General features: G+C 51.9%; 8 protein-coding genes and 2 long non-coding RNA genes across 46 annotated transcripts in view; 4 read left to right on the top strand and 6 right to left on the bottom strand.

Moving 5' to 3' along the window:
* SPNS1 (sphingolipid transporter 1 (putative)) overlaps nt 1-2,032 on the bottom strand; it is an 8,386-nt gene extending 6,354 nt beyond the window's left edge. The window contains exons 1-3 of one of the 3 annotated variants that reach the window (XM_042971515.1): nt 1,582-2,032; nt 1,012-1,303; nt 851-916 (exon numbers count right to left, since the gene is read on the bottom strand). In XM_042971515.1, coding sequence (XP_042827449.1) covers nt 851-916; nt 1,012-1,252 — 307 coding nt within the window. In that variant the 5' untranslated portion in view covers nt 1,253-1,303; nt 1,582-2,032. The remainder of the gene's footprint in view (nt 1-850; nt 917-1,011; nt 1,304-1,581) is intronic. The other 2 variants (XM_042971516.1, XM_042971517.1) reach the window with 2 other exon arrangements.
* Nucleotides 2,033-11,355: 9,323 nt separating this feature from the next.
* LOC102971887 (nuclear factor of activated T cells 2 interacting protein) lies at nt 11,356-20,880 on the bottom strand. 3 transcript variants are annotated; one of them, XM_042971869.1, is made up of 9 exons: nt 20,408-20,864; nt 19,672-19,744; nt 17,363-17,480; nt 16,670-16,750; nt 16,393-16,579; nt 15,300-15,444; nt 15,058-15,167; nt 13,352-13,448; nt 11,356-12,729 (listed from the first exon to the last, which is right to left on the bottom strand). In XM_042971869.1, exons 1-9 carry the CDS (start codon nt 20,792-20,794, stop codon nt 12,677-12,679), a joined length of 1,251 nt encoding a protein of 416 aa, XP_042827803.1. In that variant the 5' UTR covers nt 20,795-20,864; the 3' UTR covers nt 11,356-12,676. The 3 variants fall into 3 exon arrangements, with proteins under 3 accessions (XP_042827803.1, XP_042827804.1, XP_007084200.2); XM_042971870.1 differs by having other exon boundaries at nt 11,356-13,448; nt 20,783-20,880; XM_007084138.2 differs by having other exon boundaries at nt 11,356-13,448; nt 20,408-20,863.
* A 7,671-nt stretch (nt 20,881-28,551) lies between these two features.
* Nucleotides 28,552-34,317, bottom strand: CD19 (CD19 molecule). Of its 4 annotated transcripts, none has more exons than XM_042972173.1 (15): nt 34,208-34,317; nt 33,714-33,968; nt 33,197-33,400; nt 32,774-33,067; nt 31,650-31,757; nt 31,329-31,377; nt 30,957-31,045; nt 30,447-30,560; nt 30,211-30,315; nt 30,059-30,127; nt 29,893-29,952; nt 29,740-29,796; nt 29,141-29,233; nt 28,940-29,041; nt 28,552-28,783 (listed from the first exon to the last, which is right to left on the bottom strand). In XM_042972173.1, exons 1-14 carry the CDS (start codon nt 34,293-34,295, stop codon nt 28,950-28,952), a joined length of 1,677 nt encoding a protein of 558 aa, XP_042828107.1. In that variant the 5' UTR covers nt 34,296-34,317; the 3' UTR covers nt 28,552-28,783; nt 28,940-28,949. The 4 variants fall into 4 exon arrangements, with proteins under 4 accessions (XP_042828107.1, XP_042828108.1, XP_042828109.1 ...); XM_042972174.1 differs by having other exon boundaries at nt 29,893-29,949; XM_042972175.1 differs by lacking the exon at nt 34,208-34,317 and having other exon boundaries at nt 33,197-33,795.
* Nucleotides 34,318-39,903: 5,586 nt separating this feature from the next.
* On the top strand, nt 39,904-52,381 carry RABEP2 (rabaptin, RAB GTPase binding effector protein 2). 2 transcript variants are annotated; one of them, XM_042971028.1, is made up of 13 exons: nt 39,919-40,139; nt 40,607-40,816; nt 44,675-44,823; nt 46,802-46,912; nt 47,000-47,347; nt 47,614-47,709; nt 47,803-47,901; nt 49,186-49,341; nt 50,413-50,590; nt 50,735-50,746; nt 50,858-50,913; nt 51,176-51,292; nt 51,724-52,381. In XM_042971028.1, exons 1-13 carry the CDS (start codon nt 40,079-40,081, stop codon nt 51,823-51,825), a joined length of 1,695 nt encoding a protein of 564 aa, XP_042826962.1. In that variant the 5' UTR covers nt 39,919-40,078; the 3' UTR covers nt 51,826-52,381. The 2 variants fall into 2 exon arrangements, with proteins under 2 accessions (XP_042826963.1, XP_042826962.1); XM_042971029.1 differs by lacking the exon at nt 51,724-52,381 and having other exon boundaries at nt 39,904-40,139; nt 50,871-50,913; nt 51,176-51,223.
* A 92-nt stretch (nt 52,382-52,473) lies between these two features.
* ATP2A1 (ATPase sarcoplasmic/endoplasmic reticulum Ca2+ transporting 1) lies at nt 52,474-68,168 on the bottom strand. 2 transcript variants are annotated; one of them, XM_042971021.1, is made up of 23 exons: nt 67,816-68,168; nt 67,454-67,471; nt 66,972-67,054; nt 65,442-65,546; nt 64,610-64,748; nt 62,599-62,679; nt 61,656-61,741; nt 61,203-61,500; nt 60,844-61,010; nt 58,812-58,900; nt 58,441-58,543; nt 58,109-58,240; nt 56,422-56,544; nt 56,075-56,293; nt 55,060-55,395; nt 54,635-54,855; nt 54,325-54,527; nt 54,093-54,178; nt 53,867-54,000; nt 53,625-53,742; nt 53,327-53,444; nt 53,045-53,089; nt 52,474-52,632 (listed from the first exon to the last, which is right to left on the bottom strand). In XM_042971021.1, exons 1-22 carry the CDS (start codon nt 67,931-67,933, stop codon nt 53,085-53,087), a joined length of 2,982 nt encoding a protein of 993 aa, XP_042826955.1. In that variant the 5' UTR covers nt 67,934-68,168; the 3' UTR covers nt 52,474-52,632; nt 53,045-53,084. The 2 variants fall into 2 exon arrangements, with proteins under 2 accessions (XP_042826955.1, XP_042826954.1); XM_042971020.1 differs by lacking the exon at nt 53,045-53,089.
* LOC122234519 lies at nt 66,899-72,083 on the top strand. The gene is made up of 3 exons (XR_006212285.1): nt 66,899-67,013; nt 67,466-67,555; nt 71,745-72,083. It is a non-coding gene; the product is annotated as an uncharacterized LOC122234519 (long non-coding RNA).
* On the bottom strand, nt 72,071-80,495 carry SH2B1 (SH2B adaptor protein 1). 6 transcript variants are annotated; one of them, XM_042971022.1, is made up of 10 exons: nt 80,152-80,495; nt 77,115-78,142; nt 76,753-76,854; nt 76,412-76,503; nt 76,124-76,299; nt 74,280-74,492; nt 73,884-74,095; nt 73,545-73,772; nt 73,034-73,133; nt 72,764-72,855 (listed from the first exon to the last, which is right to left on the bottom strand). In XM_042971022.1, coding segments are annotated over exons 2-10 (2,064 nt in total). In that variant the 5' UTR covers nt 78,054-78,142; nt 80,152-80,495; the 3' UTR covers nt 72,764-72,853. The 6 variants fall into 6 exon arrangements, with proteins under 6 accessions (XP_042826961.1, XP_042826960.1, XP_042826959.1 ...); XM_042971023.1 differs by lacking the exon at nt 80,152-80,495 and adding an exon at nt 78,511-80,100; XM_042971026.1 differs by lacking the exon at nt 80,152-80,495 and having other exon boundaries at nt 72,738-72,855; nt 73,601-73,772; nt 74,289-74,492; nt 77,115-80,100.
* A 3,706-nt stretch (nt 80,496-84,201) lies between these two features.
* Nucleotides 84,202-84,768, top strand: LOC122234640. Its single transcript, XR_006212500.1, has 2 exons — nt 84,202-84,266; nt 84,425-84,768. It is a non-coding gene; the product is annotated as an uncharacterized LOC122234640 (long non-coding RNA).
* Nucleotides 84,769-90,738: 5,970 nt separating this feature from the next.
* Nucleotides 90,739-94,782, top strand: TUFM (Tu translation elongation factor, mitochondrial). The gene is made up of 10 exons (XM_042972423.1): nt 90,739-91,426; nt 91,530-91,724; nt 92,175-92,341; nt 92,589-92,693; nt 92,780-92,944; nt 93,086-93,218; nt 93,302-93,406; nt 93,524-93,675; nt 93,782-93,901; nt 94,420-94,782. The coding sequence occupies exons 1-10, from the start codon at nt 90,739-90,741 to the stop codon at nt 94,591-94,593; spliced, it is 2,004 nt and encodes a 667-aa protein (XP_042828357.1). The 3' UTR covers nt 94,594-94,782.
* Nucleotides 94,783-96,507: 1,725 nt separating this feature from the next.
* On the bottom strand, nt 96,508-108,872 carry ATXN2L (ataxin 2 like). Of its 23 annotated transcripts, none has more exons than XM_042971148.1 (24): nt 108,351-108,870; nt 106,796-106,832; nt 106,568-106,624; nt 106,411-106,482; nt 105,910-106,060; nt 105,390-105,514; nt 104,225-104,316; nt 103,604-103,804; nt 102,795-102,970; nt 102,500-102,613; nt 101,144-101,356; nt 100,983-101,054; nt 100,648-100,718; nt 100,166-100,461; nt 100,018-100,087; nt 99,434-99,580; nt 99,238-99,310; nt 98,947-99,134; nt 98,577-98,706; nt 98,370-98,491; nt 98,006-98,218; nt 97,591-97,834; nt 97,282-97,441; nt 96,508-97,013 (listed from the first exon to the last, which is right to left on the bottom strand). In XM_042971148.1, the coding sequence occupies exons 1-23, from the start codon at nt 108,647-108,649 to the stop codon at nt 97,287-97,289; spliced, it is 3,318 nt and encodes a 1,105-aa protein (XP_042827082.1). In that variant the 5' UTR covers nt 108,650-108,870; the 3' UTR covers nt 96,508-97,013; nt 97,282-97,286. The 23 variants fall into 23 exon arrangements, with proteins under 23 accessions (XP_042827082.1, XP_042827094.1, XP_042827100.1 ...); XM_042971160.1 differs by having other exon boundaries at nt 97,282-97,318; XM_042971166.1 differs by having other exon boundaries at nt 97,282-97,318; nt 97,645-97,834; nt 108,351-108,869.
* Nucleotides 108,873-135,377: the final 26,505 nt, after the last annotated feature.

Here is a 135,377-nt window from a genome sequence, read left to right as displayed (position 1 = left end):
GTTCTCATTCCTCTAGACTTTGCCTTAAATACTTCTCAGTCCTTACTGGCCTGGAGTGGAGCAAAGAACCCTTCGAGGTCTTGTTTCAAACTCCTCCTCTCCTCTCATTTGTGTGACTCTGGGCAAGGCCGAATTCTCTAAGCCTCAGTTTCCCTATAAAAACACAGCAACTACTACCTGCTTCTTCTATAAAATGATACCACCACCCGTTCTTTGACTGATGGAAGGATTAGGAGACAATGGGTCTAAAAGGTCTTGGGCAAGTTCTGTGTATGCTATCAGCCTCTCCCTCCAGGGCCTGGCACAGAGTAAGTGCTCAGAAATGTTTGAGAAACGAATGAAGGGGAAAAGGAAGGAAAGGAGGATCTGGCCTTGGCTTTGCCTCTCCCACAACGTTCTGAGCAAGTAAAACTCAACTCTCCCCATTCCAGACACCGCCTTCCATCCCCATCTTTCGGTGCCAACCATCCTCCGGACACGGCACCACGCACTTTACAGCATTAATTATCGCATCTGATTCTCACATTAGCCCTCTGAGGTGTTCTGGGTTGCTACTCTTTCCTTCTCACCAAGGAAAAGTAAGGCTTAGAGAGGTTGAGGGCCTTGCCTACCATCACACTAAGTGGAAAGCTGAGATTTAAACCCAGGTCTGTCTTAACCATTACACTAAACTGCCTTTTAAAATGTGGTGTTCTAACTGAACAGGGCAACCCACAGAGAAATAAAGACCATCTCCTCTAAGTCTGGCTTCTCTACCTCTATTAAGGTCCCAGGCATGCCGGCACGTAACCCCATTTGGGGCAGAAAAGGAAGAAAAGCTGCCGTGTGCCCAGGAGGGGCCTCCACTCACCGGTCTGGATGAGGCCGGAGCTGCTGTCTCCGATGTCGAAGAACTGCTCGATGTCTGGAAGGACGCCTGCGAAGAAGACTCGAGATGGGCTCGACGAGGCAGCCCCACCTTCGGGACCCCCTTCCCTTCCCCCAGTCTGACTTCCCCCCAGAAGTCAGTACCAGCCACGGTGAAGCGGTCCATGTAGTTGAGGAGGTTGATGTAGCACAGCACCGCCACTATGAGAGCCGAATGGCCCGGAGACAAGCCGGTGATATGCTGCAGCCCCTCTCGGTCCGGGACCTCGGGATCCTCGGACTTCGAGTTCCCCATGGACCCCGGTAACCCCGGGGTGCCGGGCACCGGCCCGTCGTCCGTGTCATCCGCCTGGCTGAGGAAGGGCGCGGTGTCGGACCCGGACATGGTCCCGGGGGGCCTCGCCCGCCCGCGCTCCGGTCCCACCGACGATCCCACCTGCGAGGGGAGGAGGCTGGAGAAAAGAGGATGGAGGGAACCCAGGCGAGGGAGGGGCGCCCAGAGACCAGCAGGCGCTTGCCGGAAAGCACAAAGCGCGGCTGGGATGGAAGCCAGGCCCTGCCTGTCATGCCTCCCCGTTCCGGCAGACGCAGCGCGCGGAGAGGACGAGTGGAACGCGAGTGACGTCGGGGACGGGAGCAGGCTGAGGAGGGCCCGGACCCCTCCCCGCGCCCCTCTCCCCCCCCCGCCCCGCCCAGGCTGAAGCCACCCCTCACCCCTGTTAGGAGCCCACTGCAATCGCTGTCGCTCAGCCCCGCCGCTGCACCACGGCCGCCGCCATGTTTTCCCGGAGCCGGTCATGTGACGCTGGAGCCGGGGGGCCAACTCCACCTCCCGCGAGCCCTGGACACGTGACCGCCGCCGGACTACAGAAGCCCGGCAGTAGACCGTGCTCGCCTCTCCAGCTTCTCCGCCTGCTCCCCCGTCACGTGACTGCCGGCCGGTCGCCGGGGTAACCGGGGACGGCCCCCAGGCCCGCGCCGCACCCGGTGCGTTCCCCCAGGGAGTCGCAGCGAACCGCTGAAGTCGCCCAACCCTCGGAATCTCGGCTTCCTTATCTGCAGCTCCCACCGGGCACACTGCTTATCAAACGAGATGAAACGAGATAATGGAATCTTAAAATGTTCTGGAAGTAGCTTATCTCTAGAAATCCCAACGATCAGTTCTCAGTCTTGGCAATTAGTCCGGTTGGAGCTTCATACATGCTCAGGAAGTGTGGAAGGAATGTTGAAAGTTGAACACCGCCCCCTCCACTCCCCCCCCCCCCCCCCCGCGCCACCCGCCCCATCCCCGGCCCTATCTTTTGGATTCCCCACGCCAGCCGTCTGTAAACTCCTGAGCTTCCTTGGTAGACACTGAAAGAAGCGTCCCAGACCCTAAGCGCCCGTCTTCATCTGGTTTTCTTCACCTTCAACCAAGACTGAAGCCCTTGCACCCTCTGGTGGTCTCATCTGGGATTCTCCTAGCTGCTGGATTGGACTCAAAGACCAGAGCCCCTGGCACCAAAGGATAGCTTGGCATGGTTCTTCAGTGCCCCCAGCCTCAGTCTCCAAGTTACAGTAGTAAATGTACACTCGATGTAAAATTAATATAGTTCCACGCAAATGTAGCTTCAAGACCTGTCTTCCAAGCTGACCTCTAAGCTCTTGTGAAATTCTAGAGTCTCATGGGCAGAGCATGGGGTCCCCAAGAGGTCTTATCAGAAACCATTTGACCAAAACCAGCAGAAGACAGGAAATCATAAAGATTAGAGCAGAAATCAATGCTACAGAAACCAAAAAACCCCAGTACAGATCAATGAAACCAGAAGCTGGTTCTTTGAAAGAATTAACAAAATTGACAAACCACCAGCCACTTTGATCAAAAAGAAAAAGGAAAGGACCCAAATAAATAAAATCAAGAAGGAGAGAGGAGAGATCACAACTAGCACAGCAGAAATAAGAACAAGAATAAAAGAATATTATGAGCACACCAGTAAAATGGGCAATCTGGAAGAACTGAAAAAATTCCTAGAAACATATAAACTATCAAAACTGAAACAGGAAGAAATAGAAAGTTTGAACAGATCCATAACAGTAAAGAAATCAAATTAGTAATCAAAAATCTCCCAAAAAACAAGAGTCCAGCACCAGATGGCTTTCCGGGAGAATTCTACCAAACATTTAAAGAAGAGTTAACACCTATTCTCTTGAAACTGTTCCAACAAACAGAAAGGGAAGGAAAACTTCCAAACTGTTCCCATGAAGCCAACATTACCTGGATTCTAAAACCAGACAGAGACCCCACTACAGAGGAGAACTATAGACCAATTTCTCTGATGAACATGGAAGCAAAAATCCTCAACAGGATATTAGCCAACCAGATCCAACAATACATTTAAAAAAATTATTCACCACGACCAAGTGGGATTTATGCCTGGGATGCAGGGCTGGTTCGATATCCGCAAAACAATCAATGTGATGCATCACATCAATAAAAGAAAGGACAAGAACCACATGATCCTCTCAATAGATGCAGAGAAAGCATTTGACAAAATATAACATCCTTTCTTGATAAAAAAAAAAAAACTCAAGAAAGTAGGGATAGAAGGATCACACCTTGAGATCTAAAAGCCATATATGAAAGACACAACACTAATACCGTCCTCAATGCAGAAAAACTGAGAGCTTTCCCCCTAAGGTCAGGAACAAGACAGGGATGTCCACTCTCACCACTGTTATTCAACACAGTATTGGAAGTCTTAGCCTCAGCAAGCAGACAACACGAAGAAATAAAAGACATCCCAAGGTCCCAAGACTGGGACCTCAGTCTTTGTAGACGACATGATACTCTATATGGAAAACCCAAAACATTCCACCAAAAAACTGCTAGACCTGATCCTTCAATTCAGCAAAGTTGCAAGATATAAAATTAATGCACAGAAATCGGTTGCATTCCTATACACCAACAATGAAGCAACAGAAAGAGAAATCAAGGAATCGATCCCATTTACAATTGCACCAAAAAGCATACCTAGGAATAAACCTAACCAAGCAGGTAAAAATCTATACACTGAAAACTATAGAAAGCTTATGAAACACATTGAAGAAGACACCAAAAAATGGAAAAATATTCCAAGCTCCTGGATAGGAGGAAAAAATATTGTTAAAATGTTGATACTACCCAAAGCAGTCTACATATTCAATGCAATCCCTATCAAAATAACACCAGCATTCTTCACAGAGCTAGAACAAACAACCCTAAAATTTGTATGGAACCAGAAAAGACCCCGAATAGCCAAAGCAACCTTGAAAAAGAAAACCAAAGCAGGAGGCATCACAATCCCGGACTTCAAGCTGTATTACAAAGCTGTAATTATCAAGACACTATGGTACTGGCATAAAAACAGCCACTCAGATCAATGGCACAGAATAGAGAACCCAGAAATGGACGCACAGATGTATGGCCAACTAATCTTTGAAAAAGCAGGAAAGAATAGCCAATGGAATAAAGACAGTCTTTTCCGCAAGTGGTGCTGGGAAAACTGGACAGCGACATGCAGAAAAATGAACCTGGACCACTTTCTTACACCAGACATAAAAATAAACTCAACATGGATGAAAGACCTCAATGTAAAACAGGAAGCCATCAAAATCCTTGAGGAGAAAGCAGGAAAAAAACTTTTGGACCGTGGCTGCAGCAACTTCTTACTCAACATGTCTCCAGAGGCAAGGGAAACAAAAGCAAAAATGAACTACTGGGACCTCATCAAAATAAAAAGCTTCTGCACGACAAAGGAAACAGTCAGCAAAACTAAAAGGCAACCAACAGAATGGGAGAAGATATTTGCAAATGACATATCAGATAAAGGGTTAGTATCCAAAATCTATAAAGAACTTCTCAAACTCAACACCCAAAAAACAAATAATCCAGAGAATAAATGGGCAAAAGACATAGATAGACACTTCTCCAGAGAAGACATCCAGATGGCCAACCGACACGTGAAAAAATGCTCACCGTCACTCATCATCAGGGAAATACAAATCAAAACCACAATGAGATACCACCTCACATCTGTCATAATGGCTAACATTAACAACTCAGGCGACAACAGATGTTGGCGAGGATGCGGAGACAGAGGATCTCTTTTGCATTGCTGGTGGGAATGCAAACTGGTGCAGCCACTCTGGAAAACAGTATGGAGCCTCCTCAAAAAATTAAAAATAAAACTACCCTATGACCCAGCCATTGCACTACTAGGTATTTACCCAAGAGATACAGGTAGGCTGTTTCGAAGGGACACATGCACCCCAATGTTTATAGCAGCATATCAACAATAGCCAAAGTATGGAAAGAGCCCAAATGTCCATTGATGGATGAATGGATAAAGAAGATGTGGTACACACACATACACACACACACACACACACACACACACACACACACACACAGTGGAGTATTACTCGGCAATCAAAAAGAATGAAATCTTGCCATTTGCAACTATGTGGATGGAACTAGAGGGTATTATGCTAAGCGAAATTAGTCAGAGAAAGACAAATATCATATGACTTCACTAATATGAGGACTTTAAGATACAAAACAGATGAACATAAGGGAAGGGAAGCAAAAATAATATAAAAATAGGGAGGGGGAAAACATAAGAGACTCTTAAATATGGAGAACAAACAGAGGGTTACTGGAGGGGTTGTGAGGGGGGGATTGGCTAAATGGGTAAGGGGCATTAAGGAATCTACTCCTGAAATCATTGTTGCACTATATGCTAACTAATTTGGATGTAAATTTAAAAAAAATAATAAATTAAAAAAAAAAAGAGAATAGGTCACTGAGACAAAAATGAAAATATTAGGCATAAATGCTGATTTATAGTAATTAAAATAGCTTTGTTATTCTAATTGGAAAAAAAGGGAAAAGAAAACATTTGAGGCAAGGGGCGCCTAGGTGACTCACTCAGTTAAGCATTGGACGCTTGATTTCGGCTCAGGTCATGATCTTCAGGTTGGGAGGGGGTTGAGCCATGCATAGGGCTCTGTGCTGACAGCACTGAACCTGCTTGGGATTCTTCTCTGCCCCTCCCCTCCTTGTGCTCTCTCTCTAAATAAATAAATAAACTTGAAGAAGAAGAAGAAGAAGAAGAAGAAGAAACCATTTGAGTCACGAATACCCTTCACTTGTGACACCCCATGAGATATTTCATGTTTTATAACCTTAAGCCTGGTCTCCCCTGAGGGTCTAAGGGAAAGAAAGAGATAGAAAGGAACTTCCGATTGTGGTCCCTGAATTTACTCAACAAACCATTACTATGTTCCTGGCATTATGCCAGGTGTCAGACAATGCAGATTGAGTCCCTACCCTCAGGAGGCTGATCTGGAGGAGACAGATATCCATACATATGTAAAATCGCACCTGTGAAAAGGCAAGCCACAGTTTGAAAGAGAATATTTGCAAAGCACGCATCTGACAAGGGACGTATATCTCGCTATATAAACAACTCTTAAAACTAAAGAGAATAACACAATTTTTTAAATGGGCAATAGATTTCTACAGACTTTCACAAGAGATACATGAATGGCCAACAAGTATATGACATTGTTAGTCATTATGGAAAATACAAATTAAGACCACAATATCACTATGTGAGAATAGCTTTTTAAAAAAAGAAAAACTGATCACACCAAGTTCTGGAAATGATATGGAGCAACTAAGACCCTCACACGGTACTTGTAGGAATGCAAATACTACAGCTACTTTAGAAAACCGGCAGTTTCCTTCAAAATTAAACACACATTTGCCCAATACTCCACTCCTACGTATCATCGGAGATGATCACCTAGGAGAATTGAAAACATGCCGCTACAAAACACCCTGTATGCAAATATACATAAGAAGCATTACTGGGGCCCCTGGGTGGCTCAGTCCGTTGAGCGTCTGTCTCTTGATTTTGGCTTGGGTCACCATCTGGTGGTTGTGGGATGGAGCCCCACGTTGGGCTCCGCGCCAGGTATGGAGCCTGCTGAGGATTCTCTCTCTCTCTCCCTCTCTCTCTCTGCCCCTCCCCCACCTCAAAATAAATAAACATTTTTTTAAAAGAATCATTATTCATGATAGCCTCCAGAATGAAAAAGCCCCGAGTGTCCACCAACAGGTGAATAGTATATTCATACAATGGGGTCAGGGGGAGGAGATTATGCAAATGGCCTGGGGAACCATTTCCGGGCCGTGTACATCTACTAAGACTCATGAACTTTACAGTTCAAGTGAGTGAATGGTTAGGCATGTAAATTAAACTCCAATAAAGTTAAAAATTATTTTAATTTTTTTTTACATTCATTTATTTTTGATAGAGACACAGCACAAAAGGGGGAGGGGCAGAGAGAGAAGGAGACACAGAATCCGAAACAGGTTCCAGGCTCCAAGCTGTCAGCACACAGCCTGACGCGGGGCTCGAACTCACAAAACCGTGAGATCATGCCCTGAGCCGAAGTCGGACGCTCAACCGACTGAGCCACGAAGGCGCCCCTAAAAATTATTTTTAAAAAAGCCTGTGATCCAAATACAGTACCACTGGACATTAATGAAAATAAAACTTTTTGGTTATAAAGGCAAATATCTTTATGCTAATTGTTTTTGCCAAATGGAAAAAAACATTGTGCTCATCCCTGGGCTCAGGCTTTTTCAATTTGATGGATTTCTGGAATAAAATTACTTTTAGGTCAGATAAATAAATCTGTCTGTACAGGTCTATTGGTTTAAACTGGAGCCCAACTTTTTGCTCTACCTGATTTGGAAACTGGTCTGGAAAATATATGTGAAATTTCTTGGGGAAAAAAAAGTTCACCTATGACAAGTGCCACAAAAAAATGACATCTGGGGGCACCTGGGTGGCTCAGTCAGTTAAGTGTCTGACTCTTGGTTTCGGCTCAGGTCATGATCTCACAGTTTGTGGGTTCAAGCCCTGCGTTGGGCTCCAAGCTGACAGCACGGAGCCTGCTTGGGATTCTCTCTCTCCCTCTCTCTCTTCCTCTCTCCTCAAATAAGTAAATAAATAAGTAAACTAAATAATGAATAAATAAACAATAAATAAAATGAAATAAAATGAAATAAAATTAGGGGCGCCTGGGTGGCGCAGTCGGTTAAGCGTCCGACTTCAGCCAGGTCACGATCTCGCGGTCCGTGAGTTCGAGCCCCGCGTCGGGCTCTGGGCTGATGGCTCGGAGCCTGGAGCCTGTTTCCGATTCTGTGTCTCCCTCTCTCTCTGCCCCTCCCCCGTTCATGCTCTGTTTCTCTCTGTCCCAAAAATAAAAAAATAAAAAATAATAAAAAAAAACGTTGAAAAAAAAAATGAAATAAAATTAAAATAAAATAAAATAAAATAAAATAACAAAGACAGGTGTATGGGTATGACAAGGACTTGATAACAGGGGCATTTGACCTGGTCAGGGAGGTTGAGAGTCTTGCTGAGGAAGTGATCCTTGAGCTCAGATACAGGGGCGCGGCAAACACTGACTTCCTAAGAGGGGAGAAAAAACATTTCCAGGCAGTGGAAAGCTTGTGCAAAGGCCACAGAAGGAAGCATAATGGACACAAGAATCTGAAAGGAGGGCAGCGTGGAGGACGGTGAGGGGAGGGAGGCCGGCCAGGGAGCAGGCAGGGGCCAGGCTGGGCCTGGGACCTAGGACACGTGAAGCATTTCCTTCATTTTAAAATTGGATTTGCATTTAAGATCCTTCTGGCTACACTGGCTACACTGTCCTTGGGTTGGAGGGGGCCAAAGGGGCGGCAGAACTTGTCAGGCGGCTGCAGCAGGAGACCGGGCTGCAGGCCTCGGTGGGATGGAGGGACGTGAGTCGCTCTTAGCCACCTAGGGCAGCTGTGGGTGACGGAGAGGATATGGGGGTTAAGAGGTGTCCAGAGTGACACGGGTTTCTGGCTCATGCGATGAGGAAGTTGTTCATTCAACAAACATTTGTCAGGTATCTGACAAATAACTACTAGGTATCAGACCCCGAGCTAGGGATGTTTGAGAAGAACAAGATAGGGTATTTATTTTCAAGGAGCTTACAGTCTAGCACCTGAGAAAGAGATCGATGGGCAGGAAGAGTCCGCTGAGCCAGACCCCTGTTCCGGACTGAGGTGCGGACACACAGAGGACATGGCCAGTCCCATGGCGCGGGGGAGGGGGGGGAGGGGGGGGCTTCCAGAAGGAATGGCAGGGGTGGGGAGATGGGAGGCTGTGAGGCTATAGAAAAAAAAAGCAAAACAGCATCCTGCTACCCCAAGTGTGGCCAGCACGGCCACAACCCCTAGGAGCTCGTCAGAACGGCAACATCTCGGGCCGCACCCCAGAACTGCTGACGCCATGTGTTTCCACAAGCTTCCCAGCTCACTTGTGTGCAGGTTCCAGCGTGAGCAGCACAGGTCTTGTCGTAGATCAGGCCCACCTGGCCTTCCATCTGGCTCTGCGCCCGGTGGCTGTGAGGTTTGGGGCGGGTTCACTAATCTGTGCTTCTGTTTCTCTTCTGGAGAATGGGAATAATACACCACCTACCTCCTAGGTGCTCTTTGGATGAATGAGATCACGAAAAGTACCAAGCTTCGCATGTGACGAGTAAGGGCCTACTACAATTTTGAAGGTGTTTTTTAAAAAAATTTGTTAACACTTATTTATTTTTGAGACAGAGCGTGAGCAGGGGAGGGGCAGAGAGACAGAGAGAATCCGAAGCAGGCTCCAGGCTCTGAGCTGTCAGAGCCCTGAGCTGTCAGGGCTCGAACTCATGAGTCGAAGTCGGGTGCCTAACTGACTAAGCCACCCAGGCACCCCAGTTTTGAAGGTTTTTCATCAGGAGAGTGTTGTGTTTTTTTTTGTTTTTTGTTTTTTTTAATGTTTATTTTTGAGAGAGAGACAGAGCATGAACTGGGGAGGGACAGAGAGAGAGGGAGACACAGAATCCGAAGTAGGCTCCAGGCTCGGAGCTGTCGGCACAGAGCCCAACGCGGAGCCTGAACTCATGAACTGCAAGGTCGTGCCCTGAGCCGAAGTCAGAAGCTTAACCTACTGAGCCACCCAGGCACCCCTGTTTGTTGGCTTTGTTTTTGGGTTTTTTTGGGTGAGTTCAGAAAGACCACCTGACAGGCCACCTGGCTGGCTCAGTGGGAAGAGCATGGGACTCTTGATATTGGGGTTGTAAGTTCAAGCCTCACATTGGGTGCAGAGATCAGTCTTTAAAAAAGTTTTTTAAAAATCTTAAAAAAAAAAAAGAAAAGAAAATAGGGGCGCCAGTTTGGCTCAGTTGGTGGAGGGTGTGACTCTTGATCTCTGGATTGTGAGTTAGAGACCCATGTTGGGTGTAAGAGATTGCTTAAAAATAAAATCCTTAAGGGACACCTAGGTGGCTGACTGGTTAGGTGTCTGACTTCGGCTCAGGTCATGATCTTAAGGTCTGTGGGTCTGTGGGTTCGAGCCCCATATCAGGCTCTGTGCTGAAAGCTCAGAATCTGGAGCCTGCTTTAGATTCTGTGTCTCCCTCTCTCTGCTTCTCCCCAGCTTATACTCTCTCTCTCTCTCTCTCTCTCAATAATAAATAAACTTTTAAAAATTATTTTAAAAAATAATAAAATCCATAAAAATAAATAACATTTTAAAATAAAATAAAATGACCACCTGAGAAGTGATCAATCCCTTTGATCAAAAGGATGAATAACCTCTCAACATAGAAGAAATGCAAATTCTTTTAAAATAAGTAGTCTTTCCCATCTCCTCCCCAGATTCGGGGCTGGGGAAGAAGAAACTGGAATCTTCTAGCACTTGCTAATGGATTTATAAAGAGGTCCAGTCACTGTGGTCAGCAACCTGGCACTGCTGAAGAGAGACCAGACACGTTCGGTGACCGGTGATTCTACTCCTGGAGAGAAACCTGAGAAAAATCTCAGCCAGGGACCCCAACAGGCTCACTACAATGTTGCAATGGCAACATCCTGGGGCTGGAACTGGGCTGGGTTACCAGAGACAGAAGTCCTCAAATAGCAGTGATTTAGGCCGGACGGAAGCAGCTCCCCCTCCCAGGAAAGCCCAGAGGTCAGCAGTGGAGGACTGGTAGGACGCTGCAGAGAGGCTGGGGACCGGGCTCCATCTCTCCGTGTCCTGTGCCACCTGCACGGCTTCTTTCCCCAAGGTCCGCAGGGCTGTTCTACGTCCAGCAGCAGGAAGACAGCGAAGGAGAGGGGCTCCTGCCGCCCTCTTTGGGAAATGTTCTGCGAGGTGCACCCCTCTCCCCCTTGCACCCACCAGCCTGAACTGGCAGCTGGCTACAACGGAGGCTGGCTGTCCTCCCTCTGAAGTCTCCGTGCTTTGCTAAAAACCGGGGTCTCTGTTACCCTGGAAGGAGTAACAATGGATGCAAGGTGACAACTAATGGACTGTCACAGGGGCTGTAGTGGGGGGGTCCTGTGGGGGGGGGGGTCACAAAGACAGAAACCCTCAAGGAGACGCAAGGTGAATGTACTCCCGTTTATTTTGTTAAGGCCGAATACACAATTTTAATGTGTCCAAACGTATTAATGGACAAAATAAGATCTGAAAAAAATGAGTTATGCCATATCGTGGATTATTTCAATGTTATAGAGGCTTCTATTTTTCTCACATTGTAAGGTCAAAGGAATGCCACGTTCCAACAAAAGAAGTTTTTAGAAGGTGACATACTTTTGTCAGAATTATACCACGTATCAGTGGAAAATTAATGGCTTTATTAGTAGACAGCGCTGAGAAGTCTGGCTCATTCTGTGATGAAAATAAAACCTGGATCTCATAGGCGAAGTTGAATTCAAATCGTTTAAAAGTAATATTCAATATTCGGCAGCCGGTACAGCCCGGAATCAGCCGATGCGAACAAATGTTCGCCCACACAGAACAGAGGCCAGCCGACGTGCATAGCAGGGTGTGATGGCTGGACCTCAGCCCTACTTAGTGGCCGAAACGTGCAAGGGCAAACTAAGGAGCCAAGAGCAGAACATGTAAAATATCTAAACGACTTTTAAATAAGAAATCAAAAAGCAACAAATGATACGACAAAATAGTTCACGCACGTAACATCCAAACTGAGAATTTCTGTTCGGTGAAGGACACCCCTAAAGAATCAAGCACGAGTGCCGGTCCGCAAGCCGTCGGCAGCCGTCAGGGCAGCGCACAGAAAGGGAGCCCGCAAGGCTGCTGGGCACGTGCGAAGAAATTCCCAGAAGTGCCGGTGAGCGGATGGATGTGCGTTGAAACACGGCGCCACTTTCCTCCCCACAGGCTGGCAAAAGTTGGAAAGCAGGGCAGTAACAAGAGCTGGTGAGGATGAGGAGAAACGGGGACCCTCCAGGGGGAGGATCCGTGGCCATTCGTGAGAAAAATTTGGTAGAACCACAGGGAAATTAACCCGTCCGCCCCGTAATCCCATCCTGGGGGCTTATGTTGGAGAACCCGCCACGCAAGCGCGGAAGGAGACCCATGAACGTATAAAATGCAGCCGAGGCCCCCTGAGGAACACCAACGAGCCCTTCGAGCGATGAATCCCACGTAGAACAAGCACCACGTATGGAGTGAGGAAAGAAACAGCACGAGATCTACAGCACGGCGCTACCGCACGCGGCAAAAGTGTATTCAACACACACATCAGTGCGTCTTACGAGGATGCGTTTGTATTCAAAGACGCGCGATCCGCACACTCGAATGGGTGCTTAGGTTGGCATGAGCAGGGAAGAGACAGCCGTAAAACCAGAGAAGCCTTTCGTGGACTAGCATCGGGAGATCCAAACAAAAAGAGCTCGAGGTGTTCAATTATGTCTTAAACAACGTGTGTGCCTCAGGAAGGTGCCTATAAAGGGTCCTGGGGTGAGGAAGACATCCAAAGCTGAGGATCCACTAGACCCTGTCTGCCTGGGCTTAAGTGAGCGCGTGTGGAGCCTGGACCATTTATCTTCCCGCAGGCCGGGGAACCACACTCGTGTAGGTGCCTCAAACTTTACCTGCTAGCCCCCTGGGGCCACTGCTGGTCCCAGCTCCCAGACATCCCAGGCCTGGAATCCACACCCACCCCTCGTTTATTCCCACTCGCTCTAAATAGGAGCACTTGCATAAAAACATTTGCATAAAAACATTTCCAGGAAGGAAAGGGGCTCGGTGGGAGCGAGGGATACCTTCCCCGTGTCCCGGGGGGCTGCGAACGCAGCAAACCCAGTGGGCGGAGCCACAGTCCACCCAGGACGGCAAGAACAACCACACAACTAACCAAGTAACTAACGGCTTGAAACCAGGGTCAACGGGAGAGGGGGTCAAAGTTCGCTGCCAGATTTTGCTTCAGCTTAAAGATAAGCCCATACAGGGCCAAAAGGGGCAGCTGTCCTCCCCCAAGTCCAGGCGGCACGTCAAAACAGGGCGCGGGGGGTTTCAGCCCCAGACCTCGATGAGGTCCCCAGATTCCATGCCCAGATCAGCGGGCAGCTCCTTGCCTGAAAGCTTTGTCCCATCAAAGAAGAAGGAGAGCTTGTGGCCTGAGAGTCCCATGGCCTCCTCGTAGCGGGACATGAGGGTCTTGAGAGGAGAATCCTGGACAGAGAAGAAAAAAATGGATGTAAGAATTCGAAAAGATGGGTGGAGGGGAGGGGAGGGGGTGCCTGGATGGCTCAGTCAATAGAACATGTGACGCTTGCTCAAGGGGTTGAGCCTCATGTTGGGTGCAGAGGTGACTTAAAAATAAAATCTTTAACGGGGTGCCTGGGTGGCTCAGTCGGATGAGCGTCTGACTTCCGCTCGGGTCACAGTCTCACGGTTTGTGAGTTCGAGCCCCGCATTAGGCTCTGTGCTGACAGCTTGAAGCCTGGAGCCTGCTTTGGATTTTGTGTCTCCCGCTCTCTCTGCCTCTCCTGCTCATGCTCTGTCTTTCGCTCTCTCTCTCTCTCAAAAATAAATAAGCATTAAAAAAATTTAAAAAACAAAAAAACCTCACAATTAATAAAAAATTAATAAACATTAAAAATTTTCAATTAAAAAAATCTTAAGAAAAAAAAGAATTTGAAAAGAGGGGCTGAGAACTTATAGAGATGGACAGAGGACTCAGGACAGAGAGGAAAAGGGGACAAATCAAGTCAGAGCCCACGGAGGGGAAGGTGAGTGCACAGAGAAGCTAGCACAGCCGGGTCCCTCTCTAGGGGACCGGGCCACAGAGGCTAAGGCTTAGGCTGCAGGCTCCGGGTCAGGTGGGTTCTGCAAGCCCCAAGCTCCTCACCTACCAATGGAGGCGTCTGTTGCAGTGAAGAAGACAGCCCAGATCCTAGAGTGAGGATGGCCCGAGCTGCAGGCCAGGCTCTCCCACTCAGCTCATGTGTGACCTTGGGCAAGGGCCCTGGTAAGTGTGAATGTGACCATTTCCCATTTCCAGATGGGAAACAGGGCCTTTGCGGATGTAATCAGGTGAAGTCAAGGGCACAGTCGCTGAGGGTGGGCACCAGAGTCTGGCATCCTTGCAAGAAAACACACAGGCAGAGACACACAGGGAGGACACCCCGTGACGACAGAGGCAGACACTGAGGGAGGGGGCGGGCGCAGCTGCAGGCCAAGGAGTGCCCAGGACCGGCGGCCACCTCCAGGAGTCAGGAAGAAGCAAGGAGCGTTTCTGCCCGGAGCCTCAGACAGAGCACGGCCCCTGCTGAGCACTCGGCTTCGACTCCTGGCCTCTAGGACCGTGTGAGAATACGGTTGTTTTAAGCCACCCGGTTTGTGGCGTTTTGCTACAGCAGCCCCAGGAACAGACACTGCAAATTATCCCGCCTCTCTAGACCCGTGTCCCTATGTGTTAAATGAGGGCAACGACAGTGGTTTCCATGCAATGTCACCGTGAAGTTCACCAACACCCTGACTGGGAAGTTAATTATCTCTAGCATGGGGACTGTCACTCAGAAGCCTGGCACTGTTGTTCTGTTTCATTGGTTACCGTCCAAGGGTCCTTTCCATTTTAAGCAGGAGTTGGGAGACTAGAGCAGAGGTTCCCAGCACGAGGGGGAGCAAAGCTGAACAGTGGGCTCTCCCCACTCTCTAGGACGGGCAGGAACCCAAAGTGCTCGGGACTCGGGGGGAGCCACCCACCGGTAACTGACCAGAGAGACACGGTCGGCAGAGGAAAGGGTGAGGGGCCCAGACAGCCATCTCTCCCACTCACCGGAGACAGCGAGACTTCCAGCATCTGGTGTTTCTCCTTGCCCTGCACCCGCAGCTGGAGCAGGCGGGACATCTCTGAGGTCTCCGGAGAACTTGCTAGCACCACGCAGTCTGTGGGAGGCAGGATCGGGAAGCCAGGCTTAAGGGGGGGACTGGAAGCAGGGCCCCCTCTGGGCCTTTTCCTCTATCCCCTCCCTGTGGCCAAAGCCTCCTCAAGGCTCCACCTCCCTGCCTTCCTCTCACCAATGATGTCAGCCACTCCAAGCTTTAGGGTCCTGGGAGTGGCAGTAGGGGACAGCTCTGTCTCTCCGAAGAGCAAAAGGATCCTGCTTGGGGACACCCCGAGATGGGTGGCCATGTGGTCCACCACACTCTGTAGGGGCTCCGACTGGCGAGGGGACAAGAAGCAAAGGAGGCCACCTCCTGACATGCCCCCCCCCTCCCCCCCCACGTTTCTGGCCTTTGCTACCCGCTGAGCTTCTCAGCTGGGAGTCCCATAGATTTACCTGGCAAAATACAGAATAAAGTCACGTCCATATGGGGTTCGGGGAGGTAACACAAAGAAATGAAGCAGCCGTGGATTAGGAGGGAAAAGGGCAGGGGTGGGGAAGGCGGCAAACTGGATCTCATACGCCCCCTCTAACAGGCCAGCTGTCCCCAGCTCTGGCTGATGGGTGCCGTGTGGGAGCACAGGCCAGTGCAACTACTCCTTCCTATTTAAGAGAAGCCAGGCAACCGGTCCTTTGGATGAAATCACTCATTGAGGTGGGGGGCAACGAACACACGTCTGAAAAGCATTCTGCGTCCACGGGACAAAAAAAGTAAGACGCGCTGTCGATAAAAGCCATGGGCTGCGTGTTCGCAAGGCCTGGCTTCGCTGCTTGCCCGACACGTCGCTGCTGCTCCATAAATGGTTATTTCTGTTGTCACTCTTGTTTTGGAATTGGGCTCATCCCTACAAAAATAGTCGTTTCCACCAGGAAGCTGGGGGAGCTCAGAGTGAACGGGTGACATCTGTGACTAACACAGTTTAAAAGCAGGCACTAAGGGGCAGCACGGGGTCCGAGGGAAGGAACGGAGGAGGGGGCTACCAAGCAAAGCTTCTCAGGAGGCTTAAGTGGAGCCTTGAAGGGTGGGTGGGAAGTTTGCTGGAGAAGAGAGAGTGAGGGAAAGACAATCGAGACAAAGGGAAGAGGGAACTCAAGACATGGGGGGGGGAACCTGGAAGGGCACTGGCTGGATGGGGAAAGCAAGACACGGTCCCTTCTGCCCTGACACCACACTCGCCCACAGGCAGCTCCAGGGACCCCTCTCCCACGGCCCTTCAGGCACTTACCATCCTCATGGGCAACCTGACCACATCAGCCCGGCACCTGATTTTCAGTGGGAAGAGCCGGGGGCTCGATGGAAGGGTGGGACCCTCCACTAGGACCACCTCGTCCTCTTGGTTCTGGTGATCTTGGCCCTGGCGCTGCTTGGGACTCAGGCAGGAACGGAGATCTTGCAGGCGTTTGTTCACCTCCCTGGGGTGCAGGAAGGACGGTGGGTCAGCCAGGGTGGGCCACCCACCAAACCGCCCCTCTCTACCCCGGCGAGCCCCCTGCCCTTGGTACCTTAACTTCTGGAGTGCCCGAGTATGCTTCCTGCTTTTGGTTCTCGGAGGAGGCGGAGACAAAGGAGAGGTGTCTTGAAACCTACAAAGAGAAGCGAGGGCTGGGACGGAGGAAGAGGAAGGGACCCCAGTCCCATATGTCTCCTCTTGAGCTACCAAGGAGGTAGCTCCTTGGTCCTGGGCACCAACACGGGGAAGTGGATTATCAAGAGGGAACACCTTCCAGTGACATCATCCGGTGGACACGGGGAGGTAAGGTCAGAGAAAACCTGAGCCATCATTTTTATACCCACGGGACCCAAATATTAGCAAGGAAAATGTCTAATTTTTAAGGTAAATTGCTTTCCTTGGGGCGCCTGGGTGGCTCAGTCGGCTCAGCGTCCAACTTCGACTCAGGTCACGATCTCCCAGTTCGTGAGTTCGAGCCCCCCATAGGGCTGTCCGCTGTCGGCACAGAGCCCACTTCGGATCTTCTGTTCCCCTCTCTCTCTCTGCCCCTCCCCTACTTAAAATAAGCAAATAAACTTTAAAAAAATGTTTACAAAAAAACAACTTCATTCCTCCCTGAACCTCAAGACTCCCTCCATCCCTTCTCCTTACCCTTTCACGAGCCACCCAAGGATCCTGCCCACCTCAGCCCACGCCCCCGGCTCCCCTTCTGCTCCTGGGGTCCCAGTGCCCCAGCCTCACTCACAGAAACACCTCCTTTGTCTTCTCTTCTGCCTCTCTACTCCTCAGCTTCTTCTTCCAGGGCGAATCTGGAAACGGGGCATCTTCAGCATGCGGACTGCTACAATCTGCCACATCGGCCTCTGGGAACAGAGGAGGACAAGTGGAAGGGGTAGGCTAAGAGAGGGCGGCGAGAGGCAAGTCAGGGGCTTCACAAGGTCCTGAGAAAGCTGGAGACTGAGGGGTCCCAAGAAACACACACACACACACACACACACACACACACACACACACACACACACACAATAATGCTGGGGAAGCGCTCAAGGGGCAGGAGTCACAGGGAAATGCCTGGTGCAGAGAAAACGATGAGCGGAGGTGTCTGAACCTCATGCTAAGGCACGAGCCGGCACAGAAGTGGGGACGATCGGAAGGTGGGCCACTCCAACTAACTTATGATTAACTTAATCTCCTTTTTTGATCACATGCCGCCCACATATAAAATACACACGATCTAGGAAATATGTTATTTACTTAATACACACGTGTTCCTTGTGACACATGCACATACTACCATGTATGTGACAGGACAAACTTCAAACCAGATGTTGGCAAAGGATGATTTTTTTTTTTTTTAATTGTTCCTCTTATTTTCTTCCTGTACTGGATTGGATGGGCATAGACAGACCACGTAGGTAGGGGCAGGAGGCGGCATGGCGCAGGGAGGGAGCGAGGTACGGAGCAGTATAGGCCCTCTGAGCCCATGTTTCTCAAATTTCTTCCATGTGAGCATGATTACCACATTTTGTCATATTTCTGTAATACTTAGTATCTTTTTTTAATCACTCATTTTAACTACAACTCCTTATGACAGGAAACTAGAGGTTTATTCTAGAACACAGAAGCTCTTTTTTCATTTGTTTGCCATTAACCAAAGATCATCATTAACCATATAAATAAACACTGCAAAAACAAAGCAATGATAATGCATCCTAGATCGGTGGTTCTCGACCAGAGGCAATTTTGCCTCCCAAGGGATATGTGGCAATGTCTCAAGACAATTTTTGTTGTCATGATGAGGAGGCGGAGGGAGTCGGAGTGTGTGACGCTGGCCCCTGGTGGGTAGAGGTCACAATGCTGCTACACATCCTACAATGCACAGGACAGGTCCCCACAAAGAATTACTCAGTGCAAATGTCAGTAAGGTCAAGGCTGAGCAACTCTGTCCTCGATAAATGTGGCAGCCGGTAGACACATGAGATTCTGCATTTCTGCCAAGCTCCCGGGAGACGCCTGGCGCACCTGGGCCTACATTTGAAGCAGCAAGGACAGAGGTACCTTTGCACGACTACGTTCCAGGTACTGTCCTAACCATACATGTAGCCCAAGAGAGGGCTCCTTATGTATACTCTCTAATTAATTCTCACCCAAATCCTCTGGCGTAGGACCACTATTACCCCTAGTTTTCTGATGCCGAAACAAGGTCGCACAGCTACGAAAAGGTAGAGCTGAGATTCAAACCCAGGCCAGCTGGTTCCTAAATCAGCTGTTGATCACCCTACCATACTTGCTGCCGGTACAGAAGGCTTGGCCCAAGGTCTGCATTTGCCCACTGGATCCCTTCCTCATTAAACTTGACTCCTATTCACTGCCTTTGGGTGGTTCGCAAAACATCACATCGCTGAGGGAGGACCAGTTCTGATAAGATTCAAAGAACACCATGCTGGCTCCAGAGTGTTCCCAAGGAACTTGTTGCAGATGTACCACGATGTTACAGATTCTCAACCCCTCCTCCTCCCCTGCCCCCAGGAATACAGAATCAGAATCTCTGGAGATGGCCTAGAAATCTGGAGATTAGCACACTCTTGTGCCTATCAGGTTGGGGGAAGGGCAGTTTGACAGCCCTTTCTGTGCCTCCTGGTTAACACTCATCTCATTTCAGGACAGAAGCTTTTGTCTGGCTAGGTTGAAGGAGTCATGCCTTTCCCTTGAGCCTCAGGAAAAATATGAACTGCAGGAGCGCCTGGGAATTTCTGGCGTCCGTGGGTGGCTCAGTCAGTTAAGCATCCGACTTTGGCTCAGGTCATGATCTCACGTTCTGTGAGTTTGAGCCCCGCATCGGGCTCTGTGCTGACAGCTCGGAGCCTGGAGCCTGCTTCGGAGTCTGTGTCTCCCTCTCCCTCTCCCTCTGCCCTTCCCCTGCTCACGCTCTCTCTCCCTCTTAAAAATAAATAAACATTAAAAAAATAAATAAATAAACCGCAGAGATGTAAACTCCAGGAAGCTTTCTCAGAGAGGCCAGCACTGGGCTCCTCTCTGGAAGTCTGCCCCTACCTTCCTCAGCTTCTGGAGGGCAGAGTTTCAGGAGGGACAGGTGATCTGGGATGAGATGAAGGCTGCTTTTCACCTGTAAAGACAAAAGTGAATCAGCCCCAAGTCCTCCCTCTACTGAAAGGGAAACAGGATGACTCATCCCGTCCTCCAGCTCTCAAGTCCAAGTCCTCTCTGGGCGAGTTAGGAGCCCAGCTTCCACAAGATCCAAATTAGAGTACCCTTACCGCTACAAGCCCTTTCCCTAAGGCATTAGTTTTTCTTTTACGCTCTTACTAGGTTGCTAGCCATCCTGCTACCTTGGAATCCTGGGGAATCCCAGCTTCCTAGCTCACCCTCCCACCAGGGGACCCAGCTTCCTGGAGTCCCCAGTCTTCTCTGAACTTCCATGACCCCAGCTTCCTGGATCCTTAGCAATGGGCCCCAACCTCAAAACCCAACATGCCCCAAATCCCAGCCCCAGGTCCTGCCAGCCCCTCTCAGAAGCATAAGGGATCCCGGCCCCTTAGCCTCTCTCTGCTTCTGACACTCCAGCTCCCGGGAATCCCAAACTCCTAACACACTCCAAACCTCTTCACCTCTCCAAACTGCAGAAACCTCAGGAACCCTGCATCTCTCTGCTTCCAAGGCCCCAACTCCCGCGTCCGTTTAGTCCCCCAAGACCAATCCCAGAAGCCTAATCTGAGCAGTCCCTAGACCCAGCCCTTCTGCGTTAGCCCTCCCGGGGACCGCGCTGCACCTTCCCGGAGTACACCGGAACAACCGGTGCCTCCCCCGGATCCAGCAGCAGCCGCCGCCGCCGCCTGACCGGGGCCCGCGGGGCTCCGGCGGGCGGGGCGTCCGCCCCTTCGCTGTCACTGTCGCTGTCGTCCCGGGGGGCAGCCGGCACTGGGGGCTCCGGGTGAGGGACTTCGACCGAGTCCGCAGCGCTGCGCGTTGTTGCGACCTCCAGGATATCTTCATCGCTGTCGCTGACCAAGTCCACAAACACCGAGTCCAGAGTGGGCCGGCCTGGAGACCGAGGGACGCAAGGACGCCGGCCCCGGCCGCCCCGGGACCCGCGAGCCCCTCGGCCGACACCGCCGCCCCGGGATCGGCGGCCCCGTTTCCTCACCGGCTCCGCCATGGCACACACCAGCCGACCACAGTCCACCGCCTCTAGACGCCTCGCCCGGCCCCCTTCAGCGACCTGCGCTCCTCATTGGGTAAACCGCCTGCTAGTTAACACCTCTCCCTGCCCACACCCCCTGGCTCCTCCTCCCCGCCTTCTCATTGGTCGCTACATCCGCCCATCATGCATCCACCACTGAAACCAAGGCGCCAAAGATTCCAATCAGCCTCGGCGCAATCAGCGTGGCTTTCGATTCGTTCCGGCTCGCCCATTGGTCGTCTGCCTCTCTTCCTGACCAGCCCACTCCAGGCCCGCCCATTAAATCGACGCGTGTTCCTGGTTGGTGAGCGAGCGGGGCATCCTGGGAATTGTAGTCCTCAAGCCCTCCGACTACAAAGTGAAGGGAGACGGCCTCCGAATTTTTAGAAACCGCGGAACCAAGCTTTAGTCCTCTCCATTATCGCCGTTATCGTTTCCCGCAACTACGTTGTGGGCTAATTCCACTCATCGCCACCCCGACACACGCGCCCCTGCTCCGTGCAGAACCCACCCGGTACACACCCCGGCCCAGCACTTCAACGCCACTCAACTCTGAACCACCTCCCACATCACACGTATCACACATACCCTCCCTCACACCCGACGGCCCCCACAGACGGGCTTCACGCGCAATGTTAACACAACACACGCCCTCGCGCAACACCCGTCCGCAGCACACACCTAAGCACAACACGCCTCGAAAACAACACCTGGTGGGACAAATCCAAGTGAAAAATGAGAGGCTTGATTCTCCCTGTTGAAAAGAAGGGGTGTGACTTTCCTCTCTCCCACGTTTGTTTCAGAATTTCTTTCTTCGTCCTTGTAAAATGATTGTACATCTCTATTGTGGTTAAATAAGCCTCTTGCAATTCTCAAAACTCAGGACTCCCGGGAGCTGAAAGCCATCTTTTTGAAATGCAAACCTCCCCTAGCGATAGATGATAGATCGAGATCTCCCAGTTCCTGGGAGAGGGATTAACAGCCTCACTTTGGTGGGGGCCTTGCTATGATATACTAAACTACCTCAGGTCAGTAATAGGCGAGAAGCTTGTTTCTCCCCTGGATATAAGCCAATAAACCATAATAAAGTTAGGATGAACTAGACAGGACTAAAGACGGTGGATTTTGAAATTTTTACCTTGAAAACAGGATAAGGGGTTGTACCTGCTTGGCTACCTGTAGAATTGCTTGTGTGAAACTGAAGGAAAACAACAACAACAAAAACACCTTATTCAAAATGAAGTTGGGGGACATCTGGCCAGCTTAGCGGGTAGAGCACGTGACTCTCCGTCTCCACGTCCTGAGTTCAAGCCCCACGGTTGGTCGTAGAACTTCATGTGGGGCCACCAGCCTACAGGTCAAGAAAAGAATTCTTGAGATATTCTGGGTGCAAAGAGGTGCTTTATTATAGCAGGGGACAAGACCCGTGGGCAGGAAGAGCTGCACTTTTGCTGTGTGAAGCTGGTGGTTATATGCTTAATGCTCAAGAGGGAGGGGACATCCAAGTATTAGATCATAAATGTTTTCTTTTAATTTCTACTCATAAACCTCTCAAGATTTCTCTTATCATTCAGTTCGATGTTAACTATGGGTAGGTTGTACAGGCAGTCATGAGACCCTTTAAGAATGTAGCAGCCAGGCGCCTGGGTGGCTCAGTTGGTTGAGCGGCCGACTTCGGCTCAGGTCATGATCTCACACTCGATGAGTTCAAGCCCTGCGTCGGGCTCTGTGCTGACAGCTCAGAGCCTGGAGTCTGTTTCAGATTCTGTGTCTCCCTCTCTCTGACCCTCCCCCATTCATGCTCTGTCTCTCTCTGTCTCAAAAATAAACGTTAAAAAAAAAATTCTTGGGGGGCGCCTGGGTGGCGCAGTCGGTTAAGCGTCCGACTTCAGCCAGGTCACGATCTCGCGGTCCGTGAGTTCGAGCCCCGCGTCAGGCTCTGGGCTGATGGCTCGGAGCCTGGAGCCTGTTTCCGATTCTGTGTCTCCCTCTCTCTCTGCCCCTCCCCCGTTCATGCTCTGTCTCTCTCTGTCCCCCCAAAAAATAAAAAAATAAAAAATAAAAAATAAAATAAATAAATAAATAAATAAAATTTTTTTTAAAAAGAAAAAGAATGTAGCAGCCATGGGACACCTGGGTGGCTCAGTCAGTTAACCTTCTAAGTCTTGATTTCGGCTCAGGTCATAATCTAACGGTTCATGAGTTCGAGCTCAGCATGGGGCTACTCGCTGACAGTGTGGAGCCTGCTTAGGATTCTCTCTCTCCCTCTCTCTCTCTCTCTCCCTCTCTCTCTCTCTCTCTCTCTGCCCCTTCCCAGGTCACGTGTGTGCTCACTCACGCTCTCTCTCAAAATAAATAAACTAAAAAAAAAAAAAAAAAAAAAGAATATAGCAGCCAGCACGTATTTGAGCCTCATCAGAATTATGTAGGCTTTGGATCAGCCTTCCGGGCTAAAGTTGAACATTTTCTGTTTTATCCCTCATCAGAGCTTACAAAAAAAAAAAAAAAAATGAAGTTGGGAAGCCAGAGGGGGGGAGCTCTCATATCCTACCACTCCTTACAGCCTTTTCCAGAACCAACAAGAGACTTAAGTTGTATTTGCAAGAGGCAAGAGCCTACCCAGCAGGAGATTTTCTCCTCACCCAGCAGGAGCCCCGGTCAATGTGAGACTGGCACAACTCAGCCAATGAGAAGCCCCTATGCTTGGAACCCCCAGTTCAGTCCAGTGAACTCTGTTTATAACAGCCATTCTCCCAAGGCCCCCTCTTTTCCTCTATAAAGCAGCGGTTCCTCTCCAGCCTTACGTATAATTTTGTCAGAGCTTACAAGTCTTAAGTAGTATTTCTCTGCTATTCCTGAATAAACCTATTTCTGCTGGGAAAAAATAACTGACACTGTTACTCTCATTTTTAATTTATTTTTTCAGACCGAGAGAGAGAATGAGCACGAGGGAGGGGTGAGAGACAGAGGAAGTGGGGGAGAGAAAATCACAAGCAGGTTCCACATTCAGTGTATAGCCCAACACAGGGCTTGCTCCCATGACCCTGAGATCATGACCATCGCCAAAATCAAGAGTCAGATGAGCGCCCTTAACAGTTTTATTCTTTAAAAAAAAAATTTTTTTTTTAATGTTTATTTTTGAGAGAGACAGAGACAGAATGCGAGTGGGTTGGGGCAGAGAGAGACGGAGGCACAGAATCCAAAGCAGGCTCCAGGCTCCGAGCTGTCGGCACAGAGCCTGACGCGGGGCTCGAACTCACGAGCTGTGAGATCATGACCTGAGCCGAAGTCGGGCGCTCACCCGACGGAGCCCCCCGGGCGCCCCAACGGTTTTATTCTTAAGGTTAACACCTGTAATGTACATACCATTCTGGTTTAATGCTTCCAGTAATAAAGTCTGTTTTCTGTCTCTATCACCTGGGTGGGGGGTTTCTGCGTTGGAAGAAGAGTTTTGTTTTTTTCACACCAACACACCCACCGACAGCATCGTGCGCCTCGGAAGCTACATATGCGCCACACATCTACCTTACTGGCAACTCCTGGATCATGCGACACTTCACACCTCCCACATCACCTCCAACCGTATGGCCCCTGACGCCTCACCCGCGCCACACCTCACACACAGTACAGACACAAACACACACCCAGCAGGTGGTGCTGTCTACCAGGGGACAAAGGCACCTCGGACCCAGTAGCCGGGACTCCAAGGACCTCGCAGTCCCAGGAGATCTTCAGCCATTCTTGGTAGCCAGGCTGAGGGCACAGAGATTGCACCAGAAACCCTTCGGCCAGCCTCGAGCCCCACCTCGAGAGCCACTGCAAACTAGGGAGGCAGAGGGTAGCCCTGAGGACCTGGAACTTCCCTCAAGCCTCCTTCTTCTCAAACCTTGTTCAAGAGCTAAAAGTGGTCCCGCCCCTGCCAAAAAATTGGGTCCTGTGGATGTGGAGAAGCTTTGGAGTGTGACCTCCTCCTGGGCAAGGCCCTACACCGGAGGAAGCCCCCGTGCAAACGATCTTGGTGCCCTCTGGCTCCGGGCACACGGTAGGCCCCTAATAAATGCCGAATCATAATAAACTAATATTCAGCGTGCTTGCTATATCGCCGTCATGAGCTTTACATCTAAGACACATTAAGGTAGGTAAAATCACCCCTATTTTACAGACCTCCGAACCACAGCACAGAGCTTGCGTCACACAGCTAGAGAGGGGTGAGCTAGGGTGCAAACCCAGATAGTCTGACACTTTAAAAAAAGAGGAGGGGGGCCGCCTGGGTGGCTCAGTCTGTTGGGTGTCCCATTCTTGGTTTGGGCTCAGGTCATGATCTCACGGTTCCTGAGTTCCAGCCTCCCGTCAGGCTCTGTGCTGACAGCGTAGAGCCTGCTTGGGATTCTCTGTCTCGCTCCCTCTCTGCCCCTCCCCTGCTCTATTTCTCTCTCTCTAAAATAAATGGATGAACTTAAAACAAAAACAGATAGTCCGGGGGTGCCTGGGTGGCTAAGCCGGTTAAGCATCTGAAATTGATTTCAGCTCAGGTCACGATCTCAAGGTTCATGAGTTCAAGCCCCGCGTCGGGCTCTGCACTGAGCACGGAGACTGCTTGGGATTCACTCTCTCTCCCTCTCTCTCTGGCCCTCCCTTGCTTGCGCTCACTCTTTCTCTCTCTCTCTCTCTCTCAAAATAAATAAAATACACATTTAAAAAGTTAAAAAAAAAAGAAAAAAGACCAGATGGTCTAAAGTGGCACTCCCCTGTTTCCCAACTTCTGTCCGCACTTCCCAGGAGCGGCTCCAGCCTGTGCGCTCTGAATCTCAGGGCTTCCTGCGTTGTCCCTTCACTCCTCCTTCCCCACGTATTTCTGGAGCTCCTGATCTTTGCCGTCTCCCGGCTAGGCACCAGGGGCACAGAGAAGACCCCGGCATGGATTTGCCCTCAAGAAGGCAGGATGTTTTTACCCGGAGTCACGTGCTCGAATGCTTCAGGCACAGGCAGGAAAGTTCAATGGACTGAAGCGGGTGGATGAAAGGTAATAGGGAAGGGTGGGGATTATGGCGATTTGGAGAGCTTCCTTTGACTGAAGGGTAAGGTGGGTGTTTGAATGCTGAGCTAGATCTGGATTTCTTATTCTTGCATTTTTTTTTTCTTTGCCACAGAAACTCCATTCCAGAATGGAAACCCCAGGTAATGCTGGAGGTACATATCCCACCTCCCACACTCCAAACATATACTATGCAAGATATAGGAAGTTTGCTTTTATTTTGAAGATTTTTTAAATTTTTTTAATGTTTATTTTTGAGAAAGCATGAGCAGGGAAGGGGCAGAGAGAGACGGAGACAGAGAATCCAAAGCAGGCTCTGCGCTATCAGCGCAAAGCCCAGTGTGGGGCTCGAACTCACCAACCATGAGATCATGACCTGAGCTGATGTCGGACACTCACCCGACTGAGCCACGCAGGCACCCCTAAATATTTTATTTTTAAGTAATCTCTACATCTGACATGGGGCTCAAACTTACAACTCCGTAATCAAGAGCTGCGTCCTCTACTGACTAAGCCAGCCAGGCACCCCTCTTCTTTTTTTTTTTAATTAAAAAAAATTATTTATTAAAAAATTTAATGTTTATTCATTTTTTAAGAGACAGAGAGGGACAAAGCACAAGCAGGGGAGGGGCAGAGAGAGGGAGACACAGAATCTGAAGCTGGCTCCAGGTTCTGAGCTATCAGCACAGAGCCTAACGTGGGGCTCAAACTCACGAACTGCGAAATCATGACCTGAGCTGAAGTTGGCCACTTAACCAACTGAACCACCCAGGCGCCCCTAAAAAAATTGTTTTAGATGTTTATTTTTGAGAAAGAGTGTGAGCTGGGTGGGTCAGAGAGAGAGGGTGAGACACAGAATCTGAAGCAGGCTCCAGGCTCTGAGCTGTCAGCACAGAGCCTGACTTGGGGCTCGAACTAATGAACCATGAGATCATGACCTGAGCCAAAGTCAGATGCTCAAGTGACTGAACCACCAAGGCACGCCTTCTTCTTCTTTTTAAAATAGATATCTGAGCTCAATAGCAACACAATCTTCCTGGTGCTAGAAATAAAGAAGGAAATCAAAGCCACAATGCTGAGAGGTGGCTGAAGTCTAGCACTCCACGGGGACACCGAGATCCCTAGGATTGGGGTTTTCATACCCACATGGGGACAGAGGTCAAGCTGAGGCCCCAGGGACAGCAGAGAAAGGAAACTGAGTGTCTTGCCCAAAACCAGGAGCTGAGAAAGGGCTGGGCACAGAAGACAGAAAAAAAATCCACCCACGGGCCCTGGGATGCAGAATGGAAGCAAGTCACCCAACAGACAGCGGAGGGAAAAAGTCACTGCTGGCCCCCAGGCAGTGGGGCCCAGGAAGCTCAGGAGAAACATGAAGAAGTCAAAGAGACCTTGACATCACCACGGGGAAATTCAACCCAGTATACAGATAATGGTAACCACACCATGCCCCCTCCCTAATGCTATTAGACAGTCGGGGAAACTGAGGGTCCCTGGACTTAAGTAAGTTACCTAAGGTCAGTTAGCAGGAAGTATTTAATTTCTCCATGACTCAGGCTTCCCAGGTGTAAACAGAATAATTTTAGCGTCCCTCCCTCAAAGGATTGTTGTAAGGATAAAATGAGATGCTATTTGTAAAGCACTTATTAGCACAATGCATGGCACAGAATAATAGTGTTAACACACAGAAAGTAAGTTGTAAAGGTTCAGAGATAAAGAAGGAAGACGGTCTCGAAATAACAGGGCATTGCGAAGAAAAAAATGGGTACATTAAGCGAAATTCTGGCAATAAAGTGTGTAAGGACTGAAAACTCTAGTCAGTCTTCTATAGCACATTGAACCTTCTGGAGCAGGAGAGGGACTGGGTCTCCAGTCTGGCACGGGGCTCCTCTGTCTCCCTCTCTGTCCCTCCCCCACTTGTGTGTCCGTGTGTGTGCGCACAGGTGCACACGCTCTCTCAAAAATAAATAAACGTTAAAAAAAATACTTTTTTTTAATTTTTTTTTTCAACGCTTTTTATTTATTTTTGGGACAGAGAGAGAGACAGAGCATGAACGGGGGAGGGGCAGAGAGAGAGGGAGACACAGAATCGGAAACAGGCTCCAGGCTCCGAGCCATCAGCCCAGAGCCTGACGCGGGGCTCGAACTCACGGACCGCGAGATCGTGACCTGGCTGAAGTCGGACGCTCAACCGACTGCGCCACCCAGGCACCCCAAAAAAAATACTTTTAAAGATTAAATAGTTAACTGGTGTTGGAACGTAGGAGATGCTCAGTAAATTTTTTTTATGTTTATTTATTTTTGAGAGAGAGAGCGTGCGTGTGGTCAGGGGAGGGTCAGAGAGAGAGGGAGCCAGGATCTGAAGTAGGCTCCAACTGTCAGCTCAGAGCCCAGTGCGGGGCTCGAACTCAGGAACCATGAGATCACAACCTGAGCCGAAGTTGCCGCTTAACCAACTGAGCCACCCGGGCCCCCCAGGAGATGCTCAGTACATGTCAGCGATGACTGCCAACTCCTGGATGGTTTTCTCTTCACTGGGCACCCCCAGCTGCTGAATGAATGGTGGCTAAACAGATGCAGGCCAAATCACAGGAGGGTAAAGGCCCCTTCGTACCCAGGATGCAGCTCTCCATCCTCTGCTGGATTCGAGAGGGGAGTACACACATCGTCACCTTCCCTCCCCCTCCCATACAAGGGCATTTACGTCATAGGATTAGAAGAAGTCACTGAATTTATTTGGAGTAAGTAAAGGGAGCCAAAGTTTCATTGGTACACACACACACACACACACACACACACACACACACACACGTGCGCTCACACACACAGATATACACATCCGAGTCAACGCTGCTCCAGAAGTCGACACTGTCTGCTTGGGGTCCCAGATTTCAGAATCCAGTATGGATCTCGGGGGCCTAAGGAGGCCCAGGCTATGTAGAAGAGATGGTGACGAGGAGGTTCCAGGAGCCCTTCCCCTGAACCCCAGGCCTCGGGAAACCTTTCCCCTCTCCCTCCCCGAGAACCACATCCACCCCTACTCCTCCCCCGCTTTCTCCCCCTTCCTTAGAGGGCATTTCCCAGCTCACCTGGAAGGAATCACCTAGTGTTCCAGGTGCCCATGCGGCCCCCTCCTCCCCATGCTGGTTCTGGCCCATTGGGATTGTCCATGTTCTCATAAGAGTCTGCATCTGATTAGGACCGGGAGGAGTAAGGTACAGGTGGAGACAGAGTAGACTGGGAGGGGGTAAGTCTCAGAGGACAGCAGGGACAGCAGGAGAAGCACCCACCTTCCTCATGATTAGGACCCGGCTGGGCCCGAAGGGAGCGGAGCTGGGGGGCTGCATACAGGATCCCTCTCATATCCTCGTAGGACTGGGACCCTGCGTGGGCAGGAGAGTTGGGAGGCCTAGCGCCATGCTGGGGGCTTGGGGAAGGGAAGTGCGGCCTGACATACAGAGGGAATCTGAGAGGCAGAGGAAGGTGGAAGGCTTGATCCGTGGGTACTAGGAAGGAGTGATTACGGTCAGGTATGGATTAGATTATAATCCATGTCAAGAACCCAACCGGAAGAAGTCAAAGTCAGAGTCACAGTCACGAGGAGGTTGTAGAGACAACTGGGGTCAAAGCTGCCGTTTGCGCTGGGGCTGCAGTGAGGTGGAGGTCAAAATGCAGGCTGGAATCGGATTGGGATCAGAGCTGATGTTCACAGTTGGGGATGGGGTAAATACTGGGATCAGGATTGGGGTGGAGGTTAAGGTTAGGAGTCCATCTAAGACCAGGATTAGGCCCGGGGTCGGAGTCAAGGTCAAGGTTGAGTATGGAGTCAGCGCTGAGGCCAAGTCAATCCAATCTGGGCAAGGCAGGAGGGTCCCTAGCCATTTCTCACCAAGAGAGGTTGCCTCCCTGCTGGGATCCCAGGCAGACCCATGGGGGCTCAGGAAGTCTAGAGAAGGAAGAAGGAAGTTATTCCTGCTGGCCTCCAGGTCACCCCCCACACACACACCCACACCCACATTACCCTGACCATCCTCACACATACCTGCTGTCCTGGCGACTGGCTCAGCCAGCTCTTCATCCTCATTCTCATAAGACTCGGCTGCTGCAGGAAAAAAAGAGAACTCCAGAGACCACTCCTGCCCTGTAGGGGCGCCACAGCTCTCTGGGTCCTCCCAAGTCGCTGAGGCCCCGCAAGGACCCCAACTGACCGCTGGAGAAGGAGTCTTCATCCCCGGGACCCAAGGCGTCGTCCTCAGGGTTCTCATAGCCGCTGCCATCTGGTGGAGAAGGAAGGGGGTCCGGCGAGGGCCCAGAGCCCGCCGCTGAGGAGGTGAGGCAGCCGCGGGGAGCGCAGTCTTACCCTGGGAGAGTTGGTCCTGCCCGAGGTTGGAGTCATTCTCGTAGAACTCGGAGCCCTCCTCACTGTCCGGCTCCTCATAGGCTTCCCCTTCCTCTTCTTCTGGGCCTGGGGTTTGGGGACACAAGTGGGAACCGAGTCACAGCCCCCGCCCCCCCCCCAGGCCCCAGTCCACTCTTCCTGACACAGACCGCTCCCACACGCTCCACGTGGGGACCCCTGCCCAGCCCCGCAATCACCTGCTGGTGGCGGGCTCCGGGGCCCCGCGGCTCCGACCTCCTGTACGTCGTTGCGCGGGTTTCCGTACGACTGGACGGCGGCCCCCAGGCCTGCAGCCCACCTTAGGGCGCGTCCTGGCGGGAGGAACGTTGTAACGGGGCGGCAGAAAAGAGATGGGGGCGGTCAAGGCTAAGGGTCTGCGAGACTGGGCAAAGGAGAGGAAGCTGCGGGCTCGGCGGGGCACTGGAGGCTGTGCCAGCTGGGGGCGTGGCCTACGTCTCCCGGGAGGTGCGGCTCTCGGAACTGGACCTCGGGGCCCGCGTCCTGGGGGCGGGGCTATTAGCCCTGGGGTACCGCCACGGCGCTAGGGGCGGGGCTCCGATCTGGGCGGGACCCCGCGCCCGGGGGCGGGCTTTTTCCTGAAGGCGGCGCTCGGAGCTCGGGAAGGCCGGGCCCTCAGGGGATTGGAGTGACCGGGGAAAATGGGTGGGGTTCTAGCTTGGAGTCAGAGAGTGGGCGGTGCCTCCTACCCGTCCCAGAGGTGGGCGTGGGAAGGGAGAGCACGTTCCCGTACTGATTCTGGGACCCGCTTCCCGGGGAAGGCGTCACTTTGAAGAACCTGGCGAAGGAAGAGGAGTTGCACAGTGAGGCCAGGCCCTTGGAAGATAAGATGTAGCCACTTGTGTTTAGCTCCTGTGTTCTGGCACAGCCTATTGAGGGGTTTGGGATCACTCCAAGGAGGTCTTCACAGAGGAGGTAGCTTTGGAGCTGGGCTTTGAAGCTTGGGCAGTATTTCAGCGGTAGAGAAGGGGGAAAGACATGCTGAGCAGAGGAAACAGTAAGTGCAAAGCATAAAGCAAAAGTGCAGGAATGGGAGACTGCGGGTGCGCTCGCATCGTTACCTTCTGGTGGGATCGGTCATTCGCTTTCTTTTCTTCCTGAGGATCAGGGCTGGTGGGAGTTAAGAGGAGTGATCAGAGGAGGCAGGGTGAAGTTTGGCGGGGCACCGGGGAGGCCACTTGGGTCCATGGAGGGGATGGGACTTCAAAATCCAAGGGGCCCGGTAACTTTGGAGGGCGGTTAGAGGAGTTGGGGACAGGACTGGAGGCCTGTGGGGAAGGTATGCGAGGGGAGAAAGATGGTTGGTTGTCAGACTGGCCAGTGTTGGCTGTCCTGAGGAAGATGGGGTGGGTTAGGCAGATGGGCTGGGGGACATGACTCACCTCTTCGAAGATGAACAAAGCTCACCAGGGAACCCAGGCAGATGATCAGATAAAGTAATGGCACAACGGGGACTTTCCAGCCACCAGCCTCCAGCAGCCAGTGTCTTACTGATAGGGAGAAGCAGGTATGAGATGAGGGCCCCAGGCTGGCATCCTGCCTCCCAGCCTCGGGACCTCAAAGGACCGTAAATCTTGGGAACATGAGCAAGACACAGGTCCTCAAAATCACAAGCTACAAGGAGAGCTCTTCTCCCTCCCTCTGAGGTCACAGACTGTGCCCCAGAGCCTGACATGGGGCCTGGGGCAGTATCTATTGAACAAACCATGACTATAGTTAGACTCTATGTTAGGATTAAGGGGAGCATGTTAAGGACAGTCATTTTCAAAGTGAAGGACAGAGTCAAGTTCACAGGGTCAGAGGTGGGAAGCCACAGTGTGATGGGAGTGAAAGTTGAGGCTGAGTTTGAGAACTGTGGTTGGGGTACCACAGGAGGATTGTATTAAGGGGGACAGAATGGGCAGAGCACTTGTGACTGGGTTGATGGATGGGTGAGGAAAAGGAAAGATACCCAGGTTCCTGGCTTTGGCCTGTGGGCAGGTGGTAGTGCCCTTCACTTACACAGGGACACCCAAAAGACTACACTCCAGGAAGATGTGGGGTTTGGCTTTGTGTCTTTTGAGCCTGCAGTGTCTATGGAACATCGAATGGCAGTTCCAGGAAATGGCTGGGTGTGAGGTGTATGGAACCCGGAATCGAGTCACTAAGGCACGGTGGCCTAAGGACCCATGGGAGGAGAGGAGGGCAAACAGGAAGAATGGGTAGACCAGGACGAGAGGGTGCTGACGGTGTAAGAAGAGGCCTCAGAGCTCCAACGGTGAGGATTGGGGAGGAAGGAGGACCCTGTCAAAGCTTGTGGGAAGGAGCAACCAGTAGGAAGAGACGACCCAGAAAAGTCGTGACTTGGAAACAAGGGAGGACGGGAGATGGAATCAGTGTTCAGTATGGAAGCTGGGGTTTGGGATGAGTCTGGCACTAGCTCTCAGGTTGGGGCGCCAAGGTCGACTGGCTTCCAGTTCTTCCCAGTAGCCCCACACGGGTGCCCCACAATTGGGAGAAACTCTACCTGACTGGGCAGTGACCTTCAGCTGCATCTCGATGGTCATGTTGCCATGGTAACAATGATAGGTGCCAGCGTCTCGAGCGGTGGCCTGGGGCAGCAACAGAACAGCCCCTCCCCTGAGGGTGTCTAGGACCCACATCTCTCTGACCGGGGCATCCTCCCTCAGGTTTAAGTGCAGCAATGAGATGTTATGCTTCTTGGGGCGCACGAGGGTCCAGGAGATGGGGCCTCTGGCCACGGAGGCAGGGGGCACCTCACAGGGCAGCCAGAATGTGGAGCCAGGGGCCACGGTGAGGTCTGGGGCAGGGAGAGCCAAGGCTAGGAAAGTGTAATCCTTGGGGTCTCCTCCCTGCACACCCTCCGGTTCCCAATCGCCATCCCGCCTCCCTGGCACCCCCGCTTCCTGGCATCTCCCCAGCACCTTACCTTGGTTGAGGCTCTGGTTCAGACTGCCCCTGGGCGAGGCACATTCAGGGTCTGTCTCCCAGATCTCAGGGTGGCCTTTGGCCCACACGTACAGCTGGGAGCTTGTGGGGTAACCAGAAGAGGGCTTGGGGCCCTCTGAGGACCTGTTCCCCAGGCCACAGCCTGGGTCATTTAGGTATGAAGCATTCCAGCGGAACAGCTCCCCTGGGAAAAGACCCAGAACCAGATACAGACACATCCAGGAGAGGAAGAGAGACAGAGAGGGACAAAGACCCAGAGAGAGCCAGAGAGAGAAATGGAATTCAGAGACAGACAAGAGTGAAAGACATCTGGAACAGCTCAGGGTGGAAGTCACGAAGCCACAGGAGTTTTTAGGAGCCACCTAAAACTAGCTGCGTGCCTGTCCCGCAGACCCTCCGACCCCTCCCTGCAAATCTGTCTTCACTGCCGGACCATCCTCCATCCGTGGGGCCTCCCTCTTCTCATCCACCCCTCCCTGCCCTAGCCCAGACCTCACCGCTGCCCTCCACGCTGACTGTCCAGCCAGACTGCCAGGCCTGCTCAGAAGGGGGCCCCAGCTGGCACACGTAGAAGCCCCCCATCTGGTCAGAGACGTTGAAGATGAGGAGCTGGAGGCCCAGGGGCCCCTTCTGGATGCCCAGGCCTTGTGAACCTGGGTCCAGCTCTGACTGAGCCCCCTGAAACCAGGCCTGCTGCTCAGGGGGACCATCTGAGGGACCTTTGAGGCATGGCAGCTCAGCTTTGCCTCCCTCTGAGGAGAGAGAGAGAGAGAGAGAGAGGAACTCTTAGCCCCCTTCATTCCTCACACTGGGTGATAACCCAGCGACCCCACAAGCTGGAAGTGGATGAGCTCAGAGTCCTTCCGACCCCTCTCTGAGTTTTACAGATAATAAAATGAAGGCCCAGAGAGGATAGTTACTTGGTCAAGGGCACCCTGGCAGGCCCAAGTTTCCAGCCCCAACTCCTTCCATCTGTACCCTTTGGACGTACCTTTAGCCTCCACCAGCAGTGTTTTCTGGGGCCTGACTCCCTCAGGGGTCAGGAAGAGGAGGAAGAAGAGGAGAAGAGGAGGTGGCATGGCGGCCAGACTCCCCGGGGCACCCAGCTTGGCCGCGCGGTGGATGCTGGGGGCAGGTGGGGGCCTGGGGGGCACTGAACCATGAGTGTCTGTGGGGGCGGGCAGGCGGGCAGGCAGTTCCCCCCCCCCCGCCCCCCGGGGAGGAAGGGGTGGTCACGCCTCCAGTCCCCTTCCCTTGGCACCCCTCCGGACCCACAAAACCTGTCTCTACCCTGACACACTTTTATTTTCATCCCGACACCTCGCACCATGTGAAATGAGCTTATTTGTGTATCCCTTTCTGTTCCTCCCACTAGAGTATAAGCCCTCAAGGCAGAAACTTGGTCCTGCTCACCACTGAATGCGCAGTGCCCTGGGACAGTCTTGGCACATCGCCGGCACCCAATAAATATTTGTTGAATTAAGCGGCTCCAGTTTTAGGGGCTCCCTCCTTCTCCCCCTCCCTCCTTCAACCTCAGGCTCTAAATCATTTCCCTTCACACACATACCCCATTCATTCATTCAGCCGACACGCCTTGGGCCTCCTTCCCACTCTGTACAGCTGGCCCGTCACGCGTACTTTGGGATCTGGCAGACTTGACTTTGAATCCTCCCCGTCTCCCACTTGGCTAAGTTCCTTCATTCATCTAAGCCTTAGTTTCTTTCTCCGTAAACTGGGGACAGTGATAGCACGATGAAAATCTTGTTTGTGAAGAGGCAACAGGACAGCATGCGTGCCGCATTTTTCGCCTGGCGCATAGTAGGCCCTCAGTTAGTGAGAGTCAGCATCAGCCAGCGGCCAAGGGCGGGTGCCAGGTTGCTACTGCAGCTCCCGCACAGCGGTCCTGAGAGATGACTGGTGATCAGTGCCCCTTTGCTTCCTGGGGAAGAACTTGGGAAGCCCCTGCCTGCTTCAGCTATGGAAGGAACCCATTTAGAAATGGGGAAATTGAGGCCCCCAAAGGGCAGGGTGTTGCCTGAGATCACACAGGGAGCCCTAGAACTCGGGAATCCTAACTCTTAATAAATCTGTTCTTCTGCCCCCACTCCCACCCCGTCTCTCCCCTCCTTTCCTCTTCCTCCAGCTATCTGTCTCTCTGTATACGTGGCTGTGTCTGCACTTTCACTCTGCAGTCACTCAGGGAAAGGGGCCAGGGACCCAGGAGACCTGCTTTCTCAGTTGCCAGTTCCCAGGCTCGTCTCGCTGGGCGGCAGCTTCCTGTTTGCTTCAGGCGAACCCCAGGGGACCCTCCAGCTGGTAGGGCCCCACTTCCCTTTGGTCGGGTTGGGGTGGCTAGGAGGGGGAAGAGTGGGGCATTGGGGAATCGAGAGGGTGAGGAGGCTCCGTGTTCGCTAGCTCCTCACTAGCTCTCCAGCTGCCTCCCCTGCACTTTCCTGCTTAGGACACCATAGGGACGGGGCGGCTCAGTCGGGTAAACATCTGACTCTTGATTTCAGCTCAGGCTGTGATCTCACGGTTCATGGGTTCGAGCCTCGCGTCTGACTCTGCGCTGACAGTGCAGAGCCTGCTTTGGGATCCTCTCTCTCTCTCTGCCCCTCCCCTGCGCTCTCTGTCTCCCCAAATAAATAAACATATATATAAAAAAAGAACACTGTAGTGGTGTTTCCTCTACCTAAAATAAACACTCCACACCAAAATAAACACTCCACACCATGGCCTCCAAAGTCTGAGTGAGGCTGCACCTGCCTCCATTTCCCATCTCAACCCTCTACTACTCTGTCCCTCGCTCCAAACAAAGTCTTTGCACCTGCCGCTTTCCTTCCTGATCGCTCCTCAGCTTTTCACTTCACTGGCTCCTTTTTATCCCTCAGGCCTCAGATCAAATGTTATTTCCTCAAGGAGGCCTTCCCTGACCCTCCAGGTACCTTTGATTTCACACCCCTGTTTTATTTTTTTTCCCAGCGTTTGCCCCAATTCCCAAATACGCTTGTTTATTTGTTAATCTCTCAACTACTTCCTGCCCCAGACTGTTCACTCTTCAACAACAGGAATCTTTACTGGCTTGTTCCCTGGCATCTAGTAGGGGCTCATTAAGTATCTGTTGCATAAAAATGTGAAAATTAATGAAGGGAAACCAGGCCAGAAGGGGGAGCACTCCACCATAACCGTTCTACCTCAATTGTAGGAAGCGTTGTCAATTACAGACCCAAGGGAAGAACCCTCCACAGGAGAGAATCATCCTCACAGGCCCCAACAGGAAAAGATGTACATTACATCTCCTACAAGAAATCGACCATCCCTGCAACTCAGCCAAAGAGAAACCATTATCATCCTGAATTCTTGCTCTTCTCCAACGAATTTTCATTCAATACAACCCCTCCCAACTTTTTTTTTTTTTAACATTTATTTTTTGAGACAGAGAGCGTGAGCGGGAGAGGGGCAGAGACAGAGAGAGAGTCACAGATTCTGAAGCGGGCTCCAGGCTCGGAGTTGTCGGCACAGGGCCTGACGCGGGGCTCTCATGAACCGTGAGATCATGACCTGAGCTGGAATCCGAGTCCGACACTTAACCAACTGAGCCACCCAGGCGCCCAGTTGGGATTCTCCCAACTTCTTCTTCTCCATAAAATAACATCCCTCTCCTGTATTTGCTGGGCTAGCATATAGTTTTTGCTGTCCCTTGCTTATCCTGAATTGCAATTGTCTGCTATTCCCAAGTAAACCGTTTTTTGCTGGTAAGACAAAAACAACAAAAGGAAATTAGGAAGAGTAAAAGAAAACTTTCTCTTCACTTCTCTCTCATGCACTCAGTCACCAGGGCTAGTCCGTTTTCATCCTAAGTATTTCTAGAATCAACTTCCTCCTCTTTGGGGGCTCTTCCCTTCCCAACCAGAACCAATTCAATAGCCTCCTTTGTGAGCTGTCTTCTATCTTTTGCTCTTTACCTACACTCTACACAGAAAGAACTTCCTTGGTATTAGTCATGTGCTCCTCCTGCTCAATACCCTGCAAAGGCTCCCAGGGCCTCAGGATAAAATCCAAGCCTGACAGTTGACTGGAGCCTTATTTATAGTCCCCATTTCATTTCCTTCCCGAGCTACTCTGCCACACACAGAGGGAATTTGAGGGCAGTAAACTGCTTGGGATTTATAAGCAGGAGTTAACCTGGCCTGATTTTTTTTTAATACTCTTTTTTTTTTTTTAAGTTTACTCATTTTTGAGAGAGAGAGAGAGAGAGAGAGAGAGAGAGAGAGAGAGAGGGAGACAGAGAGAAAAACCCCAACGGGAGCTCAGCACAGAGCCCAATGCAGAGCTCGAACTCATGAACCACGAGATCATGACCTGAGCTGGAAACCAAGAGTTGGACGCTTAACCAACTGAGCCACCTAGGTGCCCCCAGATTTTTTTTTTAAGTTTGTTTGTCTATTTAGTAATCTCTACATCCAACTTGGGACTCAAACTCACGACCCCGAGATCAAGAGTCTCACACTCCTCCCACTGAGCCAGCCAGGAGCCCCTAACCTGGCCAGATTTGCATTTTCTAAAACTCCCCCTGGCTGCAGGGTGGAGGGGAGATGAGACGGAAGCCAGAGAGATCAGTAAGGAAAGTGTTCATTCATTTGTTTATTCACCAAATGTTTACTATGTGTGTTTTTTTTGTTTGTTTTGTTTTCTAAATCAGGTACTGTGCCAGGTGCTGGCGAAATAGCAAGGGACTAGACAAAGTTCCCAACCCCATGGAGCTTTGATTCAAGTTTTGGGGACCTGGAAGGGTAAAGGGGGACAGGTAATAAACAAGTTAATCAATAAACAATTTCAGATGGTAAGAAATCATCTAATGGCAGACAGGTGATAGAGGGACCTACTTGAGACAGGATGGTGAGGGAAGGCCTCACCGAGGAGGTGTCTTCTGAGGTGGGGAACAGCTTGGTGTGTTCAAATAAGATGTTTAGTTTCATTAGAAACTGTCATATTCCTGGGGCACCTGGGTGGCTCAGTTGGTTGAGCGTCCCACTCAATTTCAACTCAGGTCATGATCTCGAGGTTCGTGGGACTGAGCTGAACATCTGGCTCTGCGCTGAAGTGTGAAGCCTGGTTGGGATTCTCTCTCCCTCTCTCTCTCTCTCTCTCTGTCCCTCCCCCACTCTCTCTCAAAGTAAATAAAGAAAGAAAACTGTCACACTTTTTTTTTTTAAGTTTGTTTAATCTCTACACCCAACATGGGGCTTGAGCTTGGGACCCCAAGATCAAGAGTCACATGCTCATCCAACTGAGCCAGTCAGGCACCCCAGAAACCATCACACTCTTTTCCAGAGAGGCTATACCGTTTGCATTTCCCATCAGGAATGCAAGAGAACTACAGTTTTTCCGTATACGTACCTGCATTTGGTATTATCACTCTTTTTTAAAAAAAAATTTTTTTTCAACGTTTTTTATTTATTTTTGGGACAGAGAGAGACAGAGCATGAACGGGGGAAGGGCAGAGAGAGAGGGAGACACAGAATCGGAAACAGGCTCCAGGCTCCGAGCCATCAGTCCAGAGCCTGTCGCGGGGCTCGAACCCACGGACCGCGAGATCGTGACCTGGCCGAAGTCGGACGCCTAACCGACTGCGCCACCCAGGCGCCCCTATCACTCTTTTTAAATTTAATAAATTAAGCCATCCTGGGAGGCGTGTAGTGATTATCTCCTTGTGGTCTTAATTTGCATTTCCCTAATGGCTAACGATGTTGAACATCTTTTCATGCATAGATTTCCCATCTCTGACCTCAGTGAAATGTCTATTCCTGTCCTTCGCCCATTTTCAAATCGTAATTTTCTAGAAGATTTTAAACAGGGATGGCATATCGGTTTTGCAAAGATCACTCTAATTGCTTTGAGAATTAACTGAAGGAGCCAAAAGGCGACACAGGGGAACAGTTAGGAGGCATTGTGGAAGTTCGGGAGATAGGTGGTGGGGCTGAAGAAAAAAGGGAGACCTTCTGGAATACTGTCCTTTGGAGGTAGAGCTTCCAGGACTTGGAGGCTCCTGGAATGTACTCCACAGCGGGAGAAACGGGTTTGGGAGAACGGGAATCAGGAAACTGCACTTGTTTGAGCTGCCGGTCACCCGTCACCGTCTAAGGGAAGATGTCAGGTCGCCGGTGGCCAAGTTCATAGATAAAGAGACCTTGATTTAGGCCAGTGGCCCAGGGAGGAGAGGGATTTGCGAGGCACTGGCAGGAGGAAGGGGGATTAGAAGGGGGATTAATGGTTGAGTATCAAGGTGGGGGTGGGGACGTGGAAGGTTCTGACTTCTCCAACGGATAAGGGGACCCCGGCGCCCAGAAAAGTTAAGCTGACCCAGCCCTGCCGCGGAGGTACAGGCAGGGGGTACATTACAATTCGCTGTAACGTAAGCCAGGCATCTGCAGCAGGGGACCAGGGGCCCATCTAGGGGCTGGCTGCGGGACTCGGGAGACACCGCGAGAGCTTCGCCTTCTTTAGGCTGAGGCCGGCGGGCGTCTCCGAGGAGGTGTAACTTGAGCAGAGTTTCCAAGGTCACGCGGAAAAGCCAGAAGACCTTTGATGAAAGAACTTCGGGGTTTGAAGGACAAGCGCCCTTCTCGAACATCGCTGCCCAGGAAAGAAGGCGGGGAGGGGCGGGGCCTGGAGCCGCGGCCGGGCTCCGGCTCGGAAATCTTCGGCCCAGGCTCGGCAATCAACCTCCAGCTGCGGCCTGGGCCTGGAGCCCGGGGCCGATCCGGAAACAGCCGAGCGGATCCGGAAACAGCCGAGGGGACCCGGAAGGGGTGAGCGCCGTCACCAGGGAGTGCTGGAACCCGCCGTTTGCGCGGAGGCGATGGCGGCAGCTGCGCCGGCGGTCGCGGGCGAGGATGGCCGGCGACGGCAACAGGGGGCCGGTACGTGAGGGCGCGTCCATGCACGCGAGGGGCGACGGAACCGGAGGCGGGGCCGAGCTCGGAGCCGGGGGACGGGGGTGGTGAGGGGAGCCTGGAGAAAGGGGCGGGGCCACGCCGCCGGGAGAGAGAGGGGGCGGGGCCTGCGGCCACCGGAGGAGGGGGCGTGGTCTGGCGGGGCAGTGGCAGGTGAAAGGTGGGGTTCGGGGAGGGGAGGGGCGGGGCCGTTGGAAGGGAGGGGTCTAGCCTGGAAAAAGAGGGGGGGGGGTGGGCGGGGCTCCAAGCAGCACGTGGCACGACGAGGTGAGAAGGAGGCGGAGGAAGAGGCGGGGTCGGGAGCGGGGCGGGGCCAGGCGAAGGTGCGAGGATCGCGGCTGCGGTACTAGGTGGCAGGACTTGCAGATTTCGTAGTCTGGGGTATGGGGAACGTGGGAGTGATGGGAAAAGAAGTTGACCCCTGTCCTCCACAGCGCCGGACCCCCATTCCCAGGAGGGCTCGAAGGCTGAGGCCGAGTCAGAGGAGCTTGGCCGGCTTCGGGCGGAGCTGGCAGGCGCCCTGGCGGAAATGGAGACCATGAAGGCTGTGGCGGAGGTGAGCGAGAGCACGAAGGCGGAGGCTGTGGCTGCAGTGCAGCGGCAGTGCCAAGAGGAGGTGGCTTCTCTGCAGGCCATCCTGAAAGGTGAGGCAGGGACTCTTCCCAGACTCCCTGGCGGCCCCCTAAGAGGGGAAATGCATGACAAGAAAGGGGTAGATAAGCTGTGGGTAGGTTAGCACGGCTGCCGAGCACAGGACAGGCCTAAGGGCCCAGAGGAAGGGGTCCCCCTTTCTGATTTGGATAGAGGTCCTGCCTGTGCTAGAAGCAGTTCTGTGACTTCACTAACTTTAGCTCCGAGCCTCTGCCTGTACCCTTGCCTGGTGTCATTTCTTGTCCCTCACCGATGACTGATCAACCCTGAAGATGAGCAACTTTTCAGTTCCTGGAACCGGCCTCATGTAAGCCCCTGGGCTTCAGACTCCTCTCTGGGCCCAGTCTCTGTGAGTCTAACCCTCCGGTTTCCTTCCTTCCTCAAGCACCCCTACATTTGCACTGTCTCACACATGTTCAGACTTCCCTCCCTACCTCCCATTCTCTGTACTTGAGATGCACCAGCTCACCGGGCCCCAGATCTTCCAGCCTCTGTTCTTTTTTTTTTTTTTTTTTGTTTAACGTTTATTTATTTTTGAGAGAGTGAGACAGAGCATGAGTGGGGGAGGGGCAGAGAGAGGGGGGCACACAGAATCCAAAGCAGGCTCCAGGCTCTGAGCTGTCAGCACAGAGCGGCACAAGGCTCGAACTCACGGACCGCGAGCTCATGACCCGAGCGGGAGTTGGATGCTTACCCGGCTGAGCCACCCAGGTGCACCCCTGCCAACCTCTGTTCTTATTTCCCCCTTGTTCTCTAGTCTGAGTCCAGAGTCTCTGAAATAGTCTCCAGCCCTGTCCCACCCCTCTGCTTCTGTGGCCCCTGCTGGAGTGAAGCTCTCGACCGCTCCCCTGGATGGTGCTCCGGCCTTCTCACAGGTCCGACTCTATAGTCTGGCCTTGACATTGGCTTCCAGAGTAAACTTCCTAAAATTCCCATCTCACCGAGTCATTTCCTTTTCTAACAACCACTGCTGGCTCCAGACTTCTCTGGGGCCGTACTTCCTGCATTTCAGGCGTCCACATAGCACCTGTGTGCCATGGCTGTCTCATACAACCTACTCTGTCATCTACTTAGTATTCGTTCTTTAGATAGACCGTTTTGTAAAAACTTGCATACATTTATTTAAGTTTGCTTATTTTTTTGAGAGAGAGAGGGAGCCAGAGCAGGGGAAGGACAGAGAGAAAGAGAGGGAGAGAGAGGATCGCAAGCAGGTTCTACACTGACAGCAACGGGTCGTGAATTCACGAAACATGAGATCATGACCTGAGCTGAAATCAGGAGTCAGATGCTTAACTGATTGAGCCACCCAGGCGCCATGCGTACGTTTATTTTAAAAGAAACTTCCATGATACCTGGATGGGTGCCTGGGTGGCTCAGTTGGTTAAGCGTCCGACTTGAGCTCAGGTCATGATCTCGTGCATGGTTCGTGAGTTTGAGCCCCATGTCAGGCTCTCTGCTGACAGCTCAGAGCCTGGAGCCTGTTTCAGATTTTGTGTCCCCCTTTTTTTTGCTCTCTCTCTCTCTCGAAATGTAAATATCAAAAAATTGTTTAAAGAATAATAAAAGAAACTTCCATGGTACCTGGTTGACTCAGTTGGTAGAACATGTGACTTTTTTTTTTTTTTTTTTTTTTGAAGTTCATTTATTTCTTTTGGGAGAGAGAGAGAGAGCGAGCTGGGGAGGGGCAGAGAGGGAAGGAGACAGAGAATCCCAAGCAGGCTCCGTGCTTTCAGCACAGAGCCCAACGCAGGGCCCGATCTGATTGCAGGAACTGTGAGCTCATGACCTGAGCCCATACCAAGAATCAGACGCTTAACCACCCGAGTCATCCAGGTGCCCTAGAACATGTGATTCTTGGTCTCAGGGTTGTTTGAACCCCACGTTGGGTATAGGATTACTAAAATAAATACGTCTAAAAAAAATAAGTAAGTAAAAAATAAAAGAGGGGTGCCTGGGTGGCTCAGTCATTTGGGTGTCCAACTTTGGCTCAGGTCATAATCTCGCGGTTTGTGAGTTCCAGCCCCGTGTCGGGCTCTGTGCTGACAGCTCAGAGCCTGGAGCCTGCTTCGGATTCTGTGTCTCCCTTTCTCTCTCTGCCCCTCCCCAACTCATGCTCTGTCTCTCTCTCTCTCTCCCAAATATAAATAAACATTAAAAACAATAAAAAATAAAACTTCCTGTCTGTATAAGAGAAACCAAGGGTGTCCTAAATATGATAATACAGGTTTCCCCCACTATATAAAAGTAGAGCATTCCAATGGAAATTTTCTAAGCCAAAATAGCATGTAAAGTGAAGAAACAATTACCATTAATTGACGTGGAAAATTGTTCGAGTGGTCCCAGACCCAAAAAATAGCCCCTCTTAGGCTTTTCTGATCCTGTAGGAGACATTTGGCTAATGAATGCCCAAAATAAATGGAGATAAAAGCACGGATGACCATAGACACAGTTCGAAGCTTTGATGCCCCCAGAGGCTGAGTGTAGTGCCCTGGGAGCTTGCTGGGGCCATCTTGCTGTTCCAGATATGTGCTGCCTCTGCCACGGATCCCTGTAAAACAAACACTACACGCTGTTTTCACTTTTTGTCTGTTTTATTTGTTTATTTATTTTTTGTAAAAGTGAAAATCTTTGATTTCTCCTGGTAAAAGCAGGTAGTAATGTAGGATTATTGTAAAAACAAAGTGGTATAATGTGAACTTTTGAAAAGTGGGGCACACCTGTAGTTGTCACAGTCACGATCATCATCCTAGTTAACGTTTATTGAACACTTACTGTGGGCCAGGCTCTGAGTTAAGTACTTTTTTTTTTTTTTTTTAAGTTTATTTTTTTTGTCGGAGAGGGGCAGAGAGAGAGAATCCCAAGCAGGCTCCGTGCTGTCAGCACAGAGCCCGACGCGGGGCCCGAACTCACGAACTGTGAGATCGTGGCCTGAGCCGAAGTCGGACGCTTAACTGACAGAGCCACCCAGACGCCCCTCACATAAAAGGTTTTTAAAAAGCCTTTTTAAAAAACGCTTAAAAAAAAAAAAATTAAAAAGTGGCCCCATTCCACCCACCATCACCTCTACCTCCCACTGACCTGTAGGATAAATCCGAACCCCTTGGTAGGGCGTGCACGGTCTCAAGAGCCATCCCCTGGCACCCTGTCCCCGCTTTCCAGCACGTCTCTGCGGGGGCCTTCACCCCAGCTCTTGCGACATGCCCACCGTGCCCCCGATACACCATCTACTTTCCCACCTCTGAGCCTCTGCTGGCACCGGTGCTGTGCTAATGTGTCCTTCTTTCCGCCACCTGCTGGTGTCCTCTCGTGGCCAGGCAGGCGGAGTGAAGAGCTCCGTGCTCTAGGATCCACAAACCCCGGAGTGGTCTTCTTGGGGATGTTCTCCCGCTGCTTTGTCACTATTTCCGCAGCTTCCTTCCCCGTCGGAACGTGGGCTTCTGGCGTCCGGGTTTGTGATCGATTCGTTTCTCTAGTTCCAGAGCCCCACGCGGAGTCTGGTCCAGAGTAAGAACGTACTACTGTCGTTGGAGGTTGATCGTTATTGGTACATATTAACAGGAGTAGATATCGTCTCTTCAGCATTTGTTATGCACCGGGAGGAGGGCTGAACACCTTCCAGGTGTCATTTCATTTGATAACCCAGCGGGGTAATCGTAGTGTCCCCGCTTTGCGGCAGAGGACCCCGGCGCAGAGGCTCACGACCCGGGGCCGTCTGTCCACAGAGCCCACAGTCTCCATCGCTGCGGTGAATTGCCTCGCAGAGAGCGGCAGTGATAGAGCACCCCGTCCTCACCCCCAGGGAGGGCCAGCGCGCTGACCCTCCCTCTCCGCTGCCCTTCCTGCCCCTCCAGACTCCATCAGCAGCTATGAAGCCCAGATCACTTCTCTGAAGCAGCAGCAGCAGCAGGACTGTGAGGAGAAGGAGCGGGAGCTGGGGCGCCTGAAGCAGCTGCTGTCCCGGGCTCACCCCCTGGACTCCTTGGAGAAGCAGATGGAAAAGGTTGGGGTGACCTCCCCCGGCCCCGGGATATAGAAAGATGCTGAGGCAGTCAAGGTGACCACGGGGCACAGGGATTGTCGGGCAGATCGTTGGGAGCAGGGCACCCAGTCATAATTCTGGGTGTGGCATGTACTGGCTCCAGACTTGGCAAGGTCCTGGCCCTGCCACTTTCTGGAGGGCTGGCCAGGTTTGTTTACCTCCAAAATGAAGGAGATCGTGTAGGCGGAAGGGAGCTGACACTTCAGGACAGCTTTCACACACAAGGCACTGTGATAACTGCGGGCCAGACCCCGTCTTTCCCCTGAAAGAGAGCTCCGTTAGACCCATTTCACAGATGAGTAAGGTGAGGTTTGAAGGAGTTCAGTGGGTCTCCCCAGGCTGTGCGCATAAAAAAAGCAGAGTGGGAATTTCAAAACCTAGGCAGTCTGGTTCTAAAATGTTTGTCTAGGCGGTCTGGTTTTTGTTCTTAATCTCTACGGCGCATCGGCCCCCCCCCCCCCATTACTACTGGTGTCATTAACAGGGGGTGGGAGCTGATTTGCTGATCTTTCAAAGCAAATTCGCATCGTTCCCTCATTTCATGCACGAGGAAACTGAGGCTCGGGAAGTGTAGTAACCGGCCTGGGTAGAAAGACAAAATCAAAATAGGAGTCCAAGAAAGGAGGCTTGTGACGCACGGCTTGCAGGCAGAGGCTGCTGCTCGTGCTCGAGTGTTGCTGGGGAGCAGCTACACAGGGCGGTGAGGGAGAGGGCTCTGCAGGGTGGAGGCCTGGTGCGGCGAGCAGAAGCACAGGGGGCCTAGAGACATGGCAGTTCAGCCCCGGCCCGCCTCCTGCGTCCTGCCGTCGTCCACCCAACGCACGGCATCCGCACAGCGTATACTCCCGGGCTTCAGATGGGACCGAAGTGTTCTGTCTGGGCCACGCGGGCCTCCCCGGCCTGTTGCAACTGTTCCCGCAAGGGATTTGGAGGGTTAAGCTGAGCTTGCTTGAGACAGGATTTTGAGTGATTCAAGAGGCGGAAATGGCATGGATTGGAAGCGGATGGGTAACCGGCAGATTTCAGTCTTGGACAGCTGGGTAGGTGACCTAAAGCCCAGAGGAGGAGAAGTGTTGTCGTGAGTGGTTCAGATTTGGCTGTACTCGGATAGAGGAGCCTGTGTGACATTCAGGGATGGCCAGAGACCATTGCCTTGGCTGTGCAGGTTCAGCAGGATCCCAAACCTGAAAGCAGACCAAAAAGAAATTGCTAGCAATGTGGGGGTGATGGGACTAAAGGACGTACAAGTTAGGATGAAATTTGAAAACCCAAACCAACAGTGGCTTAAATAAGATAGAAATTTATTTTCCTTACAGTCCACAGGTAGACATTCTAGGACTGATGCCGGGTCAACAAGTCACTAGGAACCCAGATTCCTTTTAGGTTACCTGTCTTGCCGTAGGTAGCTTATTGCCTCATGGCCCAAGATGACTGCTGGAGTGCCAGCCATTATGTCCACATTCTACCCGGCGAGGAGGAGGGGGGGGAGTAAAGAAAAGCCCACCCTCTCCCTTTAAGGAGTTGCCCTGGAAGTTTGCATTTACATCTCCTTTGCTGGAGCTTGGTCGAGTGGCCATGCTTAGTTACAGGGAAGGTGAGAAATGTGGATGGTGTTGTAGGATTTAGGGCACGCGCCCAACTATAAATGCAAGCTTCTGTGATAAAAGAAACAACTGAAAGTGGATGTCGGGGAAGGAGAGAACGAGCGAGTGGGTACCAGGAAGATAGTCGCGACTTTGGCTTCTTTACCTGCCGTGTGACCTGGGCAAGTCGCATAAGCTCCCGGGGCCTCTGTGTTTTTCTCTTTAAAATGGGGAGGCCCGGCACCCTCTTGGGAGGATTAGAAGGGCCGACGAGCTTGGAGAGGAGGCTCGGAACAGACCCTAGGGGTCCAGTAGTCGGGAGGGGGACGGCTGCTGCCCAACCTCCCTTCCTGCAGGCCCACGAGGACTCGGAGAAGCTTCGGGAGATCGTGCTGCCCATGGAGCAGGAGATTGAGGAGCTGAAGGCGAAGCTGCTCAGGGCGGAGGAGCTCATTCAAGAGATCCAGGTGCGGGGGCGGCCGGGGGGTTGCTGCGGGAAGAGGGGGCGCCGCAGGACCCCGGCCCCCCAGCCTCTTCCCTGCCCCTTCCCCTAGGGACGGCCCCGGCCTCCCCCTTCCTTACACGGCTCCGCGGAGTTGCTGCCCCTGTCCCGGGACCCGTCGCCCCCGCTGGAGCCTCTCGAGGAGCTGAGTGGAGACGGGGGTGCGGCGGCCGAAGCCTTCGCCCACAACTGTGACGATAGCGCTTCCATCTCTTCCTTCTCCCTCGGTGGCGGGGCCGGCAGCACGTCCCTGCCCCGCAGCCGCCAGGGCCCGAGCCCCGAGCAGGAAGAGACCGCCTCTCTGGTGTCCACGGGCACCCTGGTCCCCGAGGGCATCTACCTGCCCCCTCCTGGTTACCAGCTCGTCCCGGACAACCAGTGGGAGCAGCTGCAAATGGAGGTGAGTGGAGGGGGCGGAGCGGCCTGCCCACGCGCTCGCATCCACCTCCCCCTTCCCCGGATGCTCCCCGGGCACCCCCTGTGTCCACCCCTGGAGCTCGAACTGGGGCTCAGGCAACAGAGGCAGGGTGGCCGGTTGAGAGATGCCCGCCCCCCCCCCCCCCCCGGCCCTCACCCCACCGAGATGTAGAAGGCAGGCCCGAGGGGCATGGTGAGGAGGGCAGGCCTCCGCTCGGAGGCTGAGACCGAGGCCGGCATCCGCGGCAGGGCCGGCAGCTGCAGAAGGACCTGGAGAGCATCAGCCGAGAGCGGGACGAGCTGCAGGAGGGTCTGAGACGGAGCAACGAGGACTGCGCCAAGCAGGTGGGCCCCGCTCTGCCGCGGCCCCGGCAGGGCCCCCCCGGCGGCGGCCTGCCTCCCGGCCCCGACCCCACCCTCACCTCCTTCCACCCACAGATGCAAGTGCTCCTGGCCCAGGTCCAGAACTCAGAGCAGCTGCTGCGGACCCTGCAGGGGACCGTGAGCCAGGCCCAGGAGCGGGTTCAGCTGCAGATGGTGAGGGCTGGGGGCCGGGCACGAGGGAGAGGAGTGTGACGGGGATTGGCCGAGAGGGGCACGTGGAAAGGTCAAGGCACCTGTCCTGCCCCGCCCCCCGGCGGCTCAGGCTGTGCCCTGGAGTTGGTGTTGGTGTCGGTCGGGCGCGCCAAGGGTTTCCAGGGCACCGGGCGCTGCGGTCAGAGCAAGCGTTCTGCGTTCGCACGGGGCCCCCCACGCACCAGCTCGGTGATCCTGAGCCGACCCCACGAGCTTGGAGCCTCTGCCTCGGCTCCTTGAAATCGAGATGGTGGGACCTGGCGTGCACAGTCGTGCGGCTTAAAAGCAAGGCTTGCAGAACCGGATACTCCCCGAGCCCAGCCGGGAGACGTACGTGATTCTCCCGGGCCAGGTGTAGACAGGAAGGCGCGCTGTGGCCGAGCCGAGAGGACCGCAAAGGGCGCCGCTGCCCCTCGGCTCTGTGACCGGAGCCACATGGGAATGCGGGCTCGGTGCTGCCAGGTTTTCTGATTTGTCAAGAGAAGCCAGAAGCCTGGGTATTTGCGTGCTGTCTCCTGACGTTTAAAGTTGACAACTAATTAAAAAAAATTTTTTTAACGTTTATTTTTGAGAGAGAGAGCGCGCGCGCGTGTGCATGCGCACGTGGGGGAAGGGCAGAGAGGGAGGGAGACACGGAATCGGAAGCGGGCTCCAGGCTCCAAGCTGTCAGCACAGAGCTTCACGGGGGGCTCGAACCCATGAGCCGCAAGATCATGACCCGAGCTGAAGTCAGACACTTAGCCGACTGAGCCACCCAGGCGCCCCTAAAGTTGGCACCTAATTGAAGCTTAAAAACAACCCAAAAAAAGTACGGACCAAATAAAACACTCGAGGTGGCCCGCCACTTGTGACCTCCAAGCCACCGAGGCAGGTGTATAAAGGGGATGCCTGGGTGGCTCGGTCGGTTGAGCATCTGACTCCTGATTTCGGCTCTGGCCGTGATCTCACGGTTTGTGAGTTCGAGCCCCACATCGGGCTCTGTGCTGATGGTGCGGAGCCTGCTAGGGATTCTGTCTGCCTGTCTCTCTGTCTCTCTCTGCCCCTTCCCATTCATGCTCTCTCAAAAAAAAAAAATTAAAAGAAGAGTGTATAAGAAGCTTGGGCGCCAAAGGCACTTAATAAAGGGTGCTTCTTCCTTTCTCAGCAGCGGAGGGTGTCAGGAGGGGGGGGTCAGGGTTTGGCCTCACGGGGCTCTGGCGACACCCTGTCCCCCTCATCCCCCTCCTACTGACTATGCATCCCCAGGCAGAGCTGGCCACATCACACAAGTGCCTGAGCCACGAGGTAAAGCGGCTGACTGAGGAAAACCAAGGACTCCGGGCCGAGCAGCCGCTGTCTTCAGCCCCCCGGGGCCTGGAGCAGGATGAGGGTCACGAGGAGTCACTGCCCAGCTTGGTGCCGGTAAGGGGAGTGTGGGTGCTGACAGCCCGGGGGCCACCCTGCTGGCCCTTATCCTCCACGCATAGCAGAGCATTGGCCTGGGACCATACCCCCTTCCCAGCCTCGGTGTAAAGAGAAGATGAGTTGCAGAGCGCTTGACGCGAAGGAGGCAGTGATTTGACTGTTGTTGTTGTTGTTGTTGTTGTTGTTTTTTAATTTTTTAATGTTTATTTTTGAGAGAGAGAGAGAGAGACAGAGCGAGAGTGGGGGAGGGCAGAGAGAGAGGGAGACACAGAACCTGAAGCAGGCTCCAGGCTCCGAGCTGTCAGCACGGAGCCCGACGTGGGGCTCGAACTCACGAACTGTGAGATCACGACCTGAGCTGAAGTTGGACGCCTAACCGGCTGAGGCACCCAGGCGCCCCTGGTTTGTTATTTTGAAGTGAGAGCCACAAAACTGAATTCATCGTCATCTTGGTTTATTACCAAGCTGTGTTCGTTGACTGTGTTCGCCAAGTTGTGCGTGGCTCTGTGGACCGAGTTCATTAGGAACCTGAAGGTCACCCGGAACCCTTGCCCACCCTGAGAGCTACGGCCTCTGTCTCCTTCCGTGCGCCCCCGTAAGCCCCTGGGTTCTGTTTCTGCCGTCCTGACCTTTGATTGAACTGAGGGTAATCCTACAACTGGGTGTCCCCATGGGACTGTGGGGGACTCTCAGTGTCTCTGAGATCCTGGTGGATCCCCTGTCGTTCCCTTGCTCTCTTTTGGTATCATTTTTGTTGTTCTACATGCGCGTCTGTCCAAATAGCGCAGTGCTAACTTTTGTTTTCCGAGCATTACAAAACGGTGTCCCGCTCTAGGCAATTTTCGGGAACTTTCTTCCCTCAGCGCCGTGCCGGCGGGTCCCTCCAGCCCTGGCGGTGTGGCCGCTGTGACGTGTTCACTGCCGGCTCTGTCCGTCCACTGTCCTTGGGAGCGGCCACGGGGGTCCTTTCCCCTTTTCAGTTCCCTCCCGCCGTTCCTTTGTCCCCTTCCCCGCCCCGTCCCCATCGGGCTGCTGGCCCGCCGGGCAGGTGACCGGCCTCCCTTGCAGGAGCTGCAGCAGCTGGTGCACCACACGAGGCAGGAGGCGCGGGCCCAGCAGCAGGCCCGGGAGCACGAGGCTGAGCGCCTCCGGATTGAGATCGTGACGCTCCGGGAGGCGCTGGAGGAGGAGACTGCGGCCAGGGCCAGCCTGGAGGGCCAGCTGAGGGTGCAGCGGGAGGAGACAGGTGAGGGCGGAGGAGGGGAGCCGCCCCGGCCTCGCCCCCGGGGAGGCTGACCTCCCCACAGGGGAGCACCCGGGCAGCAGATGGGGAGAGAGAGGAGACCACGTAAGAACAAGCCTTGACCTCTCTTTTTCCCTTTCCGTGCAGAGGTGATGGAGGGTGAGTATGGGCTGGAGCCTGGCCCGGGCGTGGGGGGGTGGGGGGGCGCGGGGGGGGGGGCAGGGCAGGGAGGGTGCGGGCCTGACGTCCGGCCCCTGCCTGACTTCCCAGCCTCCCTGTGCAGCCTGAGGACGGAGATGGAGCGGATCCAGCAGGAACAGAGCAAGGTGAGGCTGGACTCCGGGGCCGGACTCCGTGACGGCGGGAGGGGCGGCAGCGTGGAGACCCCCGCCGGCCTCTCCCGCCCTTTCTGTCGCCTTTAGGCCGGGTGGCAGGAAGGCCCCGAGGTAGCCACCGGGCTCCGGCCTCACAGAAGAGGTCAGGGTCAGGGACGGTGTGGAAGGGGCACCCCTGGCCAGGCATCTTGTTTCCTTGGCCGCACGCCGTCCCATCTGGTGCCAGCCCCAGCTCTGCGTCCTGTCCCCCCAGGCCCAGCTCACGGACCTCCTCTCAGAACAGAGGGCCAAGGTGCTGCGGCTGCAGGCTGAGCTCGAGACCAGTGAACAGGTGCAGAGGGATTTTGTACGACTGTCCCAGGCCCTGCAGGTACAGTGTGTCCCCTTCCCATCAGGCTGGCATGATCCAGGTGGCTTGTTCTAGATCCTGCGAGGACAGCCTTCCGATTAGGGGAGTTCCCTTCCTCTTCCCGAGGCCGGCGTCCTCCTCTCCTCTGAGTTATTGCCCAAAAGAAATTGAAGGCCGTGTGCGTCTGTCTTTGGACACGTGGAGTCCTGGGCCCAGAGCCTGGCATGCCACGTGTGGCATATTGTGTCAGCCCCACCTGCCCAGCCCGCGCTGCATCAGGCCACTCTGTCAGGACCCATTTCTTCCCCTGGACCCACTTTCACTGTGGGTTGGGAAGATGGGGCGCCTGGGCGCACCGGTCCCGGGCCCTCGCCCCTTGGAGGGCTGGCAGGTGGGGCGGGGGCTACGTTTCCCCGCCAAGCACCCTTCTCCTGCCTCGCCGGGCCCCACAGGTGCGCCTAGAACGGATCCGCCAGGCCGAGAGTCTGGAGCAAGTGCGCAGCATCATGGATGAGGCGCCCCTCAGGGACATCAGGGACATCAAGGACACCTGAGGGGCTAGCACCCACCCACCCCGGGGGAGACTGCCTTTCCCCACTCCTGAACCAAGAGGCCTGGGCTGTGGGGGTCTCGGGATAGTGTCTTCATCCTCTCCAAGCCTAGGGTTGAGGTGCCGGGGCCGCCGCTTCCCTGTCTCTCTAGCGCCTCCTCCCAGGGGTGGCTGGCCTCCTGCCCCCAAGGATGACACCCGGGTGGAGTCCCAGCCCCCTCCGGGAACCAAAGGTGCAGGCTTAGCCCTGCGGCCTCCCGGCTGCCATGCTGCCTCCTGGGTCCTGGTCCTCCTGCCGCCGTCTCCTGAGCCAGAGTAATAGCCACATCGCTTCCCCGACGCACAGCCGAGCTGTGAGCGGCAGCTGGGGGCCTCTGGCGCGTGGCCACGGGTCCCTCCACCCGCGCACCCCGGGACGGGCAGCTGCTCTCTGGACCGCATGACACTAAGATGCTTGTCCCCAGGGGCCCAACCCAGGCCCCAAGATGTGCACAGAGGCAAGGCCAGACTTTTCTGTCATTTATTTTCAATAAATAAGCAGCTCAGCTCAGTCTGTCGCCTTGTCCCTGCGAGCCCCGTGGGGTTGGGGAGGGGAGGTTTTCCAAGAGCAGGAGGGAGGGAAGGTGGGTTGTTGAGGGGGTTGGAAAAGTGAAAGGGACCATGGTGTTTATAAACAGAAAAACATTGGGGGTGGGGGGACGGGGAGGGCACGTGGGAGTCTGTGCCACAGCTCTGCCTGAAGATGCGTCACTATCAGGGCGGGGAAGAAGGGGCAAAAGGACTGATTACTTCCTTCTTTCATCTTCTGGATCTGGAAGGAGAAAGGGAAGGATGAGGCAGGGGGCGGGAGAGGAGGGGAAAAGTCCCTCCCGGGCTCTGTGTCCCCCGGCCCCTGGCACACTCACCTGGAGGGTCTCCCCAGCCCCCTGGCCTCACCTGTGTCCCAGAGCCCACTCCTCCCCAGCACTGTAGCCCGGGCAGACAGCTCAGCGCCCAGCGCAGCGCAGCGCAGCCCAGCACGCACCGAGCTGCCCGAGGCGGGGCGCCGCCGACCTCACAGAGAGGGCAGCAGCCCGCCCGGCCCCGGAAGCTTGGCAGCGGCAGTGGCAGCAGGGGCTCCAGGTGGAGCAGCGAGCGCAAGTGACGTCAGGCGCCACCGAGGGGGAGAGGGGGACGCGCGGGGGGCACAGCAGCTAGGGGCGAGGGCGAGAGGGGGGCGATACCTGTGACACGGTTCAAAGAGATGGAGGAGGGGGAAACGGGTTATCCTATGGCCAGAGAGGACAGAGAGACGGTTACGGAGGGCGCGGGTGGGCGCGGAGGGCCAAGAGGGCTAAGGGGGCTGCGGGTGCCTGCACAGGTGCAGGGGAGTCGGGCCCCGGGGAAGGGGCCAGAGCACCCAGCTGAGAAGGAGGGGGGGGTGGGCAGGCGCCTTTGCAGCGCAGAGGGAGGGGCCGTGTGGGACCAGGGGCGAACAGGGTGCGGAGGCGGGGGGCGTGGCTTACCCTCTAGGTAGTTCCGAGCAATGAACTTGAGGAGCTCATCGAGCAGGATGACTGGAAATGAGATCTTGAGGACCATGAGCCACTGGGTGCAGTCCAGGGCCCGGAGCTTGAAGATCATCTGGAGGGGGCGGGGGAGGGGCAGGCGGGGGTGGTGAGGACCAGCGCTGCCCTCGGGAGGGAGGGGACAGCCCAGAGCCCCGGGAGGAACCACCCGGGCCTGACGCCCTCCTCCGTCAGTGCCCCAGCCTACGAAGGCTCCCTGAGGGGCAGAGCAAGGCCCCTGGCGGAGGAGGCTCACCGGCAGAGGGTCGACATAGAGGATGAGGAAGTGCAGGGACATGGACAGGCAGATGGAGCCCAGCAGCCAGATGTTCACCCAGGGCGGCATCCGCAGAAGGGACTGGTTCTCAGACAGGCTGTGAGGCGGAGGCCGGGTGGAGGCAGAGGGGGGCAGCAGAAGAAAGCAGTGGTGAGTGGAGAGAGGACAGGGAGGACACGGTGGCCTGCGGGAGGTGGCAGGGGTGGGTGGGCAGGCCCCACCTGTTGAGAGCGTTGCACATTTCAATGGTAACCAGCACAGACAAGGCCATGGTCATGGGCTGGGGGGCCTCAAAGACCTCGCAGTCCACGCCCTCAAAGTCGGGGTTTTCCTCGTTGCACTGCATGAAGTGAGTCTGCAGGGGGAGGATTGAGGAGCTGGGATCCCACAGAAGCCTCCACGCCACCCTCTTGCTCCTCACCCTCCTCCCGCCTCTGTCCTCCCTACCAGCTGGCTGTAAGTGACATGAGGCCCGTCGTCTGCATACAGGAACCACCAGGCAGCCGCTCCCACAGTGGCCGCACCCACGTAGCCTGTGATAGAGACGGGAGAGGGGAGGCGTCAGGAGGGCTCCTGGCCATGAACAGCTGGTCGAGGAAGAGGGCCCCTCGGGTTGGCTGCATCAGGGAGCAGGTGTCCCGGAGGGTTGGGAAGGATTGTGGGGTCCCGTCCTGCTCACCCCCGATTGCCATGTAGCGGAAGAAGAGCCAGCCACTGATGAGGGGCTCCTTGGGGCTCCGGGGAGGCCGGTCCATGATGTCCAGGTCTGGTGGGTTGAAGCCCAGGGCTGTGGCCGGGAGCCCATCTGTCACCAAGTTCACCCATAGCAGCTGCACAGGGATCAGGGCCTCAGGCAGTCCTAAGGCGGCGGTCAGGAAGATGCTGCCAGAAGGAGGGGGTCACACGTCCATCCTGCCTCCGGACCTGGGGTCGCCCCCCACCCCCACCCGGCCCTGAGTTCCTCCGCGGTGCCCTCCCTGGCCGCTCACCAGACCACCTCGCCCACGTTGGAGGAGATGAGGTAGCGGATGAACTGCTTCATGTTGTTGTAGATGGCGCGGCCCTCCTCCACCGCAGCCACGATGGTGGAGAAGTTGTCGTCGGCCAGCACCATCTCAGAAGCGGTCTTGGCCACGGCGGTGCCGGATCCCATGGCGATGCCGATCTCGGCCTTCTTCAGGGCAGGGGCATCGTTGACACCATCACCCGTCTGAGGGGAGAAAGCGAAGGTGGGACGCGAAGCCTGGCACACACCCCTCCTCCGGGGTTGACCCTCCCCTGTGCATCTGGCCAGGGCCCCCGCTTAGTCCCCCGGGGCCCCCAGCTCTCGAGACCATCATCTCAGGGGACTCTGTGCAGACTGCTCCTCGCCCATGCACGTGGGCCCCGCCGCGCAGCCCTGCCGTCCCCTCACCATGGCCGTGATCTCATCGTAGGACTGCAGATACTCCACGATCTTCGACTTATGGGAGGGCTCCACACGGGCGAAGCAGCAGGCGCGACGGCAGGCCTCCCGCTGCTCCGCCAGGGGCAGGTCGTCAAACTCCCGGCCGGTGTAGGCTCGGTCGGCCACCTCCTCGTTCTCCCCAAAGATGCCGATTCGTCGGCAGATGGCAATGGCTGTGCCCTTGTTGTCCCCGGTGATCATGATGACTCGGATTCCGGCATCCCGGCACAGCTGAATAGAGCCCGTGACCTCCTTGCGGGGTGGGTCCAGCATGCCCACCACGCCGACAAATGTCAGGTCCGTCTGGGGAGACAGCAGAGAGCGACGGGGTTGGGGAAGGACTCGGAAAATGAGCCGGGGAGGAAGCTGACCCTGGGCCCGGTGTGTAAATCCCAGGGGCGCCTCAGAAGCCCAGGGGCAAGAGATCCTCCCTGTTCACACGTGCGCCTGCAGGCCTGACGCCGCCAAGCCCGTCGTCGCTGGCAGACCGCGTGCATTTCAGGGCAAGAACTCGAGCTGAGAGGACAGTGGCTTCTGCCCTCAGGAGGGCCACTCACTCAGTCTACAGCTCTGAGCAAATCCACGCTACCTGCCGGGCCAAGGGGTCCCGTCTGGAAAACGAAGGGAGTGGACTTTGGTGCTATTGAGAGAGCCAGTCCACTGCAAGATAAGGCGCTTGTGCCAGAATTCAGGTCTATGCCCTGCTTCTCGAATCAGGAATACCTCAGCTGGAAACACATCGGCAGAACCGAGAATGCCCGGTGACCGAGTGGCTCTCTGTTCTGGCTGCAAGCGCCACGCCTCACTTCACACGGGTCCATGATCACAAGCAAAGTAGTACTGGACTAGGGGATTCCTAAGGTTCTTTCAGATTCTAGGTCCTGTCCTGTGATTCTAGGGCCCGTGCGAAGTAGGAGAGGACCGGGGCGGTGCAGGGGTGAGGCGGATGACTCTGGGGTGACGGGAGGCTTCGTCTGCTCACCTCGTACTCCATGAACCTGGCAGAGTCATCCAGGATCATCTCCTCTCGCTTCGGGGGGGTGTCCCGGGTGGCCAGGGCCAGGCAGCGCAGGGTATCCCGGCCGGTGCCCCACTCCTTGATCACGGACAGGATCTTGTCCTTCACCGGCCCTGTAATCGGCACGCGGGTGGTGCCAACTCGCACGTAGTTACAGCGGTCGATGACCCCCTCAGGGGCACCCTAGGAGACCAGAATGGCTCTCAGAGACTACTGTCTTTCTTCCAGGGCACAGTGACAGGGGGCAGGGATAGGAGAGGGCCTCGGGATTCGGAAGAAGAGGAGGACCGAGGCGCATTCTGATTTCTGACCTTGACAAACATCTTGTTGCCCACGGCAGCCCGGGATTTGGCCGGGGAGCAATAGACAGACATGGACTTCCGGTCTCGGGAGAACTCCAGGGTAAATTCCTTCTTCATTAGCTGGCGGATCACCTGGGAGAGAGGAGACAGACAGGAAGAGGCCAGACGTGAGGCTGGTGGAATCAGAACGATGATGTTGTGCCTGAAGGGCAGAGTCCCAGACCCCTTAAAACACAGTCAAAAAGGATCCGGAGGTCAGAGCAGCTCCCAGGCTGTCTCAGACTGAAGCTCAGTCTGGTACCTACGGCACAAACGGAGAGAATTCCAAGGCTGCTGGGGCCACCTCCTTACAGCATCCAGTTTAAAGCCCAGCAGAAACAGGAGGGCACAATATGGCACGATCTGGTAGAACTTTCCGTGATGATGGGAATGTTCTGTAATCTGACCCGTCCAACATGGCACAGTTGAGCACGGTTATTGGGCATGGAAAATGTGGCTAGTGCAGGGGAAGAACTGGGTTTTTACTTTTATTTAATCTTAACTAATTCAAATGGAAATGACTACACGTGGGCTCCTAGAGACGTGTCATCGGACAACGCAGACCCAGTAGCCTGGCACGCTGTCATAAGCACTCCACGAAATCAGTGAGAGCTTTTTTTCACCAGATGCATCATAGACCCTTCAGAGTAAACCAGGAATGACAGTAACAATAAATAAGAGAGAAGCTGATGCTTATACTAAAGCAGCAATGAGCATTTTACAAATACAAAAAAACAGGAAAAAAGAATGAGTGAGGGGCGCCTGGGTGGCTCGGTCGGTTAAATGTCCGACTTTGGCTCAGGTTCGATCTCACCGGTCGTGAGTTTGAGCCCCTGCGTCAGGCTCTCTGCTGTCAGTGCAGAGCGCACTTCAGATGCTCTGTCTCCTCTCTCTCTGCCCCTCCCCCGCTTGCGCACACATGCAAAAATAAATAAACATTTTAAAAATATTTCTTTCAAGGGGTGCCTGGGTGGCTCTTTCAGTTGGGCGTCTGACGTCGGCTCAGGTCATGATCTCACAGTCCGTGGGTTCGAGTCCTGCGTCGGGCTCTGGGCTGACAGCTCGGAGCCTGAAGCCTGCTTCAGATTCTATGTCTCCCTCTCTCTCTGCCCCTCCCCTGCTCATGCTCTCTGTCTCTGTCTCTCTCTCTCTGTCTCTCAAAAATAAACGTTTAAATTTAAAAAAAAATATTTCTCTCAAAAATAATCTTTCTCTCTCAAAAATAAACATTAAAAAAAAAAAGGAATGAGCGATGCTGAAAACATAATATAGAAGAGGAACCTGATATACACATTAAGTAAATATTAATCCATAGAATGGAGTTTGTTCATCTGGACAAGGGGAAGCACCGCGATGGAGGGCTTGTGCTTTGTGTGCCCAGCTCTGTCCCTTCCACCTAGGGACACGCAGGAGGAAGTGCCATCCAGGGACGCTGCAGTTGGCGGTGGAAAGTCCAGGGGCAGGAGGTTCCACCCAGAGCCAGCCTGGCCCAGGAAAGCTGTGGAGAGGCCGTCTGCTTGTGCTGACTGGGGTCCCGGCATGGGGCACAAGGCCCTGCCGGGCCGGACCGGGGGCCTCTGTGTCCTGAGGTTCCCTGGATCCTGGCCTGTGCGAGCCGGGGGAAGGAGGGCCCCACGGGAGGCAGCGCCAGACTCACTGAGTTGCAGGCGTTGGCCCGCTCCACTTTTGACAGGCTCCTCACGTCTGTGCTGAACACATTCATCTTCTCCACCAGGGTGGTGAGCGCCGTCTCTGTTGCCTCACCCACCTTCTCGTAAACACCTTTGGCCTGAGAGGACAGAGGAGGAAGAGCAAGTAGGTGCCCTGCGCTCCCGGCCCCTCGCTCCCACCTCTCGCGCCCGCCGTCCCCCTTCCACCCAGGCCAGGCCAGGACTCGGGACAAGGCAGGCCCTTCCCCTGTGGCCTGCTGAGGAGGCCTGAGTCAGTGGGAAGGGGGTGGAGGGGCTGCCTCAGGCGTGGAGAGGTTACCTCGTTGAAGTCCAAGGAGGAGTCATTGCAGAGGGCACAGATGGTGGCCAACTCCACCAGCCCATCATACTGCCCTGAGCGGACTGGCTTATCATTCTTCAAGCTGGCAGTGGGGCGGGGAGGAAGGAAGGAAAAGAGACAGGGAGAGAAGAACAGGGACTGAGATGCAGAGAGAACGTGGGGAAAGCGGCGAGGGACAGTCAGGGACACGGCGACTGACATGGAGGTCAGGTGGGAGAGAGAACAAGGTTGGGGCAGAGGAGGAGACGAGAAGAAGGACGAAACTAGAGGCAGGGCCCCAGGGAGAGAAGTGGAGGGTGTGTGTCTGGGGGGTGGCGAGAAGCTAAGGGGAGAGCTTTGGGGGGACTTACACCTCTCCTTCTGGAGCGTAAGTGGAACCAGTGATGGAGAACTCGTTCAGGACACAGATGTTTCCGTCCACCTTGTCGATAATAAACATCTACAGGGAGAAGGGCAGGCGCACAGAGGTCTAACTGTCACCATCCCCGAAGGCCAGTGCCCTGTCCCATGCTCACAGACTAATGGGAGACTCCTGGCTGCTTGCCTCCCCTCTCCTGGTACTCCCTTGCCACCATTCTCCGGGTTCAGCGTTAGTGGCCCCAAGATAAGTCATTGGCTTCTGCAGGCCACCACTGGAGGCTCCTTCAGATCAGTTAATAAAAAGCAACCTGCACGGTAAAAGGTGCTTGCGGCCAGATCTTCCAGTTTTGCAGGAAGAGCCAGAAAGTCAGGTTATTTTCCTGTGCCATCTCCAGACTTTCAAATGAGGGCAATCAATTCATTTTTAGGGAACAGGACAGGAGCCCAGTTGCAGAAGCCTGCGGTCTGGCTTTGAAGCCTGGGCTCTGGAAGGTCCCAGAGAGGAGCAAGCCTGCTCTGAGCTATAGCCAGTGGGGAAAGGATGGGGCTAAAGACGAGTTCCGAGATAAAGCGGTTCTGTGGTCAAGTTAAGTTTGCAAAACTCTGGGTTAAAGAAAGCGGAATCCACCCTCTTGACGGTCAGCGTTCTCCAAGGCTTCCAAGTGCCAGCAAGCATGTGGGTGTCCCCAAAGGAGCTAAGGGTACAGCTGTCCTCGCCCGACCGCACGGCCCTCGATTCTCAGAACAATATATTCTTCCTGGATATGCCAGCCCCCGGAACTCTGCTTAGAGCCGGGGTTCTCTGCCTGGGGTCCATGAATGAGACCCCCAACCCCAACCCTCTGCCAAGAGGTCTGTGAACTTTGATGGCAAAAAACCCCACAAAAAACAAAAAACAAAAAATCTCTCTTATTTTCTGACATTGAGCATTTCCTTCTAATTATGAATGCAGGCAATGGACCACATCAGTATTAGCAACAGCCGTGCCTTTGCCACCAGTGTGATCACAGATACTTTCCCATCACGCTGCATTGCTGCAGAACCCTCACAAAAGCATCTCTGCTCATCGCGGCTTCCTGCTACTCAATGCGTTAGTTCCAAAGCCTGTGTGTGACCAAATCACAAATTTGTTTTTAAAATGTTTTGGTAACTGTATTGCAATCACCGGTTTCCCTGTAACCCGATGCATTTTTTTAAACAGAATCCTATGTATTTTCTTTTCTACATTTCAACTGTTGTCCATACTGCCAAAGAGTCTGAGGTACAGAAAAAAGTAAGAGCCCGGGGAGCCTGGGTGGCTCAATCGATAAAGCGTCAGATTCTTGGTTTCAGCTCAGGTCATGATCTCGTGGTTCGTGAACACGGACAGTGTGGAGACTGCTTGGGATTCTCTTTCTTTCCCTCTCTCTATCCCCCACCACCGCCCCTCCCCTGCTCATGCTCTCTCTCTCTCTCTCTCTCTTTCTCAAAAGTAAATAAAGAAAAAAGAAAGAAAGGAAAAGAAAAGAAGAGAAAAGAAGGGGCGCTTGGGTGGCTCAGTCGGTTGAGCGGCCGACTTCGGCTCAGGTCATGATCTCACGGTCCATGAGTTCGAGCCCCGCGTTGGGCTCTGTGCTGACAGCTCAGAGCCTGGAGCCTGTTTCGGATTCTGTGTCTCCCTCTCTCTGACCCTCCCCTGTTCATGCTCTGTCTCTCCCTGTCTCAAAAATAAACAAAACGTTAAAAAAAAAAAAAAAAAGAAAAGAAGAGAAAAGAAAAAGAAAAGGTTAAGAGCCCTGGTTTAGGAAATGCTGTTCAAGATTCGTGTGGCCATGGAGGACCATTCTAGCAGGTGGGGTGAGCAGAGGGGTCTCTCTCAGCCTTTTTCGCAGCTGGCTGATCACACTCTACCTGCCCTCTGAGCATTTGTTTCCCCGGCCAGAATGAGAAGCCGCCAGTGAGGAAGGGGTAACCCCATCTTTGAAGGGCTCATTTCATCCCAAAGGCAGTCTTCGGAGAGGGAGCTGCCCCCCCTTCCCTGACCTTGCAGACAGACATCTGGTTGGTGGTGAGGGTGCCCGTCTTGTCGGAACAGATGACGGAGGTGCAGCCCAGAGTCTCCACGGAGGGCAGGCTCCTCACGATTGCATTTTTCTTTGCCATCCGCCGGGTGCCCAAGGCCAGGCAGGTGGTGATGACCGCAGGAAGGCCTGTGGGGAGGAAGAGGAAGGAGTGAGGACTCAGTGACAGGGGAGAGAGGGAGACCTTGTGTGGTAGGCTGAATAATAGCTCCCAAGGCAATCAGGTCCCGATCCCTGGAACCTGTAAACGTTACCCTACTTGGAAAAGGGGTCTTTGCAGATTAGATTAGCCGATGGGAGGAGAGAGAGAGCTCGCCATACCTTCTGGGATTGCAGCCACAGCCAGGGCCACGGCAATCTTAAAGTAGTAGATGGCACCCCGCAACCAGGAGCCGCCGTGGACGGGATCGTTGAAATGGCCGATGTTGATGAGCCAGACGGCCACACAGATGAGGGAGATGACCTTGGAGAGCTGCTCCCCAAACTCATCCAGCTTCTGCTGCAGAGGGGTTTTGTCCTGTTCCGTGGCAGCCATCTGGTCACGGATCTTCCCAATCTCGGTGCTCACACCAGTAGTGGCCACGATGCCTAAGGCCTTGCCAGCTGCGATGTTGGTACCCTGAGACGGTGAATGAGAGGCGAGGAATCAGGCGAGAGGCGACCCTCACGCCGCATCCTCCCAACTGCGGGCCTCATCTCTTCTCATGCCGCCATGTCCCTCCCACACCGGGGCCTCTGGCTTGAGCACACGACAGCTGGCCCTGCATGGCTCACCGAGAAAAGCATGTTCTTCTTATCCTGGTTGACAGCTCGGGGGTCAGGAACAGGGTCTGTGTGCTTGATGACAGATACGGACTCGCCTGTGGAGAAGGAGCCAAGGGGTTTTCAGATGACATCATGTCCTTCTCCCATCCTTCCCGCCCCTAACTCCCGCCCTGCTTGGCAGGACAGGGCCTGGTAAGGACCGAGCAGCAGTTCTGGGGGAAGTCTGAACTCTGGAAAAAGTGATGGGAAATCCATCACACTTAGAGTAAAAGTTGACCTGAGTCCCAGCTTAACCACTTACAAGCTGCATAGACTGGGATCTCTTAACCTCTGTTCCTCTGTAAAATGGAGGCAATATATATATAGACTTCGGAACAGGGTCTGGGCGAACATCGAACGAGCTGACGTATGTGTAGGTGCACAGTCAACGACAGAGCACGTTCTTGGGAAGGAGACGTCCCTACCGTGCCTCCCTCACCCCACTGGGCAGGGGCTCAGGGAGATGCCCCGGGCCGGCCCATCCTTGCCTCTTTGGCCCACAGGGAAGGCTCACTGGCTCTTCACCCTCTCTCTCCCAGTGGAGAAACAGAAGCAGCTGTGGTTTTAACCATCCAGACCCTCCATCATGTCCTAGAATCTATGGTTCCTCACTTGGGGGCTTTTGAGGGAACGGGAGAGTTCTCTGGGTGTCTGAATGCCCATGAGGAAGGACGGGGTCAATGACCATCTGGAGAGTGGACCATCAGCATACACATCCCGCCCTCTCCCATGACCCCTTGTTTCAGGCTTGCGACAGTGAACAAAGCTGAGCTACTCTGAGTGGGTCGTGTTGCTGGGTGTTCTCTGTCATCCACCTGGAATTTCCTCCCTGTGTGTCCCCTCAGCTCCCTGCCTCATCAAATCCTCCCCCCCGCCCCCTGCATGAAGCATCCTCCCACCCAGGCCCCCGGACCCGTCAGGATGGACTGGTCAACCCGGAGGGTGGTGGATTTGATGGACAGGATCCGGATATCTGCAGGCACTTTGTCGCCCACTGTGGGAAGAGTAGACAAGAGTGAAGTCAGTTGAGGAAGGACTTTTCTTCCTGCCCAAGAAAAGCCCAATCTTTGTCTGACTACCTTACCTCGTCCTTCAGGTCGCCAGGGCTGGGTGCCCACCCTGGGCTTGTGTCAGGCCCTTGGTGTGGGTTGCTGAAGCCCTAGCAAGCACCCCCCCCCAACATTCATTCCAATTGCCCCCTTGTCGCTTTTCTCCCCCTGGGGCTGTGAGCCCGTGAGTGGGCCCTGGGCACTGCCTGGCACATAGCACGTGCTGGATAACGTGCACCGAGTGGCCAAAAGGAAAATTAGGAATGGTCCAGTTGTGTAACGGGACAGCAAAACAGAGAGGGAAACAAGAGGGAGAAAAGTGAGGAGAGAAGGGCAAGAAAAGAACTGAAGAAAACGGTAAATTTGAGGGACGCGCATCCGGGGGAGAGAATGCCATGGAAACATGGGGCAGGGGAACAACAAGAAACGGGAGAAAACATGGAAATTGAGAAAATCAGTGTCAAGCAGGACAAAAGCTGGAGCAAGGGGGAAAGGGGAGAAGGGAAGAAGCAGGAGGAGAGGGAGGAGCCGCAGGGGCAGAGGGCGCAGGTCCAGCAGGGCCTGGCGGAGGCCGCACGACCACACGCACGTTAGAAACCCGCCAGGCCTTGGTCTGAGCACCTGAGGGAAGGCGGGAAGCCTCGGTGAGTGAGCTGGGGAGATGATGGGAGAGCAGGGGAGGTCTGCAGGAAACAAGGAATAGGGGGTGGGCTGGGGAAAGCCGAGCAAGCGTGGGGGCAGGCCACGGGAGATCCACGGGGGTGGGTCAGTACGGGAAACCACCTCGTGGGTGGGCTGACAAGGCGGGTAACGCCCCCCTGGACTTCAGGGCCTCTGGGGAGGCTAATCACCCCCCAGGGGCTCTGCTAATCCCGCCTGGTCCCACAGAGGGTACTGGGGACAGGGTTCGCGGGGCCGTTTCCCTTTCCCTGTTTCTAGGGTCCCTCCTCCTATGCCGGAGGAAGCTGACGGAGGAGGGAGGAGGTGGCCACGGAGTTGGGCGGGACACCCTGTCACCCAAGCCCCAGCGATATTTATAGACGTTCATGGCGCTGACTCCAAACTGTCACCGTGGCAGGGCGGCCCTGTAATGGCGCAGCGGGGTCTTCAGCCCGCCCTCCCTCCCTCTCCCCAGGTTGCCCATGGTGGCAACTTGGGAGTCTTGTGGAAGGAAGGAGGCCTAGATCCATCCCCCTATGCCAGGGCCCTAGAGATGTGGGAAGGCCTGTGCGGGGCCAATATAAAAACCGCTGAAGGGGGCAGAATCCCAGTAATCTTAGCCACCGGCCCCCACCCCTCCCTGGTCAGGCATTAAGTGTCCCTCACCGGAGAGGCGGGGCCCCTCCTTGAGCTCCCTCCTCCCAGGTCCCGTGCTCCCTGCTGGGCCCTGAGTTTCCCTTACATGGTTGGGGGCTTGAGCCTTCGGCCCCCCTCCTCCCTTCTACCCTCACTCCTTCCCCTTCAAGAGGCCTCAAGGGCACTGAGAGGTCAAGATTTAAAGCTGACCAAGCTTGGGGGTGGGTGGAAGGAGCGGGAAGCCAGGCTTCGGGAGGGGGGTGGAGACGGGGCCATTGGCAGGGACTAGGTTCCACCTGTTGCTTGCAAGTGCTGGGTGAGAGGAGGGGGAGCAAGGGGTCCGCCTGGAGCGTCAGGGACAGGACTGGCTGTTCCTGCTGAGACTCTGACGGGGAGGGGTGCTGTGGCCACTGTGCCCTGGGGTGACCTCCTGAGGAGTCTGGGAAGGAGAGGCAAAGGTTCCACCATCCTGGCTACCTCCCGGACACCAGGATCAGGGGCCCCCACCCTCAACATACACATCCTCCCTGTCTTGAACTCAAGGCCTCCCTTCCTGGACCACTCACTCCCATCACTCACCAGCCACCTCCACAATGTCCCCGGGGACAATGTCCCGAGCCTTGATCCTCTGTACTGTCTTGCGGTCAGCCCGGTAGACTTTCCCCATCTCGGGTTCATATTCCTTCAGAGCCTCAATGGCATTCTCTGCATTACGCTCCTGGAGGGACAGGGTGGAGGAGAGGAGGGTCATCAGAGGGAGGAAGGTTGTAGAAGGGGAGGGGACTGGCCGGGGAGGATTAGGGGCAGGGGCCAGAGTCCTCGGAGAAACAGGGACAGGACAGAGGAAGAGCAGGTTATGCAGTCCTGACTTCTGACACAGGGGAGTAAGACACACCTACCACGTGAAGGTAGGTGTGTGTGTCGAGGAAACTGTCACTTATGGCTGAAAACAGGTAAGGATGTTCAGAGGAGAGAAGAAAAGAGAATCAAAGAAAATCTGAAAGCAAGGGGCAGGAAAAGTAGAGGGTGGTAAGGTAAGAAGGAAAATCAAACTACATTTATTGAGCTGCTACTATATGCCAGGCACGGGGCTGGCTACTTCACACTCATCCTGGTACATTTCACCACAACTCTGAGGGGTAGGATTGTTAACCCCACTTTATGGATGAGGAAACTGAGGCTGAGAGAGGTGAAGGAACTTGCCTGGGTTATCCAGCCAGCAAGTGACAGTGGGAACACCAGTCTCCCCCCGCCCCCCCTTTCCCACACTCCATCCCCTTTCCAAACCTGGCATTAGGAACAGAGAACAAGGCAAGCCCAGAGGAAGTGACGGAGGAGGAGGAGACTGGGAGGGAGGATGGCTTCACGTTTAGTGTCAGGATGTGAGGACTGAGGCGGGGTCACTGCTAACCTGCCAAACCCCCACGATGGCATTGGCGATGAGGATCAAGAGGATGACAAAGGGTTCAACAAAGGCAGTGATGGTCTCTTCACCTTCCTCGAACCAGGCCAGCACCTGGGAGCAGGGGAAGGGAGAATAACAGGTGATATAGCCCCCTGAACACATAAAGAAAGGCAGTGAGGCTGCGAAAGTGTGCAGGAGGCAACAGGGCTGGGCATCACGCGGGTACCGCAGCCCCCCATCAGTCTGAGGTCCTACGCGCTCCAAAGTGCAGACTCACAGGGGCACAGCCACAGCTGTTATGCAGCGCGAATGTGCAGGTGTAGACGTGTACAGCTCAGGGTTTAACTGGGAATGCTTTCGGATTTCCCTGGCCGAGCTGTTGGCCTGGAAACAAAGCTCGCAGGACACCCAGGCCAGCGACCCCCCACAACCACATCCATCCCATGGGAGACAAAACTCCACAGGGAAAACCCTGTGGTCCTCGCGGACGCTGCCCCCCCGCCCCCCCCCTCCCGCCAGCCCTCCCCAACAGCCCAAGGCAGGGAAGCTCCAATTTCATGAGGGAGCAGGAGGGGGGATAGTGTTACGGGGCCTCCTGTACACACCCCACCCCAGCTGTTGCCACTGCCGGGCAACAGCTACAGGCAAATGTCAAGGAGCAAATCTGAGAAGGGAGAAGGGAGGCCCTGCCAGCTAGTACTCAGGGGCCTCCAGGGCCTCCATGACGGAGAGCAGGGGACAGGGAGACATCTTGGCCCCCAGTCTTGTCTTCCAGCAGGACTAAGATGTTAAGGAGGAAACTCTAAAACATGGGCTGCTGGAGTGCTCGGTGTCGAGGGGGGCTCCTGGGCCAGACAGGTGTTGGTCCTGCCGCTAGGAGGGGCCCGGCGAGGACGAGTAAGGTCAGGCCAGCGGGGTGAAGGGGGGAGGGGGGGCCCCAGGAGTCCCAGTCTGGACAGCGGCCGGCAGCGAAGCCGGGAGACAGGGAAGGGGTCCGGCTGGGCCTTCTGGCACATCTGGGGGCACCCTCACACCAGCAGCTCTTTCCCGCCTCTGGGAGGGAGTCTTTGCCCTGACCAATCGGCGCCGAGAGGGCGGGGCAGGGGGGCCAGGAGGCACGGGGATTGGTGGAGCGGCTGTGCGCCCCGGGGCATGCCGGGAGCGGCGGTGGCCTGAGCGCAGCCGTGTCTGAGCCCTGAGCCGGGGAGCCCAGCGTTTGAGGGGGGTAACCCGAGCCCTCGAAGCCCTTGAAGCTGCGGGGGTGGCTTAGCTTCAGTGTTTTGGCCGAGAACACCCTTAAAGCTTAAAATAAAACCTGCCTGTGGGGTGTGGGGAGGACCGAGGCGTATGCGCATCAGCACGCCCCCCTCCCCGCCCCATACCCTCCTCGGCTCTGGTTTGGGGAACAGGATGCCGAGGGCTTGGACCAGAGGGGCCGGAGCCCCCACCCTCCGCCCCCCGCCCCCCGCGGCCCCGTGGATGCTCCAGATCCCGGACCCACACCCCGGCCGGCCCCAGATGCCCTCCCACACTTACGAAGGAAATGCAGGCGGCCAGGAGAAGGATCCGCACCAGGAGGTCTTCAAACTGCTCTATCACCAACTCCCACAGGGACTTCCCTGGGAGAAGAGGCAGGGGAGGGGGCCCCCACGGTTAAGGTCTGGTGGATGAATGGCTGGGACTCCGGGTGCAGGCTGGGATCCAGGGGCTGAGAGTGGCCTGATTTCCACAGCCTAAGCAGGAAGGTTCTGGGGGTGATGGGCAAGCCGCTTGGTACTGAGAGAAGGACTGAGGGAGCTCGCCAGGAGTCCAGAAACAGGCTCCCCAAAGTTGTGGTTAGTTGTTCAAGGGCTGGAGGCCTCACAGAGAAAGTACCTGGAAACTCCTGCCCCCAGCCAGCCTTTAACCTTTGGGGAGGGTATTTGCCCCAGGAGTCAGTCGGGAGAAGGTGGGGAGAAGGGAGTGGGGGGTGTGGGGAGGAGTGTCATTAAGAGAGTCCAGAGATTCCAGTAACTTACCTTCCTCAGCAGGGAGCTCTACCCAGGGAAAAAGAAGAAAAGGACACATTCATTTGGGGCTCAGTCTAATGCCCCCCCCCCCCCCAGGATTCTGGGGCTAAGGTAAGAGAATCAGGTCACCAAAAGGGCATCTGAGGTTCACCAAGGTCATCCCAGAAAACCTCCCAAAACTCTGAGCCTCAGGGACCCTGTTTTGTCAGTATCCTCTTAACCCCTGCAGTCACCGGACCATGGCCAACCTCTTCCCTGAGGTACTCGGGAGGGAGAGACTCCAGTGTGTCTAAGTGTGTGAGTGTGCGTCTATGTCTGTGTTGTGGGGGAGCAAGAGGGCGTTACCAGCCTTTCATCTAAGAGACACTTACCATTGGGGCCGTATTTCTCTAGGTGCCGCTTCACTTGGTCCGGCGTCAGGCCTGTAGTCTCGCTCACCCCAAAATAGGCCAGACATTCTTCTGTGGTCTTGGAGTGTGCAGCCTCCATTGTGCTCCCTTCCTGGGGGCCAGGGGGCGGTGTGCTCCTTCTGGGGAGTTCTCACGCGTTGGGGGTCTTCCTCAGTGCGTCCAACTGCCTGTTTGTCTGGGTTTCTTGTTTTTTCTCTCCTGCCCCCCCCCAGGATTTTCTTCCCTCCACGAAGCTCTGACCCCCGTCCCACTTGCAGCAGCCGGCCACCCCCCCAGCCCCCAGCTGGTCCTTATGAGGGAGTAGGGGGGGCCAGGCTCCCCCCGCCCACATCAGGGATTGGCTGGCTAAGACTCCAGCAGGAGGGGTCAGAAGAGAGATATTTCTGCTGACAGAGGGGGAACAGTGGGGCTGCAGCCTGAGATGTCACTCATGAGGGAAGCTAAGGTGGCCCCAGCCCCAGGGAAGGGGGGGCAGGGAAAGACTTCACTTTCTGTCTTCTGCTGACCCCTCCCCCAATTGCCTGGACTTCCTCGGTTGTACGGAACTTCCTGTTCCAAACTCATGCCCCCAGTTCTTCCCCACTTCTACCCTCAGGCCTCCACCCTTCTCTTTCCCCGACCCCCATCCCGTTCCACCCACTCTCAACCTGTTTCTATTGTGACAGTCTCCTTCTTCCTCACCCAGTTTGCAGATACTCCAACCTGCAGGGGACTGGAGAGGGGGACAACATCCTTTTGGGGGCCAGAGGAAATGGTTCTAGAGGGACAAGGGGAAGTAGGGAGGGGAGAGGGTCAAGGGGACAGGGCAGAAGATGGTAACCCTACCCTCGGGAGGGGTTGCTGCAGCCATCAACAAGGGATTTAGTGTCCAAGCCCTGGTGAGCAAAGCCAGGACTGCCTGTCTCTCCCCCAAACTACCCCCCCCCCATTGCTCTAACTCAGCCTCTGGGAATGTAGCCTTCGGGGGCCCCCCCATCCCTGATAGGGAATCCCCCCCCAAGAAAATGGGATACCCAGACAGCCAGGTAATCCAAGAGGCTACAGAATGTGCTGATGGCAGAGGGAGAGGGATAAATGTTTCAGGCTGGGGGCGGGAGTCACCCCCAGTCATGGAATGAGGGTCACCTCATCCCCCACTGTATTCTTTAATTCAAGGGTCTCACATGGAAGACCCCAGATGATGTGTGGTCTGCACTCCCCCCGACCCTGAAGTATCTCCTCCAGGGGAGAGAGGGTCAGAGCTGCTCAGGTGCCGGGCACGTCCCACAGGAAGAGGCATGAGGGAGGAAGGGGTGTCAACGGAAGGGGGCTGGGAAGCTGGATAGGGTAGAGGTCCCGGACGGAAGGAATGGGGAGGGGGCAGCTCGATGGGGACAGGTCTAGGGGAAATAAGGACAGAACAGAGCTGGGGAAACAGAGACAGGGCTGCCCGGGTCAGAGGGAAGTCTGAGGAGCAATGGGGAAAAGGGACAGCAGGGAGCTGGCATGCGGCAGCCAGGTGGGTGGGGGCCCAGGGCTGGGTGCAAAGCCACAAGTTGTTGCTGAGCGGCTGGCCTTGGTGTCAGCTTCCTCGTAGAAGCAGCTGCTCTGAGCCCCCCACCCCCACCCCTGCTCCGGGATGGGGGCGTCTTTTGGTTGCTACCAGGGCAGCTGCTGGAGGAGCAGAGGGTAGCCTGGGCTGTGGGCAGGGGAGGAAAGGAGGGCGGAGAGAGGAGAGAGGTTCCGTGAGAGTAGCAGTGGAAGGTCAGGGAAGGGAAGAAGGAGCCTCAAGTCCTTCCTGCGTCTAGGCCTCCAGCTTCCTAAGATGGACAGTCAGCAGTCCGGGCCACTGAAAGGGTTCTCCAGGCTGCTTCCCTCCCTGGCACTCAAGTTCCTAAGCAGACAATGACAGAGGAGACGGCGAGCAAAGGAAAGGGTATCCTCACTTTGGGGGAGCGGGCTGGCCAGCAGGGGTGGGTGGCACTTAAGGATTTAGCCCCCCATACTTATCCTTCTCTCTGCCTGGACTTGGCGGGGAGGGGAGCCTTCTGGGTGAGTTGAGGACACGGTGCTCCTTCTGTCCCCCTTTTCATGGTTCTAACAAACCCCTCCCTTAAGCTGTGACCTGGGGATGGGGGCTCAGACAGTGGGGTCACATCCACAGGCACCTCCATCTGGCCCAGCACCCACCTTCTTAGGCCAGAATCAGGCTCAGCATCTGCCAAGCCTTTTGGTGCTCTCTGGCTTCTCCCCGCCACCACCTGGAGAAGTGACAGGGGCACAGTCTTAAAGGAGCAGGAATGCCCAAACATGGAGAAGGGGGGGGAAGACTGGAGGGATCGCAGCTTTGAGGGAGTTGAGAGCAGGAGGCCGAAGGGAGGAAGGCTTTACAGGACACTGCTGCCAGCCGGGCCCTTTAAGGTGACTCCTACCTCCCCCAACTTCCCAGAGGGAAAGCTGAAGCCAGAGAGGGAGAGCCACACGACAAGAGCTGCAAAAGGCTGGCCGTCAGGGAGCCTGGGGGTGCGGACCGGGAAGGCACTGGTTCTCTTGGATCCCTCCCGCTGGGGTCTCCAAGCCCACGGTTGTGGGTGTGCCTCCCCTCCTATGAGGGCTGAAGCTAATGGGAGAGGCCTGGTCCTGAAGGACAGGGACACAGAGCCTGGCCACTCCCTGACCGGTCCCGAACTTCAGCTCAACCATCCTTACAGCAAGGCTAGAGGGAAACAGTCTCTGAGGCTCTTCCAGCCAAGACATGCAGGTCCTGGAGTGCGGGGTGCTCCTTGTCCCCCTCCCCCACCCACTTCAGAAGGCAGGTTCCTGACGCTGGCGGGGTTTAGGGGGAGGGGGAGCCTCATAGCACCAGTTGCTGCTAGATTAGGAGGGGATCATGTCCTGCTTACCCTGGGGCGCCACAGCCTTCACTCACCACCTCACTTTCCAGAATACAGCACCCAGATGTCCATACCATCCCCTCCTTTGCAAGGTCAAGTCTATCCCCAGTCTCCTGAGGCCAAGGTGTGGGGGAGCCCCAGGGATTAGACAAAACTGGGAGAGCCAGCAGGCTGCCCCCAGCTAGCCCCCAGCCTGGGTGGCCTGTGAGCCCAGCTGTCTCCTGTCCATCTCCCAACAGGACGCAAGGCCCAGAATAGCAAGGTCATAAGCATGGGTAGGGCCTCCTGGAGATGGGAAACGGTGGCTGAGGGGCGTGAGAACGTAGGCTCCCTGCTTCCCCGGGGAAGGAAGGTGAGAGGCAGCGCTGGGTGGAGGTGGGGAGGGGAGAGGGCGAAGCACGACAGGCGGGATTCTTCGGAACCCGGCCCCTCCTTGTGGACACCCACCACCCGCAGGGCTGGGAAACCCGTGGCTGCAATTCAGCTCAGAGAGCAGAGCCTGGGTTTAATGGGGGCGCTGCAAGGAGTGAAAGGGGTTGCAAACTCCTGCCCACGGGGCTGGGAAGGCCACGTGAGTGAAGTGGGCCAGTAGGGATGGAGCAGACGTGGAAAGAGAGCGGAGGAGCACGTGAGGGTGGATCTTCTGATTTTCTGGAGAAGGCAGTCATCTGAACTTGTAGGTGAAATCCCAATGGAAATACTATCCAGGCCAAGCAAATCATCAGCAGCTCCAACCCAAACGAAACTTCCCATTTTACAGGTGAGGATACTGAGGCCTGGAGAGGCTAACACCTGGCCTAGGCCAAACAGCAAAGGAGAGGAAAAGCTAGGAGTGAAAGCCAGTGCTTTCTGTCATCTACCCCCCAGCTTGCCAGCCTGGCCCCGAGAAGGGGAGCAGCCAGCCTGCCCCGGGCCCCTCTGCAGCCACTCTGTGGCTGCCACATTCAACCTCTGCCAACACGGCCACTATGCCCCAACCCGGCCCCCACGATCTCCCTCTGCCTGCTTTCTCCCTAGGGTGGGAAGCCTTAACTGAAGAACTTAGAGCAAGAAGGGTCCTTGGAGGTTGCCGATCCTGCTGTTCACTGTCCGGTCCCGTTAAGAGAACTTGGCCGCAAACCCCGAGAAGCACTATTGGGCTCTGCACTTACTGCTCAACAAACAGGACCGCCCCCGGGGGAGCAATGGGCCGAAAGCACAGGGCTAGAGGGCAACAGGGACTTGACCTGACGCAGCCTTCTGGCCTCTCAGCTCTGGAGCAGGCAACGCCGAGTGGGCTGCTTTCCTGCCCCACCTGCCCCAGCCCCCGCTGCAAACAGTGGCCACAGCCATCACGACGGAACTGAGATAAACCCTTTTATTTATTTATGCTTCTCCATTTTGTTTAAAACAACAACAACAACCACCTTAATATAACGGACAGCCCTTCCCCCTCACCCTTCCTCGGGCTGGGGGGGTGGTTAATGGGGAAAAGGCCCCCAGGGGTGGGGCTGACCATAAGAGCCCCTCAGGGAGGTAATGGAGCCCAAATCCCCTGCCCAGGGGATGGGGCGCCTGTAGTGTACGAACCGGGGAGTTAACAGGGCTCTCGAACCTCTTCTTGTACCAACATATATGCCCTTGGCCGTCAAGGGTCAGGAAGCACGTGGGGAGGGGATTCCTACCGCTCCTCTACATCCCTGCCCAGCCCCAATCTCATGAACTAAGGGCTGGGGAGCAAGAAGAGGGGAGAAAGAGCGGGGTAGGGTGTCTCACACGAAGGAGTACTGGTTATTAATGGCTCTGGGATGGCCCCCTTCTTCTCCATCGCCCCCTAGTGGTAACTGCTGCAGCTGCACCATTGGGGTGGCCCCGGGGTCCCCACCAGATCCAGCGCCTCCCGGGGCCTCCGTGCCTGGTGCTACGGCCTCTTCCAATTCAACCACGGGGACCAGCTCAACCACGGGGACCAGCTCTTCCTGGACCCCTCCACTGCCCGCTTTCTCTTTCTCTTGCCTCTCTTTGGCTGCTGCGGCTGCTGCTGCCGCCACTTCTGGCGCCCCCGACGCCTCTTCTGCCCCAGGATGTGGGGGATCTGTCCATGAAGGGGGTTCAGGGGGCTGGGGTGGGTCATGGGAGGTGTTCGGTTCTGGATAGGAATGGTAAGAAGACAGACTGTGGAGGGGAGGCCAGCTCTTGCGGCGGCCTCCCCTGCACTCATCCCCCCAGAAGCCACGTGCTATCTCCCCCACATCCCGTCTCCTGAGCAACCCCCCCGTCCATGGAAGATGGATCATGGGCGGCGGTGAGAGGAGGACCACACTTACACACAGTCACTCGCTCCGAAGGGCATGAGGGTGGAGGAGGCATCGGGGTAGCATCGATCTCCCTCGCACACCCCTGCATGGCTCCCGGCCTGCTCCCGGCCTGGGGGAGGGGGAGGGGCAACGTGGGGACAGATGGGACGTTGGGGTGGGGAAAAGGAGAGATCAGACAGGGACGTCAGACATCGAGGGAGGAGGGGGGGGGGATCAGACCGAGCATCCCCCAGGAGGGCAGGCCCAAGGTGAGATTGTGACAAAGGGCAAAGACAAGGCTGGAGAGGACCGATCCAAGAGACACACAGATGATGGAACAGAGGGGTCTGATGGAATGGGGATGCACCGGCCCAGCTTCTGCTTCCTCCCGGCTCCAGTGAGGAACCTCTGCCTCCCTACGTCCTCAGTGTCCTGCTTCCCCTCCGAAAGCCCAACACCCAGGAGCCTGCTCTGCCCTACTCTCCCTGACGAAGCCTCTCCTCCTCACAGCCCCCCCGCCCCGTCTTGCTGGCACACACACCTCCTCGCTTCTTGGGTGCACGGGCACCTCCTCCCCTGCAGACCTGCTCTGCTCACCCTGCTGTCGCTGGGAGGACACGACATAGCTGACAAGAACAACGTCACTGGAGCCTCCAGACTCCAGAGGGATGGGGTGCACTCGGAAATGCTCGAGCATATCGAAAATGGACTGGAACCACAAGTGCTGGACCCGGCACTGACCCTCCTCGTTCAGCGACAGGCGCAGGTGCTGAGGGCAGGATGAGCAGAGTGAAGCGGGAGCCCCTCTCCCCTGCACGGCCACGTTCCCCCGCTCCACCCGCGGGCTCGCTGCGTGCCGCACGGCCTCTTCCTCACTCACCTTGGCCTTGCCCTGGAAGTTGAAAGTGAGGACGTATTCACCCCGTCTCGTCTCACTCTGACGTACCAGGAAGACGCCATGGGAGCCGGTGCCTCCGGCCAGCACTAGCTGGGCGGCCTTGAGTCGAGAGAGCATCCCGTGGAACCAAGGATACCCTGAGAGGGGCTGGTCCCCTTCACCTCCCTCTGACTCCCCCTGGAACAGGAATGATCCTTCAGGAAGGAGAGAGGGAGGGAAACCGGGGTGTCAGGGAAGCCTCCCCCATCCTGGGAGAAGAAAAGCCTTGCTTTCCCCTCACACGTCACCTCCCTCCCCCGGGTCAGATCCTTCAGGATCCCGAGAGGAGAGTCTCCCGAGGGCGGGCAACCGGGCCCGGACGCAGACACACACTCTCACCTCTGGTACCTGTGGCCGTCTCCGGAGTGTCCGGGGGTGGGTAGGGAGCTGAGAGGGGATGGGCTGTGCCCGCTGGGGGTCCCTCTTCGATGGGGACACGGGGGGGCAACTCGGGGGGAAGCAGTTCCATGGAGTCAAAATGGGAGGCGGCGATGGAGGCGGAGCCCGGGGAGATGGACGCCGAGGGGCGGTCTGAGAGGCCCCCATAAGCCCCTGGAAAACAAGGGAGGAGGGCCAGGTTGAGAAGCCGAGAAACTACTCTTTGCCAGGACTGGTCGGCCACCAGCCAGCCTGTCCTGCGCGCACCGGCACGGCCGGCCGGCCGGAACGCCGGGTCCTTCTGTCGGCGGTGGCCGCTGCTGTTCTCCCCTTCCGGCTCCCGACTCCTGCCTCAGGCCCTGCTGAGGGACCACAGACGGACGTCCGGGCCTGGAGTCCAACGCACCTCTAGTTTCTCTGAATCGACAGCTGAAATGACAGCGACTGTCGCGGAGGTGGGCGTCGCGAAGAACCCCTCGGATATTTTCGCATCACATAGGGTCCTTTTCCGGCCTTCAGGACCAACTCTCCAACCCTCAGAGACGTCAGAGATCCTCCTACCGACCTGCCCAACCTAGGCGACCTGACCTTCACGTTGACTCGTGTCCCTGTGCCCTCCATGCTAGCCTGAGCATCCTGTCCGATTTGCCCAGGGCTCCCCTGCCCCCATTGCAGGGCTGTGCTCTCGCCCTCTGCCTCCTCCTCCGAGCCCTGTTCTTTCCTCTCACCTCCTCTGTGTAGTATCCTGTCTATCCCACCTTCCGCGACTCTCCGCTTCCTCTGAGCTCCCGGGAAGCTCTCTGCCTGTGCTGCTCAGAAACACTAAGTACAGGCTCTCCGTGTGAGCGTCCTGCTTTCCAGAGGGAGCGAGAGCCCGTCAACTCAACTAGACCGGGAGCCCACGGAAGGCAAGAAGCCCGTCTCAGGCATCTCCGGGCTCCCCTATCCTGCCCCAGAGCCTCGCACAAGGTCAGGGAGGTAGCAGGGCATTGCGGAATGTCTGCTGGTGGCAGGCCTGAGCCTACGGCAATGGCGTACGTTGTCAGCGCTCAGAAGACAGGTGTAGTGGTGCAGGAAGCGGACCAGCGTGGCCCCCGTCTTTGTCAGTGACTCTCAGGTGACCTCAGAAAAGCCATTTCCCCTCCCTGGTCTTAGCTGCCTGAGGGGTCTGGAAACGAGGAGATTGGACCTAATGACTCGTAAGGTCCATCCTAGCTCCAACATTCTTTAATCCATTTGTTTCCTCAGTGATCACAGCCAGGCACCGTGAACCCTAGACCCAGAACAGAGGAGCAGGAGAGAGAGTATAATGGAGTCTACAAAGGTGAACTGGGCCAGGCAGATGCATGTCTTTGGGCGTGCCTGTGTGTGGGTAGGGCCTGTGCATCTTTAGTCAGGCCAAGAAGTACAGAGTCGAGAGAAGATCTCGTGCCGTTGACACGTGTACAGAAATGCACAGTAAGAACCAAACAAAGATGTGTACAAAGTGTTCCGGGAGCTCGGAGGAGGGAACCACTATGTCCAGCCAGAGTGGACATCTGCACAAGGCTCACGGAAAAGGAGAAAAGGCCGGACACGGAAGGCTGGACGGGAGTTCGCCCGGGGTTCGTGCGAGGCGGCGATGGCGACGGTTCTAAGTGGCAAACTGCGGTGTGGCACGTACGGGGACAAGGGACGGGCAGTCGGTGGGTGACAAGAGGCGGCTGAGGGGTGGGACTGGGGTGCGCGGTAGAGTCGGGAGGGAGGGCCTGGGCCTGGCACGGTGGGGTTCTGAAGTTCACAGCGCTCTAAGGCTCCGCCCTTACCCTGCGACAGGCGGTCATTGCTCTCGCTGGGTCCCAGCAGCAGATCCTGGCTGGGCAGGCTCTCTGAGTGATTGAGGCAGGGCAGCTCCAGGCTGTCTGTGTTCTCCCTCGTAAGGAATGAGGTCCCAGGGGCCAGGGGGAGGGTCATGGGGCGGGGACTGGTAGCGGGGCAGGGTCTGCAGAGACAGGGAAAATGGGGTTGTGAGGCAACTCACCAGTGACAGCCCCGAGGCTGCTCCCCACCCCCACCGGGTCCCCTCAGTGACAGCAGTCAGGCTCCTCACTCACCCCGGGCTCAGGCATTCTTGGATGTCAGACACCCAGGCCTTCACATGTAGAGCATCAACTGTCTCCAGGATGTACTCGGAAGGGCCTTCCACCTATGGGGACAAGAGGAGGCCCACGGGCCACTTCCAGGTCTGGAGGCCCTTAGCCACCCCTGCTGACAACAAGAACACCCTCCCCCGCTTTCCTCCCCCCGGAGGGGCCACTGCCCCACAGACACACTCTCGAGGCCCTGGGCAACATACTGGCACCTCCTGTCACCAAGTCCCTCGTTTCAGTGTGCTGTCTTAGCTTTCTCCCCAGAACGAGCGCTCCCCGAGGGGGCAGGAGCCCAGAGCCCCTACCTTAACCACAAACGTGTTCTCCCGGTCAGGCATCTCCAGGGCTGTGGTTGTCCGCACGTCCGTGATGGTAGAGCAGGGAATGCTGAGTCGAGGCCGAGACGCCTAAGTTGGGAAAGAAAGCAAGAGCCAAACTGTGCAGGGACCCCCTTTCACTTCCCTCCAGAGACCCATCTTTCCTCCCAAGCCCTAAGGGAGTCAGACAAAGGACCACAGCACTACTTTTGCGGTCCTGCCCACGGCTGCTACCCCAGAGTCAGGAGCTTTAGAAACGAAAGCGAGCAGGGCTACGCGTGTGGGCTGTCCCACTCCGGTGGCTCGATCGCCCCGCTCCCGGTGGTTCCCCACCCTCCTCGGGGCCTCACCTTGGGCGGTACAAAGAACTCCAGACGGCTTCCTCCTCCTCCTTCTCCTTCACTTCGAAGCAGTAAGCGACACTTCTGCCACTGAGGCTGCCCTCCTCCCCCTGAGGCAGGCCCCGCCGCCCCTCCTCCCCGGCCCACTCCGGCTGGGTCCGGGGCTGCCTCTTCAGCCCCCATGAAACTCAGCAGCTCTTCCCTCTGCACCATCCCTGCTCCATCCTTCAAGGCCCCCCCGCCCCGACTGAGTCTCAGCCTCTCAAATCGGTGAGTCCATCTGTCCCCGGGGGATGTTCCATCACTAACCGGTCCCCTGCCAATGGTCCCAGCCCCGCCAGAGGAGTTGGAGTTGCTGTTTCCACCCAGGACTGGGGGGCCCGAGGAGGTCTCGAGGGGCCCGGCTGGGGAGGGTGGGTCAACGGTCCCCCGCCACTGCAGGATGCCGCGGACTGAACCGCGGACCGAGCGACCCACGGAGCGGAGAGAGAAGCGTTTCTTTAGCTTCGGCTTCGAGGAGGTCGTAGAAGAGGAAGAGACTGAGGAAGGGAGGGGGCCGGCCAGGTCCTCAGATGATCGAGAAGGGCCCAGCACAGCCAGGGGCCCGCCCACCCTGCAGCTCTCAAGGGACAGGTCGTGTGGCGGGATCTCCACACCGGGACTCAGGGGAGCCGGGATGGGCGGTGAGAGGGAGCCGGAGGCCCGGGCCACCTCAGCCTCAAAATGCTGCAGGAAGAGCTCAGCAAAACGGCGGGAGAAGGCAGCCTCGGCCCCGGGCCCTGCATACTGGGGGTGGGAGGCCAGGTAGAGGCGAAAACGGCGGGCAAAATCCAGGGCGGCAGCCCGGGCGTGGGACTCACAGAACTCCCGCCAACTCGGGGGAGGGGGTGGTGGCAAAGGGGGAGGGGAGGGGGAGGCCCCGTCCTCCGGGGAAGGGGCACCATTCATGATGGTCCCCAGGAGGTGGAGAGGGGGAGCCTGTGGGGAGGGGCAGCAAAGAGGGAAGCGGCCAGAAGACACGGGGTGAGCGACAGCAGCTGCAGAAGGAAGAGAGGCACATACACCGAGTCACTGCTGAGGTGGGACTGGGGGCAGAGCCCCACCCCGAGCGGACTCCCCACTCTGGTCTGGACTCCTCGGAAAGCAGTGGGGAACACACCACACCGCCTCCCTTCCCTGTCCCAGAGCCTCACACCCCACACACCCCATTCAGCTGGCTCCCCGGGGGGAGGGAGGTGCACCTGCCCCGCTGCCTTCCCAACCCACTCCCCCTGGTTCTGGTTCCGGGAGCGACACGCGCCCGCAAAGCACCTGCCTCTAAAAAGGAGTCTTCACCACTCACACCACCTCCCTTCTCCAAAACAGGTCCTTCGAGGTTTATCACATGCTTCCCATGTGTTCTTACCTTTCCCTGCAACAGGCTTTAATAACCTTGATAATAGGTGAGGAAACCGAAGCTCAGAGAAGTCTCAGAACTCCAAGTCTACGGTTTTGCCCCCTGCATAGTCCTCGTCCCCAGGGACTGGCTGGACCAGCCTGTCACAGCCCCTCCCTGCCCCAGCTCTCAGGGAGCTAGGTCTGCAGCGCTTAGGGACCCTGCCTCGCGCGTCCTGAGGTCCAGCTCTGGGGAGGGAGTCTGCTCAGTCAAGAGGCGGAACGGATGATGGACTGAAACCAGAACGGTCCTGAAAGCGGACCCCAGGGCCCAGCACCCCAGCACGGTGTGACAGAGGCTTGGAATGGCCACAGCCCAGTTCTTTGTGCCTTCAGCCTGGGGCCCAGAAGCAGCAGCACCAGGCAGCACCAGGCGGGGGAAGACTGTGGGTTGGGTCAGGGCAAGTCTTTCTTGGCCACAAAGTAAATAAAACATAACAGGGAGCTGGGGCCCTAGGGTTTCTCACTTCCTCTTCTTTCACTGGGGAGGGTGCCCTAAAGGCTGGTGAGCCTGGTGGTTAAGGCTGTGGGACGTGGAGTTGGACCTGGGATGAAGTCCCAGCTCGGCCACCTATTAGCTGCGTGATCTTGAACAGATCCTATGTCCTCTCGGGACTGCGGGCGTGTATCTATAAAACAGAGCTCATGATCCCCAACTCCTAGACTCGCGGGGAGAATCAATCGGAACCTGTCAGGGCTTGGCAGAAAGCAAGCACACCATAAATGCCTGCCCCGTTATTACTATCTTTACGGGTTCCAATTTTTCCAAGAGAGAAATCAGAGAAAGGAAGAGGCTTCCCAAGCTCTTACAACTAGCAAGTGGCAGAGCTGGGCCTGGCATTTAGAACCCATGGCTCTTTGTTAGTGTTCCTCCCCCATATTACGTTGGATGATGACTGGCACCAGGGCTGCGGGGAGGACAGCTCAGGAAAGTCTCCCCAAACCTCAGACTCCTGCTCGGACCCACAACCAGCGACCCCTCCCCTTCCTCCTTGGCCTAGATCCTACACATTCAGATGGCTCCAACCACAGGGACAATTCCAAACCAACGAGAAGCCAGGAGACGCAAGAGTCATGGAGCACAGGGGAACCGAGCCAAGAGGTGCAGACGCAGCAGGGAGAGCGATCTCCAGGCAGTGGCCACCTCGGCTCACACAGGCCCGCCCAACCCTCTGCACCACTGGCAGACCCGGCCCCCTTCAGGCCCGCTGACCCTGCGGCTCCTGAGCTGGTGACTCAGTTTCTCTTCTGCCAAGCAAGCCTCAGACACATTCCCCCGGTGCACCTGCCTCTGGGCTCAGTTCTGAAATTTCCCGAAGGGCGGGTGGTGGAGGGTGCAGGCTCCGCTCCCGGCTCGGACCCTCTGGGCCCGGTGGTCAATGCACTCCGACCCGACCCTACTCCCTGGACACCCTCGACCCGCCCATTCCCCGGGGCCGCAGCCGCCTCGGGACCAGCCCGGTCTGCTGCACTCTCCGGGGCCGAGCGCCCCTCCTGCCTCTGCCCCCACCCCCCACGCCCGCCCCCACCCAGGGCTCCTCTCAGGCGCCGGGGCCGGGTCGCGGCGAGGGAAGAGGTACTTGAAGAGGGGGGGTTCCGGTTCCGGTCCCACCTGCATCTCGGTCCCCGCGGTTAGCTCCGGCGGCGGCGGCAGCTCCCGCTCCCTGCCCCTCCCCCCGCACTCCGCGACTAGCTCCCAGGCCGCTTCTGCGCAGGCGCCGGGACCCCTTTTCCCGTCACCGAAGGAAGCGACCATAGAGAAGAGCTGCGAGAGGGAAGGGCGCCTATACGCTCAGTTCCGCCACCTTCCTAGTCCGTGCAAACCCATCGAGTGCTGAGAGGGGGGTGACCCTCGGACGGCTGAGGGGCTTCTCCGCTTGCTCCTAAAAGGGACCCCGAAAGCAATCATGGGCAGGGGGTGGATGCCACCAGGCGGCCTCTCGAAGGAAAGTCGGGACAAAGGAAGAGGCGTCAACCATGAGAAGCCACCTTAGGGGATAGAGTCTCGAGGCCCTGGTGCAGGCTAGAGAAGCCACCGGGTACCGGAAACCAGCGAGATGAGGAGGCCCTTTCCAAGGCCCGCCGCAGCCTAGAGCGTCTGGCCCTGCGGCTGCGGGGTTCGCAGACACCGCCCCCGCGGAGCCCGGCGAGGGAAGACGCGGGTGACCTTGGTTGAGGCCCCGAGAAGAGGCGGAGCCTGAACTTACGACCTTGGCTTCCCGGAGGAAAGAGACTGGAGGTCTAGGAGGCTCCATCTGAGACGAGAAGTGAAGATGAAGGGCAGAAATAAAGACATCACTTTGGACGTGCTTGTGGGACGTCGCGGGGGGCAGGTGGACATACAGTGGACATACAGTCTGGAGCTCAGGAGAGACGTAAAGACCAGACACAGAAATGGAGAATCATTAAGGTATAGAGAGGCGTTGAAATCATAAGCACAATGAGATCAGTCATCTCCGGTCTCTCGCTGACCCAGCTCCAACTGGCCTAACTAAGCAATAGGGGAATCTTGGCTGAAGCGATTGAAAAGAGCGGCTCTAGCTTCTTCAGGGACAGTTGAATAAAAGAGCCAAAAGATAGGAGAAACCTGTGGTTCTTCTCTAGGCTCTTCTTTCCCCATGCACTTGGTTGGCCTCACTCGCAGGCCGGCCTATCTCAGTGGTAAAATGGCTTTCTTTGGCTCCAAACTTAAGTCCTAATAGCTTAGCAACTCAAGTAGCAGCAGCGTGCTTCTTTTCTGAGATTTGCAATCAAATTTCCGGAACTGACCTTAGCTGATTGGCTTGGATCAAATACTCATCCCGGAACACAAGAGACTGGAGATGGATAAATCCCCTGACTCACACAAGAATGTTTATTCAAGGCTGAGGCTGCCAGATGGAGTTGGAAAAATTCGTTGTAGAAGGCAAGTTCCTGCCTAGCCAGCTGTACTCCCCCAGCTCTGCCTCTGCTCTAACCAAGCTGACATCAGCCCGCAGGTGGTCTTGGCTAAGGTCTCCATTGCTGTCTTTGTCCATTCGTCTTCCCAGTTCGGAGGAAGATGTCAATTCCTCCCTCCTCCCTGAAACCCTTACACACACTTCCTCTGTAGTTTCCAGTGTCTGTAGTCTCTGAGGTTTCTCCCCGCCGTTTCTAGGAGAGAGGCGCAGTTGAGGAATGCAGAAAGGCAAGGGTCTAGTGATGATGAGTTAGGTTTGGAAATGTGTCTCAGTTGTCCGATAAAACTTTCTGCAACGACAGATGTTCTGTATCGACACTATCCAGTGTGGAAGCCACTAGCCGTGTGTAGCTATCGAGCACTTGAAATGTGGCCGGTGTGACGAGGGAATGGAATTGAAGTTTTAATTAATTACAGTAGCCACATGTAGGTAATGACGACTGTATTAGTGCAGGAGCGGTCAAGGACAGCTAGGAGCTGTCCAGCAGAGAGAGAGCTACAGTGAGCTGCGTAAAGCAGTTTGGTGGCCATCAGAAGTGAGTAGTGGTTGAAGCCACGGACATCAGTGAGAGTGTCCAGGCAATATCGGTAGAGAGAATAGGGCCCCGGACCTAATTCTGGAAAACAAGCCGCACTTAACAGGTAGGCAGCGACACGGGAGTAGAAAGCGCCGAGATGATGTCTTAGGTCACGTTTCCCAGAAGCACACCTTGAGAGGAGGATTTGTGTGCAAGTGATTTAGTCAAAAAGTGCTATCAGAAGAAACCAGTAAGAGTGGGAGAAGCGGGAGAGGGCAGGAAAGGAAACCAAGCAAACGTGTGACCTCAGGCAGAGAGTAGTTCAACTTGATCCTGCAGGGGAGCTCTGGATGAAAGTTATGCCTCAGATTTGTCCAGAAACAAGGGACATATACCCACGTTCCTCAGCTTTTGACAAAGGGATACTCCTGGAGACATCAGTTTATCAAGGCGAAGCCCCCAGTGGCCTGAGGGCATTCCTCCAAAAAAGAAAAAAAGCTGGGCATTCTTACTCTCGGAAGAGAAACCACACAACAAAGTTGGAGGGGGGGGCAGTTGGGCAGACACATCACAGGCAAACGATTAAAAAGGAATCCATGGTCCTGACATGGTCTCCTACAGAAAACATTGACGACTAATGATGTGTGGCCATGAACAAACGGTCACGAAAGAATTCTTGAGATGTTTTTGGTTTTTTTTTAATTTTTTTTAACGTTTATTTATTTTTGGGACAGAGAGAGACAGAGCATGAACGGGGGAGGGGCAGAGAGAGAGGGAGACACAGAATCGGAAGCAGGCTCCAGGCTCTGAGCCATCAGCCCAGAGCCCGACGCGGGGCTTGAACTCATGAACCACGAGATCGTGACCTGAGCCGAAGTCGGACGCTCAACCGACTGAGCCACCCAGGCGCCCCTCTTGAGATGTTTTTGACGCAAAGAGGTGCTTTTATTATAGCACGGGGACAAGACCCATGGGCAGAAAGATCTGCACTTTTGCTGTAGGACGGTGGTGTTTATATGCTTAGTGTTCAAGGGGGAGGGCGTGTGCAGGGAGTATTAGATCACAAATGTTTTCTTCGAATTTCTACTCGTAAAACCACTTTCGCAAGATTTCCCTGGTGCTTATCATTCGGTTCGATATTAACTATCGGTGAGATGTGCTGACAGTCACGAGACCCTTTAAGACTATGGCAGCCAGCACGTATTTGATCCTTGTCAGAACCCTGCAGGCTTTAGGTTAGTCTTCTAGGCTGAAGGTGAATATTTTTCTGCTTCTGTCCCTCGGCAACTCAGCGACTGCTCAGCAACTTCGGTGAGAGTGATTTTGGGGAAGTGGGAGAAGCAGAAGCCAAGTGGTGGTGGGTGGTGGGAATGAAGGTGAAGGTGAAGAAACAGGAGGAGGAATCTGGAGAGCCGAGTCCTGAGGGAGACCTGATTACATGGAAAGTCTAAAGGGAGAGGATCCAGTAGAAATGATAGTAATTGGAGTGAGGTTTGGGGGACGGTAGAACAGTAGGATCCAGGACCCACGTTAAGCCAAAGTATTCATATAAAAGGGAGAAGCACTTCTTCCCCAGGAACAGAGGATGTGATACTCAGGATGCCTTTAGCTACCGGTAACAGAGCACCCCCCCCCCCCCACCTCAAGGTCTCAGCACGAAAAGAGGAGGAGCTTACTGGTTCACAGAATTGAAAAGTCAGAGGTGGGATGACTTCGGGCATGGCTGAAGCCAGAGGCTCAAATAAACGTCCATTTGAACTTGGTCTCAGTCTCCTAGCTCTGTTTTCCTCTGGACTGTCTTAATCCTTAGGCAGATGGTCCCCTCATGGGTGGCCAGATGGCTACCAGCAGCTCCAAGCGTACTTTCTACTAGCTTAACAATCGTCCTGGGGAAAGATCATAGCTTTCCCAATAGTTCCAGTAAACGCAACAGGGTTGAGTCCCATCGGCTCAGCTTGGGTCACCCAACGACTGTCTGCCGTATAGTGGAGAATTTGGTTTTTGTCCCAGCTTCCCGGCACAGAGCTTTTTTTTTAATTTCTAAAAAATTGTTTGTTTGTTTGTTTGTTTGTTTGTTTGTTTATGAGAGAGACAGAGAGAAGGAGAGAGAGAGAGGCAGGGAGAGGAGGAGACAGAATCCCAAGCAGGCTCCACAGAGCCCGACGCGGGGCTTGGACTCCTGAACCACAAGATCATAACCTGAGCCCACATCAAGAGCTCAACCGACTGAGCCACCCAGGCACCCCCTGGCACAGAGTTTTTGCTAATGAGGTAACTGATGGCAAGCCCCTAGATAGCTTCAGGCACTAAGCTGGTCACCAGAAAGACTAACTTTGTGATTAGAGGCTTGGGATTTTTAAAAGTTCGTTTATTTATGTAAATAACCTCTACACCCAACGTGGGGCTCAAATTCACTCCCCCTCCCCCAGACCAAGAGTCACATGCTTTTCCGACTGAGCCAGCCAGGCTCCCAAGAGGTTTGGGATTTTGAGGCAGCTGGACCCCTGCCTTCCCTGGAGATTGAGTTCAGTCACATGGCGAGGACTTCATCAATCACGTCTAAGAAATGAAATGAAAAACTCTGGGCACTGAAACTCAATGGGGCTTCCTGGTTGGTGACCACATTGATGTGCCGGGAGGGTGGCATGCCCTGGTTCCATGGAGGGCACGCAAGCTCTGCCTGTGGACCCTCCCAGACCTCACCTCACTCTACGTCATCTTTTCATCTGGCTGTTGCTAATTTGTATTCTTTACTATAAAACTGTGATCGTAAGTGTCGTGTTTTCCTGCATTCTGTGAGTTGTTCTAGCAAATTATCACACCTGAGGGGGGGTCATGGGAAACTCCCGCATCTGGAGCAGGTTGGTCAGAAGCGAAGACGGATGGGACTCCCCTTGTAGCTGGCGTCTCAAACGGGGACATTCTTGTGGAGGAGGGAGCCCTTACTTAGCTTGTGGGGTATGAATTAACTTTGGGTTAGTTAGTTCAGAGTTAGTGCCAGAACTGAACTTCAGCACACTAGTTCGGGTGGAAACAAAAATGCTAACCCTGAACCAACATTTGTGATCACAAGGGTAGATGATGCCGATTGGTAAAGCGCTGGATCACGGACCCGTCGTCTGAAACTGGGATGGGCTGAGCACTGCGGAGTGTGGCTCTTCAAAGGAAAGCTAGGGTCTCTGTCAGAAGGGGAAGTGGTTGCTTGAGGGATTCTTCTGGAGGTCATCTTGACCCTAGCGCCCCCCCTGGCACCAAGAGATGGGGATTTCTCCTATTCTGTCCTCTTTTCTGGGACGTCAACTTCAGCTTCGGTGCTTTGGTCAGGACCTCCTGCCCCTCCACATCATACTGTGCTCAACCAGGGTATTTTGACAACACAAAGTCCTCTCGCTTCGCTTAGGCTCTGCCTCTGAACCCACAGGCACCATTCCCCTCGCTTCCGCCAGTCTTTCTCCTTCTAGTTTCACGCTTCGAGGGGTGGCCTCCTGGAGGAAGCCATGCACAGCCAACCCAGCTAGGCCGCCTCTGAAGCGCCTTCTACTCAGTAGCTTTTGTGTGACATTCACAAAGCATTTGCAACCGGAATGTCTCCAGTCGCATCTGAGTGACAGGGGTGTGATCGGAATTCGGTGTCTGGAAGGAAATCCAGGGCCAGGAGCGGGGTGGGTAGTGACCGGAAGCAGAGAGGAGGCTGGTGCTGACCTGGCGAGGGCAGTACAGTGGGGTCAGAACCAAGGAGAACGTCCAAAGAGATCGCTGAGGAGGCACTTCCAGGCTGGCCGGTGGGGAAGACTGAAGAATGCCCTGGAGCTTCCAAAAGGTCTGTTGAATGGCACTAGGACAAAGTTCTAGGTCCTGGTGCCCCATCTGTCACTGAGTTGCTGGCTACCCTATTTCAGTGACATCAGACCCCACCCTCCCTTTAGAGGTTACAGCTGTAAAAAATCTTAGAGATCATAAAATTTAACTTCATCACTCCATCCCCATTTTATAGATAATAAAGCAAGAGCTTCAAAAGTTGCAGTGGCTCACCTTTATCTTTAGCGTGAACGTGAATTCATAACTTGCTTGCCACTGAAAACATCAGGACCCTTAATAAGCCCAACGCAAATGCTCAACTGAAATAATTCAACACATAATTCCTTCAACCAATGGTTCTTCACCTGCGTGTCAGGCACTCTTCTTGGGGTAAAAAAGGAGCTCTTACTGTCATGACCTGGTGAGATGGAAAACAACATCAACCCCACAAACCAACCAACAGGCAAACTGAGAAAATAATTTCAGATATTTAGGGGCTATGAAGAAAACCAAACAGGACCACTGATGTAGAGGGAAGCTGGGGGCTACTTTAGATAGAAAAGGTGACAGTTGGGGCACCTGAGTGGCTCAGTCGGTTGAGCGTCCGGCTTCGGCTCAGGTCACGGTCTCGCGGTCCGTGAGTTCGAGCCCCGCGTCGGGCTCTGGGCTGATGGCTCAGAGCCTGGAGCCTGCTTCCGATTCTGTGTCTCCCTCTCTCTCTGCCCCTCCCCCATTCATGCTTTGTCTCTCTCTGTCTCAAAAATAAATAAACGTCAAAAAAAATTTTAAAAAATAAAGAAAAGGTGACAGTTGAGGGGGACCTTAATGGCAGAAGGAATAGCCTGGGGGGAAAGCTACAGGGAAGGACGCTACAGGAAGAGGAAACAACCACTGCAAAGAGCCTGAGGTAGAAACAATCATGGGAGGTCTGTGGGACAGAAGAATGGCCAGTGTGGCCAGGAGAGAGGGTGAGGGAAATCACAGGAGACAGGCTCCAAGAGATGGGCCACAGGGAGGAGTTTGGATTATTAATTTTATGACAGCTTTATTGATATATAACCCACCCACCATACAATTTGGCCATTTAAACTACGGGTTGGGATTTTGTTCTAAGTGTTGTAAGGAGTCATGGAGCGGGGGTTAATTTCTGATCCACATTTTATTTATTTAAACTTTATACATTTCAAAGGGAATCTTTATTTTTATTTATTTTTTAAAGTAAACTCTATACCGTGTGGGCCTCGATCTCATGACCGTGAGATGAAATCAAGTCACGTGCTCTACTGACTGAGCCAGCCACGTGCTCCTTCCGATCCACATTTTATTATCTTTTTTAAATGTTGATTTCTTTTGAGAGGGAGAGAAAGGGTGCGAGCAGGGAAAGTGCGGAGGGAGAGAGAGAATCCGAAGCAGGCTCTGTGCTGTCAGCACAGGGCCTGACCCAGGGCTCGAGCTCACGAACTGGGAGATCGTGGAGCTGAAACCAAGAGTCGGGACGCTTAACCGACTGAGCCACCCGGGCACCCCCCGATCCACATTTTAAAGCCTGGTCTGACTGCTGTGTGGAGGGTGGATTGGCCAGATATCGAGGGGAACGGGAGCCGGGAGGCCCATTGTAGAGGCCAGTGAGCTAACCTAGGTGACAGATGATTCTGGACCGAACCACAGTGTCAACAGTGGAGACAGAAGTGGTCACCTTCAAGGTATGTTTTGGAAAGATGGCCAGCAGGACTGGGTAACGGGTTAGATGTTGGGGCTGCGGGGAAGGAAGAAAAGTGGTGCTGTGCGTATTCAGATGTGTAAGCACACAGCCTGGGGAGAGCGGAGGGTCGTGTTTTGGACACGTTACGTTTGTAGCACCACGTGGTGGCACCCTTGGAAGAAGCCTCATCCATGGTTCAAGTGCAGTCATTCAGAGGCCTACAGTGGCCAGGCAGAGGATACAGAGATCAAGGAAGCCCAGTCCTGGCCCTACTCAGGCCACTCAGTCTCAGAGAGGGAAACCAAGAATTAGGCCTCAGGGTATTAAATGCTGTGAGACAGTTTATCTGTTAGGATGTATTTGAATGTAGACAACGGACGACTCCGACACAGTCTGACTTAAATAATAAGGACGTTAGTCACCACACCTCAAGGAGTCATCTAAAACCCTCTGCCTTTTGCCCTCTTCTGGATTTTGGCTTCATCACTGACCGGAGATAAGAAGGGCAGAGTAGTGCCAGGCTTCACATCCAGACCCAGCAACACCCAGAGTCAGATGGCGGTCCCTCTCTTCGGTGTCTCCTTAAGAGTGAGGGGCCCTTGGGGGACCTGGGTGGCTCAGTCGGTTGAGCGTCCAACTTCGGCTCAGGTCATGATCTTATGGTTCACGGTTTCGAGCCCTGCGTCGGGCTCTGTGTGATAGCTCAGAGCCTGGAGCCTGCTTCGGATTCTTGGTCCCCCTCTCTTTCTGCCCCTGCCCCACTCATAGTGTCTCTCAAAAATAAAAATAAGCATTAAAAAATAAAGAGGGACCCTTCCCTGGAAGCCCCCCCAAAGGAGATTCCTCTTACCAAACACTGGCCCCAAAGAAGTCACCCCCTAAACAACCCCCCCTGGCAAGGCCAATAGGACCACCAGAAGTAGGCTAGACCTGTCAGGATTTATTCCTGGAACTCGGGGAAGGGCCACCTTCAACAAAATCAGGGCCCTGCCTGGAGGAAGACGGAAAAATGCTGTCAAGCAGGAGCTCCAATGCATAGATTGCTAGGGGGGGCCCTGAAGGCCATTTGATTTCAAGGGTGCCTTTTTAGAGTTCAACATTCTGCACAAAGAATGCAGTTTCTCTCTTTAACTATAATCATACAAAAGACACGTCAGAAAGAGAAAGAACTTTCTCTACGCAAATTCACAGCCTCCTGAAGTCCTGATCGTTTTCCGCTTCCTTTGTCGCTGTCCCCGCCGCCCCCTCCTCCCAATGCTGTTTTTCTATGGCAGCCAGCCTTCCACCTTCATTCGGCACCACTCACGAGCACGTTCCCAGGTGGCTGGCTCCCCTCATGTCTGCAAGTCTGAGCCCACTCTATTCCTACTTCAGCCGGTGGCTATACCAGACTCCTGCTCCCATGTCCCCGTACTGGACAGCTGTGTTCACTCTGCTCTTCAGCTCGTTCACGGGCACGGCTGGACATCTGGGGAAACTGCGTGCTCGCGCTCCTGCTCTCCCTCAGAGTCGGGCGGCATCTCTCAGACTCCTCTGGTACAAGAACACTGACCTATGACGATCTAGGCTTCTCTGGCCAGACACCTTCAAGTGGGGCTTGGAATCTGCCGGACTTTGGGGGCAGGAGGGTTGGGAAGTCGGACGGGTCGCTTTCTTGAGGCAGAGGTGGCTTTGGTGCCATGAGCAGGAGGGGTCGCAGACGAGTCTCAGTCCTGGCGTTTAGAGTTTGGTGGCAGTGGCAGCAATAGCCTTACCAGGTTCCGTAAGTTCCGTAAGGGAGCTGTTGCTCCGGCCCGTCCCACGATTCTGTGAGCTGCCCCCAACCCTTAAACACATCCTCCTTCTGTGCAAACCAGCCAACATAGACTCTGTTCTCTGTAAATCAAGACTCCTAACTATTGCAGAGGATGCTGCAGTCAACAGCGGGACAAAAAGTTTTCTCCCTCTGGACTCTTCCGAGCGTGGCGTTTTTCAAATTTCAGTCATTCGTGCCCCGCATTCGCCCAACTCTGCCATATATTTATGCCGCCATATTACTTACCAACACCGGCTTTTAAGTTGACTCATTTTTTAAGCGCAGTATTTGCTACCTTTTTTTCAAACTAATACATGTTCAAATTAACTAAGATAGAAAGGATTTGTTCAAATACCACCCCCCCCCCACCCCCCCCACCCCCCCCCCCCCCCGTCTCATATTCCAATAGTGTCTTAAGAGACATTCCTAGGAGAGGAGTGAATGAAATACAGGATAAAGACAAAGAAGCTCTTTTAATTACGGCCCCAGGCCTTCCTAAGCGGAGCTGATGGGTTGGAGGGCCAGGACAGACGTCTTAGCAAGTTCTTCATTTTATTTGAAAAGTATATTGGCAGCTAAAGGACAGTACAGTGGTTAAGTGCATGCTTTTCTTGGAGTTTAGCGGTATTGGGTTCCTAAATCACCCTGAGGCTCAAGTTTTCTCACCTGTGAAACGGGGGAAAGGATGGCTTCAACCACGAGCGGTAACACTGGGAATGCTGAATGTGAGCCAATATAAAGCATTTGCACAACGCCTGATCCACACAAAGCTCTAGTTCTGAGTTTCCCAAACTCCTTTGAGCTTGGGAAGCTGTGTGTTATAAATAAAGAGTTTCCCCGTCTGTGCTCAGAGACCCTCTTGAATCATAATCTTTCAGGGAGGATTTAGGAAATCTATTTGAAACAACACCCATCAACCGAGCCTTAGGATCTGATGAGTTTCGGAAACATCAATCAGGGTTAAGCAGCTGCTGTTATCATTGCAAGGTGATGAGATGATAGATGTGAAAGCTAAAGGTCATTTGCTAGCCTCGCACTCACTCAGTCAACAGAAATTCACTGGGCACTCACTGGGTGCCCCGCCCTGTGTCAGGTGCCAGGGATACCGCAGGAACGTGACAGGCTACCCTTACAGGCACCTGAGGCCGGTTCCTCAATCTTGGTATCATTAGTAAAACTGGACGAGTGGGTGGGGCGAAAATCAAGGGAATTAGCTCCTGGCCTGCTGAGGGGCTTCAGGGGTGGACGGCAGAGCTGTCCCCGCCAGCTGTGTGACCCAGGCGGGCAGGGATTTGAGGGTCAAGGACTGTGGGACCTGGAGGCCCCTGGACCCTATTTCCTGCTTCCTGTCCAGCTCATTTTCTCAGAGCCAGATGTCAGAATCTCCCCATGAAGTAGATCCTACGGTTCCCATTTTACAGATAAGAAAACAAAGACTCAGCGGAGAGATGTGTCACACTTGCGCCCCAGCCGCGAAAGGCTCCCAGGCCCGCCTCTCTTCGCCCGGCCGCAGGGCCTGGTCCTACCTCCGGCGGCGGCGGCTCAAGGGCCGCCAGATCTCTCGCCAGACCCCCGCAGTGGGTCGGACTCCAGGGGGTTTTGAGCCAGGCCGTTCCCGAGCAGGCCGCGCCGGGGCCGCCTCCGCCTCCCGGAGGCCGGCACCCTCGCTCCAGACCCGGCCTAGCCCTACGGGACTCCCACGACCGGCGCAAACACAGCACGCCCCACCCGGAACTACAACTCCCGTGAGCCTGCGGGGCTCTGGTGCGCGACCGGACGCTCCACGTCGGTCCCCGGCGCCGCCAAAGACACCTGCGTTGCCCCGTCAGTCCGCGAGGTTCCAGGTCCGCGAGCCTTGCGGAAACCGACTCCCTCCCTCCCCGCCCGCGAAACACCAGCACCTTCCGGGCGTCGCCTTTGGTCCCACGCCCGGAAGTCGTAAAGATGGCCATAAAAACTGGAGGCTAGAGGGACCGAGGCATGCCTTCCCTGTCCTCACTTCCGCCGGAAGTGACCTCCGGTCTCCCGTGCCCTTTCCTTTCTGCACGCGCGGGCGCCCTGGACCGGGTACTCCGGGCGCGAGTACGACCACAATGGCGGCCACCACCCTGCTGCGCGCGACGCCCCTCTTGAGCGGTGAGGGGGCGGGGAAGGCGATGGCGGCCCGGGACGCTTGGGGCGTCGTCCGGAGTGGCCGGGCTCGGACCCGCGCTCTGATTCCAAGCTTCTTCCCCGGCAGGTCTCGGCACCGGCCCGACCCCGCTGTTGCAGGGTCTGTTGCGGCCGCTGAAGGCCCCGGCACTGCCCCGCTTGTGCCGCGGCCTGGCCGTGGAGGCCAAGACGACCTACGTGCGCGACAAGCCCCATGTGAACGTGGGCACCATCGGCCATGTGGACCACGGCAAGACCACACTGACCGCGGCCATCACGAAAAGTAAGCGGGGTTGGTTGGGGACGTCCGGCAACGCCCTCTCTGCTGGCGGGACCCGGAGCCGGGGAGGTGCTGCTGGAGGTGGCGTGGCCCCAGGGGCCAGAACTTGGGCCAGCGGTGGGCGGGAAGATGCAGGAAACACATTTCCCCTGCACACAAAAGTGTTTGCGATGCAGAAGTTGGGGAGCCCGAGTGGCTTCTTTCTAGCCGTGGCCGGTGCTCTGTAAGCAGAGGCTTTTACCCTAGAGAATTCGCAGGGCTGGACCTTGAGGCCTTTTAACGTTTCTTTCTGACCCCAGTTACCTCTGCTCAGGAGCTGAGGGAGGGGGTCAAGGAAGCGTTATTCCCCCAGACCGTCCTTTGGGTAGGTGGAGAGATTCAGGGGTGTGGCTTGAGCCTTGCCTCTACTCCTGGAACTTTACCTGAGAGGTTTATTCTCTTCCTTCCCCTTAGTTTTAGCCGAGGGAGGTGGAGCCAAGTTTAAGAAATATGAAGAGATTGATAATGCCCCTGAAGAGCGAGCCCGTGGAATCACAATCAATGCAGCTCACGTGGAGTATAGCACTGCCGCCCGCCACTATGCCCACACCGACTGCCCAGGTCACGCAGATTATGTAAAGGTGAGAGAGTTGCTGGGTGTGGGGCCAGGGGCTGTCTCCTGCCAGGAAAAACGTTGGACTGGTGGGGGAGGTTAGGATATTCAAGGTGTGTGGGTTGAGGTCACGGATATCTGGGCACGGCCACTCCAAGGTGGGTGGTAAGGAGATGGCAGAGAAAGGTGGGCCTCGGTTCCTAACCGCTGTGCTTGGCTAGATGGACGTGGAGCTGAGGAGGTCCTTGAACTAGGCTGTTTCCTCTCGTACCCAGAATATGATCACGGGCACCGCCCCCCTCGACGGCTGCATCCTGGTGGTGGCGGCCAACGACGGCCCTATGCCCCAGACCCGAGAGCATTTATTGCTGGCCAGACAGGTACTCAGAGCCTGGGGAGGGGTGGAGAGAGGAAGAGTGGGGAGTCGGTCCATTCAGGACACCATGTCTCTGTTTCCCGTCCACAGATTGGAGTAGAGCACGTTGTGGTGTACATAAACAAAGCAGATGCCGTCCAGGACTCGGAGATGGTGGAGCTGGTTGAGCTGGAGATCCGGGAGCTGCTCACTGAGTTTGGCTACAAAGGGGAGGAGACCCCGGTCATCGTAGGCTCTGCCCTCTGTGCCCTTGAGGTGAAGGCGGGCTCAGGCAGGGGCTGCTGGTGGCAAAGGATGGGGCTGGAGGGGCATCCGGAGCTCTGCTGGGAGTGGGGGAGTGTCTCTTAGTAAGAGAAGCAGAATGAAAATTTGAGTCCTGTCACCTCCCCCACATAGCAACGTGACCCTGAGCTAGGCCTGAAGTCTGTGCAGAAGCTGCTGGATGCTGTGGACACTTACATCCCAGTGCCCACCCGGGACCTAGAGAAGCCTTTCCTGCTGCCTGTGGAGTCCGTTTACTCTATTCCTGGTGAGGACCGTGTGTTCACTTGCACTCCTCTCTGGTGGTAGCCTGGCCCCGGGTCCCTGAGGTCGTGTTCTGTTTCTTCCCAGGCCGGGGCACGGTGGTGACAGGCACACTAGAGCGTGGCATTCTGAAGAAGGGAGACGAGTGTGAGTTCCTGGGACATAGCAAGAACATTCGGACCGTGGTGACAGGTACAGGAAAGATGCCTTGGGATCCCGGGGGCTGGCTCCACGATTTCCCCTTGTAGCTCCTTGGAGTCTTCCCTCCGTCCTTGATCCTCCTCCCTGGTCTCTTCTGCTCCTTCCTAGGCATTGAGATGTTCCACAAGAGCCTGGAGAGAGCAGAGGCAGGCGACAACCTTGGGGCCCTGGTCCGAGGCTTGAAGCGGGAGGACCTGAGGCGTGGCTTGGTCATGGCCAAGCCAGGGACCATCCAACCCCACCAGAAGGTGGAGGCACAGGTGAGGGCTCCAGGGGATGGGGGGCATCACTGAGCCAAACTGTCCTCTGCAAAGAGGCAGGGTTTCTAGCCAAGCACAGCTTCACCCTTGCTGCTCTCTCTTCCAGGTTTACATCCTCAGCAAGGAGGAGGGTGGCCGCCACAAGCCTTTTGTGTCTCACTTTATGCCGGTCATGTTCTCTCTGACTTGGGACATGGCCTGTCGTGTCATCTTGCCACCAGGGAAGGTATAGTGCGTATAGGGAACGTGAAAGAGTGGCAGAGACACTCTTCATACCACCTCTACCTCACTCGTGGTGCCAAAGATGTGACAACACGGGTGACTTTTCCTTGACTGGTGTAGATGAAGCTAGTGATAGATGGGTCTGACCCAGTGGGTTTAGGAGAAGTCAGTCTTCATCTAGTATTGCCTGGGTGAACTTGGCCATGCTAGCATTTACCCACAGAAAGATCTCCCAGAAAAGCATTCTCCTTTGAAGAATTACACTGTGCATAACAGCTCAGAGAAGTCTTGTGACCAAGAAACCTGCATGGCCTAGTTTCCTTTCAACATTGGACCTTAGGAACACCGGTCACAAGTCCTTTGGTCTTCAAATATGTTTACCTCTGGTGGTGGCTAGAGTGAAGCTGTCCCCAGAAAGGATGTCCCTGCTGCCATTTCCTGTAACTTTTAACCTTGGTAGGCAGCAGTTGGGGGAAAGGTGCCCCGAGGGCCATGCCTGAACCCTGTCTCTGCCCTGTCCAGGAGCTTGCCATGCCCGGGGAGGACCTGAAGCTCAGCCTAATCTTGCGGCAGCCCATGATCTTAGAAAAAGGCCAACGTTTCACCCTGCGAGATGGCAACCGGACCATTGGCACTGGCCTCGTCACGGAGACGTCGGCCCTGACTGAGGAAGACAAGAACATCAAATGGAGTTGAGTCTGGACTCTGCTTAGGCTCTCTTGAGTTTGAGGCTGCACTGGCCAGCGTTCTCTCCTGCTTCGATGCCCCCTTCCCAGGGCATGGGCTGCTGCCTAGCAGTGCAGCTAGACGGACACTTCTCCTGGTCAGGAGGGGCCCACGGCCTGCCAGGTGAGGTAGGTCAATAAACTGTTCTGTGAATAGGGAGCTTGTGTCTCTCGTGTCCTTGGTCTAAGTTGGAGAGGATGGAGGAGTATAAACGGGGAGCCTGGGACACATGAGCTTGTGTGCTGCCCTTCAGTTCACGTCTGTGGTACCGTTTTGGAAAAGCTTTGCGTTTTCAAGTGGTCCGAACCGCTGGGACATAAGGAGAGGAGGAAAGCTGGTCTAGCAGATTCGGTAGGATCGTCTAGCAAAGTGCCATGGCAGGATACTGCTGGCTGTCCTGGGGGAGACGCAGCATGGGTTCGGCTGAGGTGCCAGACACACGTCCCGTGCCCGGGGAGTAGTTACTAGGCTGTTAATGTCTACCTGCCCTCATCTAAGCGCTAAGATACCGGAGGCTGCAGCTCACCTCCAGGACCAACACCCAGCACCTAAGGAGGTCCCTGAACTAGCCTGTGTGCTTGATAGGTTATCCCCACTATATATTACCAATTCCAAACACAGGACAATCTTCAATTGGACATTTCATTTTATAACTTTAAAACCTTCAAAGATGAAGGTTTAGAGCATGTACCGAGATTTAAAATTAAGGAGAGGACTTTTTACCAGATAAATGGGGAGTAAAATGCTTGAAAACTTGAAATGACTGACCAGGATGCTGACCCCAAACAAAAAAGGTTAGCTTCCAACAGGGATTAACGGGCACCCCTTTTAGCCTCGCTTCCTGACACATGAGCCTGTTCTGCACTGACCAGCCTTCCAGAGTGGGGAGGTTCTTAGGCCCAACCTAAGAGCTGTTTTGAGAGTCACCATCCAACCTGTGACTTCACGGCACGGAAGTGGGCTCAAGAAAAGGACAGCAACAAAAAGCACTTCACGAGAAAGTCCTGTCCAAAGATAGGGCAGGTTTGCTTTAGTCAGTGAGCGAGGCTGAAAGGTTTCCCGGGATTCCTGGTGGGACGAAGCAAAGTTCTTTTCCCTGAGGAGGACCACCCAGCACCCACAGCAGTTCCATCTCAGTACTGCGGAGGCTGGTCTCCATCTGCACCGGAGACATTCTGAGCTCATCTGGCTTTCTGCTGCTGCCTCTTCCAGCAGTGCCCCACCCCCAACCACAGCTGCCATCCCTTAAGAGAGCTCTTCCACTGGGGACCCCCACCCCTGCACATGTTTTCTCTTTACCTCTATATACCCACATCATGCCCCCCAACTACCAGGTTTCCAACCCTCACACCCTGGATCTGTAGCCCGGTTATGTAATCCTTTTCCTGCCCTGCTCCTCAGCTCACCTTCTCTGGCTTTAGTCCCATCTGAAACACCCTTGCCTACCTGCGAGTACTAGTGCCACCTCCCTGATGCTCTAAGGAGGAAATGATTTTCAATGAAAACGGGTGCCTGGGTGGCTCAGTCAGTTGAGCATTGGGACTCGGGATTTCAGCTCAGACCACGATCTCATGGTTCAGGAGACTGAACCCTGTGCTGATGGCGTGGAGCCTGAGATTCCCCCCCGCCACACACCTTCTAACCTTTTAGAAATGTGAACTTAAAAACTACATACAAACTTGAAACCTCAAGACAAGGCCAACATCAACATGAGATAACAGTCCCCAGGCGGCTGGGTGATGTGTGGCAGTGAGAGGCAGAAGGACCAGCACCCACAGACTGTACTGCTATGCTGTCCCCACCCACTGCTGGGAGCCACCTCATGACACCTAAGACTTGACAGCTGCTAGCTTACTCTTTTTTCCAGAGGAAACCATAGGCAGGTTAAGTTAGTTTAAAATTTTATTTTTTTTAATTTTTTTTTTTTTTAATATTTTTATGTAATAAAAAGTAAAAGTCCTTGTCCAACCATCCTTGTAGGGCATCTGTCTGTCTGTCTGTCTCTCACGCCGGTCACTCAAGTTAATGGGGAAGAAAGAAACAGGGGGGCCCAAGTCTGAGGTTATAAATAATAGAAAATAAAAGATCTTCCGTCTCCAGTGGGGGATAGATGAGAGGATGGGAGGGCAAGATGGGGTGGGGATGGGCAGGGGCAGAGCAGGAACCCCCCACCCCCGCTGGACCCTGGCCCTGCCCACTTCGAGCCCCCCCCCCCCCTTCAAGGTGCTTGGCAGGAATTCCCCAGCTCCCCCGGGGTAAAGGGGGGTTTGGGGGGCTGGGACTGGTCCGAGCTGCTGGGGGAAGAGACATAGATCACTCTTCCCTCCACTCATGGAGGTCTCAGGTCGCGGCCAGGACAATCTTCAGTTCCCCGGGGGGTGGAAGGGGAGCTGCTGGGAGGGATGAGATTGAACTGGTTGGAGGGGAAAGAGAAGAGAGCAGGAGCATTAGAACCCAAGCAGCTGTCCCTTCATCCAATGCCGTCCAGTGTGGGGTGTGGGGGGAGTGTGTGGGTAGGAGCGGCCTCCTCAAGGTGTCTCATGGGGCTGTCAGAAGCACAGATCAATCGCTGTTTCCCAGTGAGCCAGAGCCCTTACTCGTGTGCCCAGCTCAGCCCCCCACACCCCAGCCTGGCCCTGTCTGCTGCGCTGACCTTACCTCGGCTAAGTCAGGAGACAGTCGGGGTCACTGAGAGCTGGGGAGGCAGTGGGGAGGGGGGCTGCTGGATCACAACTGAGCGAGGACGGAGGGAAGCAAAGGACAGAGCCAGGAGCAAGCCCCTGGCGGCGGCGACTGTGGCTTCTGCCCACCCTACATACTTCACAGACAGGTGCAGGTCGGCGGGCGCCCTGTGGGACAGCCCTGCCTCCAAGACCCCTCACTCCCCTCCCAGAACCCGTGCATCCTGCCCCACCTGCAGCCCATCAGCTCTTCCATGCCAAATTCCCCCAGCTAACGAGAACTCACGAATCCTGTCATCGGCTCCTCCTGGAAATCCAGGCGCCTGGCCAGGCTGCTCACCTTGGGGGTGTCCGATGTAGGGGTAGGGTGAGGGTGTGGAAGCTGAGAGTGCAGGCACCCCACTCTGGGGCACCGCGCCTTGGGGGGGGCCCCCATGGCTCTGGGGTGGGTGCAGCAGCATCACCTGGGGCGGGTGGGGAGCCCCAGGGTGAGGGGGCGGGGCTGCTGTGATTCCAGTTTGGACATGGGCCTGCAGAAAACAACAACAAAAAATCCCAGCTGGGAGCACCCCAGAAGCTACACACAGGCTCCGAGAAGCCTGGTGTTCAGACCACTGAGGAAAGGGGCAGCAGGATAGCCCCAGGACCCGGGTCCTGATGGCAAAACAGACCCATAGAAAGCAAGTCCCTTGGGCTCTTACCTGGGTAACATGGGCCATGTTGGTGAAGCCGTGGGGCAGCTGCTGGTGGGCATGGATGGCATACACAGCGGCTGGCTGGGGGAAGCTGCTCTGAGGGGACTGGGCAGAAGGTCCCGGTGGCAGAGAAGGCGGCGTGCCTGTCAGGGCCCCTGGGTGGTACAGATTCTGCTGTGGCTGTCCACTGCCCAGGTGTGGGGCCTGCCCCGCCTGGTGCTGTTAGGGGGAGGGGAAGGGTGAGTGCCACCCCACTCCTCGGGTACCAGGCCTACCCCCCACCGACTCCCGACCCTGCCCGAAGGGAATGAGCCCCCGGCTCCATCCCCCTCCTCCAGCCCCAACCACTCGGATCCCCCATGGCAGGCACCTGGACGGGACTGGGGGCCGCATGCTGGGACTGCGGCTGGCTCCCAGTAGGCGTGGTGGCCGGCTGCGGCTGGTGGGCATGGAGCTGCGTAGCATGGTGTGGATAGGACTGGTGAACGGTGGCTACGGCAGGAAAGAGGGAAGGGATCAGCGCCAAGCACACCGGAGAGGGCTAAGGAGCAGTCTGCGGGAAGGGCACAGAACTCACCATACAGGGCTTGGGGGGTGGGCTGCTCTGCAGAAGGGTACTGAGGAGTGGAGGACGACACAATGGCCTGGGGATGGCTCCCCGACGTCAGCATGCGTGGGTTGCTCTGAAGCATGGGGGCGAACACCGGCTGGAAGGACAAGAGAGGAGCGGTGGGCATGTCGCGCTGCCCGATAACCCGTACACGGCACGACTCCGGCTTTGCCGCAACCACCTTGTTTAACGTTCACAAGGGTGCAAGCAAGGAGACGCTGTTTGACCTGCGCTTTAGAGAGTACCAGTGCTTTGCTACGGGTCCTACCGGAGCCAGGACCGACACCCGAGTGACCCTCAGCTCTGTACTCCCGTCTCCCTCCCGTGCCTCAGTTACCTGCGAGGGGTAGTGGGCCATTGGCTGCATCATGGCAGGCTGGCCCGGGAACTGCTGCGGGGTGTAGGGGATGTAGGAAGAGTACGGTGTGGCAGCCACAAGAGGGGGGCCGGCGGCGGCGGCGGCCTGCATCATCGGAGGGGCTGAGGCTGGCTGGTGTTGGTCCGAGCGCTGCGGGGGCAGGGAGCCTGGGGAAAGGGAGAGAACGCCAAGCTTAAGTTCCATCTGCCAGGAGGCAACGAGGCAGCACCACCCCCCTGCCGTCGGAGCAGCCCTGCCAACTCTGCTCACCTTTTGCTCCCCGGTACTTGCCCTGCTGTCCAGGCACGGAATTGGATACAGGATATGGATACATCTGAGGTGCCTACGAACAAGGATACAAATGAGGCTGAACGGCTTGCTCACAGATGCCCAGAACAGGCCTGACCCGGTCCTCACCAGCCCAGCCAAGCCTCTTAGCCTAGACTCACTCGGTCTCTCCTCTTACCTGAACAGCTGGTCCCATGTGGATCTGAGGTATGTAGGAAATGTACTGGGGGCTATAGAGCCCACTCTGGCCTGCTGTGAGCACCGGGATGGAAGGAGTTGAGTGAGTCCGGGGCCCCGGAGAAGTCGGGGTACTGGTGGATTTATTCTGTAGTAAGAGACAACAGAGGATGCGTGCATTTTGGTCTCTGTATGCTCCTCCTGGGCTTATAACAGCAACAGAGCGCTGCACGCCAGATACACTCTACCCTTCATCTCGCTTAAGCCTCACGCTGAACCCCGAGACGAGTATTCTCAAATTACAGGTGAGGAAACAAAAGCCAAAAAGTTAAATGGCTTGTCATTCAAGCCAAAATCAGGGATCTGAATGAAACCTATGTTCAGAACTAGCCCAACACACATACTCCCGGAGCTAAACCCTAAACACATAAAAACCTGCCACACATATCATGACCCCTCGCCCCCAACCCTGACACGTTTGCCCTAGAGCAGCCCAACTTTCACGACCTCTCTCCCCATGCTCTCTCTCCCCACTCCCAAGCCTCCCTCAGAGAAACCAGTCCACCTTCGCCCATTCCATCTCACCACAGACAGCAGAGGCTTTGTGGGATTAAATTCCTTGGCATTGGGGTTCAGCGTGGACTTCTTCACTTGTCTGTGAGAGAAAAACAAAGTCAATCTTCACAGTTTGCTCATCTCCCCCGACACCTGCCCGGCTCCCCATCCTACTCACTCGGCAACAGGGCCCTCATCCTTGTCGTCTCCCTTGATGAGGCCCACCGGGGGGCTGCCAGTCTGGCTTGGGCAAGGTGGCGGGGGCTGCTCTGGCCCCTCGGTGGCTCCTGCTGGCGGCAGGGGTGCTTTGTCCTCCTTATCCGATACGGACTCCGTCTTGGAGGAGACTGGCGACCCCATTGGCTCTGAAGTCAACAGACCATCAACCTCCTTCTCTTTCCCTTTGGCCTCCTCCTTTAAGATCCGGGGAGGAAAAGGATCCAGGCTGGTCTCAGGGGAGCTACTGGACTGCAGCTGGAAGGAGAAAAGCACACATACAGTGCCCAGACAGCTGGTCCAGACCCCAGGCGTGGCTTCCTTCCTTCCTTCCTCCTTGCTTGGTCTCATCTCTTCTATTCCACCTAGTCCTGTGCCTCTTCTATAAGCTCCCTCACCCTCCCTCCATCCTTACACCCTGGCTCACTCCCATACTCCTCTCACCTTAAACTGGGCCCCAAACTTTCTCAATTCTTCCAGTTGAAAGCGTTTCTGTTCATTCTGAAGGCCAGGGACTATGAAAAACAGTGAAAAAGGAAAAAATACGCGTTTCTTTTTTCAAGGTGGCTACAATGCCAGTAGCCCAAAGGACGAAGAAAATAAGAAAAGAAAAAAAAAAAAAAGCTGGAGAGTTCTACAGAACAAATTAGGATCACATGACTGACAAGCTACTGTTTCCCAAACCCAACAAAACTCTTGGTACTAACTGAGGTGCTCTCCTAATTAAAAGGACACTCAGACCTCAGCGGGGGGTGGGGGGTTGGGGTGGAAATCCTCACCTTTCCCAGCTATCCGGGACAGCTCCTGGGATTCCAGAGTTCTCCCAGGTTCCTTGGCTGGAAGTTCTTTTACTGAGCAAGAAGAGACACATGCCTGAAGGTCCTTCTGTCCAGAACCACACTTCACATTGTCCACAAGCCCTCAACCATGTGGCTCTTACCATCTGTGGGGGCCAATGAGATCTTTGGAGAAGCTGGGGAAATGGAGCCTACTCCAGGATCCACAACTGATGATGTCACAGGGATGGAAGCTGAAGAGGTTGGTACTGCTGAGCCAATGGGGGGCTCAGGACAGGAAGCCGAGATTGGGGCAGGGGCAGCCGACTTGGGAGAACGTGGGGGATACATCCGGCCCACTGGAAGAAAAGGGAAAGCTGTACGATGGTTACTGCTGGTCAGTGCACAATGGGCACAGGGAACCTACTAGAAACACCAAATCAAGTTTATCTGTTTTTTTAAAAATTATTTGTAATGTTTGTTTATTTTTGGAGAGAGAGACAGAGCATGAGCAGGGGAGGGGCAGTGAGAGAGTGAGAGTGAGAGTGAGAGTGAGAGTGAGAGTGAGAGAGAGAGGGAGGGAGGGAGGGAGGGAGAGGGAGGGAGGGAGGGAGGGAGGGAGGGAGGGAGGGAGGGGCAGAACTGGATCTGGACTCTGAGCTGTCAGCCCAGAGCTGGATGAGGGGCTTGAACTCAAGAGCTAGGAGATTATGACCTGAGGTGATATCAGATGCTTAACTGACTGAGCCACCCAGGCGCCCCCCCCCCCACCCCTTTTCCTTTAATATGCAAGGTCAAACCTAAATTCCTAGAAGAGCAAGGCAGGTAACCTAATCAGGTAAAACAGATTCCTGGGCACCATAAAAGATTAGAATGTTTTACAGGAGCAGACTCACTTTGCAGAACTTTCTGTATTTCCAAAGAAGTTGAAAATTTTCTATTTCTCCTGTCTTAAAATGCTGACAACTGGGACACCTGGGTGGCTCAGTCGGTTAAACGGCCAGACTCTTGATTTTGGCTCAGGTCATGATCTCATGGTTTGTGAGACTGGGCCCTTGAATTTGGCTCCATGCTGACAGCTCAGAGTCTGCTTGGCATATCTCTCTCTCTCTTTTCTCCCCTCCCCTGAGCATGCTCTCTCTCATATTAAACATTTTAAAAAATAAGTAAAATGTTAACTTAGAAGTTTGTTACTGTTGTTTTTTAAAGTAAGCTCTATGCCCAATGTGGGGCTTGAACTCACAACCCTGAGATCAAGAGTCACATGCTCCTCTGAGCCAACCAGTCACCCTGACAACTAATTTAAACAAAAGACATCTGACAACCAAACACAAACCGTGGATTGCTACATTGGTATTTCTACGGGAGGGAAACAAATTTCCTTTCTAAAAAGCATAAACTCAAAACCCCCACAACATCTATTTCATCTGGGAACAGTCTCCCAACCCAGCTTTCCAACAACTGACATTTACATCCCCCACAAATTTTTATTTCTTCATATAACACTGCTGAAATTTTACCTGCAGGAGGAGGTGGAACAGAAGCTTCTCCAGAGGGCCTACTGCTGGGTGAAGACAGAGTCTTGGCACCACCTCTCAGAGGCCGCTGTGCCTTAGGGGACATGCGGGAAGGGCCTATTTTTTTTTTTTTTTTTTTTTTTTTAAGATGGGGAAAAAAGAGGCAGAGTATCTGCTATTACATTATCACCAACGCATCACCCTTCCAACCCACCTATCCTTTCAATTCTCCTTCCCACTTCCTTCCTATCGGCTTCCCTACCACCGCCCCCTGCCCCCAAAAGCCCGCTTAACTCACCTCCATTGATACCACGTGTCTCAGAACCTGGGCTGGGGCTGCTATTGTCAAGATGGTGAGGGCCACGAGGTGGCAAAGAGCTAAGGCCAGGGCGGCCACCCCGGGAACTACTGCATCGAACTCCTCCCCGGGGACCTTCCCGAACTCGTTGGGGTAGAGGGATATACTTTCCCTCCCTAGGGGAGAGAGTTCAAGCAAGGTCGATTAGTCATAAAGCCCACACATTTTGGAAAAATGAAGTTTTCCCTCCCAAAACACATGTGTACCTGTATACACACACATACCCTGCCTGGCTCCGGCTTTTTGCACTGCCCCACCTGAAAATCTGTTCTAGTTAAATGTTCTGTGGCTATAAGGCTTGTGATCTTATGATGTGCCAATCCCTGACCTGACCAACCTGGCCAAAGCTTCACATTCTACCATCCTGACCTATGAGAAAAATAGTATCACGTTATAGTTCAAGGTACAGCTTTTACAGGTTACTGGACATCATGTACACTCTGATTTCATTTGCATGAAGGGAAGAATAAGACCTACAAATGGATTAACCTGCAGAGCAAAAAAAGGGAATCAAACTCATTTTTTCCTCCCTAAACCCACAAGCTTTAATCTTTGTTACCTTGAACAAATTACTTATCTGCTCTAGGCCTCACTCTTACACCTGAAAATTGGGAAAAACTACGTACTAACCTGTATCTTACACGGCTGTGAAGCTTAGAAAGGAGTGTACAAAGCTCTTGGCCCCAGCCCTAGCCCTAGCCCTAGCCCGTACAGAGCCCCAAACAGACCAGGCCGCCCCCAGCAATCACCTGGATGCCAAGCTGGGGCTCTCCCGCCCTGAACCCTGCCGTTGGACTGCACTGTGCTTCTCTTCCTCAGTGCGCCCATCATCGTTCTCCATTGCGATCCGCAGGCGGTACTGGGGGCTTGATTCAATCTCTCGAGCCAATTGGGCCGCACGCAGCTCCCGCTGACGAAACTCTTCCGAGTTGTCCTTCTCCAAGGGCACCCTGAGGGGACCACCACAGATCACCACCACCCCAGTGCCAGGGGACAAGAGAGGAAAAAGGAAAAACGTTTCTATCGGTCCTATCACCAGTTCAGACGTGTGGATGTTTAATCCCTTCAACAACTCAACATATTTAATGGGCATCTACTAGGTCCCAGGCAGAGCAACAAGGCCTATCTCTGAACCTGAGGAGTATTTACACGCATATATCAGTATGTTTTAAGTTCTAGAAGAAAAGCATGGATAAACGGACAAAAAAGCAGTTAATTCTACCAACGAGATGACCTGGTATTTTGAGGGGACAATATACAAGACAGATGAGGAGTGGGGAGAGGACATCCTAGATACCCAGAAAAGAATGAACAAATGCCACGACCCTAGGCCTCAAACTGCATCATCTAGGAAGTACCAAGACACTCACGTGTAAGAAGAAAGACTGCTATCATAGGTGGTCTTCACACCATAGTTCTCCTCGTTGAACTTGAACATTTCATTGGGGTCCCATCCGTTGGACTAAGGTGGGAAGGAAGGAGAATGTTTTAAAACCCAACAAGGAAAGCCAACAATGACCTGTCATTCTCCTCCACCAGGCTGAAAAAACAAAGATCTGACCAAACCAGGCGTGGAAAATAGAAACAAAGCTGGCAGGAATATCAACTAGTACTAGCAATTGTAGGACAAACTGCTAACAACTAGTAAAACCAAGGTCTTACAGGACCTAACAAATCCCTTACCAGGTTAATGTCCCAGAAAAATTGAGCGTACGTGCATGGGGACACATGTTCTAAAGTTCAGCAAGGCACTATTTTTTTTTTTTTTTTTTGAAAGACAGAGAGACACAAAGCCCGAACAGGGGAGGGACAAAGAGAAAAGGGGAGACACAAAATCTGAAGCAGGCTCCAGGCTCTATCAGCACAGAGCCCTATGCGGGGCTTGAACGCATGAACTGTGAGATTATGATCTGAACCGAAGTCAGACGCTTAACTGACTGAGCCACCCAAGTGCCCCTGTAAGGCACTATTTCTAATAACAAAATAACGAGTCAAAACACCAACCAGTGAAGAAAAAAAAAAAATACGTTCTGTTGTATATATATCCATGTATACGTATATAAACAGAATAAGACAAAATCACTAAAAGCATTGAGTAGATCATGAAATAACTCAAACATGAAATAATTCAGAAACAACAGAAAGGGAAGAAAATTCTTGTATGGATTAACTATAGCATCATAATGCCTTAACTCATGAGGAATTTTAAATGATTCATAGTAGTGCTTGTTTTTGGAAGGGACATGGGTCCACACGGTCCTCGATCTTGTCTATACTTTGTTAATTAGAAAAAAAAAAAAACACCTTCAAGCAAATGTTAATAGTTGTCAATCGCAGATGTTGGGAGAACAGGTATTTTTGTTTTATTTTCTGTACCTTTCCATTTGGAATCGGACTGCCAACAACAGGCAACAGTAAGAGATTTTTCTCCCCTTCCCCAGAAGCAACTCTTGGTTCTACGACATCACAGTCAACAACCCACACTCAGACAGGAGAGTGACCCAGCTCTTGGGTTCTCAGGGAAGGGGACCGTACCATGTCAGACTCGAGGTCATAGTCATCACTGTTGCTGTCACCCCCTTCCCAGCGCTGAAGCACCTTCTCTTTGTGCTCCCCATTCACTTTTGAGTTCATGGCAATGGCTGAATCCGTAAACTTGTCTGTGGGGGCAGAGTTGAAGATCAGGAGTCAAGAGATACTTCATAGCCTTCTTCCAACACCCCCTGCCCCCAATGAGTAGTTCAGGAGCAAAGAAAAGTTTGCGTGTGTCAGAGGTGGGTGAGGGTGGATGCAGCATAACAAGCCACATCTTAACTGTTCAAAAGAAGCAAGGAGTTAAAAGCAAAGCAAGGAAAACGTGAAGAACTACACCACAGGCCGGAATTCATCCCACTGTATCTTCGGTATCGAGATACAGTTTCAAAAAGAAAAATCTGGCCATCCTCCTCCAAAAAAAGACGTTTGTAAAGGGGGAAGAAGAAGAACAAGTCCTTACGTAACTGCTCTATGCCCTCTACTCAAAGAGTGGGTCTGGCATAAAAACTCGACACGATACCTTTAGTAGCATAATTGAAGTCAACATTTCGGAAGTGGACAAGCATGACATCACTTGGCTTAAACACCATGGTATCCACAATGTCTTCCCGACAAGGGCCACCTGCTGGCTCAGATGCTTTCCGGTGTACAGCATCCACGGCTAGTTCAAACTATAAAAATCCCATTTCCCAACAGTAAGGGGTCAATATCAAGAAATGCGATGGTCAAAATAGGACTATTTTTCTCCTACCCTTTCTAACCTTTTTCCAACACCACAGTCACACAAATAGTCTTCTGAACATTAGCCACAGGACTAAGTATTTTAACACTAAAGTACCCAGCCCTCAAATTCCCAATCCACATTTTTTTAGTGCTTCCAGCACTACTCTGGTACAGGCCTAGAGAAATGAGTAGCACACACCACAAGCCTATCCAACACCACTCAACTCACACCTTCAGTGAGTCTATTTCATTCTCCTTACATGCCCCTGCAAAAATAAGCTAATTTGAGTCCACTAACCTTTGAGCTCAGAGTCTTGAAGATACCTTCATACGTGGTACCATTCTTCACCTTCACATCACAAGTGGAGCCCTGGAACAGAGGAATAAGAAGAGTGTCTCCAGCAAACTGGCGTGCTACATCCCTCAACCAACCTAGGGGCTAGGTACCCACTTACCACAACAGCTGTAAGAAAATGCAGCATTCTGGAATTGCTGTAAACACCCTCGAACACCTGTCAGTAACACAGAAGAAATAGACGCTTGACACCTCCCCTTCCTTCTGAATATCCACACTCCCCTCACATCATTTCGTATCCTGAGCCCAACTATTTGTGCACCTAATCTGTCCCATATGCCCACATGTACCTCTGTACTTTGGGGTGTGTGTGTGAGGAGGCACTCACCGGTGACTGTGGGGGGCCCTTTCCTGTGCTTTGTCCCCTATGAGAGGAAACAAAAAACTAGTTAAAAATGTTTAATCCCTCTTATACGATTTATTTCAAAGAACGTGGTATCCTACAATCACATACCCTGTGAACATGCCTATTTAGACTACAAACCAATTAACAAGATTTTCAAACTCTCACCTTACAGAGGAAGAAAGGCATAGACAGTAAAAGCCAGTAAACACATTTCCTCCAAATGCCACTAAAACAGACCTCAATCAGCAATGGTTGTCAATTCAACACAACCTTCTCACCTCCAAGGGGCCAGGACTACAGGCTTCCCCCCAAAATGCTACATTAATCGTTAACCAATAATCCACCCCAAACATAAAGGTGAAAGCAGATTCAGAACTACCCAGTTTACGCACGTTACCTCTCAAAACAGAAAAGACAATCATTTTCACCAGCCTTACGCCCCAAACTCTGGGAGGAGGGTACTCCTTTTAGGACCCACCCTCCTCTCGACCTCTTTTACTCATTCAATATTACCCACTCTGGGAGGGGTCACTGATCGCCCGGTAACCCTGCTCTTCGCTGGCTGATGTAACCGGCGGTTGAGGAGGGCGATGAGGGGGCCGTTGGCGGGGCTGGGGGACAGCGCAGCCGCAAAAGCCATCCACCGGGAGGCCTCGCCCGGCCTGCGCCTGCGCATTAAAGCCCACGGGCTTCCAAAATCCCCCCTCCGCGGCCAGAACCCACTGCGCCTGCGTGTACCGCCACTCTCAAGTCCATTAACCCACACGCAGAAGAAGCCGAGTGGGGTGCCCACCACTCATCCACGAACACCAGGCGAACCCCGCCACGCACACTCCCACACCCTGCCCTGTAGGTTACCCGCGGCTCACGAACGCCCGGGTCATAAGACAGAGCATCCGCGCGCACGTACGAGAAGAGCGCGCGCGCGCTGGAGGTTCCCTGCCCGCAGTCCTCCCAGTTGTCCCTCCTTCCGTTCCCCCGCCCACCCCGCTCCCCTCCTACTGGCCAGACCGGGAAGGAGGTGGTAGCAACCCGCTCCCAAGTCCCTCCCTCCCCATTGGCCAAACTGTGGGCCGCGCGCCCCCCTCCATTGGCTACGGCCGGGGACCCCTTCCCGCAGCTGACTCCCTATTGGCTGAAGCCGGGGACCGCGAGACCCTTCGTGGTAATGGAGCCGGGGACCCCGATCACCTCTTCACCCCCCCAACTCCTCGTTCTGACGGCGCTGGCGGGATGCGCCCCGCCTGCCCTTAAGGCCCGAGCCCCGAGCCCCGACTAGGCTCTGAGAGCTGAGCACGGCCCTTAAATGTCCCGGTGGCCGCCCGGGGACCCCTTCCCTCTGACCTGTTAGGACCTGAGGGGGCCCACCCCCAGCCTCACGGGAATTCCTCACTTTCCCCGGGCGCCCCTCAAAGGTGGCCAGGCTAGGTACCCGCCACGCGCGGTGTCCTCGGGTGCCGGCCGCTGGGCCGGAGCCGAGCGGCCGCCGCCGCCCCGCAGTTTAGCCTCCAGCGCCCGGAAACCCACCCCTCCTCACCTGGCGCTGCCGATAGCCGCTGCCCCTGGCCTTTCCTGATGTTGCTGCGGCGGCGGCGGCTGCGGCGCCAAAATGCCCTCGGCTCCCCGGCGGAGCCCGCTCCCGGCGGCTGCTGCAGGCCCCAAGCAGGGAGTAGCGGCCGCGGGAGGCCCTGGGGGAGCCGAGGTGGAGGCCAGGGGCCCCGGGAGGCCGCCGTTGGGAGGGCTGGTGCCCCCGGGAGGCCGGCGGGCCACGGCCTGTTGCGTGGGGGGCGGCTGCTGGGGCTGGGAGGTCTGTTGTGGCGGCTGAGGCTTCAACATGATGGCAGCGTCCGGAAGGGGAATTAGGGGGAAGGGAGGGAGAGAGGAGGCTGGGGCTAGGCCCCCGCCGGAGAGCGCGGGAAGCGAAGGGGATTGGGAAGCTGGGGACCCGCCGTTGGCGGGCGGGGGGAGCCCCGCGGTGTCGGGGGTGGACAGAGACGACCGCGGCTCGAGGAAGCGCCGCGAGGCGGAAGGGGAGGGGGGTCCCGCGGGCCGGAGGAAAGCGAGAGGGCGCGAGCCGGCCTGGCGCGCGTGCGCGTCGCCGGGGAAAGAGGAGGAGCGCGCGGGCGGGAGCTCCCGAAGGGGGAGGGGCGGGCAGGAGGGAACGGCGGCGCGAGAGGTCCGCGCGCACCGGGGCGGTTGGCTCCGGGCGGGAGAGGAGAGAAAAAGGCGAATCCCGCACCCCTAGCCTTTGGAGTGGGGAAGGAGCAGCGCGGGCGCTCACGCGCGCCAAAGATTTAGAATCCCTAGGTCTCAAACAGCCCTAGGGGTTGATGCCCGCTGTCGCTTCACAATGAGCGTGTGAAGCGCTGGGGGAGGAGCCGAAGTAGCCGAGAGGAAGGAAGAGCCGGCCGCCCCGCCCACGCCGGTGGCGTAGCGTCAGGATGCCTCCGCATTTGTGTGAGATGTCACGACGTAGCGTGCAGTTCTTCCGCCACTTGGGTGCTCGTGGGCGGAGTCTAAGTGCAAAGAAATCCCGGGTATAGACTAGCGACTGCCCCTCTTCGGGGGGTGGTGGTGGGCTTCTTGAGCTATTCTTGACCTTGTCTGCTTTAAATAAAAGACTGATAGACACTCAGCATGTTGTAGATAAATGTATGCTAAATCCTGAAGTATTTTAAACTTAAGTGATTTAAAACCTAAATGGGTTCTCCGTGCCCTAGAATGAACCCTTAAACTGTAGTGACGGAGAGACTGTTTGAAGGTCAAAGTACTTAGGGTCTAATTCAAAATTCTTGATACTCACCTCTGCGATGAAGCCAGGCTTCATCCATTCAAAATCAGTTGGGCATTAGGACATTAGGCTGGATGCACTGGATACAACTGTAATTTAACCGCTTCGTGTCTTCAAGGAGTTTAAGCTAGTTGTAGACCCAGACAATTAGATGAGATCTATCAGGTGAAGCGTATGAGCACAGATAGGAGTTACACTGAATCCAGCGTTGGGTGATGAATTGCTAGGCAAGGGGAATAGGATGTGATGAGATAAAACGTCAACGTGGCAGGAATATAAAATTAAAGAAGTTTTAAAAAAATGAGACCTGGGACTAGATTTTAAAGAGACTTGGACATTATGCTCAAAGTAGTGGGGAGCCTTTCACAGAAAAGGAAGAGACCAGATTTACATTTTTAGAGGAGTACTCTGCAATGTGGAGAATGGAGTAGAGCAGCGATGAGTCTGGTCTTAATCCCAGTGAGACTTTCAGTATCTCAATCTTCCTTCGCTCCAGGCATTAGCATTGGAAGCCTTCCCAAACCCTCTACCACAAACAGGCACAATCTCTAGCTAAAAGTCACCCTTCCTTTTTGGGAAGTATGCTTTCACCCGGGTCTCACTCCAGGCATCGAGTGTGTTAGGCTCCCCTCCTATGTGCTTGCCAGGCAAATTGCTCCACATCATTCTAAGACCTCCTTTAATTCCGTCTTGCTTGTGTCCGCTCCCTAAGAGTTGGGATCCTACTCTTACTGTACCCGCAGTGCCTCGCACAATACAGGTAGTCAACTGAAGACTTATGAAAGAAATGGATCCGAGTGGTAGCTTAAAGACTATGTCTCCTGGATGCCGAAATAATACAGATCTGGCGTTTTCCTGGTATTACTGGCACCAGCGGGTGCCCTGCCACCTCTCCAGCCTCTTTATGGGCACTTCCGTCTCCTCCACCTGCATCAAATTCTAAGTTTTAGCCTCATGAAACTCCCATTTTCACGACACACCTTGCTCTTTTCCAACGCTTCCTTTACTTGTGCTGTTTCTTCACCTACCGTCTCGTTCGTCAAGCTCAGGTGTCCATTCTTTTGAACAGCCTGTTACCGACTCAGTCCTTCAGGCTCTCAGAATACTGGGATGGTTTTGCTTATACGGACCCCGAGGTTATAAAAGGCAGGGACTATATTTATTCATTTCCCTATCTTTTATGTCTAGCTCAGTGGCTGGCACACAGTCACTCAAATTATTTGGTAAATGAATGGAACGTTGTCTTACTATATGCAATTTAGAAATTATATCACTGTGATTTGATATGGAATGATTTCCAGGAAGAAAGCAAAGCTTATAGTCTGTGCTACCTCTTGTCCACAGAAGGGAAAATAAAGAAACAAATGTATCTGCAAATTTTTGCAAAGGAAAGCACAAAAAGTATAACCCCCAAACTAAAAAAATCGGTTACCTAATGAGGGTTCCTGGGTTGTTGTTTATGTTCTTGTTGAAGGAAACAACAGAGGGCGCCTGGGTGGCTCAGTCGGTTAAGCTTCCGACGTTGGCTTAAGTCGCTATCTGGCGGTTTGTGAGTTCAAGACCCATGTTGGGCTCCATGCTGATAGCTCAGAGCCCAGAGCCCGGTTCAGATTCTGTGTCTCCCTCTCTCTCTGCCCCTCCACCGCTCACACTCTATCTCTCTCCCTCAAAAATAAATAAGCATTAAAAAAATTTTTTTAAAAAGGAAAACAACAGAGCTCTGGAGAGAGGAAGACACTTCTTTGAGTTTACCTTTTCATATAACTTGGACTTTTCAAATCATGTTTAATGGTCAACACTTTCTTTTTTTAAAACTTTTCTTTCTTAAGTTTACGTTGAGAGAGAGAGGCAGAAGAAAGCATGAGCAGAGGACAGGCAGAGAAAGAGAATCCTAAGCAGGCTCCACGCTCAGTATGGAGCCTGACGAGGGGCTCCATCATGAGTTCATGACCTGAGCCAAAATCGAGAGTTGGATGCTTAACCGGCTGAGCCACCCAGGTGCCCCAATTTTTTTTTTAATGTAAGCTCTACGCCCAACGTGGGGCTTGAACTCACAACCCCGAGATCAAAAGTCTCATACTTCATCGACTGAGCCGGCCAGGCACCCCTAATGGTCGACCTCTTCAAAAAGTTAAATCAACAGAGATGGACGGTAGCTAAAATCAGAATATAGACATAAATAAACGATCCCAACTCTATTTTAGATGAGTGAAAGTGACCCACTGAAAGAGGAAAAATCGAACTAATTCAAGTAACTTTCAGGCACTCTCTGCCTACAGAAAAAAGAACTACAAACCTTAAGTTCTTCTTAGGAGGTTTGCTATAGTGATAGTGGCATAGCAATTCTGAAATTACCTTGGGTATGGGGATTGAACATGCAAGTAAACAGACATTGCTGAGAAGGAGGATTATCATGCGGAAGTAGGGAAAAGCAAATATGGAAGGAAATAAGTGAGCAAAACTTTAGTGGGGTTGGATCAGAACAGGAAATATCAGTATAAGATTTATGGGGGAAAAATAGATGATAGATTGACTGATTTACACATACCTAGTTCCCAGATCTTGGCTTCTAAATATTCCACAGAAAGATCCCAGGTCCCAGGGCCCTTTGAAGCTTCCTTCCTGATTCCAGCTTGGGGAGGAGCAAGGAAGATACCAAGGGAGTTTGGAATATTTTGTTGTGCCAGGAAGTAAGTACTAAAAAAAGTATTAGGGCATTAAAGGGACATAGGAACCATCGTGAAGAGGCCAAACCTGACACAGTTTGAGGATCCACAATATAGAAGTATAGTAATAGGTTATAACCCGTTGAATAAAAGAGGAATCCATACATCCATACTGTTAATAGGTATAAATATACATGCATACACACACAAAAAGAAACATACAGGAGAAATAGCAAGACTGTATTCTTCAAAACTGTTCCATGGCATGAAAGACAAAGAAAGGTTGAGGAACTGTTCCAGGTTAAAGAAGGCTAAAATGACTACCAATAAATGAACTAGAGGGGCGCCTGGGTGACTCAGTCGGTTGAGCGTCCGACTTCGGCTCAGGTCATGATCTCGTGGTCTGTGAGTTCAAGCCCCGCGTCGGGCTCTGTGCTGACAGCTCAGAGCCTGGAACCTGCTTCGGATTCTCTGTCTCCCTCTCTCTCTGCCCCTCCCCCACTCATGCGTGTGCGCTCTCTCTCTCTCTGTCAAAAATAAATAAACATTAAAAAAAAAAAGTGAACTAGATCCTGGCCTAGATCCAGGAAGAAAAAAAAAAAACTGCTATAAAAGACATGGAGAAAAATGGACAAATTTGTAATATAGACTGTATAATACATCCAGGGTAATTTCCTGAATGTGATAACTATTGTAGATGTGTACAAGTATATTCTTAGTAAATATGCACTTAAGTATCCTACGGGGTAAAGGAATATGATATATCCAACCTGCTTTCAACTGGTTCAAATTATGTGTATGTATTTTCTTTATGTTCACACAGAAAAAATGATGAAGCAACTATGGCACAATGTTAACTAGTGGATCTGGATAAGCTTTATTTTTCTTTTTTGTTTATTTTAAGATTTTATGTTTAAGTAATCTCTACACCCAATGTGAGGCTCAAACTCACAACCCCAAGATCAAGAGTTGCATGTTCTGACTGAGCCAGCCAGGGGCCCCATTCCGGGTAAACTTCATACTGAAGTTCGTTGTAGTAGCCTTTCAACTTCCTTGTAAGTTTGAAATTATGTTCAAAATAAAGAATTTACATATCAATAAGTAAATATCATTTTAACACCCCTAAAGTTAGGGAAAGGAGTGAGTAAACCACGTAATTATATCTACTAAACATCCACAAACTCATTGATGAATTAAGCGAGGAGTTTTTAGTTCTCAGGAATACCCTTAGGCACTACACCAGTGTTCACGGCATTTTATCCGCGTGTATCTGAGAAGTAGCCCCAGTTTGAGGCTCAAATGATACTAGGACTCCATTCATACAAAACAGTGAGGGCATATTCCTCGCTTAAGACATGTCAGAGAGTGGCTGGGGCAACCAGATGAGATGTTCCTTATGATGAAAATTCGACTCTACCTCCCCAACACACATCCTACAAGGACACTTTTTCCCCATAAATGCCAAAATGTTTTTCAAGAAGAGGCAGCATCTGGTAGCAGAAACAATACAGGCCTAACAGGATATGGCCCAGAAGAGAAGAATTCTAGCTCTGCCTTTGTCTTTTACTAAGTCTACCGACCACAGCAAGTGATTGGACCTCTGAGGCCGCAGCCTCTGTCTAAAAGGAGAGGTCAGAATAGACGAAGGGTACCAAATTCAAATGCCTACATGAGAAAGCTGGTAATAAAAAAGAGTGAAGCAAGGAGGCACCGTGACAAACTGGACAGCATGCGCCCTCTCTAAAAGGGGTCCCTGAGTGGCTCAGTCAGTTAGGCCTTTGACTTTGGCTCAGTCATGATCTCACGGTTCATGAGTTTGAGCCCTGCACTGGGCTCCCTGCTGATAGCACAGAGCCTGCTTTAGATCTTCTGTCCTCCTCTTTCTGTGCCCCTCCCCAGGTCATGCATGTGCATGTGAGCTCTCTCTCTCTCAAAAAGAAACATGTTAAATAAAGAAATAATGAATGAATGAATGAATGAATGAATGAATAAAAGAGATACCTGCTTCTCAGTTTCAATCAACTTCTGCCGGTAGGGTTGTGTTCTAGGATTGCCAGAGATCTTGACATGGAACGTTCTCCAGAATAGATCACATGCTAGGCCACAAAACAAGTCTTAACGAATCAAAAAGATCAAAGTCATACCATGCATATTTTCTGAACACAACACTGAAGCTAGAAGTCAACCACAAGAAAAAAGGTCTGGAAAGAGCACAAATCCGTGGAGTTTAAATAACATGTTACTAAGCAGTGAATGGGTCAACCAAGAAATCAAAGAATAAATAAAAAAATTACATGGAAACAAATGAAAATGAAAACATAATGGTCCAAAAATCTTTTGGATGTAGGAAAAGTGATTCTAAGAGGGAAGTTTATGGCAATACAGTCCTACTTCAAGAAGCAAGAAAAATCTCAAATAAACAACCTAACCTTACACCTAAAGGAGGAGGAGGAGGAGGAGGAGGAAGAAGAACAAGAAGAAGAACAAGAAGAACAAGAAGAAGAAGAAGAAGAACGATGACAATGACAACAACAACAAAACCCAAAACCAGCAGAAGGAAGAAAATAATAAAGATCAGAGCAGAAATAAATGATATAAAAACAAACAAAAACACCCACAATAGAACAGATCAATGAAACCAGGAGCTGTTCTTTGACAAGATCAACAAAATTGATAAGCCCCTAGCCAGACTTATCAGACAGAGAAAAAGAGAAAGAGAGACAGGACTCAAACAAACAAAATCACAAATGAAAGAAGAAAAATAACCAACACCACAATTTCTCAGAAATACAATTATAAGAGAATATTATGAAAAATTATATGCCAACACATTGACCAACCTAGAAGAAATAGATGAATTCCTGGAAACATAAATTATCAAAACTGGAGCAGGAATAAATGGAAAATTTGAGCAGACTGATTACCAGCAATGAAGTTGAATCAGTAATCAAAAAACTCCCAACAAACAAAACCCCAGGACTAGATGGCTTCACAGGTTAATCCCACCAACCATTTAAAGAAGACTTAATGCCTATGCTTCACAAACTATTCCAAAAAATAGAAGAGGAAGAAAAACTTCCAAATTCATTCTATGAGGCCAGTATTAGCCTGATACCAAACCCAAATAAAGACACCACGAAAAAAGAGAACTGCAATGTCCATATCTCTGATGAACATGGATGCAAAAATCCTCAAGAAAATACTAGCAAACCAAATCCAACAGCACATTAAAAAAACTATATGCCATGATCAAGTACATTTATTCCCAGGATGCAAGGTGGTTCAGTACTCACAAATCAATCAACATGATACATCACATCAATAAGAGAAAGGATACAAACAATATGATCATTTCAATAAATGCAGAAAAAGCACTGGACAAAGTACAACATCCATTCATGATAAAAACCCTCAACAAGGTAGGTCTAGAGGGAATGTACCTAACATAATAAAGGCCATATATGAAAAACCCACAGTGAACAGAGTTTTTCTCCTAAGGTCAGGAACAAGACAAGGATGTCCACTCTCACCCCTTTTATTCAGCGTAGTACTTTAGTAGTCTCAGCCATGGCAATCAGACAGCAAAAAGAAATAAAGGACATCCAAATTGAAGTAAAACTTTCACTATTTGCAGATGACATGATACTATATATAGAAAAGACTCCACCAAAAAATCACTAGAACTGATCAATTCATTCAGTAAAGTCACAGGGAACAAAATGTACAGAAATCTGTTGCATTTCTATACACTAATAATGAAGCAGCAGAAGGAGACATTAAGAAAACAATCCCATTTACAATTGCACCAATAATTTAAAAAAAAATAGCAGGAATAAACTTACCCAAAGAGGTGAAAGGCCTGCACTCTGAAAACTATAAAACACTGATGAAAGAATTTGAAGATGACACAGAGAAATGGAAAGATAGCCCATGCTCATGGATTGAAAGAACAAATATTGTTAAAATGTCTATATTACCCAAAGCCATCTACAGATTTAATGAACTCCCTATGAAAACACCAACAGCATTTTTCACAGAACTAGAACAGACAATCCTAACATTTGTATGGAACCGCAAAAGACCCCAAACAGCTCAAGGAATCTTGAACAAGAGAAACAAAACTGGAGGGATCACAATTCCAGACTTTGAGTTATATCACAAATCTGTAGTAATCAAATCTGTATGGTATTGGCACCACAATAGGCACATAGGTCAATGGAACAGAATAGAAAACCCAGAAATAAACCCACAGTTATAAGATCAATTGATATTTGACAAAGCAAGAAGGAATGTCCAGTGGGAAAAAGATAGTTCTTCAACAAATGGTGTTGGGAAAACTGTACAACATGCAGAAGAATGAAACTGGACCGCTTTCACCACACACAAAAATAAACTCAAAATGAATTAAAGATGTAAATGTGATACCTGGAACTATAAAAATCCTAGAAGAGAGCACAGGCAGTAATTTCTCTGACATTGGCCATAGCAACATTTTTCTAGATGTTTCTTCAGGCAAGGGAAATAAAAGCAAAAATGAACTGTTGGGACTTCCTCAAAATAGAAAGCTTCTTCACAGCAAAGGAAACAATCAACAAAACTATAAGGTGAAAAAGCAAAAACAAAAAACTCCTAACAGGCAATCTACTGAATGGAAGAAGATATTTGCCAATAACATACCCAATAAAGGGTTAGTATGCAAAATATATAAAGAACTGATAGAACTCAACAGCCCCCAAACAAATAACCCAATTAGAAAATGGGCAGGAGACATGAACAGACATTTCTCCAAAGAAAATATCCAGATGGCCAACAGACACATGAAAAGTTGCTCAACATGACTTATCATCAGGGATACGCAAATCAAAACCACAATGACATTATCACCTCACACCTGTCAGAATGGCTAAAATCAAAACCACAAGAAACAACAAATGTTGGTGAGGATGTTGGGAAAAAGGAACCCTCCTGTACTATTGATTGGAATACAAACTGGTACAGCCACTGTGGAAAATATTAAGGAACCTCCTCAAAAAGTTAAACATAGAGCTACTCTATGATCCAGTAATCGCGCTACAAGGTGTTTGCGCAGAAAATACGAAACACCAATTCAAAGGGATATGTGCACCCCTACATTTATTGCAGCATTATTTACATCAGCCAAATTATGGAAGCAGGCCAAGTGTCCATTGATAGACGAAGGGATAAAGAAGATGTGGTACACACACACACACACACACACACACACACACAGGAATATTATTCAGCCATAAAAGAATGAAATCTTGCCATTGCAACAACATGGACACAACTAGAGAGTATAATGCTAAGTGAAATACGACAGAGAAAGATAAATACCATATAGTTTCACTCATATGTGGAATTTAAGAATCAAAACAAATGAATAGAGGGAAAAAGAGAGAGACAGAGACAAACCGAGTAACAGACCCTTAACTATAGAGAACAAACTGATGGTTACCAGAAGGGAGAGGGGTGGTGGGATGGGTGATGGGGATTAAGGCGTGCACTTGTGGTGATGCGCACAGGTTGATGTATGAAACTGTTAAATCACTCTATGGTACACCTGAAACTAACATAACACTGTATGTTAACTGTACTGGAATTAAAATTAAAAACTCAATGAAAAAAAAATACCTCACAAAGATAAAAGAAAAGTATACTCTCAGGAACTTGGAAATAACCACAGGTTGGGACCGTGGATCAGCTGATCCCCTCGTGAGTTGGACTTGAGCTAAGAATCCATCTATTACCTGACCACCTTCAGCCCTTACCTTGATTGGTGGGCCAGAGCACCATTGGATCCCCCAAGGAATTAGCATCAATTCAGAGCCAGTATCTAGTAATTCTCAAAAGGTCTGGGTATTTTCTTTCCCCTAATACACAGTTACTCCAACAAACCTCCACAGTTCCTTTCTCAAGGAGAGTTAATCTCCCTTTTAATCAAGGTGCTCTGAGTCTATGCTGACTTAGGTCTAGAAACTGGGAGAGAGACTGTGGCTTCCCAATGTAGTGACTCAAGTTAGATTTCTTGGCTACCAGAGCAAGATTTTTTTTTTCTGTTACACAGCTCAAACAACTTTTTAGTAGGCTGCTCATCCTTGGGTTCTTAAGAACATGGTGACCAATCAGCCACTGCCAAAGATCGCTGTGGGCCAAAGTCTTCCGATTACTGGCATGTCCCTGCTGCCCTTTACAGCAGATGTACCCATCATATCTTTGGTGGAAATATACTGTCTATAGCCTCTGCCACTTCAGGTTCCTGTCCTCACCGAAATCAGGGAGCCCACGTGATAAACCCATTGCGTGGTGAATCCTCTATGGAATACCTGGCTTACACAAACACAGAGCAACAACGGAGATTTTTCAGTGATGCAGGCACTTTCCTCACCAGTGTATTTCTCAATGCCTTAGTGAAGGAAATATCTTCTAGGAATTCTCGTGGAATGCGGTTAGGAGGGAGGTATGTTGATTGCACACGGTAAGTCTACTCCGATACTCCTATCTCGCTAAGCCTTTGGATTCTTTATTCCACATTATGAAGGGAGCTCGGGCATCCCAACTCCATCACGGTAGGCCAGTGCTGAGTTTAAATTTCAGTCATTTTACCAAGTAAACTGTTAGGACCACCACTTCCATCTGCATGAGTCGACACATCTCCAGACTCTCTAGTAAGTGCACCCACATCAAAGAGTTTGACCCAACCTAGTGCTCTATTTTGCTCAACTTGGCCTAGTATCCTTAGGATCCCTTTCCATACCTATGCTCCAGGTGTTTGCTGATATGTCTTGGTCAAGTCTTGTCCTTTTACTGTGTAAGTTATTTCCTCCTAAGCTATAGTATGCACCTAAATCCTCTGGACTCACTGAAATCTGACCCTTATTTTGGGTCTAATGGCATCAGGAAGGGGTTGTGATGGTTTAAAAAATTGTTTTTTAAGTTTAGTTAAAAAAAAAAACACTAAACTTATTTTGAGAGACACAGAGACAGCACAAGATGGGAGAGGGAGAGAGACGGAGAATCCCAGCAGGCTCCATGCTGCCAGTGCACAGCCTGACGTGGGGCTCGAACCCATGAAACCATGAGATCATGACCTGAGCCGAAGTCGGAGGCTCAACCGACTGAGCCACCCAGGCGCCCCGGGAAATAATCTTTGATAACATTTTTTTTTTACATTTCTATGATTTTTTTAAATTTTATTTTTTAAAATTTACATCCAAATTAGCCTAGAGTGCAACAATGATTTCAGGAGTAGACTCCTTAGTGCCCCTTCCCCATTGAGCCCATCCCCCCTCCCACACCCCCTCCAGTAACCCTCTGTTTGTTCTCCATATTTAAGAGTCTCTTATGTTTTGCCCCCCTCCCTGTTTTTATATTATTTTTGCTTCCCTCCCCTTGTGTTCATCTGTTCTGTCTTAAAGTCCTTATATGAGTGAAGTCATATGATATTTGTCTTTCTCTGACTGACTAATTTCGCTCAGCATAATGCCCTCCAGTTCCATCCACGTAGTTGCAAATCATGTGACTGTTTTAAGGAGGATGAACATCTTCCAAGGAATCTGTCCCAGGTGAGGTTATCATGGAGTTTTCAATAATCTCCCCAGATATTGGAAGGCAAGATACTTCTACTGGCAAGCACTCAGAAAACTGATTTTCAGTTTCATCATGGTTCAATAAGACGTTCCTATTCCAGGTTTCAGGATCCCATTTTTTAAATTTTTTCATTTTTACTAAAATTTTTTAAAATGTTTGTTTATTTTTGAGAGAGAGAGCATAAGCAGGGGAGGGGAAGAGAGAGGGAGACACGGATCCGAAGCAGGCTCCAGGTTCTGAGCTGTCAGCACAGAGGCCAACGTGGGGCTTGAACCTACGAACCGTGAGATCATGACCTGAGCAGAAGTCAGATGCTTAACCGACTGAGCCACCCAGGTACCCTAGGATCACATTCTTTCACAATCAGTGCCCAGAAGTTCACATAAGAAACTTGTGAGACTGGGAATTTAACTGTTATTGTAATTCATTAACTCACAGAATTCATTTTTTTTTAATTTTTAAATGTTTGTTTATTTATTTATTTATTTTTGAGAGGGAGAGAGAGAAAAAAAAAAAAAATGAGCACACAGATGGGGGAGGGGCAGAGAGAGAGACACACAGGCAGAATCCAAAGCAGGCTCCAGGCTCTGAGGTGTCAGCACAGAGCCTGACGCGGGGCTCAAACCCACGAACTGCAAGATCATGACCTGAGCCGAAGTCGGATGCTCAACCGACTGAGCCACCCAGCCACCCCACAGAATTCATTTTTAAAACCAGCTTGATTAAGCCATAAGTAAAATACAACATATTGAACACATACCAAGTGAAAATTTTGATATATTTTGACATATTCATATACCTGTGAGACCATCAGCACAGCAGAAATAGTGAACACATTCATTACTCCAAAAGTTTCCTTGTGACCCTTTGTAATCTCTCCCACCTGCCCCTCTCCACCACCCCCCATCCCCAAGAAACCACTGATCTGCTTTCTGTCACTACAGATTATTTGAGTTTTCTAGAATGGGAGTCGGCAAACATTTTCTGTAAAGGGCCAATGGTAAATATTTTAGATGTGGACAACAGGCAAAAATGAAGATATTATATAGGTACTTGTATAGCAAGAGAGAAAAAAATTTTATTTGTGAGATTAAAAGAATAATAATTGAGTCCAATTTTTGTAATACAAATCTACTAATGAAAAGAAGTTTCTATAACATTTTATTTAATTGATGTTCAGACTTAGTGTTCCCTCTCATCAAAATCTATCACAAACATTTATCTGTTAAATCTGACTTGTAACACAATGTTTAAAAATGTCTTCCACACTGGGGCTCCTGGGTGGCTCCGTTGGTTAAATGTCTGACTCTTGATCTTGGCTCAGGTCTTGATCTCAGGGTCGTGAGTTCAAGCCCTGGACTGGGCCCCATGCTGGACGTGGAGATTAGGTGTCGCCAAATACAGATGTCAATTCATAAGTATATGATTTTACCTCATCATATTCATCATTTGAAAAACAATTATAGAATCCTATTAGAGTGTTCATCTGCTATTTGCTGTTTAGCATTTCACCACACTGGAGTTTGATCACTTCCAACTGAAGGTCAAGTGGAATTGCCTCAATCACACAAGTGGGTTTTGAAATATGGAAACTTGCTTTGTACTTGTTTTGGAGTCCTAAAAATGCTGCTGGAATTGTAGTTTGAGTTTGGAAAATAAAGCTACTACAAATGTATGTCGGCATGGAGATCTTTTTTACTTTTTACTTTTTACATCATGTGTATAAAGCAGCTTGACGTTAGTTGTAATTCAAACAATATTATCAAAATTACTTCACAGCAATATAAGTTATGTATATAGGTGCCATTTTGCCTTATAATTTTAGGTCGAATTCATTCAGAAACCTTGTCAAGTCTGCAACAAAAGCTAGTTACCAAGGCCATTCCGTGTTTGACAGTAATGGCTGGGAGTGGGTCTTCTCATTCAGAAACATTTCAATCTAAACCTTGAGTTCAGGGGCGCCTGGGGTGGCTAAGTCAGTTAAGCACCAGATTTCGGCTCAGGTCATGATCTCACAGTTCGTGGGTTTGAACCCTGTGTTGAAGTCTGTGAACTCCAGAACCCAGAGCCTGCTTGAGAGTCTGTGTCTCCCTCTCTCTCTGCCCCTCCCTGACTCGCACTCTGTCTCTCTGTCTCAAAAATAGATAAACATTACAAAAAAGTTTTTTTAAACCCTGAGCTCAAAACACCCCAGTAGAACTTTGGTTCTGCTAAGACATCAAATTGCTATGTGGTAGGGTAAGTCAGAACATTCAGCTTCTATTTCTAACAAAAATTTATAATGGTGAAGTCCACAAGAACAAATGAAATTTATATAATACGTTCAAATAATTTCTGCAAAGTATCTACTGATGAATAATATAATTAATAATTACAGGCTTTAAACACCCTTCATTATCACAAGGTTTGTGAATTTGTTTGACGAAGACCTTTTCAACTCCACGTGTCTTTTTATCAGCATTGGTGGTAACACATCTTAGCAGGTTCCACTTCAGTTTGTAATGAATTAGCGTTTCCTCAATTTCTTTAAAAACATTTTTGCCTGTTATTCCACCCAGATTATTCATAGAAGCTAATTCTTGAATCACTTCCAACTCACCACTGATTCCTCCACTAAACAACACCAGCTAAGTAGGATTGGTAACATCTACTAAGTCATTAAACGTTTGGAAGAACCACTTGAAATCATTTGTCTTGTTGTTGTTGTTGTTTTTAATTTTTAACGTTTATTCATTTTTGAGAGAGAGAGGCAGAGCCTGAGTGGGGGAGGGGCAGAGAGAGAGGAAGACACAGAATCCAAAGCAGTCTCCAGGCTCTGAGCTGTCGGCACACAGCTCGATGTGGGACTCGAACTCATGGACCTGAGCCGAAGTCAGATACTTAACCACCAAGCCACCCAGGAGCCCCTGTCTTGTTTTTTAATTGTTATTATGTTGCCTTCGATTTTCTAACTCTTTAAGCAACTCTTCTCACTTAATGGCTAATAGTCTCAAAACAAGTTTATTTTCTCTGGCTATTTTTCTTTGGCTATTTTTGTCATCAAATATGATTTAATGAATAAACTACTTGGAAACTGTGGTTGTAGTCTTTCTTCTGTATTTTTTATTTTTGTGGAGAAATTCTGCTACTTTAAGTTTTCTTTTGTCCCCCCCTAACTATTGCTTCTCTGTGAGTTAGGAATATTTCGAGTATGATGAGTACCCGATCTGAGAAGTCAATGTGCATTGTTCTTTTGGTTTGTTTTTTTGTTTTTTGTTTTTGTTTTGTTTTTGAGAGAGCGAGTGAGAGAGAGGAAGCACACGTTTGCATGTTAGCAGGGGAAGAGCAGAGAGAGGGAATCTGAAGCAGGCTCCAAGCCCAGTGTGGAGCCCAAGGGAACGTGGGGCTCTATCTCACGACCGTCAGATCCTTGACCGAAGCTGAAATCGACAGTCAGCCATTTAACCGCCTGAGCCATCCCGGCATCCCAAGGTCAATGTGAATTGTGTTCTAGCACCCCTGCAGAGTCACTAAACCATGAATACAATGCTTTGCCACCTAATTCAGGAATAAAACAATCTATACTTGAGTGCCACCTTTTTTCTTATTTTGACTTGAACTGGTAATTTTTTGAAGAAAAATCACAGTATGGCACTGGAAACCCTTGTCGCATTAAACTGTGCCACTGTGACTTGCAGCACTTCTAGGAGCAGCTGGAAGTGACAAGAGTGCCAGAACATTCTAGTCTCTTTCCCAATTATTTAATTAAACTATTGTAGCTCAACAGCAGCAATAGACAATAAATAAACTAATGGGTGTGTGTGTGTGTGTGTGTGTGTGTGTGTGTGTATTCTTATAAACTTGATAGACCCTGAAATTTGAATTTCATATGATTTTCACATGTCATTCTTATTTTGCTTTTTTCCAACCAGTTAAAACTGCACAAATCATTCTTGGTTCACAACCATACAAAAACAGGCAGGAAGCTAGATTTGCCTTACAGTCCGTAGTTTGCCAACCCCTGATCTAAACACTAATGAATCGGGGCACCTGGGTGGCTCAGTCGGCTGAGCGTCCAACTTCGGCTCAGGTCACAATCTTGCAGTTCGTGGGTTCGAGCCCCGTGTCGGGCTCTGTGCTGACAGCTCGGAGCCTGGAGCCTGCTTCCGATTCTGTGTCTCCCTCTCTCTCTGCCCCTCCCCTGCTTGCTCTCTGGCTCTCAAAAAGAAATAAACATTAAGAAAAAAATAAGCAGTAACGAATCACAAATGTATATCTCAAGCCATCTCCCCCCCAAAATTTCATCATGAAAAATTCCAAAAATACAAAATGACCGAAAGGAATTTATAGCGAACATCTGAATACCCACAAACAAGGTTCTATCATTAACATTTTACTATACTTGTGTTAGTATAAGACGCTAGTATAAGATACATACCTAAAATCAGAATGGCTGGGTCACACGGGATGTGTATGTTCACTTTGTAAGAAACTGCCAGACCGTATCTACTCACAGTTCCAGTTGTTCCACATTCTTGTTGATGCTTGATATGATCAGCCTTTAAATTTTAGTTATTCGAGGGGCGCCTGGGTGGCTCACTCGGTTACGTGTCCGACTTCACCCCAAGTCATGATCCTGCTGGTCCCCAGTTGGAGCCCCGCGTCGGGCTCTGTGCTGACAGCTCAGAGCCTGGAGCCTGCTTCGGATTCTGTGTGTGTCTCTCTCTCTGCCCCTCCCCTGCTTGTGCTCTGTTCTCTCTGTCTCAAAAATAAATAAAACATTAAAAATTTTTTTTAATAAAATAAATTTGGGGTGCCTGGGTGGCTCAGTCAGCTAAGCGTCCAACTTTGGTGTAGGTCACGGTCTCGTGGTCTGTGAGTTCGAGCCCCGCGTTGGGCTCTGTGCTGACAGCTCAGAGCCTGGCGCCCGCTTTGGATTCCGTGTCTCCCTCTCTCTCTGCCCCTCCCCCGCTAGCCTCTGTCTGTCTCTCTTTCATAAAAATAAACATTAAAAAAAATTTTTTTAGGGGCGCCTGGGTGGCGCAGTCGGCTAAGCGTCCGACTTCAGCCAGGTCACGATCTCGCGGTCCGTGAGTTCGAGCCCCGCGTCAGGCTCTGGGCTGATGGCTCAGAGCCTGGAGCCTGTTTCCGATTCTGTGTCTCCCTCTCTCTCTGCCCCTCCCCCGTTCATGCTCTGTCTCTCTCTGTGCCAAAAATAAATAAAAAACGTTGAAAAAAAAATTTAAAAAAAAAAATTTTTTAAAGAATGTCTTTTGAAGAGTATACATTTTTTATTTTGATGAAGTCCAATTTATAATTTTTTTCTTTCATGGATTGTCCTTTTGATGTTGAATCTAAGAAGTCTTTGCCTTAATTGAAAGTCACAAGGATTTTTTCCTGTTTTTTTTTTTTCCTTGGAAGTTTTATAGTTTTAGATTTTACATTAAGGTCTATGATTTTGAGTTACTTTTTATCTTATTATGTTTAAAAATTTTTTTAACGTTTATTTATTTTTGAGAGAGACAGAGACAGAATGCAAGTGGGTTAGGGGCAGAGAGGGAGACCCAGAATCGGAAGCAGGCTCCAGGCTCTGAGCTGTCAGCACAGAGCCCAATGTGGGGCTCGAACTCACGAGCCGTGAGATCATGACCCGAGCCGAAGCCGGACGCTCAACCGACTGAACCACCCAGGTGCCCCTTATCTTTTTTTTTTTTTTTAATGTTTATTTATTCTTGAGAGAGAAACGGAGTGTGAGCAGGGGAGGGACAGAGATAGATGGAGACACGGAAGCCGAATTGAGGTACTTTTTGTATATGGAATGAGATATGGATCAAAGTATTGGGGGGGATATGGATAAATAATTAATCTAGCACCACTTGTTGAAAAGATACCCTTTCTCCATTGTATTACTTTAGTGCCTTTGTCAAAAGTCAGTTGTCCATATATGTGCGTGTTTATGTCTGCATTTCCTACGCTGTTTCACTGATCAATTTGTCTGTCTTTACGAGACTACACTGGTTTTGATTACTGTAGCTTTATAATAAGACTTGAGACTGTTATAGTGGTAGCCCTCTACTTTGTTCTTTTTTCAGAGTTGTTTTGACTATTCTCTAGGTCCTTTGCGTTGCCATATACATTTTAGAAATAGCTTGTTAATTTCTACTCCCCCCCCCACCCCGCCAAAAAAAGTCTGTTGGGATTTAGTTTGAGATTGCATAGACCAGTTCCAGAAGAATTGTTGTCTTAACAATATTGAGTCTTCCAATCAATGAACAAAGGAGGGCTCTCTCTTTGTCGAGATGGTTTATCTGTCATTTCTCTCAGACATACTTTGTAGTTTTCAGTGTTACACGCCTTTCACATCTTTTGTTAAGTTTAGCCCTAAGCATTTCATTTTTGGTACTTTTGAAAATGTTTTTTTAAAAATGTCAACAGTTTGTTGCTACAATATAGACGTACAAGACGTACAAGCCACCTGGGTGGCTCGGTCGGTTAAGCATCCGACGTCGGCTCAGGTCACGATCTCATGGTTTGCGAGTTCGAGCCCCACATCAGGCTCTGTGCTGACAGCTTGGAGCCTGGAGCCTGCTTTGGATTCTGTGTCTCCCTCTCTCTGCCCTCCCTCCCTTGCTCACGCTCTCTCTCTCTCTCTCAAAAATAAATAAACATTAAAAATTAAAAAAAAAAAAAGAAATACCACAGATTTTTGTACGTTGGTCTTGTAGTCTGCAACCTTGCTACACTCACTTATTGGTTCTTGTGGCACTTTATGCAGATTTCATTGGTCTCTAAACATAGATGATTGGGTCCTCTATGAAAAAAAGAATTTGATTTCTTTCTGAGAGGGTAACTCTGGTCCTTGCTACTTCATCTTCGTTGGAAGCAGAAATCCTCCAGGCAATTTTTATTTTGGATTTTAAGCAAACTCAGCACCGGGGCTAGAAGAACTATAGTCATTTTAGGGCCGTACGGAAGCTCTCTGGTTGCGAGACCGTGGCAGGGATCTGAGCGTGAAAGGACCTGAATTTGTCATTTTCCCTCCGTAAGCGGACAGTGCACTTTGAAGAACCCACTGCACACTACACATCTCATAGTTATCATTACTGATGTGACCGTCCAAGCCAACAGCCACGTGGGCTCCCCAAATACATGCCTGAGTCACTCATCAAAGAAGCCACAGGGGACAGTTTGATTAATTGTGACACCACTGTACGCCATGGATTACTAATATCCTATCTCCCGTTTTAAGGGAGCTCCAACCCAATGACATGACCAAACAAATCCCAAAATTCCCTCCTTGTGGATCTATCTCCTGGCGCCTCCCTTAGTACTAATTTTTTTTTTTAAATTAATCAGTTTATTTATTTATTCATTTAGAGAATGTGAGGGAGGGAGAGGCATAGAGAGAGAGAGAGAGAGAGAGAGAGAGAGAGAGAATCCTAAGCAGGCTCTGCACTATCAGCGCAGAGCCGGATGTGGGGCTCTAACCCAGGAACCATGAGATTGTGACCTGAGCTGAAATCAAGAGTTGGACTCTTAACCGACTGAGCCCCCCCAGGCGCCCCTCTCTTGGTACTAATTCTGTAACGGTCAGGATTCGGTCAGGAGGCAAAAACAGTAATTTAAACAGGGAAGTTTTAACACAACGGATGATGAGCTATTTACATGGCATTGCTGCTAAGTACAAATAAAAGAGAACTCTAAAAAGTTAGCATAGGCTGAGGGAGAGTGCCCAAGAAAGTAACAAACTTAAAAAGGGGGTGCCCTGCGCAAAGCTGGGATGCAGACCTTATTGGAGAGATCTGACTGCAGGACGATGGACGGCGCGGAGAAGTTGGCGGGTCCGTAGCCAGTCAGTGGAGGCTGGTGGCCGGGCAACTGTAAACAGGAAACCCATGCACCCAAGTGCCGGTGTGCTGAGGCCGTCAGGCAGGGAACCACCAAGTGGGATTGGCAAGCTGGAAGCTGAATGTCACCGGGTGTCAGGGGGCGCTGCCTGCCACGGTCAGCAGAGAAAAACAAACCAAAAAGACAAAACAAAACCCATAGAAGAAACACGAAAAGCCCCTTCTTCCCACAGTGTTTCTCTACCGCCCTCTACTGGCAAGCCGAAATGTTTACCAGTTCCAATTCCAGAAGCAAGCAAAGCAACTAATGGACTTGGAGCTAAGAGGCAATAAACTGGTAACTGGCATACTGTACTTGATAGTCGTTGTACTTTTCACCAGTACTGACGTAGAGTTAAAAAAAAAAAAAAAGGACAGGGGCACCTGGGGGGCTCATTCGGCTAAGCATCAGACTTCCGCTCCAGTCACGATCTCAACTGTTCGTGAGTTCGAGTCCCACGTCGGGCTCTGTGCTGACAGCTCAGAGCCTGGAGCCTGGATTCTGTGTCTCCCTCTCTCTCTCTCCCTCCCCAGCTGGCACTCTGTCTCTCTCTCTCTCAAAAACAAATAAACATTTAAAAAATGGAAAAAAGAAAGACCGTTTCACTTAAGAATGTTGTTGGAGCAGCAAAAACTATTGATTTTATTAAATCTCCACCCTTGAATTTATATCTTTTTAATATTCTGCATGTCAAAACGAGGAGTTCAGATAAAGTACTTATGATGCATAACGAACAATGGTTATCTCAAGGAAAGACACTTGTGAGATGGGGTTGTGAGTTGCGCTAGTCATTTTTTTATGGAGTACTATGTTCACTCATTAGAATGAAGAACAAATTATTTTTATTCAGATTTGGGTATTGGCAGGCTTTATTTTATTTTATTTTATTTTATTTTAATTCCAGTATAGTTAACATACAACTTTATATTAGTTTCAGGTGCAAAATGTAGTGATTCAGAAGTTCTATATGTTACTCAGTGCTTATCACAGTAAGTGTGCTCTTAATCCCCTTTGCTTATTTCCTTCAAGCCCCAATCCACCTCCACTCTGGTAACCACCAGGTTGTTTTCTATTTTTAAGAGTCTGCTTTTTGGTTGTCTTTTTTTTTTCTTCGTTCATTTGTTTTGTTTCTTAAATTCCACATATGAGTGAAATGATATGGTATTTACCTTTCTCTGACTGACTTATTTCACTTAGCATTATACTCTCTAGATCCATCCATGTTGTTACAAAAGATTTTGTTCTTTTTCTTTTTTTTTTAAGATTTCATTCTTTTTTTATGGCTGAGTAATATTCCATTACACACACACACACACACACACACACACACACACATACATACACATACTGCATCTTCTTTATCCATTCATCTATTGATGGACACTTGGCTTGCTTCCATAATTTGGCTATTGTAAATAATGCTGCAATAAACATAGGGGTGCATATATCTTTTCAAATTAGTGTTTTTGTATTCTTTGGGTAAATGGCCAGTAGTGCAATTACTGGATCATAGGGTCATTTCATTTTTTCATTTTTTGAGGAAGGTCCTTAATGTTTTCCACAGTGGCCGCAACAGTTCGTATTCCCAGCCAATAGTGCAGGAGGGTTCCCTTTTTTCCCCCCCCACATCCTTGACAACATTTGTTGTTTCTTGCGTTTTTCATTTTAGCTAGTCTGACAGGTGTGAAGTGATATCTCATCGTGGTTTTAATTTGCATTTCCCTGATGATGAGTGATGTTGAGCATCTTTTCATGTGTCTGGTGGTCATCAGGATGTCTTTGGAGAAATGTCTGTTCGTGTCTTCTGCCCATTTCTTAACTGGATTATTTGTTTCTGGGGTGTTGAGTTCTACAGTTGTTATATATTTTGGATGTTAATCCCTTATCGGAGATATCACTGCAAATATCTTCTCCCACTCGGTAGGTTGTCTTTTTGTTTTGTTGATTGTTTCCTTTGCTGTGCAGAAGCTTTTTATTTTAATGAAGTCCCAACAGTTTATTTTGCTTTTATTTCCCTTGCCTGAGGAGACACGTTTAGAAAAATGTTGCTATGGCCGATGTCAGACAAATTATTGCCTGTGCTCTCTTCTAGGATTTTTATGGTTTCAGGTCTCACATTTATGTCTTCAATCCACTTTGAGTTTATTTTTCTGCATGCTGTAAGAAAGTGGTCCAGTTTTATTCTTTTGCATGTAGCTGTTCAGTTTTCCCAACACCACTGATTGAAGAGAACATCTCATTGCATATTCTTGCCTCTTTGGCCATAGATTTATTGATCATGTAATCATGAGTTTATTTCTGGACTCTATCCTGTTTCATTGATCTATGTGTCTATTTTTTGCGCCAGTACCATGCTGTTTTGATTACTACAGCTTTGTAGGGTGTCTCAAAATCTGGGATTGGGAAACCTCCAGATTTGTTCTTTTTCAAGATTGTTTTTGCTATTCGGGGTATTTTGTGGTTCCATACATATTTTAGGATTTGTTCTAGTTCTGTGAAAAATGCTGTTGGCAGTGCGTTGCATTAAATCTGTAGATTGATTTGGGTAGTATGGACATTTTAACAATATCTTTTCTTCCAATCACTGAGCAAGGAATATCTTCCCATTTGTTTGTGTTGTCTTCAATTTGTTTCATCAGTGTTTCAGAGTTTTCAGAATACAGGTATTTCACTTCCTTGTTTATCCCTAGGTATCTTATTATTTTTGGTGCAATTGTGAATGGGATTGTTTTATTAATCTCTCTTTCTGGTACTTCACCATTAGTGTATAGAGATGTAACAGGTTTCTGTATATTGATTTTGTATCCTGTGTTACTGAGTTCATTGATCAGTTTTAGTAGTTTTTTAGTGGAGATTTTAGTGTTTTTTATATATAGTATTATGTCATCTCTAGGAGACGTTTTACAAAAATGAATTAAGTAAGCCTGTCACACCAAGAGAAAAAACTGACAATGTTTGTTGCCAGTGATAAAATTCTACCTTTTAAATGAAAATATATAATTTTTGAAAACTTATGCCTGTAATCAAGATCCTGACAGCTTCTCAATACATTAAGATTTTTTTCCCAATGAGATTGGTGGTAAAGATAGACCACTGGAATTTCATATAACAGAGTAGGATATATTCATTGATATGATTTCACATTCCACACTTTTAATGAATCTTAAAACAATTCAACTCTGTCAACTTTTGGTGTAGTATCAAAAAAGTATATCCATAATTATCTGAAAAATAGTCTTCCTTTTTCCAGCTATATATTTGCATGAGGTTGGATTTCCTTTGTATATTTAACCAAAACAATGCATCAAGCCATACTGAATGCAGAAGCAGTTATGAGAAGCCAACTTTCTTCCAGTCAGGTCAGACATGAAAGAGATTTACAAAAATGTAGAACAAGCTTTCCTTCTCTGTAAATTTGGGTTTTTCTTTTGGAAAACATTGTCTTTTCATTTAAGACCACGGTATTTATGTTAACGTAGTTTGTTATTGGCATTTTTAAATGAGAGACTAACATTTAAATCTTCATTTTAATCTCCAGCGGGATGAACATCATGGCTACATGATAAACTACATAACCTGAAGTTTGTTCGGGTTCCTTAATAAGAGTATAAAGGTATCCTTGGAGCACTTGGCTGGCTCAGTCAGTAGAGCATCCAAGTCTTGATTTCAGGGTCATGAGTTCAAGCCCCGTGTTGAGCAATATATATATATATATATATATATATATATATATATATATGTGTGTGTGTGTGTATATATATATACACACATACACACACACACACACATATATATATATTGTATATTTTTGTATATATACAATATATATATATTGTATATAATATATATATATTGTATATATACGTATATATATATATATTTTGTCCTGACACACACAAAAATTTGAGAAGCACTGCTACAAGGAAAGCATCTGGTGAGCATTAAGTGTTCAATGAGTGGTGTATTCTCTATACATTTGGCAATAAAGCAAAGGAAGGAAATGATGGAAGCTAGAGCTGGCATCAGAACTGAAAGGATACTTGACAGTTTACAAACTTGACCGCTCATGTTTACAGACCACCGGAGAATGAGAAATTGTAAGTAAAGAAGTTATCTTGCAAACATCTCACCCAGACCGTCTTCTGTCTCCCTCCTTTCCATGTTCTTTATCTTCTGTGACCCCTTCGTTGGCCTTTTCATATCTTCTTTGACCTCTTCTGCCATCTCACTGAACTGCTTTCCACTTTCTCTGAACTTTAACCATAGTATCTGCTGCAGGGATGTCCTATGGCTGGGTGGACCACGTGACAGGTAAAAAGTCAGGCCCTTGATCTTAGGGCTGTAGAATCAGGCTTAGAGCGGCTCCAGGTCAAAGGTGCTTTCCAGGTCTGTGTGGGGAATCCAGTGCTGATCACCCTTGGCTGTTCCTTCCTACCCCACAGCCACCAGGCCTGAAGGCCCACTACTGCATAGAAATCTTCGAAGTGTCAGAGAAGAGTGGTATTCTCCCTTGAAGATACCTGGATTGGGAGCAGAGAGATGGTGGGGGTGGTGGGGAGATGGGGGGACAGCCAGAGGAATGTGAAAAGGGAAGATGGATTATTATTACAAACATTCCCATCCATTTGTCTGGAACACCTTACATCTCAGATGCAGACAACTCAGGAAGAGATAGGGTTATGTGGAAGTTGAGGGCAATGAAGAGAAAGACCTAAAAGCTTACTGCATTCTGAGTATCAATAGGGAAGTGTTGCCTTGAAAATAGAACCCGGGGGGACGCCTCAGTACTACTGTTCTCCTCCTTCTCCAGAAATTAGGCCATAATGTGTAGGCCATATGGGACATGACAGTGTATCTGGAGTAACCAGACCAATGATGTTCCTTCTACTGAAGGGACACGTATGCAGCACAGAGAGGCCCCCAAGGACTCACGAATGTAGCTTTGTAAGCTACAAAGCTGAATGGGAAGGAGGAATAATGAGTCAGGAGAAAGAAGGAAAAAGAGACAGGTTGAAGAGGTGTGAAGAGCGAGAAAGGCTGAAAAATGAAAAGTAGAGGGTAAGAGACAGGGAGAAGAGACAGAATTGTGAAGAAGACGGAGAAGGAGCCAGCACCAGTTACAATCAGTTCAGTATTCCGATTTCAAACCCTTCAGAGTAAAGAGAATATGCTATGAACAACTGCATGCCAACACGTGGGATAAGCTAGATGACATGGACAAATTCTTAGGAACATACAATCTACCAAAAATGAAGGAAGAGCAAATCTGAATGGACCTGTAGACAATGAGATTGAATCAGTAAGCAAAAACCTCCCAGCAAAGAAAAGCCCTGGGCCAGATGGCCTCGGTGGTGAATTCTGCAAAACATTTATAGAAGAACTAACACCAATCCTTCTCAAGCTCACCTACTTGTCCTGGCTAGAAACTAGAGTTTTAATGGAAGGGGTAAAAGGAGATATCCGTGTTTTATCCAGGAGTTTACGGTTAATTTTCTGGGATTTTCTATGTAGACAATCATGTCATCTGCAACCAAGATAGTTTGTTTCCTCCTTACCAATCTGCACACCTTTCTTGTCTTGTCTTACTGCACTAGCAGTAAGAATGTTGAATACTAGTGGTGAGAAGGGACATCCTTGCCTTATTCCAAGTCTTAAAAAGGAAATCACCTACTTTATCACCATTGAGTACGATGTTAGTTATAGATTTTGTTCTCCTGTATCCCTGATCTGCTGAGAATTTTTTTTTAATCATGCGTAGGTGTTGGATTTTGTGGAATGCTTTTCCTGTAGCTATTGATAGAATCTTGTGATTTCTTCTTTATCTTGTTGATGTGATGGATTACATTAATTAATTTTTGAATGTTGACTCTGGCTTGAATCTCTGGAATAAATCCTCCTTGGTCATTATGTGTAAATTCTTTGTAAACACTGATGGATTCAATGTGCTAATATTTGGATGAGGATATCTGCATCCATGTTCAGGGAGATATTAACCTATAGTTTTCCTTTCTCGTATTGTTTTTATCTGGTTGTGGTATTAGGATCTCCCTAGAGTTTGCATATACAGTTGCAACTAATCTAGGTTCATTTTAAAAAAATGTTTATTTATTTTTGAGAGAGAGAAAGAGCGCAAGTGGAGGAGGGGCAGAGAAGAGAGAATCCCAAGCAGGCTCTAAGCTGTCAGCACAGAGCCAGATGAGGGGCTCGAACCCATGAACCGTGGGATCATGACCTGAGCTGAAGTCAGACGCTTAACTGGCTGAGCCATCCAGGTGCCCCATTGGCTCATTTTTAAATATGTTCCTTCATGGACAGTCAAATATCTTACAGTATTCCTCCCTTCCATCCCTTGTAACATTCAATTTCTGTAGCTGTCATCATCCAACACCTGATTGCTATTACCATTTAGAGCAAAAAGTTACTTGTTAGATAAATTAAGAATAAGAAATATAAAGGTTTTATTTTACCTTCATGTATTGTTTCTCTAACACTCTTTTTTTTTTTAACGTAGATCTGAGTTTCTGACCTATATCATTTCCTTTTCTTTAAAACACTTCTTTTAACCTTTCTTGCAAACAGGTCTACTGGTTACAAAATTGTCTCAATTTTTGTTTGAGGAAAATCTTTGTTTCCCCCTCATTTTTGAAGGATAATTTTACGGGATATAGAATTGTAGAGGTTTTCTTGTTTCTTTTGGTGCTTTAAATATTTTACTCCCCTCTCTTCTTGCTTACATGTTTGTGAAAAAAAAAATGTCTGATGTAATATTTATTCTCGTTCCTCTACATGCAAGGTGTTTTATTTCCTCTGGCTTTCTGCAAGATTTTCTCTTTGTCTTTAGTTTTCTGCAGTTTGAATATGATATGTCTAGGTGTAGAATTTTTGATACTTATCCTGGTGGTTGTTCTCTGAGCTTCCTGGATCTGTGGTTTGGTGTTTCATTAATTTTGGAAACTTCTCGGCCATTAATCAAATATTTCTTCTGTTCCTTTCTTTCTTCTCCTTCTGGTATTCCCATTATATGTATGTTACACCTTTTGGGATTGTCCCAGAGTTCTTGGATAGCCTATTTCTTTCTTTTTTTTTCCATTATTTTTTATGTTCACATTTGTTTGGGAGGCTTCTACTAACATATTGCTAAGTTCACTGATCCTTTCCTCAGTTGTGTCCCGTTTACCAATGAGTCCATCAAAGACATTCTTCATTGCTGTTTAGTATTTTTGCTTTCTAGTATTTTCTCTTGATTCTTCCTTAGAGTTTTAATCTTTCTGCTTATGTTACTGATCTTGGATGTTGTCTCCCTTTCCCATTAGAGCTCCTAGCGTATTATAGTTATTTTAAAAACCTGGTCTAGGGGCACCTGGGTGGCTCAGTCAGTTAAGCTTCTGACTTCAGCTCAGGTCATGATCTCACTGTTCATGAGTTTGAGCCCCGTGTCTGGCTCTCTGCTTACAGCTCAGACCCTGGAGCCTGCTTCGGATTCTGTGCCTCCCTCTCTCTCTGCTCCTCCCTCACTTGAACTCTCTCTCTCTCTCTCTCAAAAATAAATAAACATTAAAAAAATTTTAAATACAAATAAATTTTATTCAAGAATTTTAAATAATGTTTATTTATTTTTGAGAGGAAGAGAGAG

Source organism: Panthera tigris, chromosome E3 (assembly GCF_018350195.1).
Source record: "Panthera tigris isolate Pti1 chromosome E3, P.tigris_Pti1_mat1.1, whole genome shotgun sequence".
Classification (NCBI taxonomy): Eukaryota; Metazoa; Chordata; class Mammalia; order Carnivora; family Felidae; genus Panthera; species Panthera tigris.
The sequence above is the reverse complement of the archived record's forward strand: the minus strand, read 5'-3'. Positions and strand labels throughout refer to the sequence as shown.

Excerpts from the sequence above, each read along its gene's own strand:
- LOC102971887 (XM_007084138.2), bottom strand. The coding sequence starts at position 20,794 with ATGGCGGAGCCGGTGAGGAAACGGGGCCGCCGATCCCGGGGCGGCGGT. Across the intron at positions 16,751-17,362 it reads AAGACAAAGGAGGTGTTTCT|GTTTCAAGACACCTCTCCTT; the intron begins GTGAGTGAGGCT and ends TTCTCTTTGTAG. Across the intron at positions 15,168-15,299 it reads TGGAGTGGCTGACATCATTG|ACTGCGTGGTGCTAGCAAGT; the intron begins GTGAGAGGAAGG and ends TGCCTCCCACAG.
- CD19 (XM_042972172.1), bottom strand. The coding sequence starts at position 34,295 with ATGCCACCTCCTCTTCTCCTCTTCTTCCTCCTCTTCCTGACCCCTGAG. Across the intron at positions 31,046-31,328 it reads ATGACCGATCCCACCAGAAG|GTTCTTCAAAGTGACGCCTT; the intron begins GTAACGATGCGA and ends TTCCTTCGCCAG. Across the intron at positions 30,316-30,446 it reads CCGGAGCCCGCCACCAGCAG|GCCCAGAAGAAGAGGAAGGG; the intron begins GTGATTGCGGGG and ends CCCAAACCCCAG.
- RABEP2 (XM_042971028.1), top strand. The coding sequence starts at position 40,079 with ATGGCGGCAGCTGCGCCGGCGGTCGCGGGCGAGGATGGCCGGCGACGG. Across the intron at positions 40,140-40,606 it reads GCGACGGCAACAGGGGGCCG|CGCCGGACCCCCATTCCCAG; the intron begins GTACGTGAGGGC and ends TGTCCTCCACAG. Across the intron at positions 44,824-46,801 it reads TGGAGAAGCAGATGGAAAAG|GCCCACGAGGACTCGGAGAA; the intron begins GTTGGGGTGACC and ends CCCTTCCTGCAG.
- ATP2A1 (XM_042971020.1), bottom strand. The coding sequence starts at position 67,933 with ATGGAGGCTGCACACTCCAAGACCACAGAAGAATGTCTGGCCTATTTT. Across the intron at positions 56,294-56,421 it reads GCAACAAGATGTTTGTCAAG|GGTGCCCCTGAGGGGGTCAT; the intron begins GTCAGAAATCAG and ends CTGGTCTCCTAG. Across the intron at positions 53,743-53,866 it reads ATGTGCAACGCTCTCAACAG|CCTGTCTGAGAACCAGTCCC; the intron begins GTGGGGCCTGCC and ends TCCGCCTCACAG.
- SH2B1 (XM_042971027.1), bottom strand. The coding sequence starts at position 78,053 with ATGAATGGTGCCCCTTCCCCGGAGGACGGGGCCTCCCCCTCCCCTCCC. Across the intron at positions 76,855-77,114 it reads AGTTCTTTGTACCGCCCAAG|GCGTCTCGGCCTCGACTCAG; the intron begins GTGAGGCCCCGA and ends TTCCCAACTTAG. Across the intron at positions 74,493-76,123 it reads CAATGACCGCCTGTCGCAGG|GGGCTTATGGGGGCCTCTCA; the intron begins GTAAGGGCGGAG and ends CTTGTTTTCCAG.
- TUFM (XM_042972423.1), top strand. The coding sequence starts at position 90,739 with ATGTGTCACACTTGCGCCCCAGCCGCGAAAGGCTCCCAGGCCCGCCTC. Across the intron at positions 91,427-91,529 it reads CGCGACGCCCCTCTTGAGCG|GTCTCGGCACCGGCCCGACC; the intron begins GTGAGGGGGCGG and ends CTTCCCCGGCAG. Across the intron at positions 93,676-93,781 it reads ACCAGAAGGTGGAGGCACAG|GTTTACATCCTCAGCAAGGA; the intron begins GTGAGGGCTCCA and ends TCTCTCTTCCAG.
- ATXN2L (XM_042971148.1), bottom strand. The coding sequence starts at position 108,649 with ATGTTGAAGCCTCAGCCGCCACAACAGACCTCCCAGCCCCAGCAGCCG. Across the intron at positions 105,515-105,909 it reads CTTCAATTATGCTACTAAAG|ACAAGTTTACGGATTCAGCC; the intron begins GTATCGTGTCGA and ends CTGCCCCCACAG. Across the intron at positions 104,317-105,389 it reads ATGACCTCGAGTCTGACATG|TCCAACGGATGGGACCCCAA; the intron begins GTACGGTCCCCT and ends TTCCCACCTTAG.